We start from the raw sequence: 144,179 nt of genomic DNA on the forward strand, positions 1-144,179 counted from the left end.
AAGAAACGAATCCCATTTACAATTGCAACTAAAAGAATAAAATACCTAGGAATAAATTTAACTAAAGAGACAAAAAACCTATATAAAGAAAACTACAAAAAACTGTTAAAAGAAATCACAGAAGACCTAAATAGATGGAAGGGCATACCGTGTTCATGGATTGGAAGACTAAATATAGTTAAGATGTCAATCCTACCTAAATTGATTTACATATTCAATGCAATACCAATCAAAATCCCAACAACTTATTTTTCAGAAATAGAAAAACCAATAAGCAAATTTATCTGGAAGGGCAGGGTGCCCCAAATTGATAAAAACATCTTGAGGAAAAAAAAACAAAGCTGGAGGTCACAAGCTGCCTGACTTTAAGGCATATTATGAAGCCACAGTGGTCAAAACAGCATGGTATTGGCATAAAGATAGATATATCGACCAATGGAATTGAATAGAGTGCTCAGATATAGACCCTCTCATCTATGGACATTTGATCTTTGATAAGGCAGTCAAGCCAACTCACCTGGGACAGAACAGTCTCTTCAATAAATGGTGCCTAGAGAACTGGATATCCATATGCAAAAGAATAAAAGAAGACCCATATCTCACACCCTACACAAAAGTTAACTCAAAATGGATCAAAGATCTAAACATTAGGTCTAAGACCATAAAACAGTTAGAGGAAAATGTAGGGAGATATCTTATGAATCTTACAATTGGAAGCAGTTTTATCGACCTTAAACCTAAAGCAAGAGCACTGAAGAAGGAAATAAATAAATGGAACTCCTCAAAATTAAACACTTTTGTGCATCAAAGAACTTCATCAAGAAAGTAGAAAAACAGCCTACACAATGGGAAACAATATTTGGAAATGACATATCAGATAAAGGTCTAGTATCCAGAATTTATAAAGAGATTGTTCAACTCAACAACAAAAAGACAGCCAACCCAATTACAAAATGGGAAAAAGACTTCAATAGACACCTCTCAGAAGAGGAAATACAAATGGCCAAAAGGCACATGAAGAGATGCTCAATGTCCCTGGGCATTAGAGAAATGCAAATCAAAACCACAATGAGATATCATCTCACACCCACCAGAATGGCCATTATCAACAAAACAGAAAATGACAAGTGCTGGAGAGGATGCGGTGAAAGAGGCACACTTATCCACTGTTGGTGGGAATGTCAAATGGTACAACCACTGTGGAAGGCAGTTTGGCGGTTCCTCAAAAAGCTGAATATAGAACTGCCATACGACCCAGCAATACCATTGCTGGGAATCTACTCAAAGGAATTAAGGGCAAAAACTCAAACGGACATTTGCACACCAATGTTTATAGCAGCGTTATTTACAATTGCAAAGAGATGGAAGCAGCCAAAATGTCCATCAACAGACGGGTGGCTAAACAAACTGTGGTATATACATACGATGGAATATTATGCAGCTTTAAGACAGGATAAATTTATGAAGCATGTAATAACATGGATGGACCTAGAGAACATTATGCTGAGTGAGTCTAGCCAAAAACTAAAAGACAAATACTGTATGGTCCCAATGATGTGAATCGACATTCGAGAATAAACTTGGAATATGTCATTGGTAACAGAGTTCAGCAGGAGTTAGAAACAGGGTAAGATAATGGGTAATTGGAGCTGAAGGGATACAGACTGTGCAACAGGACTAGATACAAAAACTCAAAAATGGACAGCACAATAATACCTAATTGTAAAGTAATCAAGTTAAAACACTGAATGAAGCTGCATCCGAGCTATAGGTTTTTGTTTTGTTTTGTTTTGTTTTGTTTTGTTCTTACTATTATTACTTTTATTTTTTTTCTCTATATTAACATTCTGTATCTTTTTCAGTTGTGTTGCTAGTTCTTCTAAAGTGATGCAAATGTACTAAGAAACGATGATCATGCATCTATGATGATGTTAAGAATTACTGATTGCATATGTAGAATGGTATGATTTCTAAATGTCGGGTTAATTTCTTTTTTTTCCGTTAATTAATAATAATAAAAAAAAGAAAGTAGAAAGACAGCCTACATAATGGGAGACAATCCTTGGAAACGACATATCAGATAAAGGTCTAGTATCCAGAATTTATAAAGAGATTGTTCAACTCAACAACAAAAAGACAGCCAACCCAATTACAAAATGGGAAAAAGACTTGAACAGACCCCTCTCAGAAGAGGAAATACAAATGGTCAAAAGGCAATGAAGAGATGCTCAATGTCCCTGGCCATTAGAGAAATGCAAATCAAAACCACAATAAGATATCATCTCACACCCACCAGAATGGCCATTATCAACAAAACAGAAAATGACAAGTGCTGGAGAGGATGCAGAGAAAGAGGCACACTTATCCACTGTTGGTGGGAATGTCAAATGGTGCAACCACTGTGGAAGGCAGTTTGGCGGTTCCTCAAAAAACTGAATATAGAACTGCCATACGACCCAGCAATACCATTGCTAGGTATCTACTCAAAGGACTTAAGGGCAAAAACTCAAACGGACATTTGCACACCAATGTTTATAGCAGCATTATTTACAATTGCAAAGAGATGGAAGCAGCCAAAATGTCCATCAACAGACGAGTGGCTAAACAAACTGTGGTATATACATACTATGGAATATTATGCAGCTTTAAGACAGGATAAACTTCTGAAGCATGTAGTAACATGGATGGACCTAGAGAACATCATGCTGAGTGAGACTAGCCAAAAACTAAAGGACAAATACTGTATGGTCCCCCTGATGTGAACTGGCATTAAAGAATAAACTTGGAATATGTCATTGGTAACAGAGACCATCAGGAGTTAGAAACAGGGTAAGATAATGCATAATTGGAGCTGAAGGGATACAGACTACAACAGGACTAGATACAAAAACTCAAAAATGGACAGCAAAATACTACCTAATTGTAATGTAATTATGTTAAAACACTGAATTAAGCTGCATCTGAGCTATAGTTTTTTTTGTTTGTCTGTTTGTTTTTTATATATATTTTGTGTGTTTTTTATTTTTATTTTTTCTCTATGTTATCATTTTATTTCTTTTTCTGTTGTCTTGCTATTTCTTTTTCTAAATCGATGCAAATGTACTAAGAAATGATGATCATACATCTATGTGATGATATTAAGAATTACTGATTGCATATGTAGAATGGAATGATTTCTAAATGTTGTGTTAATTTCTTTTTTTTAATTAAAAAAAAAAAAGAATGGCAGGTTGAGCGGACCGCTCCCTTTCACACATGAGGAGGCTGATACCCAGGGGGGCCAGGACCTTTGGTTCGGATGGACAGCCCAGGGCCGGCCAGGTCTCCTTGTTCCCGTTCCAGGGCTGCTTCCCTGGCCCTCTCCTGGGGACCCCACCAGCTGCACTCGCACAGGGCTTCTGCTTCCACAGTGGTGACAGTGTCCCCTGCTGAAAGGCCTTGGGGACATGGTGGCATCGGAAATGGACCTCGTGGGATGGGATATTTATATGAATCTCATCTCTTGGTTTAGTGGCCCTTGCAAATGAGGGGATGAGATTTATCGAGAAAGACTGGTTCTATGGTAAAAGCAGCATTTTCTGCAGCGTGAGATAGTGCTAGCCAGTGGAGATCCAGAACAAATTACAGAAAGCGAAGATCTTACTGATACCATTTCTATACTCTTCTCATGGGAATCAGAAGAATGGCTTTGGGCTCTCCTCTTTGTACAGGCTTATCAGAGATACAATTAAACCTCACCACCAGGCAGGTGACTTCTGGTAACATTTTAGGGTGTATCCACCTGTTTGTCCAAGTATGTGGGGGAGGTGCAGGGGGTCCTGGGAGTGGAGGGTTGTCATACCACATAAGTTATTTGGTAACCAGCTTGATCATTTAACAGCGTATCTTGAATTTTTTTTCAAGTCACTCACTATTATTCTATAGCATGCTTCATGATGGTTGCAGAGCAATGCATAATGTGGTTATAAGAACAACTAAGTCCCCCTTGTTGGAAACTTAGATTGTTTGCAAGTTTTCACTATTCCTAACAGCAAAGCAGTGATTATTCTGTATAAGTATGTCTCATCTCCTTGGTTGTTTCCTAGGGATAAAGTCCAAGCGGACAAATCATTAGATTAAATGAATGAACATTTGCAGGCTTTTGGTTCAAATTATATGCTAGAAAATACTGATTTAGGCTCCCATCACAACTGTAAAATTGGAGTGCCCTTTTGCCCACACCTTCACCACCCATGAGTACTATACTTTAAATATTTATACCAATTTTCTAGTTAAAATGGCATTTCACTATCTAAATCTGCATTTCTTTATTATGGACAGTAATCTCTGATGAACAGCCTTTTCATGTCCTGTGCTCTCTTATACATGGGGTGCATCATCAGTCTATTATGTGTATTTTGACATTGTGCTGGTTTGAAAGGATTTATGTACCGTAGAAAAGCCATGTTTCAATCCTGATCCTACCTTGTGGGAGCAACCATTTCTTTTAATCCCTTTTCAGTACTATAGGTTGGAAACTTCATTAGGTGATCTCCATGGAGGCGTGACTCACTCAATTGTGGGTGGTGACATTTCATTAGATGACTTGTATGGAGTTGTCGCTCCACCCATTCCACATGGCTCTCCAATAGTTCATTGGAATCCTTTAAAAGAGGAAGCGTTTTGGAGAGCATCCCCTTCAGAGCCACGAGGGAGCCATGGCACAGCTTCAAGAATCACAGAGTCCACCAGTCAGAGACCTTTGGAGATACAGAAGGAAAATGCCCCCAGGACAGCTTCATGAAAACAGAAGCCTGGAGAGAAAGCTAAGCAGATGTCGCCATGTTCACCATGTTCGCCATGTGCCTTTCCAGTTGAGAGAGAAACCCTGAACTTCATCAGCCTTTGTGAACCAGGATTGGTTCACATCCATTCCCTGGATGCCTTAGATTGGACATGTTCATAGCCTTGCCTTAATTTACACAGTTCTAAGGCCAGATTAGATCTCGCACCCAAAGCGTGAGCACTGAAGAAAGAAATAGATAAGTGGGAACTCCTCAAAATTAAACACTTTTGTGCATCAAAGAACTTCGTCAAGAAAGTAGAAAGATAGCCTACATGATGGGAGACAATATTTGGAAACCATATATCAGATAAAGGTCTAGTATCCACAATATATAAAGACACTGTTCAGCTCAACAATAAAAAGACAGACAACCCAATTACAAAATGGACGAAAGACATGAACAGAAACTTCTCAGAAGAGGAAATACAAGTGGCCAAAAGGCACATGAAAAGATGCTCAACTTCCCTCAATATTAGGGAAATTCAAATCAAAACCACAGTAAGATATGATCTCACATCTACCAGAATGGCCATTATAAATAAAACAGAAAACGACACGTGCTGGAGAGGATGTGGAGAAAGAGGCACACATATCCACTGTTAGTGGGAATGTCAAATGGAACAACCACTGTGGAAGGCAGTTTGGCAGTTTTCTCAGGAGGCTAAGTATAGAATTGCCATATGATTTGGCAATACCATTGCTAGGTATCTAATCAGAGGACATGAGGGCAAGGACACAAATGGACATTTGCACACCAATGTTTATAGCAGCATTATTTACAGTTGTCAAGAGATGGAAATGGCCAAAATGTCTATCAACAGATGAGTGGCTAAACAAGCTATGGTATATACATATGATGGAATATTATGCAGCTTTAAGACTGAATAAAGTTATGAAGTGTATAACAACATGGATGGACCTTGAGGACATTATGATGAGTGAGATTAGCCAGAAACAAAAGGACAAATACTGTATGGTCTCACTGATATGAACTGACATTAGCAAATGAACTTGGAAAACTTCATTTGGTAACAGATACCATCAGGAGAGAGAAATAGGGTAGATATTAGGTAATTGGAGTTGAAGGGATACAGATTTGCAACAGGACTGATTGTAAAAATTCAGAAATGGAAGCACAATATTACCTAACTGTAATACAATAATGTTAGAACACTGAATGAAGCTGAATGTGAGAATGATAGAGGGAGGAGGCCTGGGGGCACAAATGAAATCAGAAGGAAAGATAGATAATAAAGACTGAGATGGTATAATCTAGGAATGCCTGGAGTGTATGATAGTGACTAAATGTACAAATTCAAAAATGCTTTTGCATGAGGAAGAACAAAGGAATGTCAATACTGCAGGGTGCTGAAAATAGATGGTCATTCATATTTTAAAACTTTAACTTATGTGTGAGACTAAAGCAAAAAACGTTTATTTGGTACAAAATTTATATTTTGACTAGTGCATTTCCTAATATAACTTATGTGGACAGCTTAATTGAACACCATAGTACATGGAACCTTGAGTAGAGGATGAGATTTTGTAGGTTTGTCTAGAGTGATGCTGTAATAAATCCCAGAGTGATTTGAACAGTGAATAGAAAAAGTGTTTGCAAAGTCCCCTTGGGGGAATGGTGAGAAAGGGGGAAAATTCAACTTCCCCAAGTGGAGAATTCTTGATATTCTCACAAGCCAAAACAGTAGGCTGAGTCCCCAATCTTGGGGGTTGTTTATATGAAACTTAACCCCGCAAAGGATAAGCTAAGCCTACTTAAAATTAGGCCTAAGAGTCACCCCCAAGAGAACCTCTTTTGTTGCTCAGATGTGGCCTCTCTTTCTCAGCCAACACAAGCAATCTCACTGTCCTCCCCCCTCTCTACGTGGGACATGACTCCCAGGGACCTTCCTGGCAACATGGAACAGAAATCCTAGAATGAGCTGGGAGTCAGCATCAAGGGATTGAGAAAACCTTCTCGACCAAAAGGGGGAAGAGAGAAAGGAGACAAAATAAAGTGTCAATGGATGAGAGATTCCAAACAGAGTCGAGAGGTTATTCTTATACATTATATAAATAATCGCTTTTTAGTTAAGGTGTAATGGAGAGGCTGGAGGGAAGTGCCTGAAACTGTGGAGCTGTGTTCCAGTAGTCATGTTTCTTGATGATGATTGTATAATGATACAGCTTTCACAATGTGACTGTGTGATTGTGAAAACCTTGTGTCTGATGCTCCTTTTATCTACCTTATCGACAGACAAGTAAAATATATGTATTAAAAATAAGTAAATAATAGAGGAACAAATGTTAAAATAGACTTAATAGATTGAATGCTGGTGGATCAATGAAAGGGAGGGTTAAGGGGTATGGTATGTATGAATTTTTTTCTGTTTTATTTTTCTGAATTGATGCAAATGTTCTAAGAAATGATCATGGTGATGAATATACAACTATGTGATGATATTGTGAATTACTGATTATATGTGTAGAATGGAATGATCATATGGTAGGAATGTTTGTGTTTGTATGTCGGTATGTTTAATAAAAAGAAAAAAAAGCCACCCACTTTAAGTATACGTTTGAATGATATTTAGTAAGTTTGCTGAGTTATGCAACCATTGCAATAATTCCGTTTTAGAATTTATTCATCACCTCCTCATTTCTGTCTTACATTTTTTTCATCTTTTGACTATACTGCACTTGTTAAGATCTTTTATGTAATTTAGAACAGAAATGAGGGCAGTGATCACTATTGCTAATTCCTAATCTAAAATGGAATACTTCTGACGTATCACCATTCAGTACAATGCTTTTTGGTTTGTTTGCAATAACCTCTATTAGGTTAGATATATTTTTCCTTCTATTCCTAGTTTGATAGAGGTTTTGTCTGTTTTTTTAAAATCATGAATGTGGAATTGAATTTCCTCAAATGTTTCTCTGTATCTACTGGGATGAGCATCGTTTCCCCCTATCAGCTCCCCGTTAGACTTCCCATCTTGGACAGGGCTCCAGGTTTTGTTCACTGTCCCCTGAGCTCCTGGCCCTTCAAAGAGAAAACTGGTCTCAGTGTCCTCTCCCCCCTTGGCTTTTGTCTTTCCTTAGCGTTTGGGCTGCCTTTTCCTTTCTTTTTTTTGCCAATTCAGGCATCTAAGATTTTTCCATTTTATTCCAGTGTTAGTTGTTCTCACTGGCAGGGTTGGTCACATCCCAAGACCCTCACAGAGCAGAAAACAGAAGTCACCAGACCGTTCCTTTTAGATTCACTGTGTTTTATATCTCTTACTACTGCAAACGGGATCTTTGTCCATAACATTTTCTCACCAGTTATTACTAATAAAGTGGGAAGTAATTGAATTTTTTACATTTATTTTTCACTAATCATTTTACTAATCTCCTTTTAATCCTAAATCCTTGTTTAACTGATTATCTTAGTTTTATGCATGACACACATATCTCATTCCTCTTTGTCTTAATGCATAATTATAAATTTTTGAATTACGTTAAATAATTATGATAATAATGTTCATCCTTGAAGGAACAGGGAATGTCTGTAGTGTTTCAACTGAAGTATGATGTTTATCACTGGTGTATAATTTGTCTTATTAAATATCATCCTTCCATACTTACTATACTAAGATATTTTAAAATCAAAAGTGAGTGTCTGCAAAATTCGTTACAACTTTTTGAAAACATCAGACTATGCTTGATGTATTAACATTCACCATATTGATATTTTCTAATAATGTTGGTATAACCAGAGTTAACCCTGTTTGATCATGCAGTTTTACTGTCTGTTTGGTAGAGGACTGGATTTGATGTCCTGGTATTTTATTTAGCACTTCCACATCTCCATATGAAATCAACTTTAGGCTTTGAGTGTGTGTGTGTGTGCACACATGCCTTTGGAACAATTCATGCACTGTGGAATTAACAGTTTAATGGTTTGAAGTAATTTATCCCTAAAACCATCTGGACCTGACACTTTTTTTTTTGAAGTTAATTTGACAGTTTTTTTTTCAGTTTCTTCAAAGGCTATTAGTCTATTCTCTTCAGAACTCCATCTTGATCAAGTAGCCCTGCTGTCTCCACTATATTTCACAGTGCTTTACAAAGTACCAAGCAGATGCTTTTTTCGTAGCCATTACTGAATTTGATGCTTACATATCAAGTGAGGTAAGCAAGGAAAAGACACCAGAAGCCCAGAGAAATTAGGGAACCAGGTCAAAATCATGCAGCATGGATATAACCTTAGAAATTAGACCACAGTACCTGCTCTCCTCTCTCTAAAGCCGCATTTGGAAAACACCAGAAAACATACTCCTGTACTTTTTTGCAGGGGGAAGGGGCGGTGCATGGGCCGGAAATCGAACTCAGGTCTCTGGCATGAGCCACCCGTGCACACCCTCAGTCATGTACTTTTAATTTCTTGTTTTTGAGAGGGGCAGAGGCTGGCAGTTGACCTATAAAAAGGAAGCCTGAGAGGGAAGGCTCTGCACTTTCAACTTGAATCTAACAATGGTCTCCCAATCAAGAAAGAGTACTCTACTTGTGAAACGCAATTAATGGCACTGAATTATATATTTGACTGTCATTAAAAGGGGGGAAGTTTTAGGTTGTATATTTGTTACTAGAATAAAATTTTTTAAAAAACCTACCATAGGACTGACAACACAAACAGGGAACCCTGATGTAAACCAGGGACTTCAGGCAATATTACTCTTATAATAATACCCTTTCACCAATTATAACACATTCTATTCTCTAGTTGTTGTTTGTGATCAAACCCAGGTCTCCGGCAAGGCAGGTGAGAACTCTGCCACTGAGCCACTGTCGCACTGCCCTACTCTCTAGTTTTAAAAGGAAACACAACCAGTTTATAACAGAAGAATGACTTAAATTAGGATTTGAGATTTTCCTGTGATTATAATGGCCGATCCAAATTTGCATCATTTACCCCACTTAACTTCAGGGACCACACAACAGAGAAACCACAAGCAAAGTTAGCCTGGTCGCAATGTTATTCCTGGGCCCTTGCTTTAATACTTTTAAAAGGACTTATGCAAGTGTAAGGCATGAGTCCATACATTAGAAACACTACGCGTGCCTTTTTCTATGCTCTGAAAGGATCTGAGATGGTTGCTTGAGCTTTTCTCAGACAAGAAAACCGCAGCTTGTGAAAACCACGTGCCTGTGCCGAGTTTGAAGGGAGACAGCTCTGCAAAGACCTTAACTCGGGAAGGGTGACTTGGAGAAGTCCCCCCGAGGTTGTCCCCAGCTTCCCGCTGTCACCACGTAATGCCATCTTCACAGGAATCCTGCCCCATGTTCAAACTCTGGCAGAGGGCAGACAAAATCGTTGGTTTTGAGAAAGAACTCAGAAACCAGAAAGCATGAGCTGCTTCTAATGGATGTAAATCACCAATATGTCACAAAACAACGACACAAAAGGGCCCTGCCACCTTAGTTTCTGCTATTGTCAATCCTATCATCTTTTCCGGCTGACACTGCTGAAATCTGGCTGACCAAAGGAAAGTTACTCAATTATTTTGGCAGGTGAAGGGAGGGGAAATGATTCTAGAAGATGTAAGCAGCATACAGGTGAGATCAGAAATCAAGACTTTAGAAAACGAGATGAGCTCTCTAGAGCCGCCAAAGCAGTTCTTGGGCTGTGCCTCTTTCTCTTCGAGGGCTCCTGGGATTCTGGGCTGGAAAGCCAGCTGCCACCTCCCAAGGCTCCCCGTGGGTACCACTTAAGATCGGGAAGTAGCCCGCACGTGCGTCCTCACACTCTCCCTCCCCGCCTCATTATTCCCACCTGATGCCTGCTCCTGCTCGGGAAGGCTGGCTCTAAGAGTTGACAGCTAGCATCCCTCATCGGTCTTCTTCCAGCCAGGTGGTCTAAGGGCTGAAAAGACTCTGCGGAACACACTTAGCTCCAGGATGGCAAGGGCATGTTCTGTCCTCCCCAGAGAAGCAGGCACCTGCTCCCTCCTGGCCAGTCGCGGTGAGACGGCCTTCTCAGGTTTTCTTTTCTAGCCAGAACCCAATGCGCGCTCTACTTAGATACTCTCTGCCCTTTCCTGCTATGTTTTATATCTTGGCTTCTTCCAAAAGTAATCTAAGGTCTCTTACAGGTTAAAAAGAAAAGGAGGAAGCTTGTAAGTTCTGAGGGTTTCTTCTTAAATCGAGACAAAATGTTATTTTCTTATTCACCATTTTCTTCAATGGAGAGATGAAGGAGGAAAAAAACCCACACATTCTGATCCATGCATCCTTTATTCCATCAGCAACCACTGTGCCCACCCAAGCAACAGTACAGACAGGCAGTCAACCACAATCCAGTTGTACAATGATCTGAGGCTTCCAGTACATTTAAGGCTTTTAACTTTGAAGAAAAATGAAAATAAAACCAAAGAACTCCCCCAACCCAAACCCCCCCACCAATACAAGTGGTGTAGCAATTTACACGTCTTACATTTTTTTTATGCTTATTCGGCGCAACTCCAGTGTCAAAAACCAAATAACTCCTAAACAAAAAAGATTAGTTTAGTGAAATTTTAATTACAGAAATTCTCCAAAGCATTAACTTGTCATTTTTGTCTTGGAAATGTTATAAAATTTTTAATAGCAAAACATAGGAATAAAAACATATTAACAAAATGTATTCAATCATTTACATTACAAACAAGGAATTTGCAGTTCATTGTTGTGGCCTGACAAAAGAAAACTACCCATTAAGAATCTATGCACAATGGAATTGGAATATGTACAGTACTTTAAAAAAAGCCTACAAGGAGGGCTTTACAGAGGAAAGTCTGCTAGGCCCTTTGTTAGACCAGCCAGACGATCAAAATATTAAGACTCTGTTGGCTAGTAATAAATTTACACTTAAAAAAAACCCCAGTTTCATTTTAAGAATATTCCAGTTATATCTATATGGTTACAGTTGTTGAAGCGGTTCACGAGAATTCCAGTCAATTACCCTTCAACTGATTTGTTCGGGGAAAGGGCAGCCTGTTGAAAAAAATTAACAAAGGAGTTTTCATCACAACAGTTTTCCAGTTCCACTACCAGAGTTTCACAAATGGCCAGAACCCATGAGTCCAGCGGCAGAGAGACAGCTGCATGTCAAATACTGAGAACGAGGGCGGAGAGGGAGCTGAGTCCTGCATACATGAATTATAAATGGTGGGTAAGGTAGAGAAAACAGACGTGGGCAGACTTTATACAGCACTAGAAAACCGTTCTCACGTTCAGCGGTCATTTCCATTCCTGCAAGGTAACGCAGCTGGAAATCACAGCAGTTCGGGTTAACGGGTGTGAATTCGGGAGAACAATCTCTAGATACAAGCTGATTAGAACACCCCAAATGCTGGACACGTCTTCGTGGTTATCAAGCCATTTCAGCTATCCAGTTAAAGCGTGTGCAAAACAGAGGACTCTTCTGTTCACAGTAAATGAGGTAAAATCGAGTCGCCGTCTTCAGGAATTGGGGAGCTCATGAGATATGAACTGTTTTAGTCTTTCAAGATATTGCGCATAGAGCTCTATGTCATTATGGCCAGCCCCTTCAACCCAGAGGGGCTCCACGGCCCGGGGGCAGCGCTCATACATCGCCAGGCCATGGGAGAAGTCAATGACCTCGTCCTCTGTTCCGTGGATGACCAGCACGGGAGAGGTGACTTTGGAAATCTTGTCAATGCTGAAAAACAGGCAGGGGGGAGGGGGGAAGGGGGAGGGGGAAGGGGGAGGGGGAACGGGGAAGGGGGAAAGGGGAAGGGGGAAAGGGGAAGAAAAGGGACTCCTTTAGTTACGCACATGGATAATATACATCCTCGTTAATGATCAGTAAATCAAACTCCACATGCAAGGATGGCCACGTCGTGGTTTTCTTCCATTTTCGTAGGTATTTTTTTTAAATAAACCTTTACTTTTGGAATAACTAGATTTATGGAAAAGTTGCAAAGATAGTGGAGAGTTCCCACAAAACCCTAAACTCTTTCCCCATAAGGTTGACGTCTTCTATTACAGTGGTACATTTCTCAAAACTAAGAAACTGGCATATTGGTATACTACCAATAACTTAACTCCAGGCTTTATTCGGGTTTCACCAGTATTTCCACTAATATCCTTTTTCCATTCTAGGATCCAATAGTGCATTTAGCCATCGTGCTTTTGTCAAAGCTATTTTATTAAAAACAGAATTCCTAAAAACCATCCATCTAACCAACAAGAGGAACTAATATCTTTTATTTATTCGTATTTACGACATAGGGCTTTATTAAAAAAAAACAAACAGCCCGGAACTTATATATCTGGACAAATGACTCCTTTTGAAGTGGGACACTTAATCCACTGCAGCTTAGTTTTTCAGAACACTCAAGAGTCAATTAACATACTCACAAACACCCATTTCATAAAAGCAAAAGCCTCATTTTTAATCAAAACATGTACTACTTAGGCTCAAAAATTTAACTTAATCCCTAGATATGACTTCTGACTGTTTACAAAACTCACAACTACCCTCAGAGGATAAACAGGATATTCAAAAGAATGTGCTGCAGGCTCTGAAAGCAAAAAAAAAAAAAATATTGCAGAGAGGAAAGCAAGCCCCCCAAAGCATATTGGCTGGTGCCCAGGTGGCTTCTCTGACGGGGCAAGTCAGGAAACACAGGAGTAGGTCAAGAGAAGTGACCCTCTCTCCAGCATGTCCTCCTGCCAAAGTCCCTCTCAGAGTTCACCTTTCTTTCCACATTTGATGCTTGTCAAAGTTTACAAAAGGATAACGGTTGGTACTATCTGTGGGACTCTTTTTGTTAAAAGTACTAGCTAAGGGCGGTGCGGCCCCTTGGAGGGCAGTGTGGTGGTCCCCCAGGAGGTTGAGGTGGGGTTGCCATGTGATCCTGAGACCCGGCTGCTAGGTGTCCACCTGGAGGAACTGGGTGTGGGGACAGGAAGGGACATTTGCACAGGTGTCTATGCTGGCAGTGCTCCTGATTCACAGTGGATGGAGGCGGCCTAAGGGCACAACAACTGAGGAATGGAAGAAGGAAACTGGTGTATAAGTATAATGGACTACTAAGCAGCTGCAAGAAGAAGTGAAGTTGTGAGGCATGCAACTAGGGGAATGAACCTTAAGACATCATGTTGAATTAAATGGCAGAAGCAAAAAAAGACAAATATTATCACGCCGCCCTCGTACGGACTGAATATAATATATAAATTCAGAGAACTGCAGTTGAGAGCATGGGTTATCAGGTTGGGGCCTATTGTAAAGGGTCCTAGATTGTAAACTCTTACAGCAGTCACATATATTCAGAATTCGTAACTGTTATTTCTAAATTCTGAGATACTGAGTTATTTGTGTATAACTTGGTCATCCCGGAGAACCTCTTTTTCGTTGCTCAGATATGGCCTCTCTCTTTAATACCCTGAAATTTTGGGTATTTATGTGATACCTGAGGCTCAGAGTTAGAGCACTGAAGAAATGAAAGTCAGCATTACCCCATACAGGAACTGTTAAATAGTTGAAAAAGTGATTGGACTTCAGCTAGAGATCTGTAGGGCCTGATCTGGATAGGACTAAGGAAAATCAGAATACTGGGTAAAGGATGATACAGTTTGTATTTTAAAACTTCAACTTCTATGTAAGAGTAAAGGGAAAGATGTTTACTTGGTGCAAAATTTATATTTTGAGTAGTACATTATTGAATTTAACTTGTATGGTCAGTTTATTTGAACACCATAATTACATGGAATCTTGAATAAGGCGTGAAATCTTGTTGGTTTGTACAGGTTAGTGCAATGTCCTGATACATCTCAGAGTAATTTGGGCAGAAAATAAAAAAGTATTTGCAGTGTCCCCTTGGAGGTCTGGGGAGAAAGAAGGAAATATTAAACTTCCCCACCTAGGGAATTTCTGATATTCTCACAAGCAGTGGGGACAACCAGTTCAGTAGTCTTGCCCCTATGAAACTTATTCTTGTAAGGGATAGGCTAAGCCTACTGATAATTATGTCTAAGAATCACCCCAGAGAACCTCTTTTGTTGCTCACATGTGGCCTCTCTCTCTAAGTCAACTCGACAGATGAACTCACTGCTCTGCCCCTCTCTATGTGGGACATGACTCCCAGGGGTGTAAATCTCCCCAGAAGCGTGGGACAGGACTCCCAGGATGAGCCAGGACCCAGCATCAAGAGATTGAGAAAGTCTTCTTAACCAAAAGGTGGAAGAGAGAAATGAAAAAAAGAGTTTCAGTGGCTGAGAGATTTCTAACGGAGTCAAGAGGTTATTCTGAAGGTTATTCTTATGCATTATATAGATATCCCATTTTAGCTTATGGTATATTGGAGTAGCTGGAGGGAAGTACATAAGACTGTTAAACTATGTTCTGTAGCCTTGATTCTTAAAGACAATTGTATGACTACAGAGCTTTCACAATGTGACTGTGTGATTGTGAAAACCTTGTGTCTGATGCTCCTTTTATCCAGGGTATGTACAGATGAGTAAAACAACAAGGATAAAAAATAAAGAAATAATGTGGGTAGAGGGTGGGATATAGGATAAAAAGTTGTGTAGACCAAAATGCCAGTGGACAATGAGAGGGAGGGGTAAGGGGTATGGGATGTATGAGTTTTTTCTCTTTTCCTTTTATTTTTTTATCTGGAGTGATGCAAATGTTCTAAAAATGGCTATGGTGATGAATACACAACTATATGATGAGACACATAATTGTTTGTGTGTGTGAAGATTTCCCAATGAAAATATATTTAAAAAAAATACTACCTAAAGTGTGTTAAACATTCATCATAGTCAGGTGCTTTGCAAGAGGCGCCTCACACACACAATCCCATTTAATCCTAAATGAAGCACCTCAAGGGAGGGACTGTCTGCTCCGTTTTACCAATGAGGAAATTCAAGTTCAGAGAGATTTTTAAATAACTGAAACGAGGTCATGGGGATACTAAAGGTCTCTGACATCAATTACACATTCCAAAGATTGACAAACAAATGTCATATCGGCTTCATAAGAACTTGTGAAGCAAGAGAACGCTTCCAGACATCCCAGGAAGACTGTAAAAGCCACGTCATTTGCAGATTAGGAATCCTGTTTGGAAACCTACTTTTCTCCCCATATTTAGCTTTAAAGTATCTTCCTCTCCAAAGAATTAAGAGAGCTCAATTCAATTAAAAAGATCTTTACTGCATGGTGTAATGAACCAGGGACTGTACTGTGTGCTGCAAAATTTAAGAGAATCTCTACTGCCTGCCTGTAGTGTGAATCTGAAGTTACATCCCATCATCTGATTCTAACTGAAAAAGAGGTAAAAGACAATAAACTATAAACCAAGTAATGATCAGGACTCCCTTTCTGTACTTTTTAATATTAAAGGGAAATGTGAAAGTTTCTTCCTTTTAAGGGTTGAACACATACAAGGACAATTCTGTCACTTGGAAGCAAGGGAGACTGTCAAAAATATGGTTCCCCAGCCCAATTAATAATGAAAGTTAATTCTATCATGAACAGTTTAAAATGTTATATTAATAATTTATGGTGTTAAATATGAGGAATGGCATTTCTTTTCTTTTTTTGCTGTCTACACTCACCAACCTTAACTGAACAAATCACTCAATGTCTCTTAAGTCTCACCTGAAAAATGAGTATAATAATTGGGACAATTTCATAAGGCTGTGGTAAGGATTAATTGGGAAAAACACGCATGAAACGTTTAGCCCAATACCCGGTGTACCAGACAATCTCAGCAAAGATTACCTGCTAATTATTGTTAATTAACAAGCTGCAATCACTTGTCAGAGCTGTATTTTAAGTCATATGATAGTTTAAGAGTCAGGAAAAAACACCTATTCATTTTGTTGCCAGGGTAATTCCTGGCAGTTCTTTCCGCAGACATGCTAAGAATCTGTATTTCAACAAACTGGCCTCTCATTACCAATTCAGCACGAATAACACTGCATTTAGGGGCACATTAGCCCTATTTAGCATTCCAAGCCACAGCCCTAGAAATCTGCAGCTCAACTTTTCCCAGGAAGCTGCACGTCCCGAAGCTGTACAGGCCACCTAGGATGGAGCTCGAGGTGTCCACACCAGATTTCCTCCTGTGAGGTGAGACAGTCTGAGTGACAGATGTTTATGCAACCAAACGATGTCCTTTCCCCCCTTATTCCCCGCAGCAGGTCAGAGCAGAACAGCGGGAATTAATGGGCAGTCAAAATCCCAGAAAATGTAGGCTACTTCTGCCAAGGCTCTCCTTATAAAACAGCAAGATGAGGCAGCCTGTCCTGTCATAATAACCTCAGGCCACTTTCTCAGTGTACTTTGGGGAAACTTTAGGTGGAGATACTTTTTCATAAAAACACTCTTCTCAACTTAGATACAAAAAAAAAAGGAGAAATTTCCAGAGTTATCTGAAGAAACCGATGTGCTTGGTACTTGTGCATTGCCAGTAAAGTTACCCATCTCTTTTCCTTCCTATTTGTGGGAACTGGAGAATGGCAGGGTTTCGGCTGGCAGTGGTCCTGCATCGCGGGGACAGGCAGGACAGGGCTGTGGCTGGCAGCGGGCTCTCGTTCCCCCCCACCCCACCCGTGGGTGCAGCCCCCTCTGCAGGGGAGCAATGCTGGGGAAAGAGGGAGCGTGGGATGAACCGAGCGCCCCGCAGGGGGTCTGGGATGGGCGGGACGGTATGTTCACTTACGTTCCCGTGGCCAGTCCCCAAAGACAGACACCTGGCTTGCAAGTCACTTGATCTTTTGTTCTAATTACAGAGATGAATGGATATGGCACGTCTCCTCTTACCTGCATTCTCTGATGGAAAACATCAGAAAGATGTCAAAATTGTAAATGTTTGTAGTTTTCATTTGAGTGGACAGACCACTGCTAATTGCCTTATTACATATTTTGTACTGACTGCTCCATGGTTCAGCAATATCTGTCCATCGGAACGAATGGATGAATTGTGACCCAAGTTCCTTCAGGACCCAGGGATGCTTCTTTTGAGCCTGCACGGGACACTACATGCAGCTGATCCAGTGATTCCTAATCTCAGAACAATTATATTTACACTTTTATATTTCACCTGGTAGATTTAAAAATATATATATGGAATGCTTTACAGATTTGCGTGTCATACTTGTACATGGGCCGGGCTAATTTTCTCCGTATTGTTCCAATTTTAGTATACGTGCTGCCGAAGTGAGCACCACCTGGTAGGTTTTCACAAGAGTCAGGGGACAAAGTCTTTTGCTAGTGTTGTGTTGTGCCAGTGTGTGTCCACATACCCCACGTATGTGCCCACACGTGCCCAGCACGGGGTCCGACAGATGGCCGCGCTGGGTACATGTTCAACATTCCTGGTACGTGGCTAGTGGCAGGTCCGACCCAAACCCAAGTCCCCTGGCTTTGTGAGGAGAGTCCACTGCTGAACCGGCCGCCTTGGCCTGGCCGTACCAATGTGCACCCACCTGGGGAAAGCATCAAAGCAGTAAGTCTTCCTGGTATCGGGAAAGGCCACCCGCAGGCCAGACATCAGAGGGGAGTGGAGAATTACCGCTGCACACTCGTACCGCGAGGCCAGGTCCACTGTGGGGACAGTCCCAATACTCTGGCCGTAGAGGATGATATTCTCAGGACTCACACCGTACCTGGAGAAATCAGACAGCACCTGCAATTAGCTACGGAGGAAGAGGTGGGAAGAGAAACCAAGAAAAACCAGGTATACACGAAAACTCCCTTGTCTACCAATTTAAAACCACATCATCTGATTTGTATACTTTAGCTTAAGATAAACGTGAACTTGACAAAAATAAATGTTCGGGGTGTATTTAAGAAAATTCTCTAGTAACAACATTCTGTATTCCTCAGAATGTTGTAAAAATAATGAACATGGCCTCCTTTGCTGTCAATTAACTACACAAATGCACCACAAATTTCATTTTGGTATCAACGCAGATCCATCTCATTTCCCATTATTCCTTCTTCACTCTTTTCTTTGATAATCATAAATGCCCTTGTAGAAATAAAAATGAAAGCATGTTTACCAAACCATACTATTGTTATTAAAGGCCCTTCAAATGGGGTTCTAATAAAATATGAACGTTGACAATTATCAGAAAAAGCTCTGCTGGAGACACCTGTAATTTGAGGATAACGCTATCCCATGTAGCTGCTGCTTCTCAGGATGGAACTCTTCCAAGTCTTTCAATCCATTCTCGTCGAATTTTTAGTTGGGCAAATAACTATGTGAAATACAGGCCACGTTACCCAGCCTCGGTGTACCCGGAGGACCAAGCTCTGGCCAGTGGGGTGTGAGTCTGAGTGACCGAGTGTCACCTCCAGGTCACAGCTTTAAAGGGTAAGATGTGCCCCCTTCCCCTTCCTACTGCTGGAATGCAGACGCCGTGGTGAGTCACCTCGCCCCACGCAGAAGAAGCCTACACCCTAGATGTGCTGGCAGAACAAAACGGACAGAGCCTGGGAAAATACCTGCCCTACTTACCTCCTCCAGAGGCGGTCCAGAATATATAAAGAGCTCCAGGAAATGAAAAAGAAAAGGACAAAGAGGCAAAAGAAACGATGATGTTATCACAAAGAGGAAACATGAACGCCTAGTAAGCACATAAAAGGATGCTGACCCTCAACCTCTTTAGTCCATAAAGATGCCGACCAAGTGCAGGAGATAGCATTTCAGAGCCAAGAGAATGGCAAAAATTAAGAGGTTACAGACTGTCAAGGACTGGGAAACTGACACTCTGTTACACGGCTGTAGGAGTAAATTAGGACAACCACGTGGGAAATAATTTGGCAATATCTGCTAAAGTGGAAGGTTTATGATCCGATAATCCCATTTTTGGGTATAAAGACCTACTGTTGCTCACAGAGAGGCTGGAATGCTTTCTGGTGACAGCCGTCAGTGAAAAGAGCTGTCGTTCTCTAGCAGAGGGGATGGTAGGATTTCAGCTCAACCTCCTTCCCTCACGTTCCCTGAAACTCACAGGAAAGCGGGAACCCTTGCGAAGGGTTTTGGGGAGAGAGTAGGTATTTCTGACCACAAACCTTGGGAAGGGCTTTACAGAGAGCTGGCGCTGGACGGTGCATGAAATGGGGGCAGGACTTGAACAGGGAGAGACAAAAAGACATTCTACATGAGAAGCACAGTGTCAGCCAGCTTGAGACAGAGCTCAGGGTGCAGTCTGGACGGACTCCAATGGGGAGTTCCTCCTGCTTAAAATAAAAACCAACGAAGAGCGGGGGAATAACAAAATGACACTCTCTCCTCTCCAAACCAGGTGGGAAACACATCACCTCTACTTTAGTTCTAAAGTAAAGTGTCGGGTGGGCCATGGTGGCTCAGTGGCAGAGTTCTCGCCTGCCATGCCAGAGACCCGGGTTCATTTCCCGGTGCCTGTCCATGCAAAAAAAAAAATTAATAAAGTAAAGTGTCTGCGTGGTCCAGCTCCCTGGCCCTGAAGCCATCCTAAAAGCCTCTCCCCATGGAAGGGACAGTGTCCCGGGCTACAGGTCTTGTCTGGGGCTTCGAGGTGGCAAAGGGGGTTTTGATGGTGAGCATGAGGAAGCAAGCAGAGGCAGCAGCATGCCATGCCCAGAGCCCACCTGGCAGAGGCCAGGGACTTGGGATGGCACGACGTGTCACGGAGGACCACGGTTCCGGCTGGGAGTGCCACCGCACAGGAACACACCTGGTGAGAGGGAAAGCTATCCCACGGGTCTTGTGCTGTTTGAAAGGATGTATGTCCCCTAGAAAAGCCATGTTCTAATCAAAATCCCATTTCATAAAGGCAGAATAATCCCTATTCAATACTGTATGTTTGAATCTGTAACCAGATCATCTCCCTGGAGATGTGATTTAATAAGAGTGTTTGTTAAACTGGATTAGGTGATGACATGTCTCCACCCATTTGGGGGGCTCTTGATAAGTTTCTGGAGTCCTATAAAAGAAGAAACATTTTAGAGAATGAAAGAGATTCAGAGAGAGCAGAGCAGAACGACACAGCCATGAGAAGCAGAGTCCACCAGCCAGCGACCTTTGGAGATGAAGGAAAACGCCTCCCAGGGAGCTTCATGAAACTGGAAGCCAGGAGAAGCTAGCAGATGACGCCGTGTTCACCATGTGCCTTTCCAGCTGAGAGAGGAACTGTGACTGTGTTCACCATGTGCCTTCTCACTTGAGAGAGAAACCCTGAACTCCTTTGGCCTTCTTGAACCAAGGTATCTTTCCCTGGATGGCTTAGATTGGACATTTCTATAGACTTGTTTAATTGCGTCATTTTCATGGCCTTAGAACTCTCAACTAGCAACTTATTAAATCCCCCTTTTTAAAAACCATTCCATTTCTGGTATATTGCATTCCAGCAGCTAGCAAACTAGAACAGATCTCCTCGCACTGCAGTGGCCACAAAAGAGCCCCGTGCCGACCGACAGGGAGGTCGCGGCAGCAGGAGTTTTTCACCTAGTGTCCAGGGACCCCTGGGGCGAGCATCACTACAGACCCCCAGGGTCTCCTCCCCAGGGCCACCAGGACACCCCGCACCAATCTCCATGAATTCCACCTTCGATTCCAACACTCGTGTCCTTCAAGGTCAGCACTGTGCAGCTCAAGGTCAATGAAAACTTCACCAGGGAAAGCACAAAAAGCTCCAGCCATGAAGGGGAAAACTGGCAAAGCGTACGACATTAAAGTCAAGAAAAGTCATCAGGAGACGCCATTAAGGAGATGAAAAAGCAAGCCACCAAGCGGGAAAACATAGAGATTCATATAACCAACGAAGGACTCATAGCTAGAATATATATATATTTTAACATGGGCAGGCACCGGGAATCGAACCTGGGTCTCTGGCATGGCCGGCGAGACCTCTGCCACTGAGCCACCATCGCCCCACCCTAGAATACATATATATATATATATTTTTTTTTCTTTTTTACATGGGCAGGCACTGGGAATCAAACCCAGGTCCTCTGGCATGGCAGGCAAGCGTTCTTGCCTGCTGAGACACCATGGCCCGCCCAGAATATATTTTTTAAAAACAACAACTACTACTATGGGCCATAAGAAAAAGATAAAATGACCAAACAGAAAATTGGGCATTTCACAAAATGGGCACTTCATAAAACAAGAAACCCAAATGAGGGCTTATGGCTGCTGCTTCTATTCTGTCATGTCACAAGTGTTCTTTTTACAATTCATTAAGCTGGACACTTACATTTTATGAACTTTTCTATCTGGCTATTATATTTCACAATAAAAACTATTTTTTTTAAAGTTCTCCAAATGCTTCAGATATGGAGTCAGCCCCCATAAAACTGTTATATCTCATGGTAGATTTTGTGCTAAAAATAAATCTCATAAGGAAACATGAAGCCATTAAAAATTATGTCTCATAAAATGTTAATACGGGAAATAGCTTAAAATGTTCAATAAAAAAGCAGCCAACAAAAGCAGGGTCACAATTATGTTCCTCAAAAAATTATATATAGAAAAAGGGCTTGAAAGCTGCATATTAAAATGCTAATAATATCTTCAGATGTAAAGAAAATGAAATTTTCTTTCAAACTTTCATTCCTAATTTCCTTTAATGGTTAGGTAGCAACTCATTTTTAAAAAGCTGCAATATTACTGCTGGTCCTTTTTGTATAGAGCCAGTCTACATTCTACTGACAATCAGAGATCACAGTTCTTAAGACCTTTCGAAACTGTGACGTGCTAGTCACTTGGTCAAATGTTCAGATGGTTAGCATTGCCTAAAAACCTCCTTCCTTGCTTTGTCCTTTCTCTACTACAGCTATCTCAGAAGAAATGAGGAGCCAGGGATGAGGGGATGAAGACGTGGGTATTCTTGGAAGGGATCAAAGGTTTTAATTGGAGCGGGAGGACCTTCATTTCCAAGTTCTCCTTTTGCAGAGAAGCACCTCGGAGCACAGCAAGGCAGGGACGGCCCAGAGCGAAGGTTACAGCTCCAACCTGCAGTTCTTAGCCCATGATTCTTTCCACTATCCCACTGGAATTTTTCTTTCCCACTAGGATGAGCTAAAAAAAAAAAAGGATAACAAATAAATAAATAATAGGGGGTCTAAGGGGTAAAATAAACTGGGTAGATGGAAATTATAGTGATCAATGAGCGGGGAGGGGTAAGGGGTATGGGATGTATGAGTGTTTTTCTTTTCTTTTTTGAATTTTATTTAAATAAAATTAAATTAATTAACATTTTATTAATTTATTAATACAAATAATAATTTATACCAATAATTTTATTAATTTTATAAATAATATTATATTAATACCCTACACAAACATTAACTCAAAGTGGTTCAAAGACCCCAAAATAAGAGCCTGTAACATAAATTATATTTAAAAAATGATCATGGTGATGAACACACAACCAAGTGATGGTATTGTGAGCCACTGATTGTCCACCATGTATGGACTGTATGTGTGTGAAGATTTGTGAATAATAAAAAAAAGAATTATCTGAACAACCTGGGCAATTATCATTATTTTAACGTTAAATACCTTGGTGTCCTACCTAGAAATTCTGATCCAGTGGACATGTGGATTCCTCGAACTAAAAGTTGATTCACAACAAATGAAAAAAAGGTTTGAGAACCTTTAGTTCTCAAATTAATTAAATTAAAAGATGGTGGGGGGAAGACAGTAAACGGAAACAAATTAAGTTTGTATGATGCATAGGGCATTTTAAGGGCACAGCTTTTTTAAAAAAAGACAGTAGGATCAAGTGAAAAGGATTTTTTTAAAAAAGATCAACATTGTTGACAAAGGCCCCCAAATCCACTGTAAAGGGATTTTTAATCAGTAGGCCCAAATCCGTAGGCCCGGGAGGAATGTTTATCAATGGCCAAATGAATGAAAGACGACCCCTACCTTACACCCTATACAAACATTAACTCAAAGTGGATCGAAGACCCAAAAATAAGAGTCAGTACCATAAAACTCCTACAAGAAAATTTAGTGAAACATCTTCAAGACCTAGTAATGGAGGTAGCTTCTTAAACTCTACACCCAAGGCACAAGCAATGAAAGAAAAAATAGATGGATGGGAACTCCTCAAAACCAAATGCTTCTGTGCCTCAAAGGACTTAGTCAGAAAGGCGAAAAGGCAGCCAACTCAGTGGGAGAAAATATTTGGAAACCACATATTGGATAAGGGTTTGATATCTAATATATATGAAGAAATTATACAACTCAACAATAAAAGGACAAACAACCCAGTTATAAAATAGGCAAAAGATATGAATAGACATTTTTCTGAAGAGCAAATACAGATGGCTCAAAAGCACATGAAGAGATACTCATTATCATTAGCTATAAGGGAAATGCAGATCAAGACTACAATGAGATACCACCTCACACCTATAAGAATGGCTGCTATTAAACAAACAGGAAACTACAAATGTTGGAGAGGATGTGGAGAAAATGGGATACTTGTGCACTGGTGGTGGGAATGCATAATGGTGCAGCCCCTGTGGAAGAGTTTGGTAACCACCAAACCCTCAGAAACTAAATATCGAGTTGCTGTACAACCCAGCACTACCTGTTATATACCCAGAAGAACTGAAAGCAGTGACACAAACAGACATTTGCACACAGATGTTCATAGCAGCATTATTCACAGTTGCCAAAAGATGGAAAAAAAAACAAATGCCCATCAACAGACAAGTGGATCAACAAAACGTGGTATATACATACGATGGAATATTATGCAGCAAGACAAAATGATGTCCTGAAGCACATGACAAGATGGATGAGCCTTGAGGACATAATGCTGAGTGAAATTAGACAGACATAAAAGGACAGATACTACATGATTTGGCTAATATTACCCTGGTAAAGGTAAACTCAGACTTATGTGGAATATAGGAGACCTAGAGATACGTGGAAGCTAGAGACAGGTAAAGGGTTACCTAATGAGGCTGAACTTAGATGTACGGAAATGGATAGAAGTGATGGTAGTTCATTAGTGTGTTTATAAGTTATATTGCCATATTGAAGGTGAAAATGATTGAAAGGGGTTATATAGAGCCATGTATCCTACTGATTAAAAAATACAAATAAGTTTTTGTATCAATTTCTCCAAAGGTATAAATTTTGTTAAGAGAGTCAATAACAGGAGTTTACGGGGTGTTCCAGTTTGAAAGTGTTATGGACCCCAGAAAAGGCATGTTTCAATTGGGACCCAATCTTATGGGGTCAGCTGTTTCTTTTAATCCTACTTTAATAGTGTAGGTCAGAATCTTTTGATTAGATTATCTCCACGGTGATGTGGCACACCCAAGTGACTCTACCTATCCCAGATGGGTCTTGATTAGTTTACTGGAATCCTTTCAAAGAGGAAACATTTTGGAGAGAGCCAGCAATGGCAGACCCAACAGAGAGCGCTGACACAGATGCCGACATTTGGAGAATAGTGACACAGTATGTTGAGATGCTTGGAGCCCAGCAGACATCACCATGAGATGTTAAGGAAGCCAGAACCTGGAGAGAGCCACGGGTAGACAAGAGAAGAGAGACAGCCCTGGAGAAGCAGAGTGAGGAGCCCCCACAGGAACAGAGGCTGAAGCAACGGGGTTCAGGAGAAAGAGACCAGCAGACGCCAGCCACGTGACTTCCCAGCTGACAGACGTGTTCCTGACCCATCAACCTTCCTTGAGTTAAGGTATATTTACCTGGATGCCTTAGTTTGGACATTTTTTCTTAGGCTTAGAACTTTAAACTGGTAACTAAATTCCCCTTTTTAAAAGCCATTCCAGTTGTGGCATACAGCATCCCGGCAGCTTTAGCAAACCAAAAACCAAAACAGAGGGAAAACTACTGCTGCATGCTATGGCCTACATGCGACTGGAAGAGAGCACAGCACTGCAGCATACTAGGGGAAAATAACTGGGGGAAAGGATAAGAGTTAAGGGCAGTTTGGGATTTTCTCTTTGTTAAGGATGTGTTGCTTTGTTATTTTTCTCTTTGAAGCAATGAAATGTGTCTAAAATTGAGAGTGATGATGACTGTATAACTGAGTGATGTGAGAGATGGATTGTTTACTCTGGACATCATCCATGATGCCTGACAGGTGGAGATGGCTGAAGAGTGCAATGATGAGACATAAAAGGTGAACGACTGTACATGCACATGATGGGATATTGTGTGGCTACAGAAAGGAACCAAGTTGTCAGGCACGAACAAGTACATGAACCTTGAGGACATTAAGCTGTGCAAAATAAGCCAGAAAAGGATAAATGGTGTCTGGTCTCTTTTAGAGAACACGTAAGACACTGGGGCCTAGATGGTAAGCTCTTATAGCAGTCACATGTATTCCTGAGCTGTAAGTGTTATTTATACATTCCGAGATGCTGTGCTATATGAGTGCAACCTGGTATTTCCCTGGAACTTTGGGCACCAGTGTGACACCCGAGACTCAGAGGTGGACTTCTGCAGCTCTGAGAGTCAGCACTGCTGCAACAACAACTGTTAAAACAAAAAAGCATAAAAGATATCAGCCTTGAAGTGGAGATAATGACACTGATCAGGTTGGGATTAAGCTAAATCAGAACATAGGGCAAAGGATGACAGTGTCTGTATTTTAGAACTTTATCTACTACATGAGACCAAAGGAAGAGAGCTTTATTTTGTATAAAACTTGAATGTTCTGTAGCACACAATCTAACTCAACCTGCCTGGATGGCTCATTTAAACAACCCAGACACAGGGAGCCCAGAATGGGAACGAGGGCTGGCAATTCTGTAGAGCTTAATGTAATACCTGGAGCCATATCAGAGTATGTTCAGCAGATAATTTAAAGGTATTGGCAAAGTCCCTTGAGGGACTGGAGAGAAAATATGGAACTATTAAACTTTCCTACCTGGGAAACCCCTGATACTCTCTCAAACACAAGGGACTCCCAAGTTAATAGGCCAAGCCCCTGATTTTGAAGCTTGCTCTTATGAAAGTTATTTCTGTAGCAGAGAAGGTAAGTCTACCTATAATTATGCCTAAGAGTTACTTCCAGAGAACCTCTTGCTGCTCAGATGTGGTCTCTCTCTAAGTCCAACTCGGCAAGTAAAATTATGACCCTCCCGTCTACATGTGATATGACATCCGGGCATGGTGTGAGTTTCCCTGGCAACATAGGAACGACAATGCTTTCCTGAGCAAAAGGGGAAAAAGAAATGGAACAAAATAAGGTATCAGTGGCTAAAAGAGTCAAGAGACTATTGGGAGGCTACTCTTATGCAAGCTTCAGCTGGATATTGCTAACTGCCACAGTCTGCCAAACCCCAATCGACACCATTCCTGTAACCCTAAAGAACATCCAGGGCCCTATCTGAGATCCTACAGAAGTTGCACACACTAAATTTACTCTTTAGAAACATAAAACCTTCAGATGATTCCTAGGCTAGATAAGTCCTGAAACCCAGAGGTGCCAGCCTCTCCACGAATGTCAACCAGTTCCATCCCCTCTCTCGTTGCCTACACCCCTTTTCAACATGAAAAAAGTTAGAACGTACATAACCCAAATATCCCTAAAGACTGGGAGAAGGATCAAAGAAGAAGGAGTTATAATAGAGAAGTTAGGATTTAACAAACGAACAAGACGAGTGAATCATTATATTGATATTTCTTTACATCTCTGGTGACTTGGAGCAGCTAGAAAGGAAAACCCTAAACTTGTGGCACTGTAACTCATACCAAACGCTGAAATCTGTTCTATAACTATTTGTTAAAATGTACTTTGAAATTTATTGCTTTTTTGCATATAGGTTTTATTTTACAATAATAAAAAAAAAAAGATCAACAGGCCCCAAATCCAAAACCTTCATTCTAAAATAGAACAGAAGTTAAACTGACCAACCTAGAACAAGACAGGAGTTTGTTAACAGCCAAAATACAAACAAACAGGTGAAATACCAGAAATACGCTTGCAGGACTTTCTGCAGTTATAATTAAGCTTTGCCATTTTGGGGTATCACAGCAGCAAAGGGTTAAAAAGGGTTTTCTTCCAGAAAAGATCACCTTTGTGGGCAAGAGGCTGGCAGAAAGGAGGAACAGCAGCCACGACCTACGATGTTTTCTTCCACGTTTCCAGATCCTCAGCACAGTCTTTTAAAAGCAAACTCCCACGCTCCCCAAACATAATCCCACAAGACCCAAACCTGGGGCCCCCAGGCAGCCCCTCTGCAGTCCGCCTGACAGTCCTCACCCGGCCCCCGAGCATTTTTGAGGAAGAAGCACTGCTTTCTCCTACCAATACTAACCTTCCACTTGACCCTGGAGTCCCACTTCTCCCGAGGCTGAGACTCCACCCCCAACCACCTAGAACCTCAATCTGTATTCTCAGTGCTACGCGCACACACCCGAGTCTCCGAACCTCAAAAGGGGCCCGACCCCATCCAGGCCTCTATCCCCCAAGCTTCGACCATCACTCCCCTCCACTCGCCCACCACAGACACAACCCGAGGTTCCCCGAAATTCACGTTCTGCCCCTACAAGTGCATCCTGCAAACTGCTCTCAGACGCATCAAATCCAACAGCATTTTCTCAGGGCTCATCCAGTTCGTCATCTCCTGGGCAGTTTACCCTGACAATGAGCCCTTCCTTCCCAGAAGTCCGGCGGTGCCTCTGCCTCACTCTTGGCTCCTCCAGCCCCCCCACCCCATCTTTGCTGGCCTGGTATCTATCTTCTGGGAGCTTCAGTCTCCCCATCTCCCCATTACCCTCCTACCTACATTTTCTCTCCAGGTGATTCCATTTAGTCCCGTGACACCAACCATGAGCTCTGAGGCTAATTCCCAAATTTTTACCTCCAGTCCTTGCCTTTCTCCAGGGGTACACAGCACCCAAGTGCAGCCCGGCCTGCATGAAGGGAAGGAGGAAGAGATGAAACGGAGCTCACCCTTGCACTGATATCACATTACCTCATTTCATCCTCACACTGATCCTGCAAGGGGTTCATTCTCCTCCCCATTCTGATTGCAGAAGTGAAGTAATTTGTCAAGCAAGCGGCAGGGCATGCATTTAACATGCGGTGACTCAAAAGACCAAGCTGTTGGACATGGATAAATTTCAAACTCAACATGTCTAAAATTAATTCATTAATTTTCCTCAAAATCTCCTCAGGGCTTTGGACCATCCAAAAACTGTATTCCCTTCAGTTACCAATCTAGCAAACAAAAGTCAGGGTGAAGACAAACACAAACTCTGAAAAGGGGTGGGTTGTTAAATGACAAATTCAGTTAAAGATCTAAAGTTGGTTCTGGCAGTTACTTGTTAATTCGATGATCATATAAACCCTGGGTTTGTTTCTGCACCTGAAAAACACCTAATTTTTTTTAATGAAGTAAAAAATTAGTAACTCATAGTTACGCCTAAGAGTTACTTACAGAAAACCTCTTTAGTTGCTCAGATGTCGCCTCACTCTTAAGCCCAACTCTGCAAGTAAAATCACTACCCTCCCCATTATGTGAGACACGACATCCAGGGGTCAAAGTCTCCCTGGCAACAGGGGACATGCCTCCCAGGGATGAGCGTGGCCCTGGCACTGTGAGATCAACAATGCCTTCTTGACCAAAAGGAGAAAAAGAAAAGTAACAAAATAAGTATCAGTGGTTGAGAGTGTTCAAATAGAGTCGAGAGGCTACTCTCACACGTAAGCTTTAGCTCTTTATTGCTAATTACCATGGTTTGCCAAACCCCAAGCAAAACCATTCCTGTTAACCCTAAAGAACACCTAGGGTTCTGAGATTCTACAAAAGTCTCATGTTCTAAGATTACTCTCCAGAAACCTACAACCTCCAGATGGGTTGCTAAGGTGAGATAAGTCCTGAAACCCAGAGGGCCCAGCCTCTCCAAGAACATCAGCTAGTTCCATCCCCCTAATCTATGTTATCAACAGCCCTTTCCAACCTAAAAAAGTTAGGAATGTAGAGCCCAAATATCCCAAAAAATTGGGAGAAGGATCAAAGGAGAAGTTGTTATAACAGAAAAGTTAGGACTTAACAAATGAGTATGAATGTTGAATAATTATGTTGATATTTCTTTTAGTCTCCAGTGTCTTGGAGCAGCTAAACGGAAAAACCTGAAATTATAGAACAGTGATCCATCCCAAATTCTGAAATCTATACTACAACTACTTGTTACAGTACAAGAACTTTGAAAATTATTGCTTTTTGGTATATATTTCACAATAAAAATGTTTTAAAAAAATTGCTCAGCATCACTTTTGGTCTAAGACCTGAATCTCTGTGGGAGAGAAAGATGCATGTACTATGTCTGTGGGTCTCAAGGAGCGTACAGTCTAGAGAGACAAGGCGTGTACCCATAGCATGGATGAAAAGCAGTGCCAAGGCATACACGTGAGATGAGACGGCCAGAACATAGGATTTCATGGCCGATGAGGCAAGAGAGCTCAAACCAGGCCATGGTAAGAGCAAAGCAGGTGCAAGGTCCTGTTTGCTCTCTGTCACCTCCAGGTTTATCTGCATATCTAACTGAAATCTCTTTATGAAATCTATGCTCCTTCCCTAAAGTGTGTAAACAGATACCGTCTGCACACTGGTCTCCAGGGAAAGGTATTCTCATTCAGTAAGACTAACTGCACTAGGCCTTTTATAACAGAGTCTCAAGCTAGCACGTCATCATATTTGGCCACGTAAGTCCTGGGTCTCGGAGCATTTTCTGACACTCTGAAGCCTGACCCGTGGCGTGTGGTGATCCTGAGCAGTTCAGACTTCACAGAAGAATGGGAACTGAGACAGGAGGTTCCGATATTTATGATCAGAATTCTGGGGCTGCCAAAGAACCACTAAGGGCTCCTAGGTGCACGGTATCTTAGATTTTACCACACGCAAAACTGCTCAAGTGCGTCCCTTGACTGCTCCAACTAGCAACCGGTTCTGTCCTATCTTTCTGGTTTCTGTGCACAACTTCACGGCCGATGAGGGGCAGGGGTCCTAGTTCCTGACTACTGACCTGGTTTCAAGGCACTGCCGTGCTCTGCCTCATACTCTCTGCCTGCACTCTGACAGCTCACCTGCTGCCATCTTGGATTCTCCCACGGGAGACTCTGGGAATCCTCCATGACTAATCCATACCCACGTCTAATCTCTCCCAGATTCCGTCAGAGCTGCCTTCCTTCCAGTTCCAACTATATAAGCTGCCATGCGTTTGTCACGCCTACTCTGATCCATTCTGTACATGCCATCAGATACACATCTTCCTCCAAAAGGAGAAAAAAAAAAGAAACTCTTATTATATGCTACTTTCTTATTCAAACCCTTCAGGAAATTACTATCCTTAGGAGAAAAGTCCATGTCAGATTAACCTCTATACTCTGACTCCACCTTATGTCTTAACCTTTTCTTTTCCCTCCAAGTGAACTTTCTGCTTCTGTAGGTTAGACTTCTCACTGCTTCACGAACACCCCCTGCCTGGAAGGTCTTCACTCCTCCCCATGCCTTTCAGCTGTGCCTCCTTCACACTCTTTTCCTAACTAATCCAAGTCTCTATATGATATTTTCTTACCTGAACAGTTTACCCAGGTACTTAGCAAATGAGGGCATGTGATTTTGTGGCATGCCCTCCACTGCCAATGAGATTTTAAGCTCCACATGGGTAAGAAGTGCGGTACATCCCTTTGAGACAGTTTCCAACACCCAAGCTCAGGGATTGGCATGCTGGAGGTGCCTCTGGCTTTGAACTGAATCTGACTCTAGTCAAAGGCAATTTTTAAACAGATTAAAACTAAAAAAATGAATTAGACCATCAAAGATTGCAAGAGCATTTAGTAAGCATGTGAGCACTGATGTTTTCAGGCATTACATAAGATTTACGTAAAACACAGCTAAACCACAGGGAAGCCACGCTCTGAATAATTACTTTCCATAACAGGCAGTGCGGTCCACACAGCAACTCCTTCTGGAAACTGATACATTTTGCACTCAGCCTCTCCAAAAGTCTCCCATCTATGTTAGCCATAAGCTACCCTGGGTCTAGACTGACCATCACAAATTTGGGTCTCAGTTCCCACTCAGCACATGGGACAAGCTCCTGGGAGCCCTGTGTAGCCATGGGGGAGGCTGAGAGTCTGCAGGAGACGGTGCCCCACAGGGTAACTGCTTATCAGGTAAAATCTGCTTGTTTTCCTTTTAATGTAAGGCTTTCTTGCCTTTATAAAAACATGGGCAAGGTTAGCTTCCCTAAGACGCGCTGCATCCTGTTTCAGTCAAAGGACCTGGACTCTGTCCTTTGTCGAGCGCATCCTCGTTTCTCTGCAGAAAAGGCACAACTGGCACAATTCCCATTACTTTGAAGTCAATATTTTAAATATTTCAGAGCTAGAATTCCCAGTGGAAATGTTTTAAGACAGAGGACAAAGATAAACACACAAGGTAACACGACTGTTAATTGAAAGGATGGGGTCTGAGGACACTGAGAAACCCTAATAAACTTTAGAGCAAAGCTTCAGAGTAAAAGGCCTGACTATGCAAGGGAAACAGGTGTGTAAACACAACCTGCCCCAAGAAATCCAAACTGCCACATGGAAGGCTTTTGCCTCCATGCATGCAAATTGTAAATCAATCTTTTATCCTCTGCAGCTAAAGCTTAACAAATGTGTGCTTTATATTTTAATTATGAAGAAAATCAAAAAGCACCAAGTACCCAAATCATGCTTGTTTTTCCTTTTTTAATATACACCTTCAAAGGTGTAGAAAAACTTTCAGTGTTAACACTAATTAAGATTAGTGTGACAGATTAAACATAAACGGATTTCTACCAGCTGTTATTTCCAATGGCAAAAGCAAGACCAACACATTTTAAAGTGTCTCTGCTGCGTTGGCACTGTTCAAGAAAATGAAAAATTTTAAAGGTTAGTGATGTCAGCTATGCATTTGTTCCTTTTTCTTGACCAAGGGAATCTGATTCAAAAGGAAGAAAATTATCATTTCTGTAAGTTTTTAAAACCTGGGTGCAGTTAAAGGTATTCTTTCAACATGGGTTACAAACTAAAACATGTCATTCCTGAAGTAATTATAACCTCTGAAAATGTTAAAAATCTTGCTGCAGTCAAGGTATTCTCTCAACATTGGTTATGAAATAAAATGTACATTCCTAAGTATATACCCCAAAAGACTGAAGGCAGGGGCTCAAGCCTATAATTGTATACCAATGTTCATAGCAGCATTACTCACATGCGCCAAAAAGGTGGAAACAACCTAAGTATCTATCAACAGAGGAATGGAAAAACAAACTGGATTATTACTCACGCTAAGAAGGAATGAAGTTCTGATACATGGTGCAACATGGATTGAACTTGGAAAACATCATGCTAAGTGAAATAGTCCAGGCACACAAGTACAAATACTGCATGGTTCCACTTACATAAAACACCTAGAATTGGCAAATTCATAGAAACAGAAAGCCAGTTGGGGCTAGGGAGAGGAAGAAATAGGAATTATTGCTTAATGGGTACACAGTTTCTATTTCAGGTGATGAAAATGCTTTGGTAATGGGTGGTGGTGATGGCAGCAGCACTGAATATAATTAAGACCACTGAAGTGTACACTTAAAAATGGGTAATATATATGCTGGAGACCCGGGTTCAATTCCCGGTGCCTGCCCATGCAAAAAAAAAAGGGTGATATGGCAACTTTTATGATATGCATATTTTCACAATAAATTTAAAAAGAGTAAACTGGACCAAATACAACATTAAAAGATGTCTTTTCACCTAAAGAGACACTGAATGTGATGGGGGTATACCATGAAGGAAATTCAAACCAGGAAAAACACAAAAACCAAATGTAAATTTAGGGTAAAACGGATATTATGGTTAAGACGTTTTTATCAAAGTACAGCAGAGAAAACGATCAAAATGGGAATGGGTAGCCAGGAAAAGGTTCACACAGAGGTGGGACGGAGAGCCAGTCTTCAAGAAGTGAATTCATCAGGGGGAGAAAAGCCACATCCGAAGAGAAGGGGGAGCATCCCACAGACACAGGTCTGGCTGAAGCAAGGGTTTTATGGTGGCAGAGCGTGGAAAGAAGGTGAGTCAGAATATGGACCCGTTTGGGGAATATGCAAAAACATCCCAAAGAGTTGGAGAACTGTGGCAAGATGTGATGGTAATGTTCACACGTCAGCTTGGCCAGGTTACACGCCCAGTTGTTCCGCCAAGCAAGCACTGGCTTGATTGTTACAATGAGGACGTTTTGTGGACTTAGTAAATCATCAGTAAATTGACTATAGTTGGCTTTAAAGGGAGAAGGGATGATTTCCACAGTCAGAAGAAAGAATTTCCATCTCTGCTTCAACCAGCCAGCTTCTCCCAGGGAATTCATCAAAAACTTTTACTGAGGAGGGTACAAGGGTACTTCAGTGGTAGAATTCACACCTGCCATGCAGAGACCCTGTTCAATTCCCAGACCATGCACCTCCCAAAACAAATAAACCAGCAAAACAAAGAAAGAGAAAACAAACAAAAAAATTCAACAAATGCAATAACAGGATATTCACATGGAAAAAAATGAAATGTGACCCCCTCCATAGAGCATACAAAAAAAAAAAAAAGCTTCACTGAAGTTCCATATGGGATTTGGACTTGACCATTCACATAACCATGTGCGACAATTCTTACAAAAATCTCATACTATTTACAGATATCTCCTGTAGGCCCTGTTTTCCTAAAAAACCCTAACAGCTTTGGTACCAGTAGTAGCTCCTGAGAAACAGAATATTAAGGACGAGCTTTGTGAACTGGTTCTGGGGTTTTTGGAATTCATACTCTAGTCTGATTAGATTCCGAAACACTAATGACTCTATTTCCAACAATCAAGATGGCACCGACGGTCCACGGGGTGAGGTGGCAATGGAGATACACAAAACATCACCACTGGCTATAGCTACTCAAATGCCTATAAGAGTTTTGAAAAGCTCTGGGGGAGTGTTTGACACCTTAACAGAGTTTTGTGGAATTAAAAGGTTTGATGATAATGGGTGGTTGTTCCTAAGTATGTTGGATTCAGTCGTTAAAAAAAAGAAATTAGCTAAGCCTTCAAATTCTCAATTTAAACGTTGCATGAAGGACGTGAAAATTTCTGTGTGTGCCTTGAAAGAAAATCTTATTTTCTGCAGCCTCAGACTTGAGATTTCTGAAAACTAGACCCAGAATGTGTCTTTGTCTGGCAAACCGTACAATGCAACATGCCAGAGATGGACTGGCTGTCAATAAAAGGGGATTTATTTAGTTTACGTATATTTCTTCAGAGGAAAGGCAGCTAACTTTCAACTGAGGTTCTTTCTTACATGGGAAGATATCTCTGCTGGCCTTCACTCCAGGCCTCTGGGTTCCAACGACTTTCCCTGGGGTGTTTCCTTTCTGCATCTCCAAAGGCCTGGGCTGAGCCTATACCTAGTCTGAAGCCCCAACAGACACCAGAAGGTAAGGTAGAGAGTGTGACCCAGGAGGAGTTTTCTAAATATATAATGTGGAATTATATATCATAGGATATCACGGGAATTGTGTGGGAATGGATAATAAGGGTGTGGGACAACGGTGGAAGGAAAGTAAAGTTGGATCAGGTTGAATTTATTGATGCGGACCCACTAAGCAAAGACTCTGGATTCAGTGTTGCAGCTCAAGGGGTCAGAAAGGGCTCTAACAGCTTGTTTGGGGGGGTGACTGAAGCGTGGACCAAAAGGTGGCCAACACTGCCTGAGGTCAAAATCCCAGAGCTGCTCTGGTATGACGGAGATGAGGGGATCCAAGGCTGGATTTACCATGTAAAACCTGTCCACCCACCTCAGGAAGGTCCAGAAAGCACACCTTTCACCAAGACATGAGGAATGAATTTGTGAGACTAGCTCCATCACCCCTGAAGAGCTCTGTGGTTATTCTTCTCGGTAGGTCAGATATTACCCATGGGAGTTGCTGCCACTGGACTTGGATCCTCAAACACAAGGGGATGATCAGACCCCAGGTTGGCAGAAGCCAAGTGGCAGCATTTAATCACCAAAGACAAGGTGGGTATGGCCACCACAATGGACAGCACTCTCAACGCAGGAATCAAAATAGTCTGACTCCTAGAGACCTAAAGTGTAGACGAGTTGATCATGGGGTACCTGGAAGTAAAACAGATGGGCAGTCTAGTAAATTTCTTCTTGGTCTGCTTAAGCAGAAGAGCTCTAGGTCAAGCAAATAAAAGTCTAACTGAAATTACAAAAAACAGAGAGTCGCGGCCCCTTAATTTCAGACTGGACACTGTGCAGACCCAGAGCCCTCTGAACGAGTGAAAGACCAGGTCCCCTTGGGCAAGGGCCTTGCTACACTGCCAAGAATTTATACTGCTGATCTTCCCCCCAGCATTTCCCCAAAGAGACCTACAGCTTTTTGCCAGGGCAACTGTGCATTAGGGAAAAATAAGTGATCAGACGTTTCGGGGATTATTAAACACTGGCTCGGAAGTAACATTAACTCTAGGAGACCCAGGATGTCACAGTCAGAGTGGGGGCTAATGGAGATCAGGTTATCAATGGAGTTTTAGCTCAGGTCCATCTCACAGTGGGTCCAGTGGATTCCTGGACCCATTCTGTGATCATTTCCCCAGTACCAGAATGTATAATAGGAATAAACATACACAGCAACTGGCAGAATCCCAATGCCGGTTCTATAGCTCACGGAGTGAGGGCTGTTATTGTAGGAAAGGCCAAGTGGAAGCCACTAAAACTGCCTCTACCTAGCAAAATAGCAAATGAAAAGCAATACCAGATTCCTGGAGGGATTGCAGAGATTACTGCCACTCTTAAGGAGTTGAAGGATGCAGGGGTTGTGATTCCCACCACATCCCCATTCAACCCTCCTATTTGGCCTGTGCAGAAAACAGATGATGGATCATGGAGGATGACAGCAGATTTTCATAAACTTAACCAGGTGGTGACTTCAACTGCAGCTGCTGTTCCAGATGAAATATTTTGCTTGAGCAAATCAACATATCCCCTGGTACCTGATATGCAGCTATTGATCTGGCAAATGCTTTTTTTCTCAATAGCTGTTAGTAAAGACCACCAGAAACAGTTTGCATTCAGCTGGCAAGGCTAGCAATACACCCTCACTATCCTACCGAAGGAGTATATCAACTCCCCAGCCCTATGTCATAATCTAGTCCCCAGGGACCTTGATCATCTTTCCCTTCCACAAGACATTAGACTGGCCCATGATACTGATGATATCACATTGATTAGACCTAGGGAGCAAAAAGTAGCAACTGTTCCAGACTTATTGCTAAGGCATTTGTGGGTCAGAGGCTGGGAGAGAAATCCAACAAAAATACAGGGGCCTTCCACCCCAGTATAATCTCTAGGTGTCCAGTGGTGTGAGGAATGTGGAGATATCCTTCCTAAGGTGAAGGATAAGCTGTTGCATCTGGCCCCTCCTAGAACCAAAATAGAGGCACAATGCTTATTTTGCCTCTCTGGATTTTAGAGACAACATATTCTTCATTTGGTTATACTACTTAGGCCCATTTACCCAGTGACCTGAAAAGTTGCTAGCTTTGAGTGGGGACCTGAACAAGAGGAGGCTCTGCAGCAGGTCCCAGCTGCTGTACAAGCTGCTCTGCCACCTAGGCCCACTGAACCAGCAGATTCAGTGGTGCTGGAAGTGTCAGTGGCAATCAGAGAAGCTGTCTGGAACCTTTGGTAGGCCCTGTAAGAGAATCCTAATACAGACCCTCAAGATTTTAGAGCAAAGCCTTGCCATCCTCTACAGATTACTACTCTCCTTTTGAGTGATTGCTTTAGGCTTGCTAATAGGCCTTAGTAAAGACTGAGCACTTAACCACGAGCCACCATGGTACCAGGAGACCTGAGATGCCCATCGTGAACTGGGTGTGGTCTGACCCACTAAGCCATAGAGTTGGGTGTGCACGGCAGCACTCCATGATGAAACAGAAACATGAGATAAGGCTCAATCAGGTCTGAAGGCCAAGTAAGTTACACGAGGGAGTGGCCCAAATGCCCGTGGCCAACACTCCTGCCACATTACCGTCTCTTTCCCAGTACACAGCTCTGGCCTCTTAAGAGAGTTCCTTACAATCGGGCCTGATTTACAGATGGTCCTGCATGATATACCACCTTAAAGTGGACAGCTGAAGCAGTAGAGCTCCTTTCTGGGATGTCCCTGCAGGGAGTGGTGAATGGAAACCCTCCCGACAGGAGAAACTTCGAGCAGTGCACCTTGCTCATTTTGTCAGGAAGGAGAACTGGCCAGGGGTGTGTTTGTGTACTGACTCATGGGCTGTCGCCAAGGGTTCGTCTGGATATTCAGGGACATGGAAAGACGGTGGAAAACACAGCTGCTCAGACTAGAGGCATACGCAGCAGGTAAGGGTGTAGGCAGGAAAGTTAAAGATAACTGCATAGTTGAATGTTGGAAAGATTGGCAGAAAGAGGGAACTTGGGAGGCAGACAATAGGTGATCAGAATTTTGCTTCATAAAAGAAACAAGTTCAGTTTGGGAACAGAGTTTCAAGTAAGGAGTTTTAAGTAACTGTGAAACACCTTAGCATGGCATATAAAAGTCAACCTTTCAGGGTTAATTAAAAAGAAAAATCTTTCTGACATTTTAAAAATTGTGGTGAAATTCACATAACATAAAATTAACCATTTTACAGTATAAAATTCACTGGTTTTCAGTATATTCACAGAGTTGTGAAACCACCAGCATTAGCTGATTCTAGAGCATTTTTATCTTCCCAGTAGAAAACCCTGTCCTCATTAAACACTTAATCCCCATATCCTCCTCCTCTCACCCCCTGGCAACCACCTATCTGCATTCTAATTTTATAGCTATTCTGGATATTTCACACACAAATGGAATCAAATTTGACCTTCTCTGTTTGGCTTTTTTCACTCTGCATAATATTTTCAAGGGCTACCTACATCAGTATATCGTTTCTTTTTTTTTTTCTTTCATTTTTTTCATCATTTCTTTTAAAAATGGCTGAATAATTTCCCATCATGCAGATAAACCACATTTTGTTTATCCATGCATCTGCTGATGGACACTTGGGCTGTCTCCACCTCTTGGCTCCTGGGAATAGTCACGAACACTGTTTTGATATCTACACTCGATAGACCAGCCCTGAGCTCTCCTCATCCTCTCTCCTGCCAGAGATCAGAGTAAACGGGAAGAGGATGGAGTCCGGGGAGCATGTGCCCAGGCAAGGAGCAATAGGAGGAGAGTTAACTCCTGGTGGGACCCTGGGCCCAGGTTCCATATGAGATGGACGGATCAAAATTTAAATTTGTAATAGAAAGATGAGGTCTCTTTTTCTTAAATGGACTTCTATGACAATAACATAATGCACAGAATAACTAGGACATACTAGGAAAACATAACTTACAATGAAGTAGGTTACAGCAAAAAGCATGCTACTGGGCAGGTCACGGTGGCTCAATGGCAGAGTTCCCACCTGCCAGTCAGAGACCTGCGTTCGTTTCCCAGTGCCTGCCCATGTAGAAAAAAAAAAAAAAAAAAAGCATGCTACTAGTGTATCTCTTCTTAAACTTATTCATTTATTTCAAAATACATCAAGACATTGTTTGCAGTGCAGCATCTGCCTTTGTGTGTGATGTTAGAGGGAAAGAATCAGTTTGCATTTTATCTCAGAGGTTTGAGATTTCCTTCCAGTGGTTCAGGGGAGGGTTCTCAGTTTCAGGTCTCAAGCCACCTTCAAAATAGCTTAGTTCTTTATAATACTCAAGATTGATTTGACTCGTACAACACTCTTTCTCTGTGCCAAAGCAAAAATAAACAAGACATGGAGTGATGACAATTTTAATTTTTAAAAAATCTTATTTTAGAGGAAAAGCTATATTCTTAAGAAATATATAATTACTTCCCATTAGATCTGTTAAAATTAAAATAGAATAACTTGCTTGAGTTGATGTGCATAATTGTGCATGAAATTGTTCTAATGATAACTGAGAACTTTTTGACACTCTGTAATTAACACATTGGAAACGCCAGGGAACACCACCTCCCCACCAGAGCTGCACAAACACCTGGTAAAGGGTTGTAAGACCCCCCCCCCCCCCGTGGCATTCTGAAAGGGTCCATGAGCTGGTTTATGCAAAATGCCATGAGATCTGACAAAACAGACATTCAGTGTCCCTTCTGCCCATACCAAACACAGAGACGGTCAGATACTCCTTCCTTATAACCTGTAAGTACAGCCTTAAAGAATCTCCCTTTCCCACCTCTAAGAAGAGCAACCAAAGACAAGCTCCAGATTTTATGAAATCTCTGTGATGGGAAAAACTGCAAACATAGAATTCAATTGCCCACTTGATTTAATCCATAAGTCAAGGCTGAAAGTTATTTCTTAGAACTAGAAACTCAAGTATCCCTTTTTCAGTGACTTCATCTCACCGACAAGAGGAGTAGAAGACAAGAACCAAAGGTCCATGAGTCCACCACACTCGACAGTGACCTTGTTCTGATGTGGGAACGCTACGAAATCCCCTTAGTTCTTGCCAGGCGAAACCAGGCAAGAATGGCAGAGAGGCGGACTACGAAATTCCTGGATGGGGTCGAAGGAGAATGGGGGGCATCTTCGGCCTGTGCATCTTTGTGGAGGGCCCTGGTCCCATCTCCTCACCCTAGGCCTAGCAGTGAACCCCTGCCTGCAGCTGGAGCCCCTGGCCAGAGGGACGGCTCCAGGGACAAGCCCCTAGGACCCAAGCCTGGGTCAGCCAAGTCTTCCCCACCATGTGTGTGTCCTCTTCTTCTGAGCCCAGGAAGGACACCTTGTCACCACCCAAAAAGTGACGACAAAGACAGAGAGCAACCTTGAAAGACTGTCAGTGCCTTGAGGCCACCCTCTGAGGGTGGCCACCAAAGTCAGCTGCTATAAATACATGCCCCAGAGTATGAACTAAATGACGGGGAGGAAGAGGAAATTATATGAATTACATTGAAGGGAGTAAAAGCACCACTCAATTGGGGGGCACAGCACAGCGTGAGAATCAAGCAGAACTGTGTGGACCCCTCCTCTACCACTGTCCAGTCTGGGATGTGTTTTCTAACGCTAGGCTTTTAGTTTTAGTTTCCTCAATCACAGGACTGGGATGCGGGTGCCAAGGATGCTAGCTATCACTGCCCCCACCCCAACTCAAAGGCAGAAGCAATTTGGAATTAGTATAGCCACAGCTCCAGCCTAAGCATTTCGGGTGTAAATGGTGCTTTGAAAGTGAACATTTCTCTTAAATCTGATTTATCATACTAATCATTTCCTTATTAGATGGTGCAATGGAAAAGTTCAGCCCCCTGGATTCTAAATGAGATTTTACTATAAAAGTAAAAACAATACCCTGTAAATAAAACAGTAATCTTGAAAAAGAAAAACGAAGTTGGAGGATTCATACCTTCTGATCTTAAAACCTATTACAAAGCCACAGTGATCATAATCAGAACAGCATGGCATCGGCACAAGGACACGCACTCATAAAGACCATATGGGCCAAACCGCCAGCTCAGGAACCAACCCTCAGATTTAAGACCAGCTGATTTTTGACAAGGCGGCAAGGCCCACTCATTGAGAAAGAATAGTCTTTTCAACACATGGTGCTGGGAAAACTGATCTCCCAACAAAAGCAAAAGGAGGACCCCTCTCACATCTTACACAAAATCAACTGAAAGGAGATAAAGAACCTACATATAAGAGCCAGAACCATCAAACTCCTAGAAGAAAACATAGGGAAGCATCTTTAGGACCCTGTGTTAGGTAATAATTTCTTAAGACTTTACACCCAAACCACAAGCAACAAAAGAAAAAACAGATAAATGGGTCCTCACCAAAATTAAAAACTTCTGTGCCTCAAAGAACTTTTTTCATAAATTAAAATGACAAACTACACAGTAGGAAAAAAATATTTGGAAACCACACAAACTACACAGTAGGAAAAAATATTTGGAAACCACATATTAAGGTTTAATATCCGGAATATATAAAGAAATCCTTCAACTTAACAGCAAAGGACAAACAATCCAATTAAAATCTGGGCAAAAGAAGATATATAACTGGCCAAAAAGCACACGAAGAGAATGTCAACATCAAGGAAATGCAAATCAAAACCATGATGAGATACCATTTCACACCATTAGAATGGCTGCTGTTAAAAAAACTGAAGATAACAAGCGTTGGAGAGGATGTGGAGAAAAGAACACTCTTCCTTTGCTGGTGGCAATATAAAAGGGTGCAGCTGCCGTGGAAGACAGTTTGGTGGTTCCTCAGGAAATTAAGTACAGAATTACCATATGGCCCAGCAATCCCATTCCTGGTATATACCCAAAAGAATTGAAAGCAGGGACTCGAACAGATATTTGCACACCGATGTTCACAGTGGCATAATCCACAATTGCCAAAAGATGGAAGCAACACAAGAGGCCATCAACCAACAAATGGATAAATACAATGTGGTGTGTACGTACAATGGAATATCACTCAGCCCTAAAAAGGAATGAAGACCTGACACAGGGACAAACCTTGAGGACACCATGTTGAGTGAAACAAGGACAAATATTGTCCGACCTCACTGATATGAAATGATCAGAATAAGCAAACTTGGTGGAGCCAGAATCTAGAATCTAGGTTACTCAGGGACCCTGGAGATGGGGATTAGAAAGTTCAGGTCTAAAATGTACAAGGTTCCCGTCTGGAATGATGGAAAGGTTTTGGTAATGGGTGATGGTGATGGTAGTAAAGCACTGTGAAAGCAATTACCAGCACTGAACCCTGTATCTGAATGTGGTTAGAAGCGGAAATGTAAGGCTGTATATACGGCAATAGAATAAAAGTGTTTAAAAATATCCACGGAACTGCATTAAACAGTGAATTCTAAATTAAAACATGGTACTATAGTTAACAGTACAATTACAAAAATGTGCTTTCCTTAACTGTAACAACTGTTCCACACCAATGCAAGGTGTTAATCATAGGGCGGCACATGGGAACCTTGCATTTTATGCATCATTGCTCTGTAAACTTCCAATCTCTCTAATAAATAATAAGCAGGTAAAATTCATTTTTACTTTTTAGTAAAATCTCTAAAATCCAAAGACATTCACATTTACTGCAGCAGCATAAAGGAAAAGGATTATATAGATAAGCATGTTCCTAAACTCTTTTACAAATGTGGTAGAATAGTGTACTCCTGATAGGTCCCAGTGGGAATATACACACTTCAGGGAAGTTTGGTGGCAATAGAGAAGCTGGGATCTGTACAAAAACTGCATTTTATCTAAACATGTGGCTTCCCGCATAAAGATCTTGTTAACCTTTCGGATACCTCTCCACCTCTCCAATTTGCCTGGACTAAAAAGAAAAAAAAGCAGCAGCAGGAAAACAAAGGAAAAGCGCTCCCTGGAGCAGCACAATCCTGCTGTTACCCTTTTTCTCCTTGGGAGATGAAAGGATTCCCTCAGGAACATCCCAAAAGGAAGCCACTGTGGGTTAAGTGGAAATACAGATCAAAATGTTTCTTTTTGCAGCATCTTTCATTTCCCTGAATATGAATAAAACCGTAGCAGGATTCCAGTCTCTACATCTGCACCCTGGAGGGCCGCTGTGAAGGAGGTCAGCTGCATATCTGAAACGCCCCCTGCTTGGGTCTGTCGTGGACAGTGACGGGGATTCCAGGTGCCAGGTCACCCCTGCGGCCTCCAAACAGCAGCCAGGGACTCCGGGACGCCGACCCAGCATCTTCCATTTCCTTTTCAGGTCCGCCTAAAATACGTCCTGCAACTTCCACATTATACTTTCATTGAAATCCGATGGAGTGTATAAAGATAACGAAGCAAATCCTATGTCCGTATTTGTCCTAAGCAGGAAGCCTTTATTAGCCACTAAGACTATCATAAACCGTGACATTAATAATTCAAAAAAACACCAGCTAGCCGCATTCTGCCCCATACGCATTACTATAGCCAGTCACAATATCTCTTATAACATAGTTTTGGGAGAAAAATGCAAAAACCAGAGGTGCACGAACAGCAGGCCGCGTGCCTTCTGAAACCAGCACACGCCTGTAACGATGCAGGCTCCGAAGGAAGGAATTCACAGGCTTTTCATCCTGCCCCCTCTCAGGTCCCGTTTCAATCCACACTCTTGACCTCTGCGTCTCACATTTATCCTGTTGTGGCCATGACTTTTCTTTGGCAGCACATAAAACACTGTGTGCCTCCTCTTTTAAATCATCGCAGAACTCGAGACACTTCATATGCACTGGATGCCAGCAAGGCCTCAAAGAGCCACAGAGGCAGAACCAGGTTTCCGCTCCGAAACGAAAATGTCCTGTCACTGCAAAACTTCAGATGGGAACAACATCCAGACGTGTTTACCGAGCACCGCGACGGCCCAGCGGGGCAACCTCGGGCCCCAGCGCGACAATTCAGGAAGGGCAGTGCGGCCAGGCCACCAGAGGAACTGGATGTCAACGGGCTAGGGGACGACAGGACCCTCTGACAGGTCCCCCGATGCGGGGATTAAGATGCCAAAGCACGGGAAGGCCGCGGAAAGGAGTGGGGTCAGACACGGGCAGGGGTACCCTAACTCAGGCAGTGTCCTTGGCATCTGCTGCTGGCTGTACCTTCCTTGGTTCTTTTATTATTATAATTATTATTTTAAGAAGTAAACATGGAAAGCTTCACAAATTTTCATGTCACCCTTGAGCAGGGGCCAAGCTAAAATTCTCCGTATCGTTCCAATTTTGGTCTTTGTGCTCCCGAAGTCGGCACCCTTCCTTGGTTCTGAGCACACAAAACTGACTCGATTTCCATGAGCTTTATTTATCACCGCCACGTCTGCTCCTCCGTGCTCGCTGTGATTCTCTCTTACCCAAGCTTTCACTGCCGTTCCAGCAGCCACTCCACCCCAAATCGGCATCCCTGGGTTCTCTCCTTTTTCAAATACCCTGTTTCTAGAAAGTTCCATGCAACATGCCAATGGGTACGTCAACATGCAAAACCGTCGCATTCCCTTTCTCAGCCCCGGAATGGTCCCACTTTAGGATTTCTAATACATCTGACTCCCTACTGACAACTGACCATGGTTCGTGTGTTCCCATCAAAGCAAAGTAATTTGGGAAAGGAGCGTTTTTATTGTAGAATTTTAAAGTTAGCTATCCCCCCCAAAACTTGAAAGAAATCAAAATGATATAAAATCTTCTATGACGTATTCAAAAATGGTTTCATTACTATAACTTTGCTTGAATGCATTTCTACCCTCTTCTACAACCTATTAGAATTCCTCAGATTTTTAAAAAAGTGAAACAAAATGTGGCCAAATAGTTTACAATAACATCAAGACTTCATTAAGAATTAATACTTGCTTATTTGGCAGAAAGCAAACTTTACAAAAAAGATACGCTTTTGTAAGGTGGATTATTTTGAATTGCGTACTATATAAATAAATACCACCATTTTAAGATACACTTTTGTTTTTGGCCTTGGCAGTTACAGCTCTGCACACATGCTGGCTGTGCTCTCTCTGAGGGGCAGAGAAAGAGGAAAGAATAATTTACACCTCACTATTACCCTAGGTGCCAAATGCTAAGGACATGGGGAGAAACAAGGCAGATTTGGGTTTTGCTCTCATGGGGCTTACATCTAATGATCTGATCATGTGTGCTGGCTTTACTTTAAAATCAGAACGCCAGAATTAGCAGAATGTCTTGCTAATTTGTTTACGGCTAATGCTCCTGTAACTCATATTAGCTCTTGAGACTGGTAAAGATCTTGTGAAATCTGTGCTTTTAGAGATTCAATTTATTTTTGGGAGGAGATACCATTTTATTTTCCAAAATCATTCTCAATTTTATCCAGCAATTGTCCTCATGTTTAGTTTTTTCCTGGTTTTACAGATTTCAACTTGGATGCACTAAAGAAAGCAAGGGCAAGGACGTGGAGACCACAAAACACCAGTGTGCTGGTTTGAAGGGATGTATGGACCCTAGAAAAGCCAAGTTTTAATCAAAATCCCATTTTGTAGAGGCAAAATCATCCCTATTCAATACTGCATGTTTGAATCTGTAATTAGATCATCTCCCTGGAGTTGTAACCCAATCAAGAGTGGTTGTTAAGCTGGATTAGGGGAGAAGTGTCTCCACCCATTTGGGTGGGTCTTGATTAGTTTACTGGAGTCCTAATAAAGGAGAAACTTTTTGGAGAATGAGAGATTCAGAGAGCAAAGCAGAACGACATAGCCACGAGAAGCAGAGTCCACCAGCCAGCAATCTTTGGAGATGAAGGAAAACGCCTCCCAGGGCGCTTCATGAAACAGGAAGCCAGGAGAGGAAGCTAGCAGATGACGCCGTGTGTGCTGTGTGCCCTTTCAGATGAGAGAGAAACTGTGACTATGTTCGCCATGTGCCTTTCCAGAATGAGAGAGAAACCCTGACCTTCATCGGCCTTCTTGAACCAAGGTATCTTTCCTCGGATGCCTTAGATTGGACATCTCTATAGACTTGTTTTAATTGGGACATTTTCTTAGCCTTAGAACGGTAAACTAGCAACTTATTAAATTCCCCTTTTTAAAAGCCATTCTGTTTCTGGTATATTGCATTCTGGCAGTTAGCAAACTAGAACACCCAGGGCTTACCCTAACCCTGCAAAGACACCTACAGGCACTGCCCATGGGGGAAACGTGAGCACGGAGGTGGCCTCCCTGCCTCTGGATTTCTTGTCTGTCGAGTGAGGGAATAAATTGCATTGGGATCTACCTCCTCCAGCCCCTCTCCACTGGAGTCACTATCCCTGAGAGCAGGCTCAGCTCTCCTGAGTCACAGTCAAGCTTGGTCTGGCATTCAAGAGGAGTCCTCCCAGGGAGGGCTGAGGAGTCGCCTACTGGCGAACAATCCCTCTCTTACAGGACTCCTGCAGTAGGGGCTCATCCCTCCCCTTCCCTCCCCGAGCATGGCTGCAGCCAGGGAGGGGAGGAAGCAGGCATGCTGCTTCTTGGGGGCAAGGTGAAGGCAGGTGCTCTAGTTAGTAAGCTGCCAGAATACGATATTCCAGAAATGGAACAGTAAAAACGGGAATTTATTAGGTTGTAAGTTTTATAGTTCTAAGGTCATGAAAATGTTCAAATTAAGGCAAGGCTATAAAAATGTCCAATCTAAGGCATCCAGGGAAAGACACCTTGGTTCAAGAAGGCCGATGAAGTTGGGGGTTTCTCTCTCAGCTGGGAAAGGCAATGTCTGCTAGCTTTCTTTCTCCAAGCTTCTCCAATGGTTTCCCCAGGGCCTGTCCATTCTGTTGGCTCTGTCAGTTCCGGTAGTTTTGAAATTTTTTCCAAAATGGTTCCCCCTTAAAGGGCTCCAGTAAGCAACCCCACCTTGAATGGGTGGAGATGCATCTCCATGGAAACCATCTAATCAAAAGTTACCACCCACAATTGGGTGGGTCACATCTCCATGGGCACAGTCAAAAAGCTCCCACCCAACAATACTGAATGAGGATTAAAGAAGTTGGCTTTTCTGGGGTACAAAGTAGCTTCAGATGGGCCCAATAAGCATGCAGCAGGTCTGAAGGTCCTTCACGGACGCATGGAAGAATGCGACCAGGGTGCCCCCCTACCTCCCCATGCACATGTTTAAATGATGACGAGCTGGTACCTTACAGGGAAGCCACGGACTCAAAGTACAGTGGGCCCCCCAGCAAACAGCATCAGCCCAAGCTCGACAGGGGTTCCATGCACTGCAGGCGCAGTCACAGACCCGATGCTTCGGGTCCACAAATAATGTATTTCGGGCCACCGTGCTCACAGGTACCCTTTGATTTTGTTCTCACACGCTCTGACCCAATATTTCCCCAGTAATCACAGGAAATGGAGACCGGCTATATGCTTTTATTTTCTGCATGGGCAGGCACCGGGAATCGAACCCAGGTCTCTGGAATGGCAGGAGAGAATTCTGCCTGCTGAGCCACCATGGTCTGCCCTGGTTATGTGTTTTCAAAATTAGATATTGATGCTATGACATTGTTGGTCAAAGGACCAAGAGGGCCTTGAGAGAGTCTGGACTATTCACATATTTCAGGATAGAAAGGTTAGTCAAGGGGCAGAGGACATTCTTTATCAAAGGTGCAATGAAGATGTGAAGTGCCACCAGTTAAGCAATCGGATAGTTTAAGTTCTCAGCTCAAATTTCTCAAGTAACTGGGTACTACACACTCTCCACTGGCCAACTACCTCAACTCTCTACTTGGATGTATAATCACTACTGAGCCATACAAAGCAATTCAGATTGCTCACCATGCAGGAGAAGGAAGGATTTAGCAGTTGAGCTGGTCAAGGACATGGAAAACACATCAAGGCCAAGGCTCTTTAAAACGAACTCATTAAACCCTCCAGAACATTTTCAAAGGCGTTAATGTTTTGATTTTGTACTTTAAGTTAAACGTTCCTTTCTCCTTGCATCTTGGAATACAAAGTTTAAGCACGGCCACATATAACCTCTGACAGAACATATTCTCAACCCTCAATTCTGAGCAACTACAGACTCACAGAGAGACTAGGCAATCAAAGGAAAATCACTAGACATATGAAAAGAGTCTATAAATTTGGGAAGGGACCCAATCTTTAGAGCCAAAGTTAATAAAAACTATGACATATTCTTTGACCACAATAGCAATAGTAACAACAACAGCAGAAATAAAAGCAATTAACCAAGAAAGTGGGAAAATTCCCTGAAATTAAAAAAAAGTAAACATACAGAAAAATGTTTTTAAACAACTCTTGAATCGATGACTATTTAAGAAATAATGATGAGACCACTGAGAACACCAGGTACTGAAGCAATAAAATAATTGTTCACTTGACCATCGAAATAATCAAAGCTATGCTACTATGAAACTGGAATATGAAATTCAGAGCTTAAAGAACACAGAGAAACTTTATTACAACAGTCCTTAGCACGGGCCTCTTAACTCTTAGAAATAACAGAGAAAGTTTTCTGTGTGTATGGGTCATGTGTTTTGGGCAAGTTTCAAGTTAATTCATTTTTATTCATTTTTGCATCTCCTCTTAGCCCAAAGCTTTATATTCACTTGACCTTCTGAATGAAAGTACCCCATAGAGTAAATAGCATCAGCTAGGCATACCCTTTTTGTGCCTTTTCCCTGAGACTCTTTGGCTGGTTCTAGTCATTGTGTAAGTAAGTGGAGTATAAAAACGTAACAACAGTGGTTGCATAACTAAGATAAGGACATACTACCTGGAGCACGATTTAAAAGAGCAGTAATGAGAGGCAATAAAAACTGGCAAAGTAAAGGCATGGTATTCTATTCTTCCCTGGAAACTCACCTAAGACAAAAGGATCCCTAGAAGGGAGTGGGAGATACAGAAAACTCCATTCTTGATAAAACTAAGAACAAAACAAAACAAAAAACAACTTTTTTTTTAAAAAAAAAAAAAGAAAGAAAGAGGAAAAAGCAAAGACCTTAGGGCTCTTTGGTGCAGGAGTCTCCACAGGGCTTGAGGCTGATGCTGAATTCTGGTACAGGAATCCCAAAGTTAGAAGGTAGGTTCAAACCTGATTTCTGGCTCCATCTTATGTCTCCATTTTTATTTCCCCTTATTGGAAATTATCTTTCTCTTTTATTTTATTCATTTTAGGCAAGATATCAATCAATCCAACACAAATCACTGCCATCCCAGAGACCCGGGTTCGATTCCCGGTGCCTGCCCAAGCAAAAAAAAAATGTATGTGGGTGGGCTGTGTGTGGATAGTTCTCAATAAAATATATTTTTAGAAAGAAATAAAAGTATCAAACACTGGAAACAGGAAGAAGGAATAAACACATAGAAAGAAAGGAAAATCCTCATGTTTCTCAGCAGAAACTCAATAAACAGTGTCTGAAGTTGCTCTTGGTTTTGAAACTTGGGAGGGAGAGGATGACGGCTGCTTTTTTTGTCATAATCTTTTCTGTGTGATTTGTTATTATATGCATATATTATTTGAGTGAAAATGTTAAATTCCTTCATTAAAACATTGTTCATTTTAAGTCCTGAAATGCAGAGGCCCAGCCTCTCCAGAACATCAACTAGTTCCATCCCTCTATCCCATAATATCAATAGTCCTTTCAATGTGAAAAAGTTAGAATGGACATAGCCCAAATACCCCTAAAGAGTGGGCGAAAGATCAAAGGTGATGGTGCAGTTATACAGAGAAGGTAGGATTTAACAAATGAGTATGATTGCTGAATCATTATATTGATATTATTTCTTTCAGCCTCCAGCATCTTAGAGTAGCTAGAAGTAAAAACCTAAAATTATGGAACTGTGACCCATACCAAACTCTGAAATCTGTTCTATAACTACTTGTTGAAGTGTACTTTGAAAAATCATTGCTTTTTCTTTCTTTTCTTTGTATATATGTTATATTTAACAATAAAAAAAGTTTTTAAAAAATTATTAATTTTTGGGCAGTGTGATGACAGCTCAGTGGCAGAATTCTTGCCTGCACACTGGGGACCCAGTTCGGTTCCGGTGCCCGCCCGCGCAAAAAAAAAAAAATTATTAATTTTCTGTGTGGTTTATTATCACTTTCTCACTGGCACACTGGGTGCCTTGTACCTAACAATATATCTTACTATATATTTATTACTGCATATTCTTCATGTGTACTCTAATGGCACTCTTTCTTCAAAACATGAATGGGGTCACTTATAACTGTAAGAGGAAACGAAACACAGGCATGATTTAGGCTGATTCATGAAGTTATTATATGCATCCCTCCTCTATCTGACTCTGCCCTTCAAAAATCAACTGTGCCTCTTCAGCCGTAGCAAAGTGACAGCACTGCACTGGAAGGACATCATGGGCCTCCAAGTCACCGGATGCTAATCTGCAGTAATTACATTAAAGAATCCGATCTAAAAATCAAGGCTGAATATTAATAAGGTCAATGGCAAGGAGACACTGATGGGCAAAATACAGGGCTTAAAATTGCAAGAAGTAATTTAAAAACGGATGATGGTGAGAATATCTTCAAAGTTGGTTTAGAAAACATGAGGGGGTGCAAGCGTAGTTCAGTGGTAGAATTTTCACCTGCCCACCTGGGAGACCCGGGTTCGATTCCCAAAAATAATAAAATAAATTAAAAAATAGGGAAATAAGCAAACAAAACACCAAACAAAAATTCAACAAATGGGGCTACAATAACAGGGCGCCAAATGGAAAAAGAATGACATGTGACCCCACCACACAGCACACACACAAAAAAATAAGTAAATAAAAATTAAATGACAAGTCAGACACCTAATTTGACAACAGTTCATGCGGAAAAAAAAAGCCTGGGGAGAAGGTCTTGTTGTAATTAATTAAAAGCTTTAAATGAGGCAAACATTTGATGATGGGGCTGTTAAGAATGAGCACACAGGGAATCTCCAACTCTAGCCCACCTTACTTTCTAACCCTCGGTGGAAAGATTTAAAACCACCTTCCTTCCAACCTACGTGGCTTCTGTGCCACAAGATAACGCTGGTTCCTGCTAGGAGCAGTTTTAGACCAGCAGCAGCATCCTATTTAGCAGTTCTTAGGAAATCACTTGATGTTTTATTGCAATGGTTTAGAATTATGCTCCAAAGAACTCTAGGTTTCCCAGGAAACACGGCAAGGGGAGAAGGTTAGGTGTGCTGCTCTAATTCAATCCTAACTCCAGGGAAGAAAAAGGGTTTGCTTGCCAAATGAGGACTTAACCACTGCTGAAATGCACTGTGCCCTAATTTCATAAAATGAGGAGAAAGTGGGGAGAAGATGAAAACACCAAAGTTAATGAAAAGAAGAACAAGTCTCATAAACTTAATAAAAAGTTGAGACAAAGGTGGAAATTATTAGATAGATTGAAGCTTTCTTTTTTTTTTTTTTTTTTGCCTCCATCATAATGTTCATTGGCCTCTGATGTGCAGAGTCTATGGTCAATTGCAAAGGAAAAAAGAGCACTTACCATGTATGAAACACCAGAAATAAATACAGTTTTAGACTATAAAAGTGAAGATATAATTAGGGAACTAATTTTTTACAAATTAGCTTCAATGAATGAAATCGTCCATCATGCGTGCAAATCTGTTTTGCCTGCTCCAATATTTGTAGGAATGCGTGTGTGTGAAAGTAAGCTTGCCTGTTCATACTGAGACCACATTAGCGCAGCGTGGGCTCCCCACCACCCAAGCCGTGTCTGAAGTTATCATGGGTAACTTGAGACGAGTCTCAGAAACACAGCTGATCCCGCAGGCTTGCAGCGAGGAAGTCCAGGATGGTGAAGGAGCCTGAAACCCCTCAGACAAGGCACGGTCCACCAAACTGGGGATATTTAGTCTGCAAAAGAGATGATTAAGTAAGAGAAGAATTTAATTCGGCCAACACCGGCTAATGATATACCTGGTGTTAGGTGCTGTGGGAATTCAAATAAGATGTCACCTTCGTGCACATGAAGCTTATATGGCAACAGTTTCCAAATTTATGTGTGAGGACATCAAGTGGGATGGCAACACAGAATTAAGACCAATGAAAGAAAATCAAAAGATGGAATTCAGCTTAATAGAAGAAAAACTGTTCTCCTTAGAAGCATCTGACAGTTGATATTCAGATACCAATTGACTCATTCAATCCAACCACACGTATCGAGGCTGAATAGCTATCAATATTAAAAGAATAAGACCAGGGGTAAATGATGATCGTTCTCCCTAGGTCCTACCTAGGGTAATGGGTTTGAGGTCCTTATTATATTATAAAACTGACACAAAAGCTAAACAAACAAAAATACAGCGGGAGATGAAAGTATATCAAAAATTTAAGATTACGATCAATCGCATTTTGCCCTTAACATGAGAAATGCTCTTTAAAGAAATTCTTGAATCAAGTATGTTATGCTAAATGAATTGATCTTAGACTTGTAGATCACACACTAGGCAAAATGCCCCTCTCCCTCCCTCAAAAAAAAGATTTAGGTTGCCAAATAAAGCACTGTTGTTTTTTCTTTTTAACATGGGCAGGCACCGGGAATTGCCTGCTGAGCCGCTGTGGCCTGCCTTAGATAAAGCATTTTTAGAGCCCACTTTAACAACAAAAGCAGGAGGGCAAAAATCCCAGGATATTGGACCTAGGAAAACCCTTAGTTTTCTTATTTCACTGAGGATGAATGGAAATATCTTCCTACACCGCAGATTAGCGTTTGGGATCCACTGGATTACTTCAACTCTGACCATCTGCCTGCACATGGTCATGTCTTCCTTAACCATGGAAATGCGAAAATCTTAAAGCCCAACGATAAATATAATGGATTTTATAGGACATCGACACGTCACAGTTAACTAGAGGCATAATCATGCCTCTTAATATATCTGGCTCTAATTCAAGAAGGCTTAACTTTAACGGGCTGGGAGGAGAGGGGAGGGATTTAAAACGATTTTCCTCCTTAATGGCATCTTATATCAGGGATCCATTCAGCCAATAAATCAACAGACACTTTGGATATCCAGCTCCTCGACTGCCGGAAACCTCTCATTGTAGGGTTATTCAAACCTAATTTTAGGACCGAGAACAAGCAGAGGTATAAAAATCAAAACTCAAATACACTAAAAAATGTAAAAGGTGAAAAATGGAAAGACTAAGCTGCCTGACCGGTGAGATATGGTCAGTCGTTTACAGACAGACGAAAACATGAGCGAGCAAACTGCAGAAGTGAAGACTAATGACGACAAATTGAGAGAGGGAGCTGATACGCTGGAAAAATTTAAAAGCAAAGCAAATACGTTCAAGTCTTGCATTCACTACTTAAGAACTCCACGGACTGAGGTAAATCATTTACTCTCTTTAAACTTCCTTTTGCTGATTTTTTGGCTGGAAACCGCAGTATCTGTCCAACTACGCTCCAAGGAACAGAGAGCTAGTGTATATGAAAGCACGTGGGAGACTACAAAATACTCTAGAAATACTGTGGGCAGCTATTTTTAAAATCTTACTCATTCTTCCCCGCCTTCTCTTTTGTTTTTCAAAAATTTACTTTATCAGACTTACCTATAATAAGTACTCTGCAAATTTACTCTCTGGAACAACTACTATGTACTGCTCTCACACCCCCATTTTACGAAATTGAGGCACGGAGGGACTAAGGAGCAGAGGCAGGATTTAAATGGCAGTCCCTCATGTTGACCATGTGCTCACCTGAAGCCACTAAGGAGTGTTTACTAACCCTTGGCCATTTTCAACCTATCAGAATCCTCAGCAAAACAACAGAAAAGCAGTCAGATATTCTCACAAGCAATGGGGACAACCAAATCAATAGTCCAAGCCCTCAATCTTGGGGTCTGTTCATGTGAAACTCATCCCTGCAAAGGACAGACTAAGGCTACTTCAAATTAGGCCTAAGAGTGACCCCCAAGAGAACCTCTTTTGTTGCTCAGATGTGGTCTCTCTCTCTCAGCCAACACAACAAGCCAACTCACCACCCTCCTCCCCCTACGTGGGACATGACTCCCAGGGGTGTGGACCTCCCTGGCAACGTGGGACAGAAATCCTAGAATGAGCTGAGACTCAGCATCAAGGGATTGAGAAAACCTTCTCAACCAAAATAAGGAAGAGAGAAATGAGACAAAATAAAGTGTCAGTGGCTGAGAGATTTCAGAGTGGAGAGGTTATCCTGGAGGTTATTCTTACACATTATACAGATATCCCCTTTTTAGTTTAAGGTGTATTAGGCTGAAAGGAAGTGTCTGAAAATGTAGGTCTGTGTTCCAGTAGCCTTGTTTCTTGAAGATGATTGTATAACGATATAACTTTTGCAATGTAACTGTGTGATTGTGAAAACCTTGTGTCTGATGCTCCTTTTACCTAAAGTATGGACAGATGAGTAAAAAACATGGATTAAAAATAAATAAATAATAGGGGGAACAAATGTTAAAATAAATTGAGTAGCCTGGAAAAAGAAAAGCAGTCAGAATCACCCACAGTGGTGACAGGAATCTGAGCAGCCATCTCAACAGAAAAGAATCATTTCTTTCTTCCTTTCAATTGATTTCCAAAGGCTCAGGAGACATTTTACGTCTCCAGAATACTGCTAAGACAACAGTATAGAATTCCATGAGGGAAAGTCTCCCCCAGGGGGGTTCAAAGCCAGCTTTTAAAATGCAAAGTAAAGACTGTTTTTCCTTTGGTAGAGAAGATCTAACAATGACAGATACTGTGCCGAGGGTCAAGCCCAACTCCTGACACACACCAGGTACTCAAATATTTGTCGAAGGACTGAAATTTCTAAAAATCTTAATTTCTCATCACGCTCAGATCCTGTAATTCTGAGAAAAGAGATCCAAAAATAGTATTACAATATACTAATTATGTATTAAGAATACCATATTTAATATATACCAATACAATATATAGTAATAAATAATATTAAATAACAAATATTAATCTAGAACGCTGGTGTCTGTACACCTGATAATGTGTTTTTAAATTGCATATGTGCCTCTACATAAAATCTTATGGACATTTAGGGGGTGCAAAGGTAGTTCAGTGGTAGAATTCTAGCCTGGCATGGGGGAGACCTGGAATCAATTCTCAGCCCATGTACTTCCCCCAAAACAAACAAGCAAACAAAGAAAGAAAAAACAAATGAAAACTCAACAAATGGTGCCGCACTATTGGGATACTCACATGGAAAAAGAATGAAATATGACCCCACCATACAGCACACACAAAAAAACAAAAAATATCTTACGGATATTTAAACAAAAAAATAGGCATTAGGAAATAATAAATAATAAGCAGTAATGTAAGTTCTGATATTTTCTTTCTGCATCCCAAAGTATGGTTGTGAGCATCTTCCAGAATGCCCCAGCACCACCTTTGGAGACTGCTAATGCAGAGAATACCGCATTACACTAGGTGTTGGAACCGAGGCGCCAGTGTCAGACTCATGTTTCACTCGATGTGACCGTAACCAATTCAGACACCTTTCACGATCCTTAGTTTCTGCATCTGTAAAATGGAGATCACACCGTCCTTGCCTCACTGAGTCGTGGTCACGATTAAACTTATATAACACATGACATGTACTTGAAGCAAAACAGACATTCAATGAATGATGCCTAAACCAGCACTAGCGTTTAATGCAAACCTCCTCCTTTACAAATGGAGAACATGAGGCATTCAGGCCACACAGCTGTGCATCTCAGTGGCAGACAAGAAGCCACCTCTCCTAGCTCCAGCCCAGTGGTCTTTCCACTGCCTCCTACAAATTCCAGATAAATGGGTCAGACCCCTGGAGTCCCCAATCTATCTATCTTTACAATACCGATGTTGAAAAATATGGCCAAGACCCCAGTGCCTTTCCTTTGGTGACCATTTGATATTAAATCTATTTAATGCATCCCTTAAATCTATTCTCATATTGCAATCCATACTTCAATAAAGATATAACCCTGTTAACCACAGCACACCAAGGAAAGCTTAGCTCTGCAGCTCGTTCAGCACCAGGCCTGAGTGCTGACACCTTGAGCAAGAAGGCACTGCTGGGAAACTGGACAGCTAAGATTTGTGTGCTTCAATGGATGCAAATTTCTTTTTTATAAAAAGTCCTGCCCCATTTGGAGAATTTCTGATATTCTTGCAAACAGTGGAGACAACTAAATCAATAGGTTAAGCCCTCAATCTTGGGGTCAGATCCTATGACGCTTATTCCTGCAAAGGATAGGCTAAGCCTACTTAAAATTAGGCCTAAGAGTCACCCCTGAGAACCTCTTCTGTTGCTCAGATGTGGCTTTTCTCTCTAAGCTGTCATGGCAGGTGAACTCACTGCCCTTCCTGCCCCCTACGCGGGACATGACTCCCAAGGGTGTAAACCTCTCTGGCAACATGGGACAGAAATCCTAGAATGAGCTGGGACTCAGCATCAAGGGACTGGGAAAACCTTCTGGACCAAAAGGGGGAAGAGAGAAATGAGAAAATAAAATGTCAGTGGCTGAAAGATTCTGGAGGTTATGTTTATGCATTATACAGATATCCCCTTTTCAGTTTATGGTGTATTGGAGAGGCTAGAGGGAAGTACCTGAAACTGTAAAGCTGTGTTTCAGTAGCCTTGTTTCTTGAAGATGATTATAATGTATAATGATATAGCTTTTACAATGTTACTGTGTGATTGTGAAAACCTCGTGTTTGATGCTTCTTTTATCCAGGGTATGGACAGGTAAGTAAAAATATGGATAAAAAATAAACAAATAATGGGGGATCAAAAGTTAAAATAAATTGGAAAAAAAATAAACACTAGTGGTCAATGAGAGGGAGGGGTAAGGGGAATGGTATGTATGAGCTTTTTTTTAAAATTTCTTTTCTGGAGTGATGCAAATGTTCTAAAAATGATCATGGTGATGAATTCACTACTATGTGATGATATTGTGAGCCACTGATCGTACACCATATATGGACTGTATGTGTGTGAAGATTTCTCAATTAAAAAAAAAAAAAGAAAAAACAAAAAGGCCTGAATGAAAGTCATAACGACAGAGTAGGGATAAGTGCAGGTGGTGGCACCCGTGACACAGGAACGGCAGAAATGTGATGGCTGCTGAAGGCGGGTGACAAGGATATGGGGTCCATTTTAATATATTTTTTAAAAATTTTATTTATTTTTATATTTTAATATTTTATTTACTTTGTATATAATTTGAAATTTTCCAAATACACATATTTGGCATATGGCAAGGAAACACAAAGCTGTAGTTGGTCCATGCTTTTAAGGTCCGCAGGTTGCATGGCGCTGAGAAGATGCAGCCAACAGACAAGCATTTGTGAAACGGCAGGCAGGAGGCTTTCTTGGAACTTTGCATGCTTTCAGTCGTCAGCGGACACGTGGACTATATGTATCTTCCTCAGTAACAACCACCACAGCCATCTCTTCTCAAGTACGAGATAAAGGTAATGGAATAAAATGGCTATCTACAGGCATGGAGAGCGGAGAGACTGGATACACGATGAGAAAAGAAAGACATCCCGCATCCTCCTGCAAGTGCGCCTCTCACTCCTTCAGGGGGGACTGCAGTCAGGTGAGGTTTCTCTTAAGAATCTTAACAGCCTCTGCTCTTCGTCTGGAAGGCCAGGTGAGATTCTCAGCCCTTCACCCTCCCCTGGCCTGTGCGATACCTTCACACCCAACAGCTACCTGATGCCTCCATCCCAGGATCGAAGGCGATCAAGACCCCACATCTGGAAGCTGAAAAGAACCTCAAGACAAACACTGCCTCCCAGGGAGTCCGCCCATTCCTCAAAGCAATGCTGGGAGGCCTTCCAGGTGAGGGTTCGGGGCGAGTCCAAGAGAAGCCAGACGCTGCCCCTGTCCTCAAGGAGAGTCAGACACAGTCATGACTAACCAAAGGCAAGGGGGGAGGAGACACAACAGTTGTGATTAGACAGTGACCGGAGCACAAGGCAGGGGCACAAGTCCTGCTGGCCGAGTGTGCTGGTTGGAACCTGTGGTGGACCCCAGAGAAGCCAGGCCCTTTAATCCTCACTCAATATTGCTGGGTGGGAGCAATTTGATGTTTCCATGGAGATGTGACCCACCCAACTGTGGGTGGTAACTTTTGATTAGATGATTTCCATGGAGGTGTGTCTCCACCCATTGAAACTGGAGTTGCTTACCGGAATCCTTTAAAAGAGGAAACAGTTTTGGAGAGTCCTTTTTGTAGAGCCACGAGAAAGCCAGCAGATGCCACCATGTTTGCCATGTGCCCTTCTGGCTGAGAGAGAAACATTGAACTTCATCGGCCTTCTTGAACCAAGGTATCTTTCCCTGGATGCCTTAGATTGGACATTTCTATAAACTTGTTTTAATTGGGGCGTTTTCTCAGCCTTAGAACTGTAAACTAGCAACTTATTAAATCCCCCTTTTTAAAAGCCATTCTGTTGCTGGTATATTGCATTCTGGCAGCTAGCAAACTAGAACAGATTTTGGTACTGGAGAGTGGGGTGCTGCTGTGGTTTGTAAATACCAAACATGTTGGAATGGCTTTTTAAATGGATAAGGGGAAGAATCTGGAGGAGTTGTGAGAAGCTTGATAGAAAAGGCCTAGAATGCTTTGAAAAGACTGTTGGTAGAAACACGGACTCTAAAGATACTCTGACCAGGCTCTAGGCAGAAACAAGGCGTGTATCATTGCAGACTGGAAGGAAGGTGATCCTTGTTCTAAAATGGCAGATAATATGGCAAAATTGACTAGTGGCTCTGGCTGGAAGGCAGATTTTAAAAGCCATGAACTTGTATATTTAGCAGAAGAGATCTCCAAATTAAATGTGGAAAGTGCAGCCTGTTTTCTTCTAACAGCTTATAGTGAAACACGACAGGAAAGAGATAAACTGTGAACTGAACTCTTGGATACAAAGAAAACAGAAATTGAAGTTCTGGAAAATTCTGTGCCTCCAGGAAGTGAGACCCCAGAGTATAGTGCCCCACATGAGGTCTTGGCCAGATGTGGAACCAGTCAGCCATTTCAGAGAAAGCCAGGATCAGACACGGAGTTATCCAGGAAGGATTTGTGGAAACTCCTTATGTCTGATGGGTATGACCCAAGGCTACTGCATAGAAAGGCAACGAGAGTGCTGTGGGACCTGTACGAACAGAGCCGCTGCCAGTCTGGACTGGGGGTTCAGAGAAGGGACACATTGGAGGAAAAATACCTTCAGAGGCAAAACCATGGAGGCTGAGGCCTGAAGTCAAGAAGCCTCGGACAAGGACAGCGGACCCACCCCAGCCCATGGAGAGGGTGACTTTGCCCCAAAGGCAGAGGATGGGCCTTTCACCTGGTTGCAGTGGAAGAGTCATGCCGCCTCAGGCCTTGGAGAGGATGAAGCACATTCCTTGGGGTTTGGGGAGAGCCTGGCTGCCACCACATGGAGGGGTTGAATGTGTGCCCTGGAGATGGCAGAGAGCCCGGGTGCGGCCCCAATGCTTGGAGAGGGTGGAGCTGAGAAAAAGGTGGTCTCCCCAATGGCCCCCAAGGTTGCATTTGGAGAGAGGCCTCTGTGTAGGCCTTCGGAAGGGGTGGGACTGCCGCTTTCAGAAGCCCTGAGGATAAATGACTCTCAGACTTTGAAATCTAATGGACTTTGCCCTGTGGATTTTCAAAATGGGGTCTGATGACCCCTGTGTTCCTTCCACCCTATGGAAATGGGTATATGTATCCTATGACTGTTTCTCCTTTGTATGTTGGCAGTAAATAACATGTTGTGAGTTTTACAGGTCAGAGCCAGAGGAGAATTGTGCCTTAGGACAGACCATGCCTGTAACTGACTTAATGAGATTTTATACTGTTTCTAACTTTGTACTTCATTTGTATTGCTACTGAAAGGTTTAAGGTTTTCTGATATCGTTATGGAATAAATGTGTTTTGCATTTGGAAACAGCAAGTCTTTTTGGGGTCCAAAGGGTGGAATGTGCTGGTATGAATCTGTGGTGGACCCCAGAAAAGCCACGTCCTTTAATCCTCATTCAATATTGCTGGGTGGGAACATTTTGATTGTTTCCATGAAGATGTGACCCACCCAATTGTGGGTGGTAACTTTTAATTAGATGATTTCCATGGAGGTGTGTCTCCACCCATTGAAGGTGGAGTTGCTTACTAGAATCCTTTTAAAAGAGGAAACATTTTGGAGAGAGTCCCCTTTTTGGCAGAGCCACGAGACAGCCAGCAGACACCGCCATGTTCGCCATGTGCCCTTCCGGCTGAGAGAGAAACCCTGAGCTTCACTGGCCTTCTTGAACCAAGGTATCTTTCCCTGGATTCCTTAGATTAGACATTTCTTTAGACTTGTTTTAATTGGGACATTTCTCGGCCTTAGAACTGTAAACTAGCAACTTATTAAATTCCCCTTTTTAAAAGCCATTCTGTTTTTGGTATATTGCATTCCGGCAGCCAGCAAACTAGAACACCAAGGCTCTGTAAGAAGGATGACCGAATGGGCGCTTGAGGGGCTCCAAACAGCATCTGCCAGCTGGGGAAGGGCACAGAAGAAGCCAAGGCATATATTTTTTTCTTTTATAAAACACACAGGCAGCAGCTTTTCATTCTAAGTAGCACTTTTCAGAAAAAAAGTCACGGATGGAGAAAGAAAACTCCTAGGAGATTTAGATTCCAATTGATTTGGGTGTTAATTAATTAACTTGGCAGTTCTTCAGTGAATGTGAAGGTGAGAAGATAACTCAAAAATGATAGAAGAATGCCATGCCAAACCCTGGGGTCTGTCCCGTAACTACTTGTTGAAGAGTGCTTTGAAAACTATTGCTTTTTTCTTTCTTTGCTTTGTATACATGTTATACTATACAATAAAAAAAGTTAAAAAAATTATAGAAGAACGGATTTTAGAAGATCCAGATGCATGCCAGAGTCCCCCCAAAACTCTTGTTTCGTGTGCAGTTCATAGAGGAGATGAGAGGGACACAGACAGGTGGGGGGATTATGCAAATTAAAGACTAATCTTCACAATACTTATTACTGCAAAAACAATTTATCAGGGTTTCCAGAAAGTAAGCCGGCAGAAGGGAGGAAGCCTGCGGTGACAACGGGCCCTGCAGCACCCAAGAGCAGGCAGGGAGCTCTGCTACTGCCCTCCCTTGTGCCTCTGAGGAGACACAGGCACCTGCACACCTGGGGACACCAGCCATCAGTCCCGAGGCTCAGGGAGAGACTCGAGAGTCACAAAGCAAGAGGACAGAATGCACATACCTGGTGCTCTCTGGGGCTCTCCTAGCTAGAAACCAGCCATTCCCGTGAGCATCTCTTCCTCTGCTACCAGGATCTTCTGGATTCCTTGTTGAGACACTGATCAAAGACGTGGTGGGACCAAGTGAGCAGGTCAGACAGGACAGCTACAGGGCGACTTTGGCCAGCACAGAGATAGAGGTGGGGTTATCCCAGGCCAAACTGTCAACCCTCCCAAGTCTGTCACTGCTTTCCTTCTTTGAAGGGACAATTTCCAAACTTATCTCTAGCCCAGACCTCGTCCCAAACTCCAGACTCATATCCTGCTCTACGTCTCCACTCGGATGACTGATGGGCATCTCAAATTCAACAGAGCCAAAGCTGAACCCCAGAGCTACCCCCCAAGACTGAGCCACAGCGTCTAATTACTACCAACGCCAGGCTTCCTGGTGCTCAAGCCAAAATCCACAGAGTTATCGTAGGCCCTTCTCTTCTCCACTCTGTGCATCTGCAAATACTGTTGGCTCTACTTTCAACATAGAGCCCAGATCCGAGCACTTCTCACCATCTCTGCTGCCACCCACTCTGGCCTAAGCCACCACCATTTCTCACCTAAACCACTTCCTCCTTTCTCTGTCATGACAGCCTCCCAACAGCCAGTGACCTCTCTGACCTTTAGGTGATGCCACACCATTGCCCCACCCACAGCTCTCCTCTGACCCCCGTTTTATTTTATTTAGTAAAAGCCAAAGTCCTTGGAAGGCCCCGATACCACGCCCTCCACGCAGCCCCCTGACTCCCTTCACTCACAGGTCTCGCCTCCTACCATCTTCCCTGTACTCTGCCCAACTCATTTGTCCTGCCCTGGCCACCCCAGCTTCCTTAACGCGCCTTGAATCCTCCAGGGATAGTCCCTCTTAGGGTCTCTGCTCTGGCAGGTCCTGAGCCAGGCCCCGCATGCAGCTGTGCAGCGAACTCCCTTACTGCTTTAGGCCACATGTCATTTCCTGGATGACGCATACCCTGACACCCTAGTCACCTCTCTAAAACGCAGCCTGCAGGTCCACTGTCCAATGCACCTCCCATCACCCTGCCCTGTTCTAGGTTTATCTCTTTTCTTCCCCCATCCTTTTACCATAATGAACTACTATTTACTTAATTACTGCAAGTACTGCTTTTCATCACGACCTGCCCACTCGAAGGAATGCTTTACAGGAGCAGGATTTGTGAATTCCCAGAAGAATGCCTGGCCGTAGTGGGCCTAACACAGTTGTTAATAAGCAGATCCAACAGGATGGTGAGGTTGAGTCAGAAAGGGGTACGCAAGGATTCAAAATTCTAGAAGTGGAGCATGCCACACCTTGTGTGGCTGAGGTATGGGCTGCAAGGTGGCGTGGAGAGGAGGAGGAGGAGGACACGGGTGAGGGACAGGGCGAGGAACTGTGAGGCAAGGCTGCTGCATGGGCTCTCGACATCTTACAATGTTTAAGCTACCTGGGGTGACAGCAGGAGGCAGGGTGGCAGATGAGCAAATCTTTGAGGGGTATGTGACCAGAGCATGGAGGTTATTTAGCTTAGAGCAAAATAGCCTTCATAATAAACATAGGTTTATAATATATATTTATAAAATTATATCTATATTTACTTCTAAATAAATTTTGAAAACTCCTGGTCTGATGTAATACACTCAAACACAGAATTTGCACAGATGACAAGGCTATATGTTGCATAATGAAAATCACGGTTCCAGGCAAAGAAGAATCACAGCAAATCCTAAAATGGGAGAATGTTGTTCAGCCGCGAGTAACAAAGTGGGGTCCTCCAACTGCCCCCCTCAAGCAGTTTACGGGTCCCAGTGCACCTTAAAAACACTGCCACCCACCCTTTACACCAGGCCTGGGGGGTGAGAATGCAGCTATCTGGGCTCACTCCAGACCTGCTACATCGGAGTCTCTGAGGATGGGGTCCAGGCATTTCAAGTCCCCCCAGGTAATTCTTGCTCACACTAATGTTTGTGAACTCTATTATCAACTCTTTCATTTATTCACTCAATAAATATTCACTCAAATATTCAGTGGGCACTTACTATGAGCCAGGCTCTGTTCCAGTGGCTGGGCATGAAGCAATGACCAAAGTGGACAAAGCAGATTTCAGACAGCAGCGCTGGAGAGATCATTTAGAGAAGAATGTGAGGCAGGGAGAGCAGGCTACCGCAGTGATTCAGGCACAAGCTACCAAGGGCCTGGAATAAGGAACCAAGGAAATGGACAAGGGACACATTATAGAACTTTCTGGCTGACCCGCCCCGCAGACGAAGGGGAGGGAAGCCTCAAGGAGGACTCTGATGCTTGAAGTCTTGCCGGGGGAGGAGGGGCTGCGTGGCCAGATGAGCTGTGCTTAGGAGTCACTGCATCTGAGATGCGGTAAGACAGGCAGCCCAGTGGGCGCTGTCCGGAGCAGCTGGGCCCCTAGGGCTGGACGTTCTGATGGAGCCTCAGGGATGGGGGTGGACCTGGGAAGCTATCTGCAGTTTACATGCCAGGAGGAACCATCTTAATCCCTCTTCTCTGTAATTATATATCTACACATATATGTATAGATATATTTTTGGGGGTGCATGGTCTGGGAATCGAACCCGAGTCTCCTGCATGAAAGGCGGGCATTCTACCACTGAACCACCTGTGCACCCTGTAATTATATTTTTAAACTTAATATATTCTTAATTGATGTTCTGGCACATTCTTAAAGCTCTGGGTGGGAAAAAATAATTCATTCCAATCAAATGTATGATATCAGGTTCATTTTTAAATTACTTGTTTTAACCAGTCTAGTCATATAATATAAATTAATCTAAAAAGTAATTAGTGGGGGGGGGTGCAATGGTAGTTTACTGGTAGAATTCTCACCTGCTATGCGGGAGATCTGGGTTCAATTTCCGGCCCATCCACTTCCCCAAAAAACAAACAAACGAAAATCCAACCAAACAAAAATTCAACAAATGGTGCTACAATTATGGGATACTCACATGGAAAAAGAATGAAATGTGACACTGCCATACAGCATACAAAAAAAAAAAGTGATTAGCATGTGAATCTTCTCATCCCAGCATGTATATTAAAATTAAAGTGGTATAAATTTCACAAGTTATAAGGACCATCAGTCATCGTTAAACATTATTACAATGCAAAGCAGAGAACCTGAAATACCCCTGAGTTATCTGTGCCAACAGGGACAAATCCAATTGCTTACGCTAAACCAGCACACAAAACTCTTGTTCTGATATCACAGACATTTGGGGTCGATACAGTTATCACTGCACACGGCTTAGTTACGTGCACAGCCATTACTAAAAACCCTTTCGGATAAGCTGGGATTCTCATCTGATCACCAATCATAGTAGCAGAGGCTTTAGTTAACCGGGCACTAATGAATGTCTGGAAACTGACTCTATGCAGCTATATTCTGAGCACAGGCTTGCTTCCCACTTCTTTCCCCCAAAGTAACTGCTCAGACTTCACTGCAACCATTCAAAAATAGAAACTAAAGAAACGCTAATAATCAGTATTAGGGACTATCAGTGCTCTTTCCTTTCATTTGAAAACTTAAGCAGCTCTTTTGTAAACGAGTCATCTTGAGGTGAGATCCTTTTCTGCAAGTAGCTGACACAGGACCGCTAACTTTCAGTCTGAGTACTGAAGGCAAGTGACCCAGACTTCCTGGAAACAGGTTTCTAGTTTCATCACGGTGCCAGGCCCTTAAAGCACTCTGAAGTCAATCAATAATGCGAAATGTATCAATGGGCTCCATTACCCAGAACCTTGAAGGCAGGGAACAAGAACCAGAGGCAAAGGGCTTCACGGGTGAATAAAAGCAGGCGTGCGATTCCGGCCTCTCGACCACCTTTCGGAAGAGGGAACGCGAACTCCAGCTGTGGACTGCAGTCCTGTCTGGAGAAAACAACCCGGAATGTCCTGAGAGGAGAAGACAAGGCTGGGTTTTGCCTTCTGGTCCTCTCCATCTCAGACTCGGTGCCTAAACAAGTCTTTTGGCTCCTGCCAGAAAACACAGGCCCAGCTGCTACGCTAAGCCTGGAAACAGCAAGGGGGAGGGAGGAAAAGAGAAATGTCCGCAAATGACGGCAAGGTGTTGGATTACAGGTAGGGTTTCTTGTTTTAAGATCTCCTTTGGGGATAGAAACACCTCGGCAGATGATGTGCTGTCAGATTGAATGCCTGCCACTCCCCCCAGCTAAAACATGATACACAGAGGCCTCAACACATCTTAGATGCATATAAAAATAAAGCATCGGGTGCACAGGTGGTTCAGTGGTTAGAATGCCCATCTTTCATGCGGGAGACCCGGGTTTGAGTCCCAGACCATGCACCTCCCTCCCCCCAAAAAAAGACAAAAATAAAAGCATCAAGAGGGTGCAAAGACAGTTCAGTGGTAGAATTTTCACCTGCGATCCGGGAGACATGGGTTCGATTCCTGGCCCATGCACTTCCCACAAAAACAAAAGAAACAAATAAACAAAACAAAAATTCAACCCTTGGTGCTGCAATAAGGGGATACTTATGTGGGAAAAGAATGAAATGCGACCCGCGCCATACAGCATACAAAAATAAATAAAATACAAAGCATCGTCTTTACTGTCCCACGGCCTCCCCACCCTGCAGAGCCTGGTCTGGCTGCCACCCTTGGAGACTGGAGAAAGAAGCAATTTCTCTAACCTTCCTTCGGATCCAAGAGTCACTCTTCAGCATGATCTCGGCACCTGGTTATCTGAGCGCCAATAATTTTATTAATAATCCTACATAATGTCACCAGGATAATAACAAAAGCAGTTGTCATTTGCTGCGCCCTTCCCGTCCACCTGGGTCTGTGGGGCGCACCTGACACGAGGCGGTCACTGTCATTCCTGCTGTTTTTATTAAACCGAGGCCCAAAACGGTGAGGAAAATGCCTGGAGTCAAGCAGCTAGTAAGCGGCAGAAGCAGCACCTAAACCCAGGTCTATGACTTCAAAATACGTGTGCTTGGTCACCCACCCACCTCCCCCCCAAAAAAAAATCACAAGAAAAAACACAGTAGAAAGCTGAGATTCGCAGGGACCCGGCCTCTTCAGGCACCCTGAGACAGCCTGGCTGTATGACTTTGACCTGAGAACCAGAAACCGGTTCCAGCTGCGATCCACCGCAATGAAGACCTGAAGCATTCAAGCCTCTCAAGCCTGGGCTCTCTGCACCTGCTTACACAGAGGTTGGCGAGCTCAGGGCAGCAGGCCGGCCCTCTTCCCCGGCTCCCTTCACTCAGCGCCCAGCCTGCTCTCCTATACCCCGTGGGCTGTTCAGAATTACGCCCGATTATAGGGCACTTTCCACCAGCGGCCCCAGATTCCCAGGGCAGACGGCGCAGCCGCTGCAGGACAGGAGAAAGGAGGGATGGCTGTACAGGGGAGAACTGCTTCTGGCAGCCATTCGGTCCCCAACCTCCAACGGGGCCGCTCTACTGACCTGGTTAGAGGAACTGATGATGGCCTATTCTTTAAGGTCCCCGCTCTCTCGGCAGAGTGGACTCTGCCACAAAGAGGCCGAGTGGAGAGCAGAGATGAGCTGATGCCGCCTCCACAGGGGCTGATGCCAGCGTACGCAGCCTGGGGGCAGCAGCCGTGCCTGGGCACGTTCCTTGGGCCACAGTCCCCGACTCACCACGCTGGGACAACTGTCGCCCATCCCAGGCCACCCCTGAGTGCACCATGAGCGCCTAGGGTCTGTGAGCTCAAGGGACGGCGGCCCCAGGACAGGACGGTCAGGGAGCAGCAGAAGTCTGGGGGAAGGTGAGGGGCCTACACAAAGGACGCGGGAGAGGTGGCCCCAGGGCCTCACTAGCTCTGAGACCCCAGTTACTGGTCCCAAGAGACTCAGGGGAATCTTACGAACATGGATGCTGCTATTTCCTTTCAAACCGCCTCCCTCATTTGGCCTATTCTAGTGGGTTCCTTGCGGCCAAAGAGCTTTGACTAAAATCATCTACATGAAAACGTAAAAATCCTTCTTCAGCATTGTCTCTTCTTCAGTTCTTAAGCAGCTATCATTGTGGCAGGTCTTTAAACTGTACATCAGCTTCTGGAAGTTTCTAGGCTGGTGCATGTCAAACCTGCCTGCACACACACACGTACGTATGCACACATAAACTCACTTACACATAAATGCATACACACACGCATAGATACACACACACATGAACGTATGCAATACATACACACACTCATACACACACACAGTCACACACTTTTTTTCTAAGTCTACCTAGGAAATTTCGCAGTGCAGCCCAGGGTCAGAGGCACTGTGTACCAAACTGAATCCGCTGAGCTTCCCAGTGAGGTGAAGAAAAGCAAATTCAGGGACATTCACCGCTTTCCCTGAAAACCATGAGCTGCAGACTTAAGAAAGGTGCCTCAGGGCTCGTGTCATTTGACCCTCTCCTTTGAAAGGGATAGGATGTGAAGCCCAAATGGGGAAAGTGCCTTGCTCAGGACGAACTAGTGAACTAGTAGGAGAGCGAATGAGAACTACTTTCTCTAGTCCAAAAGTTTTACGTTTGCCTAACTTCTGTAAACCAAATCCTTTATATGGAGATTAAAGGAACCTATTACTTAAAGCAATCCAATAAAAAAAAAAAATCATTGTGTTAGCCAACTAACCCTCTCCTAAGTGAATCTGTGTTGAGTTTGGATTGCTGTATATGCAGTTTCTTAAAGTGGAACAGATAAAGTTTCAATACGGGCCTAAGCCAAACCCAATACAGAAGGTAACTCTGCTACCGAAAAATGAAAGCTGCATTCCAAAAGCCAGATTTTGAAATCTTATGTGGGCTATCGATATTGAATAGAGGCGAGAAGTTACTAAATTTGGGAAGAGGGTTAGGAGTAGGTAGGGAGAAAACTTCATGTGACTTCAAGAAAGTATGATTTAAATGACATCTGCAGGAATAAAAGTGCCCTTACACCAATACGGCATTGCACCATTAGTGCTGTAAGGCTGACTTTAAGTTAAGACTGAGTTTCCAAGAGTTTGCTAAATAAAAAAACAGATACGCTTAGGAGGGAAAACACATAAAGAGTTACTGCCAATTAGCACAAAAGCATGTAATAGTTTGCCATCTAGATTACAGAAGGAATAAGTCCCCCAAACAGAGCCGCGGATAAATGTGTTTCGATGGGACCGGGTGTGCGAGCTAAGAGTGAAAACGTGCATGATGGCAGGCACGGAAGAGTCATACAAAAGAGCACGTCGAATGGAAAGGGTAAGGTACCCCAAAGAGAAGGGCTCTGGGCAGACCCCCCAAACACACATCAACTACTGCAGTTTCCCTAGACCCGTCCTTAAGAAGAGTCACATTGTTCCCGGCAGGATCTGCTCATACCGGCGGCCTTGAATTGCAGGCTGTACTCTATTCCCCTTTTCCAACGTCCTTGTGCCTTCACCTTAAGTGAAACGGTTTTCATGACATGATCCGTCTTTCTTGCTCCTCATCGGTCAAACTCAGGCCTGCTTCCCCTAATGGCACTGTAGTTTTCCCCCTGAGAAAACCGAGAGCAAAGCAGCCAGGTCATTAACTTCAACATGCCCAGCAAAGTAATTCGTTCAGTCCTCCGGGGGGGGGGGGGGGCCCGATGGAGAGCGGGAAGTAGACGCACCGCTCACAGCCAACAGAAGCGCTTTCCCAGGAGCCTGCCACGATGGCTGTGCCCTAACTTCCCAGCCTTTCCAATGACGGATCCCAAGAATCACGGAAACAAAAGTTATGAAACAGAGAAACATGATTACACGCTCGAAATGCCTCTAAAATCCATTCCGTCCTTTTACAGAAAAAAAGAAACCGTTTGGGATTCACGAGCCTCAAGGGGCACGGAGCCCAGGGCTGCAGGAGGCAGCATCGATCAACCTGTGGGTAACGCACAATGCTTTGTCGGTGGGTGAACGAATGAATGAAACGGGAAGTCTCTGGTCATCAGCCTTTTGCATCAAGGCACCAAAAGTCTCTCGTTTCTCTTCCTCTCTCTGCATCTGCTTTCTCAGTGTCAACGAATCTCTGCCTGCGGTTACCAAATGCCTCTCTTCTCCCAGGTTTTTGTCACTGCCTCAAACAGAAAAATCAAAGGCTACTCTGTGGGTGTACTGTACACACTAGTAACAAATCGAATCACCCATGCCCGGCTCTCCTTGTCTCTCCAGATTAAACTGTTTCAGCTAGAACACTCGCTGCCTACCTTACCTCATTCTTTGGGTAGTGTGCTTATTTGGGTTTATACTTTCAAATCAGCTTAATTCATGAACGCTTGTACCCCAGGCCCCACTTCTGCAGAGTCTAACGCTGCCTGGACCCAAAGGCACAGCCCTTGACGTACCCAGATGGTTCAGGTACCCTTTTCATCGCTTTCCCTCCCTAGCTTGAGTGACATTAGGCTCCCATGAGGCTACCCTGATTTTCCCAGTGCCCTTTCCACAAATATTTCAAAGTGATTCCAATTCATTTCCTGAATTACTTATATTCACAACTTACTTACCAAGCACATCAGTAATGCAAATGCAAACAGGGCCTAACCTCCAAGCTCTTACCAGGCTTAGGTTCTCAATATGTCTCTCCTCTTCTTCCCAGACCAACTTACTTCTCCATGCCGAGGCCATACATTCTTCTTCACTGCTTCAAACCCTACCCTCTGCTTCATCTCTTTCAGGAATTCTCTTCAAATGCTTAAAGATAATCGTCTATTGCCCAAAGAGCAGTGACCACCTTTCTAGCATCCAAATTTGCTTCTTCCCCAAACCTTTATCCTAGATTGCTTGCCCATCTTAATATTATCACTGGGGGTGGGGGGGGGGGCCTTACTACCAATATCCACGCTTGTGGCATCTGCGCAGCGGGTGGTATTTACGTGTGATGTCTCCACCCAGGGCTGGGCAGCTCACTACAGCATGCACAGAGCTCGGCACAGATGGGTAATGGGGAGAGGATGGAGGGAAGTCCAAAGGGCAGGATTATTATATCACTCTTCAACGTCCCAGCCTACACCGGATACAGAGTGCACGAGGCCTCAAGCCAAGACATCTTAACCCTTTTCAAATATATTACCTCCAGGTACACGGAACTCTGGAGGTAATATAAGATCCAGCTCATCGTGAGCATGCAACTAGGGAAAAACTAAATTAATCCCACGTATTTATGGGGTACCCATTGTGTGCAATCCATTAAAAAAAAAAAAAACGTTCAGCGTGTGCCTGTAACTTTCAGGCTCTGAGCCAGCTGCTGGAAACATAAAAGGTTGAGTCCTGCCCTCCAGGGACTTGCAGTTTGGTGGGGAGGCAGCTAAAATCATAGGACACAACAGCAGCACGGGATGACAAGCGCATACGGGGCTGAGCGGTGCCTGCATCAGGGGCTTCTAACCCATCAGACTCCTGTTAGGGCTGTTCCGGAACAGGGAAACTGTCCCTGCGGCTAGGTCTAGGAGGGAGGGCAGAATACTCTCGCAGCCCTCCTGGGGAACAATCTAAGTACGCAGACAGAGCTAGCACTCGCCAAGGCAAGATCTCCCAAGGAACGCGGTTAACCAGGAGGCCAGGAAAGAGAAAGATCCCCAAAGAAGACACGGGGGGAGGGGAGGCGCTGGGGGAAGGGGTTCTGACCCATCTCAGAAGAACGGGGATATGTCCTGCTAAAGGGATCCGTGAGTGGGGAAACAACAGGACACGTTCTAGATAAGGTTAGAGCAGAAGGGCCAAACACAACAGTGGGAGAAAGGTGGAAGGCGGGCTGGTCAGGGACTTCTTAACTTCACATCAGGTAAGTTCCGTTTTATCAGAAAAATCGAGACACACAAATGTACCTCTCAAGAAATGTGACAAATAAGACTACACGGTGTTATAGAAAGTACTAAACTCATAGGCAAAAGACCTAATGCTGAGTTAATCACACGGCTATCTCTTTTCAGGCCTCTGTTAAATGAAAGGTGAATGGTCAAGAGCAGTGTCTATAAGTGGATTGGGAAATAAATTTGGTGGCTCACAACCAGCACTACAGTAAAAATACTGTTCTGTGAAACGTACTACAGCGACACAGACATAAACGTGTATGTGTGTGTGCTTGGTCAAGACGTAAACTGTCTTTCTGTACTCTGGGGTCACAGTGGAAAAAAGTTTGAAAAGCACAGGGCAAAAGCTTTCTTCAAATTTGAAGTTCTCATTTAGTCTTTAAATGCCAATCTATTTTACAGATGAAGACATCAATACGAGTAGGTGTTCCAGCACAAAATTAAATAAAGCATGGACAAAATTTAGACAAATCATCACACAATTCAAAATTTTACATTATTCAAAATAATGCCCCTTAATTAAGCTAATTATGACAAAGTCTCCAGGAACTAACCAAGCCTCACATATGTTGTAACACAGACACACCCACATATTCAGGGCAAAAGGTTAGCCTTATCTTTGAAAAGCTTTCGTTTCAATGCAGACACCCACACATAGGAACAGTGTGCTATGGAAATGTTATATAAAACCCACTCGGTAGGATTTTAATGTTTCACTTTTAAAAGATCTAATGCCCACCTTTACTTTTAACACCTTTACCAACAGCCAGTTCTGGCAATCTATAGATTGAATGTGACACAGACGTCTGAAACCTCTTCCCGGAACAGGTGGCTTCCAACCACTTGTGGATTCTGACTCAAGACATCTGCATATGACGCATCCTCACCTGCCTAAACCATTTCCAAATGGCTATAGCCCAGATGAGGACATGCCCTTCCGGACAGCAGGAGAACACGGATACGGAAGGCATACTGAGTGCTAAGAAGTTCCCTGTTGGACAAGCCATTTTCCCAGACATGCAAGGGGTAATTTAGGAGCATACGCATGGGCACGAATGGAGACAAAATCGCTAAAGCTGACGACCCGCATAAGCCAAGGAAGCACAATTCAGTCAAAAACCACAGAAGGGCCCCTGTAACAACACTGCCTGCTGAGCTTATTCTGCACTTTCATCTGAAGAAATCAAGTTTCACTAGAGGCAGGATCTCAGGTATTTCCACCATCACGCCACGAGGCAGGTGGGAAATGTCACAGATGTCAAAAGCTGGAGCACAAACAGGTGACATGGCTTGCCCACTTACCAGACTTCTGTCTAAGTTGAGGATAAAACTCACATTGTTTGCTTTGCAAGGTCTAACGCCTAAACCATCCCCCCAAATCTGTGCCTGGCATGTGCAGGGCCCTCAACAAATACTGCCCGGTCCTTTGTGAATGCTAGTTCAAGGTCACAGGACTCCTCAAATCCTAGAACATACAATGCCCAAACTCACCCTGGGCTCTGCCCAAGGCTCCAGGCCCACAGACACCAGCTAACCTCCTGCCCACACTGTGCCAGCTCCCCTGCCCCATCAGGGGGGAACTTCCGGGCACCATGAGAGCGTCCAGCCATCTCCAAGGCTGCCAAGACACTTGCTCCTCAGAGCACTTTACAATCGGAGAGCCTTTTGGAGGTCATTCCGTCTCCCCTCCTCATTTTACAGGGAAGGAAACCGAGCTCTAGAGACTCATGTGCTTTGCCCAAGGTCACTTCAGCCTGGGGGACCTTCAGCGTTTCGTTGCCAGCTCAGACCAACTAAACGCGAACCAAGTTGGGTACCTAAGCACCCCCACGCTGCCGCTCGCGGCGACCAGAGCCACAAAAGACCCGGCCAGTGCACCGTGGAGCGCCCGGGCGTGCCGAGGCAGGCACAATCCTTCCTCTGGGCTCCCTGGGAATCTCGAGGTTGTCGGGGTCTGGGGAGGTGTGGGAGAAGGCCAGGGAGGGAAAAGAAAAGCAAATCCCCGCAGGCCGCCCCGGGGACACGCCACCCCGTCCGCCCGCCCCCAAAGACCCTCTCCCCACCGCCCCGCGGTGCAGGCCGGGCTCACCGTGTGCGCAGCGCCTGCCACGCGGCGTCGATGTCGGCGTAGAGGTTCTTCTCCGAGGGCTTCCCGGAGCTGACGCCGTAGCCCGAGTAGTCGTAGGAGAAGATGTTGCAGTTGATGCGCGAGCCGAGGCCGATGTAGAAGCTGCACATCTGGCCCAGGTCCACGGCGTTGCCGTGCGAGAAGAGCAGCGTGTAGCGGCTGGAGGGCGCGCAGCGCACGAACATGCAGCCGAGCCGGTTGTCCCGGGCCGTGCGCGAGAAGAAGACCTCGACGGCGTCCAGCTCGCGCTGCGAGTACTGCCAGTCGGCGCGCTCGCTGAGGTGCAGGCTGCACGCGCCCGGCCCCGCGCCCGGGCCCTCCTCGGGAGGCTGCGGCGCCGGCTGGGCCGCGGCGGCGGCGGCGGCGGGGGCCGGGGCCGGGGCCGGGGCCGGGGCCGGGGCCGCTGCGGGCGCGCCGGGGCCGCGCTGCTCGGGCGCCAGCACCGTGTAGGTGGGCTCGGGCGGCAGGAAGGCCAGCTTGGCGGCGATGCGGCTCGGGCAGGGCGGGCAGCAGAAGAGCCAGCACAGCTCGCCCAGCGAGAAGCCGTTCATCCTGGGGCCTGGCTCGGGCATCGGGGCGGCCTCCCGCCCGCCGCCGCCGCCGCCGGCCCGGCTGGCTGGCTGGCTGGCTCCGGCGCGGAGGGAGGGAGGGAGGGCGGCGCGGAGGGCGGCTGCAGCCCGCCCGCCCCGCGGCAGGAGGAGGCGGAGGCGCGGGCGGGGAGGAGGCGGGGCCGGCCCGGCGGGCGCGGCGCTCGGAGCCCGGGCGGGTCAGCGGGGGCCCGGGGGCCCGGGCGAGGCGCCGGCGGCCGGGGCCCGCGCGCGGCACACAAAGCCGGCGGCGGCGGTCATGGCCGGCCCGTGCGCGCCGCCTCCCGCTCCCGCGCGCCCGCCGCCGCCACTTCCGGGTTACCGCGCGGCCGCCGCCGCCCCGGCTCGCACGGTCGGGCTCCCCCAGCGGGGCGCGCTGGCGGCGCCGACGTTGCGCCCGGGCTCCCCAGCCGTCTCCCCTCGGCTCGTCCTGCACCCGCAGGCCCCGAAGTCCGCAGCAGCTGTGCAGCCACGCGGGGGGTGGCGAGGAGCGGGGTGGCCCCGGCGTGGGGGGTCTGCCCGGCGGGTCCTGGGCGGGTCCCCAGGGGGAGCCGTGGATGGCGGCGCGGGCACCTCCACGGTCAGGGACGCGCGTCCGAGGTCGCCTGGAGCTCTCCAGCCGTGCGGGCGCCCTGCGGGGTTGATCCCCAGAGGGGAGCGTGGAGGGGACGCGAGCATCCTCCGGAACCGACCGCTCCCTCCCTTCCCCAAATCCGTGCTTCTCTGATCGATGGAGAGTTCTTGGGAAGGTACTGACCGGAAAATGAATGAGTGGAGGAGAGACCCGAAGCACAGGCTCTCGGGACCTTTGCTGCTTTCTCAAGTGCCTCTTCCTAAGTTCTCGGTCTCGTGGGGGTGCTGGCACGGGAGAGGAGACGGCGGGGTATTTCCCAGCTGCAGGACGGGTTTCTGGATACGGACCACCGTGCTCCGTTTTAGGTATAAGATTTGATCTTAGTACATCCCTATGTCTACCACAGCCTACTGTTATCTAACAATATGCCATGCTGGGATTCTAGTCTAGGCGTTTCCAGTCCCACCTTACGGTAGATTTTCCGGTAGTAACCAGATGCCCTTTACAGTCCTAATTTCTTTGGGATTGTTTAGTTCCAGGATTTTTAAGTGCTCTTAATCATGAAAGAATTCTTATATTTAAATCCTCTGTAATCTTGGCAGTCAGCTTTAAATGTGTGTGTGTGTGTATGTGTGTGTGTGTTTTATTTTTTAAATATAGCTCTCAGTGCCTTGAAACCGTGTTTGTTCTGGTGCCAATTACACAGAGCCTTCTGTAGTTCCGTTTTCCCTCCTGATTTGGCAGCTGGATTCTTTTTCAGGAATTGACAGGAGATACCTTCCAGGACTGCCAAGCTGGGCAACTGGAGACACGGAACTTGGCAACATTGCCACTCCGGACTTGGTTTTTTGTTTTTTTAAGGAATAGGTAAATTTTATTAAAGAGAAGAAGAGAGAGTACACATTAAAGGGGTTAATGTGGACATGCCCAAGGAAGGGACATGCCTCTGGATTTGTTTTAACTCGCAGATGCCCAGAGAGGAATTTTAACTTCTGTTGTGTTTGTTCAGAAGGAATATTTTTGAATATCTATGTCTAAATGAATTTGCCCGTACCTTCTTCATTGACCTTCACAGCCTTTTTGAAAATGTCATTTCTTCACCGAAATAATTTTTAGATGTTTTTTAACTATTCAGATTGGGTTACAGAAAACCTAGCTAACAAAGCCTGTTTAGACTAACAGAACAGTCCATTTTGAAGTTATTGACACCTAAACCCAATTTTTTGTTTGTTTGTTTTTGCTTGGCAGGATTGGGTTTCTTTTTATGAAAGCTTTATAACTTGCTACATGCCCTGACACTTCGCTTGGATATTTTGTTTCTAGTATTCAACATGTGTTTGTGTAACATTTCTCTGGCTCACAGCACCCACTATTCTAGGTACTTGAAGGACAAAGGTTGAGCAACACAGCTTCTGCTCTCTGCTCTCAAGTGCCGGACCGTCTAATTAGGGCATCTGCAAAAGATTTGGAGCAGTTTTTCCCATGCCTTAAAAAAAAAAAAAAAAAGCATCAGCTCTCCATAAAAGCTAAGAACACACAGTCTTGAATCCTATTCAGTGGTGATACTTCTGTAGGGAGCTCAGGTGATAGCTAAGCACTTTACTCCCTCATGTTCTCATCCAGAACAAGAACTGAAGTTAGGGAACTGAGATAAAAGAATGTCTAATACAGTCCTTCGTCAATCTTTCTTAAATACCACCCCTTTCAGCTGCCTTCTGAAAAGCACTGTAAAGCATCCAGTTCACGGAAAGAAAAGGCTTTATTTTCCAGCTGGTCAGGTGGCAATGTTAGCGTTGTTAGGGAAAGAAAGAAAGGAGGTATTTGTTTATTTATATCCTGCCTCATTCCACAAAGGATTTGTAGAGTGTAATTCTGTATTAAAACAAAACAAAAAAACCCAACCAACTCAATCGGAGCCTGACTCTTCTTTTCATCCTGTTAGAAGGCTACAAAGAGGTGGACTGAAAGAGCTGCTGGTCCCCGAGAAAACATGCTGGTTCAGGCTTGGATGAACATTAACTGGAGACCCTAATGTTAAGTGCAGTAGAGCCGAGCTTCTCACTCTTTCCCACCTCACGGCACGCAGATATCAGGGTGATGCTTGCATCCATGCTGAACTGAAAGGACGGGCTGCTCCAGGGCCCCCGCCTCTCCAGGGCCAACGGGTTCAATATCTCAGCACACCTTTAACATCCACGGCCACTAGCCAGCATGGCCAGGGCCTTTCAGTTGGAGGACTTAAGCATAGAGCCCAGAGAGAGTAAGTTTGCCCTAAAAAATGTCAGGGATTACCAGCTTTCCACTTGACCTTACGAGAATTTATTTGCGACCCTGTCAATGGCGTGGAGGCAAGTCCAGCGCTGTGCAGGGATCAGTAGATGTATTCACTGCGTGCCTACCAAGAGTCAGCCATCGTCACAAGGCCACCGGGATGGTGTGCAGCTCTGCAAAACTCTGTCCTGCTAAGCTGCCAAGGATTAACTGACTCGACAATATTTCAAGTAGCTAAATGCGTCCGTCTCTAGGACGCTCTTAGTTAATGCTGGCCTTTTGCACGTTGCACTTTGCATTCCATATTAGTGTTCTTGGCACTGAGTTGCCGAAGCCCACCTCATGTACAAAAGTAAAACCGTGTCAGTGGAGTTGCGGAGAGTGCTCTATTTTGTATTGACCATATGAGAAGGGTATTTGTGGTGACAATCTGGTTATTTAGATGGAAGCTAAGAGAGAAATGTAAGATATGTTGCCCTGTTTGACTCTGTGTTTTTTGGGGGGTGGGGGTGGGAAGGAGGCTACCTGATGCTCTGCAAAGGCAGGAATCACGTCTCTTCTGTTCACCTCTGTATCCCCCATGCCTGGCAGAGAGATGCTTTCAGTAAATGTTTATTAAATGGGTAATTTCAAGTATGAGCAAGTGATTTAGTAAGAACACGAGGAAAGCAGACCTGTTCCTTCTACTTTGGACTGTACTGTTATAGTTTGGACTTGGAGAAGAATGCAAAGCAATCCAAAGCCAATGCTGGCCTCGCACTGCCTAGTCTAATTCTGGCTGAAATTACAGCGTTCCCTCCCTCTTTCTCGCTAACGGAGCCTGACTTTCCTTCTGGGTGACAATCCCCCAGTTAGGATGCAGTCTCCCAGCATCCCTTGTTGTGACATGGTTCTCAAGACAGTTGGGGGATTGCATCTGGGAAGACTTTTTTTTTTTTTTTTTTTTTTTTTTGCATGGGCAGGCACCAGGGATCGAACCCAGAACTCCAGCATGGCAGGTGAGAACTCTACCTGCTGAGCCACCGTGGCCTACCCCCTGGGAAGACCTTTGAAGAGGAAAACATTACTGATGAGTCTGTTTCCTTTGTTCCTGCCTGGGATGCAGGCATTGTTAACAGAGCTGCTGCACCCATTTTGCAGCCGTGAGAGTGGAATTCACCGCTGAAGAGGGTGGAGCAGAAAGCTGGAGCCTAGATTCCTTATGGCAGTGTGGGATAGCTGTGGCAGCTCTGGCTGGTCTCTGTCTATACTTCCTTTTATTCTAGAAAAATAAACCTTTTATGTCATTTTTGTAATTGTTTTTTGTTTTGTTTTGTTTTGTTACCTGCATTCCGATGCACTGTTAACTGATGCAGGAATCAAAAACAAAAAGTCTAATATTGTTCTTGACTGCTTTCTCAGTAAGAAAAAAGAGTATTTTATTGCTCGATAGTGAGACTGTTATGCCTAAATCCTGCTTGTTCCCCTAGAGAAAAGTATGCAAAGATGGGACATATTTTTGAGATGTCTACCAAACTAACACATCTGAAATGTGGAGAAAATGAAAGCTTTGAAAATGGGCTAAGTGGCACTCTGAGGCAATCCAAGAGGTCTGTTTCTGTGTTAATTAGGGTAAGGAATCTGCCTTTCATCTAAAAGGTCCTGAAGGCAAATGGTGGTTTCCCAGAACTTTTTCAGCCTAAGGGCTCTTAGCAGAAGTGTAGAAAATGACATCACTGGAACCCAGCTGGGGAGAGCTCTGAGAGCCACGCAACTGAGAAAGCACTACAGACATAAGGGCTGAAGGAAAACGCCATCCCCCACAGAAATGTGTTTTCACAGCTGAGGCCACTCCACAGATGATTAGGTCCCCCAACCTGCCGTTCTTACTTGGCTCATCCTATCACCTGTTCATGGATTCTTAACAGGAGGCCCACACAGTCCCTGAAATTGACTACAGAACTTTGACTTTTTATTTATTTGTGTATTTTTCAGAATTTTGTTTTAATTCTGAAATCTCCTTGCGGACAGGAGCTGTGTCCATCTTGGTTTTCCCTCTATAATCAGCACCAAACATGCCTTAGTGCATGGGAACCCACAACCTTTTGCCAATCTATTGGAATTAAATATTTGGTCATTTCTAATAGCTTTTCTTAATATACAAAGATGGAATAGACTACTTTAATAAGTTTTAAAAAATGAAAAGTGAGAAGGAAAAGCCTCTTATATGCTACTTGCAAATCTAATTGTGAGGTCATAATAGAAATATTATGGCATCAATTTAATAACTTTTTCAGTTTTGGTTGGTTACATGTTAAAACAGTGTACATGAATGATTAACTTGTAATGTTATTCCAGGGAATTTACAATAACAAATATTAAACACGTAGCACACACACACACATAATACCAGAATAAGACCAGACAGAGAAGTGAAAAAGACCTAACAGTGCATAAGTGTCTCTCATATGATAAAGTTGATATTTCAAATCAAAGGGGATATATTAGCTTATTCAATAACTGGTTAAATATTTGAAAAAAAGTTAAATTCTGATGGACCAAAGAGCCAAAGATTTGTTTTTTTCCAATAAAATAAAATACTACTGGCAAGTATGGATAACAATTTATGTTATTTTGAGCATAATACCAAAGGCAGAAACCACAAAGAAAAAAGTCATTTGACTAGATACATTTTTGGTCTTTGACATATGGAACTAGGTAAAATGGTGCGATGCTGAAGATTTGCTGAAAAAAGTGGATGGAGGGGTGAGGAAGAGAGATAGAGATGAAACCAGACTGGCCATGAGTTCATAATTGTTGAATCTGGGTGATGTGTCAAGGGATATGTGGGTTCATGTTGCCTCTCTATTTTGTATATGCTTGCAGATTTCCATATTAAACATTTTTTAAAAATTTTAAATTGTCAAGATTTTGAAAAACAAACTGGGGAGTAATATTTGTTATAAATAAATTAAAAGAAAAAAAAAGGCAAAACACTCCAATGGAGAAAATGAGCAAAATATGTGGACAGTCATTTTGTGAAAAGGAGACTTTATGGCCAATAAACATTTGAAAAGATGTTTAGATACCATAGTTTTAAAAAAGTAAATTTAAAAAAAATGCATTTTCAACCATTTTGAATTGGCCCAAAAATTTACAAAAGGAGTAAAGGGCAGTAGTACGCTGTTTCTTACATCATTGGACAAGGTATAGGAAAATAAGCACGCTCACAAACAGATTTCTGGTCAGAGAGTTCACTAATATATTTTTCTGGAAAGAACCTTGACAGTATACATCAAAAGGCTTAAAAACATACCAAACCTTTAATCCAGTAATTCCAGTTGGAGTTTAGTCTCAGGAAATCGTTCATTTGGACATAGATTTTAAATACTAGGATGTTTATGACAGCCTAGTTTATAATACCAAAAAAAAAGAGAAAGACTTGGAAACTTCATAGTCCAGAGAAGGAAATGACAGTACATTCAAATGGTAGACAATGTGCTATTAAAAATGAAATTGAAGAACTATTTTTATTATAGGAAAATATCCACAATATCCTGACTGAAAACTGAGCACAAAATATGTACAGCAATATGTAAATATACTTTAAAAGTTTAAGCCCAAGAGGTGCATGGCTAGTTCAGAGGCAGAATTCCCGCCTACCACGTGGGAGACCCGGGTTCAAGTCCCAGTGTACACAGCATATTAAAAAAACAGTGTTTAAGCCCAGAGAGCACTCTCTCCCTAGCCTATGAAATGATGGTTCTTGTTTGGTTTGGTTTGTATGTTTGTTTCTGCCATATGTGCATATTCTATAAAGTACACATTTTTAAAAGGAATAATAAAAGGCATTTTAAACTAAGAACATAAAAAGCACAGAAAACATAGTTTAAAATAATGAAAATGTTCTAGCTTTTAGGATAGATCAAAATAGTGTTATTCCAATTGAGTCAAGCAAAGCTTTACCAAGATTTACCATGTGCCAGAAATGGGGTGTTTCCATAGAAAGTAGATGAGCAAGATAACCTATTCCCCAACGACCTTTCTTGCATCTCCGCCTTACACCCTCCCCCCCTTTTGAAGTCTGCATTTCGCTGGTTGCATGACCTTTCTCAATGTGGCACCTTCCCCTCCCAGGGATGTGCCTTTCTCTTCTGTAATGGCTCCTCCACAGGGCTTCCCATCTTCTCATCTCCGTTCTGCCTTCCTTTCTGTGGGCATAAGGGCAGGCTCACGTTGACAGCACCCTAGCTAGGTGAGTAGCCGGGGTCTGCAATTCTCTCTTGTCACGTGTGCCTTACAGAGCTCCCCACCCCCCAGCAGTGTGATCACATGTTTGCCGGTCCCTCCCAGAGCTTGGCAGTCCAGGATTCCCATCCTGCCCCTTGGTGACGATGTCTGTGACATTCTTGCTGGTGTCTTCACAGGTGACCCTTCCACCCTGCTCTGGACCCTCTGCTTTGCCCACTTTACTAATCCCCTTCTCTGGTTAGATCGAATGTTTAACAAGGTATTATCGAGCATCTGCTCTGTGGCATGAAAATCAGTAAAGAGGGGGGTGCAAGGATGGTTCAATGGTAGAATTCTCACCTGCCAGGTGGGAGACCCGGGCTCAATTCCCAGCCCATGCACTACCCAAAGCAAACAAACAAAAATCAGCAAAGAGCTGGGATTTCCAGATTTCATCATTTAAAAAGCTGCATTTTTCCATTAAGTTTAACAAAATGGGAGGCAACTTGGTTTGGTGGAAGAGGCCTGAATTTAGAGTGGGATCGTTCTGGATTAGTTCCCAGTTTTGAATCCCACTGATGGGAGAGCAGTACCTTTTTGGAAAACAATGCCTTATAAATTGATAGGATTTTATGCATGATGAGGGATTATAAAAGCAAACACTTCAGCAGCGTGTAACTAAATTCTGGCGCTTAATCAAAGTTTCTGAAAGAAGCTCCTTTACTTTTCAGCAGGCTATGTAGTGGCCGAGAACCTAGGTTCAAATCCCAGCTCTGCCAGTTCCTCGCTGGGTGGTTTGACCTGTTTATGGTTTAACTGGTCCGTTCCTTGGGACTTGATGAAGCTTGAAGGAAATAATACACAGAGTTCAGCTCAGGGCCCCAAACATGAAAAGTACTCCTGAAATGTCAGCCACTCTTCTTTCATAATTGTGAGATCTGCAGCAGAGAACAACAGATCTCATCATTTTTTGCCTGTTTTCAGAAAATTTCTTTCAAATAATTTTGCTCTCTATGCTGCCATATTAAGTACTTAGCATATAATGATGATGATAGTCATGATAATAATTATCAAAGCTAAGCTAACATTTATTGAGTGCTTACTATGTTCATGGATTGTTTTAACATGCTGTTTATATCTATTAACTCAATGTACTCTTACAACAAGCCTTATGATGCAAATACAATTTTATGAATGAGGAAACTGAGGTACAGTGAGGTTAAGTAACTTCTGAGGTCACACCTCTAATAAACAGAAGAGCCTGACTTTACCCCTGTTCTCAGCCACCACTGCATACTGTCACTGTAAATAGTAAATACTGGTTGAATGAAAGCATACATTTATGCAAAACTTAATGTCACAGACTATACTAAAGAAATGGTATAACAAACCATCTATAGAGACTTCTGGGAAAATGGCCAAACAGAGTAGCTCGAGATGAGCCCTGCTCCATGGAAAAGTTGGAGAAGAGACAGGAGGGCGACTGCGGCAGCGATTCGGGAGTGCAGCTGACCTGGCAGAGCTTCTGCACCACCTGGGGCAGCCCTGGCTGCAGAGGCCGAGGAACTGAGAGGCAGAGAGCTGGAGGCTGGGGCAGAGGTGCGGAGCCCACGGGAGTGCACGGACAGGAACACAGGACTAGAAAGTAAGCCAGGCCACGTTCCTTGGGTGTGCTACCCTCACCAGCGCAGCCCTGTCACTGGCGACTCACCCCACACTCCACGCATCTGAACTCCATCATCCGCTCCCATGCGCCCCCCACTCCAGGCGCCCCCACCCCACTAGCCCTCAGTGCACGTACCTGCTCCACCCCCCACCCCAAGTGCAGCCCAGCCCACCTCTCCTGCACCCCTCCTGAGCTCTACCTCCCCCTCCCTGTTCCCTGCAGGCTGTTACCAGCGCATAAAGGCTGCGGGCACCAACTTCCATACCTAGGCTACCCCCAACCCCCCATAGTGTCGCACAGCCTCACCCCACCCTCCCTGAGCTCAGCGCATCCACTTATGGCACTCCCAGGCCCACGCATGCGACAGGACCCCAATCATGTCATTCAGCTCTGGGAACCCCACTTTACAGCAGTCCTAGAACTGTGCATGCGCACAGCCCTCAGCCCCACTTCCCAGCTCTGAGAAAGTGCCGACCTGTGCGTATGGTCACAGATGCCCCCAGTCCACGAAGGCATAATGCCAACCTGCTGCCACAGCTCTACACATGTGCACAAAGGGCCCTGTGCCTTAGACCAGCGCACACCAGCACGATGCCCACCAGACTGCTGCATCCGCACAGCTACATCCTCTCTGGCCGCTGGGCACCCACATTCACGAGCATCAGCAAAACATGCCCTACCTGCGCCCGTACCTGCCCTGAAACAAATCACCATACTAACTGCTCTACCCCATGCCCTGCTCCCTGCTGTACAACCATCCCACAAACACAAGGCCTTAGACTACTGACAGAAATCAACTCCCAAAGTAAATCAATCAAGATATTTACATGCCATGAATACAGCAGAAGTTCACTAAGCATATCACAATGCAGACAGAGATAGCCCTGCCTGATGACCAAATTAAAACACAAGAGGAGACACAGATGTTGGAAAAACTAAAAGATGTTCCTACAACTCTACTTAATAAAATAAGTGGAATAGCAAATGATAAGAAGGAGATAAGAAGACACGAGAAGAGCACAAAGAGGAATCTGAAAGAATAAATAGAAAAATAACAGAGATCAAAGACTCTGTTAACCAAATAAAAAACATACTAGAGGCACACAACACCAGATTTGAAGAAACAGAAGAAAGAATAAGTGATATAGAGGGCAGGACAGTTGACTTCAAAGACTCGAAACAGCAAATGGCAAAAAAAAAAAAATTAGATGGGAACTCAGAGAAATGCTAGACAAAACAAAGTGCACAAATGTAAGAATTATTGGTGTCCTAGAAGGAGAAGAGAGGAATAAAGGGTTAGGAAAAATAGTTTAGGATATAATGGGGGGAAACTTCCCAACCCTCATAAAGAACATAAATATACAAGTCGAAGAAGTCCAATGAACTCCAAACAGAATAAATTCAAATAGGCCTTCCCCAAGGCATATCCTAGTCAGTCTGTCAAATGTTGAAGAGGAGCAGAAAATATTGAAAGCAACAAGAGAAAAACAATCTACTACATACAAGGGAAACCAAATAAAACTGAGTTCAGACTACTCAACTAGCACCCTGAAGGTGAGAAGACAGTGGTATGATATATTCAAGATCCTGAAAGAGAAAGACCTCCAGCCAAGAATTCTGTACCCAGCCAAATTGTCCTTCAAAATTGAGGGAGAGATTAAAGTTTTCAAAGACAAAGAAGTCCTCAAAGAATTTGTCAACAAGAGATTGGCCCTACAAGAAATACTAAAAGGAGTTATGCCAGCTGAAAAAAAAAAAAAGACAGGAGAGGGAGGTCTGGAGGAGGGCACAGAATTGAACAGTACCACTAAGGGTAATTAAAAGAATGCAAAGAGAAAGAGGCAAAAGAATATATAGATCTGACAAATAAAATTAAAAAGGAATCAAGAAATGCCTCTTCAGTAATAACTTTGAATTTTTAATGGACTAAATTTACCAATTAAAAGATACATTGGCAGAATGGATTAAGAAACATAATCTAGCTATATGCTGCTTACGAAAGACTTATCTTAGACACAAGGATGAAGGTAAATAAAGATATTCCATGCATGTTGTAGCCAAAAGAAAGCAGAGTAGCTATACTAATATTGGACAAAATAGACTTTAAATGCAAAGACATCATAAGAGATAAAGAAGGACACTATACTTAATAAAATATACTAATTAAAGGGTCAATTCACCAAGAAGATATAACAATCAGAAATGTTTATGCTCCCAATTAAGGAGCTCCAAAGTACATGAGACAGACATTGGCAAAACTGAAGGGAGCGATAGATGTTTCAACAATAACAGTAGTAGACTTCAATACACCACTCTCCTCTATACATAGAACAACCAGACAGAAGATCAACAAGGACATAGAGAAGTTAAATACCTTGATAAATGAATTATACACCACGACCAAACGGAGTTTGTACCAGGAATGCAAGGATAGTTCAACGTAACAAAATCAATTAATGTAACACAGCACATTCATAAATCAAAAGGGAAATATCACATGATCATCTCGATTGATGCTGAAAAAGGATTCAACAAAATTCAGCAACCTTTTCTGATAAAAACACTCCAAAAGATAGGAATCAAAGGTAACTACTTCAATATGATAAAGGGAATATATGAAAAACCGATAGCCAGCATCATTCTCAATGAAGTGGGACTGAAAGATTTCCCTCAAAGATCAGGAACAAGACAAGATGCCCACTGTCACCATCATTATTCAACATTGTGCTAGAAGTTCTAGCTAGAGCAATCTGTCAGGACAAAGAAATAAAAGACATCCAAATTGGAAAGGAAGAAATAAAACTCTCATTATTTGCAGGTGATATGATACCATGCTTGGAAGATCCTGAGAAACAGACAGCAAAGTTACTTGAGCTAATCAACAAATTCAGCAAGGTGGCAGGATATAAAATTAATGTGCAAAATTCAGTAACATTTCTAAACACAAGCAATGACATAGCTGAGGAGTCAGTTAGGGGAAAAATTCCATTCAAAATAGCAACTAAAAGAATCAGATACTTAGGAATGAACTTAACTAGGGACGTAAAGGACTTATACATGGAAAACTGCATAACATTGCTAAAAGAAATCAAAGGAGATCTAAATAGGTGGAAAATATTCCCTGCTCATGGATAGGAAGGCTAAATACAGTTAAGATGTCAATTCTCCCCAAACTGATCTACAAATTCAACACAGTACCAATCAAAATTCCAACAACCTACTTTGAAAAGTTGGAAAAGCTGATTACCAAATTCATCTGGAAGGGAAAGAGACCCCAAATAGCTAAAAGCATCCTAAAAAAGAAAAACCAAGTGGGAGGATTAACACTCCCTGACTTTAAAACCTATTATAAAGCCACAGTGGTCAAAACAGCATGGCACTGGCACAAAGACATAAGGATTGACCAATGGAATCAAATCGAGAGTGCAGAAATAGACCACCAAATCTATGGTCAACTGATGTTTGACAAGGCCCCCAAATCCTCTGAACTGGGACAAAATAGTCTTTTCAATAACTGGGCATGAAAGATATCAATAGCCAAAAGAATGGAAGAAAACCCCTATCTTACATCCTACACAAAAATTAACTTAAAGTGGATCAAACACCCAAATATAAGAACTAGCACCATAAAGCTTCTAGAAGAAAATGTAGGGAAACATCTTCAAGACTTAGTAATAGGAAGTAGCTTCCTAAACTTTACACCCAAAGCACAAGCAACAAATGAAAAAATAGATAAATGGGAACTCCTCAAAATCAAATGCTTCTGAACTTCAAAAGACTTTGTCAAAAAGGTGAAGTGACAACCAAGAAAATATTTGGAAATCACATATTGGACAAAGGTTTGATTTCCTGTACATACAAAGAAATCATACAACTCAACAACAAAAGAACCAAAAACCCAATTATAAAATGGGCTAATACATGAATAGGCGTTTTTCTGAACAGCAAATACAGATGGCGTAAAAGCACATGAAGAGATGCTCATTTTCATTAGCTGTAAAGGAAATGCAGATCAAGACTACAATGAGATACCACCTCACACCTATAAGAATGGCTGCTGTTAAACAAACAGGAAACCAAAAATGTTGGAGAGGATGTGGAGAAACTGAGACACTTATGCACTGCTGGTGGGAATGTATAATGTTGCAGCCACTATGGAAGACTGTTTGGCTGTTCCTTAGGAAACTAAATATCGAGTTGCTTATGACCCAGCAATAGCACTACTTGGTATGCACCCAGAAGAGCTGAAAGCAGTGACACAAACAGACATTTTCACACTGATGTTCATAGCAGCATTATTCACAATAGCCAAAGGATGGAAACAAACCAAATGCCCGTCAACAGATGAGTGGATTAACAAAATGTGGTATATACATGTGATGGAATATTATGCAGCAGTAAGACAAAATGACGTCCTGAAGCACATGACAAGATGGATGAGCCTTGAGGACATAATGCTGAGTGAAATTAGCCAGACGCAAAAGGACAGACACTGTATGATTCCACTTTTATGACCAGCATAAAGGTATAATCAGAGGCTTATAATACAGAATATAGGGGATTTAGAGATATATAGAAGCTAAAGAATGTGTAAACCGTTAGCTAATGAGGTTGAACTCCAGTATAAGGGAACAGGTAGGAGTGAAGGTGGTTCTCTAGTGGGTCTAGAAGTAATATTACCATATTGAAGATGAACAAGATTGAAAGGGGTTGTACAGACCTTTCTGTACAAGGTGTCCCACTGACTCACACTAGAAATATGAATGAGTTCTTATAAGAATTACTTCTAAGATATGATTCTTGTATAAAGAGAGTTTAAGTCCAGGGTACAAGGGGAAAAATTGCTATTGCATGCTATGAGCTATGTTCAAAAGGAAGCCATCAGCACTACCACAGCAACAGCAGAGGTAAATAATGGGGTGAGAGACAAGAGTTAAGAGGAGGTTTAGATTTCCTGTTTGGCGAGGGTGTGTTTATTGGTTTTCCTTCTCCTCGGAACAATGAAATTATCTAAAATTGAGAATGTTGATGGACTGTGGACTTTGGGCCTCTACCTGATGCCCGATGAATGCAGGTGGCTGAAGGATGCACTGATGGAGAAGTAGATTGGCGAACAATGGTGTATACTTATGAATGAAGGCTGTGCTGCTACAAAAAGAAACAATGTCACGAGGCATGCAATGAGTGAATGAACATGTGGGACATTTGGTGAGACACAATAAGCCAGAAACAAAAGAACAAGAACGGTATGGTCACCTTTAGAAAACGCTTACAAGAAAACAGGGACCTAGATTGTAAGCTTTTAGAGCAGACACATGAAGTCCAGATTGGTGATTATTATTTCTGGATTTTGAGAGGCTATTATATATATATAACCTGACATTTAGAGATAAGGATGAAGCTAAACAGGTTGGGGTTTAAGTAATTCAGAACATAGGGGTAAGGAAGACAGTGTCTATATTTTAGAACCACACATACTCTTTGAGACCAATGGAAGAAACTTGGTCTGGAACTGAAATTTTCTGTAGTGCATAATCTAATTCAATCTATCTGTATAGCTCCTTTGAGCAACTGAAACACAGGAAGCACAGAAGAAGAAAGAGGTCCTTGAATCCTGTAGAGATTATTGTAATGTCTGGAAACATCCTAGAGTATACTAACCAGATAATCAAAAAGTATTGGCAAAGTCCCCTGAGGGAGGGGAGAAAGACTTTGGAACTATTAAACCTTACCATCAGGGAATCCCCTGATACTGTGTCAAACATTAGGAACACCCAAATCAATAGGCCATGCCCTCGATCATGAGGCTTACTCTTGTGAAGCTTATGGAGGTAGTAGAGAAGCTTAGGCTATCTGTAGGCCTGCCTAAGAGTTACTTTCAGAGTGTGCTGGTTTGAAAGGATGTATGCCCCCTAGAAAAGCCATGTTTTAATCAAAATCCCATTTCATAAAGGTAGAATAATCCCTATTCAAAACTGTATGTTTGAAACGTTAATCAGATCATCTTCCTGGATGATGTGATTTAGTCGAGTGGTTGTTAAACTGGATTAGGCGACGACATATCTCCACCCATTTGAGTGGGTCTTGATCGGAGTCCTATAAAAGAGGAAACATTTTGGAGAATGGGACATTCTGTGAGAGCAGAGCAGAATGACATGGCCACAAGAAACACCAGCCAGAGACATTTGGAGATGAAGAAGGAAAATGCCTCCCGGGGAGCTTCATGAAACAAGAAGCCAGGAGAGAAACCTAGCACTTGATGCCGTGTTCACCACGTGCCCTTCCAGTTGAGAGAGAAATTGTGACTGTGTTCACCATGTGCCTTCTCACTTGAGAGAGAAACCCTGAACTTCATCAGCCTTCTTGAACCAAGGTATCTTTCCCTGGATGCCTTTGATTGGACATATCTAATAGATTGTTTTAATTGGAACATTTTCTCGGCACTAGAACTGTCAACTAGCATCTGATTAAATTCCCCTTTTAAAAAGCCATTCCATTTCTGATATATTGCATTCTGGCTGCTAGCAAACTAGAACACAGAGGACCTCTGTTGTTGCTCAGATGTGGCCTCAGTCTCTCTAAGCCCAGCTCTGCAAGTGAAAGCATTGCCCTCCCCCTACATGGGACATGATATCCAGGGGTGAAAGCCTCTCTGGCGAACTATGAGAGGACTCCTAGGGATGAATCCAGACCTGGCACCGTGGGATCAACAATTCTATCCTGACCAAAAAGGGGAAAAGAAGTTTAACTCATAAAGTATCAGTGGCAGAGAGAGTTCAAATAGAGTCGAGAGGCTACTCTGGAGGCTTCTCTTACACAAGCTTCAGGTAAACCTTGCTACCTATCATAACCTGCCAACCCCCAACCAGGACCATTCCAGTCAATCCTAAAGAACACCTAGGGTAATATGTAAGATTCCACAAGGGTTCCAGGCACTAGAGTAACTTTCCAGTAATCTACAACCTCCAGATGGGTCCCTGGTCCAGATAAGTCCTGAAACCTAGCCCAGCCTCTCCAAACATCAGATAGTTCCATCTCCCTGCCCCATATTAGTGACAGACCCTTCCAATATCAAAAATTTAGAGTTGCCATAGCCCAAACACCCCAAAGAGAGTTATGGAAAGACCAAAGGTGATGGGAGAATTATTCATAGAAGATAGGACTTAACAAATGAATATATTAAACTGATATCTCTTTTAGTCTCCAGTATTTTAGAGCAGCTAGAAGTAGAAACCTAAAATTGTGAAATTGTAAACCAGGTCAAACTCTGAAATATGTGCTCCAACTAACTGTGATATTGTGCTTTGAAATTTATAGCTTTTTTGTGTATTTGTTATTTTTCACAAAAAAAGAAGGAAAGAAGTCTACTGTGATGATAAAAAAACATTTAAGCCCTCTAGCCTCCTATATTCTGGAGCAGCTAGAAGGAAAAATCTGAGAGGATTGTATGGTAGCCCATGACAAACTCTGGGATCTGTCCTGTAACTACTTGCTGAAGAGTGCTTTGAAAACTATTGCTTTTTCCTTTCTTTGCTTTGTATATATGTTATATTATACAATAAAAAATTTTTTTAAAAAAGAAATTGTCTATAAAGTGTATTGCATATATGTTAAGGATTTTTTTTTTTTTTTTTAGGATTGTGAAAACATGCTGCTAAGATGGCATCTACTAATTCCCTCCCTCCCTGAGCCAGCCATTCCCCCAGGAAGGTTTGCATTCTATTCCTCTACCCTCTTGAATCTGCGTTTGCCTGCAGCTCCTCTGACTACAAGAATATTACGGAAGTGGCTCTGTGAGACTTCCGGGACTAGGTCCCGAGGAGCCTCACAACTTCTGTCTGACTCTTTTGATAAGTCTCCTCTGGGAAGGCCAGTGCCCTGCCATGAGTCCGCTCAAGCTATCCAAGTGGAGATTTGGCATATAGAGAGAGATCTGATCAAGCTCTGTCCGTTCCACCTGTCCCAGTCCAGGTATCAGACCTTTGAGTGAAGAAAGCTTCAGCCACCCTCTGAGCACAGAGCTATGAGGAACTCCAAACGAGAATATCTAGCTAAGCCCATCCACCCACAGAACCGTGAGAGGTCATAATAAATTGTCTTAGCCTTCAGGTTTTGAAACAGTTTGTTATGTCACAATAGATAAGTGGAACAAGAACTTTTCCATCACTTCACATCATGTCCTCTTTGTTAGAACACCTTGGGAAGAATTTTCATCTAATCTTGTTCCCAAGAAGAGTTGAGCAGTTTGTCCCTCTCCTCACCTCTCCCAACCCCCACCCAGCTCCAGCTACGGACATTGTGAATTGTATGGTCCAAAAGTTGACCCTTTCACGCCGGCTGCTGGAAAGCGTGCAACCAAATGACTGCTCCTCTTGAAACTGGTGTGAGGATGATTGTTTGCAATGATTGTGTCTTTTAAATTTTATTGTGTTGCCCCTCTGGTTTTTCCTTCTTTATAAATTCCTACCTATAATTAAAGCTAGCTTGCATGTTCCAGTTTTCTAGTTGCTGGAATGCGATATACCAGAAACAGAATGTCTTTTAAAAAGGGGAATTTAATAAGTTGCTAGTTTACAGTTCTAAGGCCATGAAAATGTCCCAATTAAAGCAAGTCTATAAAAATGTCCAAATTAAGGCACCAACAAGAGATTACCTTCACTCAAGAAAGGCTGATGAAGTTTGGAATTTCTCTCTCAACTGGAAAGGCACATGGTGGACATGGCAACGTCTGCTAGCTTCCTCTTCAGGCTTATCTCATGAAGCTCTCCCAGGGGTGTTTACCTTCTTCATCTCCAAAGGTGTCTGGCTGCTTGGGCTCTCTTATGGTTTTCATGGCTCTCAAGACTTTTCCACAATGTTTCCTCTTTTAAAGGATTACAGTAAACTAATCAAGACCCACCTGGAATAGGTGCGTCACATCTCCCTCTAATCAAAGGTTAATATCCAAACTGGGTGAGCCACATCTCCATGGAGATAATTTAATCAAGCTTCCAACCTATAGTACTGAAGAGGGATGAAAAGAAATGGCTGTCTCCACGAGATGGATCAAGATGAAACATGCCTCTTCTAGGCTACATAATCCTTTAAAACAGGCACAATATCCTGGTAGCATTTCTTCTTCAATCCTGTCTATTAAAAGGTAGAACATACATTAATATCAGCTCTTCCAGGAATGTGCAGGGCTTACAGAAGGGGTACAAAGTTGAATAAGCTGTGGTCTTGCTCTCAGTGTCTCCATGATGGCCTAGTTTCTCCCCTCCCCAAGCCAGCCATTCCCCCATGAAGAGTTTCATTCTGTCCCTCTATCCCCTTGAATCTGAGTTTGCCTGTAACTCCTCTGACTATGAGAATATTCTATAATATATAATATTATATATAATATATATAATACACAATATTGTAGAATACATAATCTCATCCTCATGGGGGGAAAAAGACTCATATGAAAACAACTGAGTGCTATGAGAAATACTGAAAGTTCTTTGAGAATACAGAATGATTAACTCCATCATAGGGTAGGTGGTGGATATCTTTTCAGAGCTGAGCTTTTTTCTGAGCTGGGCCTTGAAGGAAGAAGGAGTCATTCTAAGCAAAGAGAACAGCAGAGAGAAGCACAGAGGAGTCAAAATGCTTGGCACGCTTAGGAAACCAATAGATGACGGTGCTTCACGAAGTTAGGGTAAGACATGGTGGGAGGTGAAATTAGAATCAGAGGTTGGAGCTACATACGAAAAGCCCTTACGTTGCTTGTTTCCTTCCTCTAATGTGATCTCCTTCGTTGGTCCACCTCCTAAAATGTAAAGCTCAAGATCGAACTCCAATGAATATGATTGCTGAATCACTAAACTGATATTTCTTTTTGTCACCAATATCTTAGAGCAGCTAGAAGTAAAAACCTAAAATTGTGGAATTGTAACCCATGCCAAACTCTGAAATCTGTTCTATGGCTAATTGTGGTGCTGTGCTTTGAAATTTACTGCTTTTTTGTATATATGTTATTTTTCACACAAAAAAGAAGAAAATGTTGATTGTGATGATAAAAAAAAATTATTCCTTCTAGCCTCTATATTCTGGAGCAGCTAGAAGGAAACGTCTGACAGGATGGTATGGTAGCCCATGACAAACTCCGGGATCTGTCCTGTAACTGCTTTATGAAGAGTGCTTTGAAAACAGAAAACTATTGCTTTTTTCTTTCTTTGCTTTGTGTATATGTTATATCATATAATAAAAAAAGTTTAAAAAGGAAAAACTCCACATTCCACAGGGGGCCTCACAAAAGCGGATTCAAGGGAATCATTACCTTCTTTGTCCTGAACACAGCTTCTGTTGATGCTGCACGTTAGCAGACAAATCATAATGAAGTTTGCAGATTACAGCATTTTATTTGGGATACGAAAAGTTTTGCTGCAGCAAGGAAGCCAGAGCACTTGCAAAAATAGAAGATGCTTTGATCTTCTAGGAAAGGCACAGGTTTATGGAGCTATAAAAAGGAAGGTAACTTTATTCCTGTTGGCTGGATGAGGGTTTGTCCATTTTATAGGGGTAGATTTAGGGCGGGTGGGCTTCATTTTATATTGGATCAAATGTAATGAACTAGGGGACTGAGTAGCCCTCTGGGTCAGCTGCCTTGATAGTTTTCAAATTTCAAAAAGACATCAAGAGGAAACTTAAAGAGTATAAAGAGGAAGGAGGACACAGTTTCTTTTTTCTTTTTTTTGGTTCTGAGGGGTCCCTAGAGCTTTCTCTATATAATTTTATCATGCCTAAAATTGCACTAGCTTCTCAGGATGCAGTACATAGGATGATTAGAGCTATCTCATACAGCCAAAAAGAAAAAAAAAAAGACGAATGGGGGAAAATAATCAGAAGAGAGTATCCCGAAGTATCAGAAGTAGTTGTCTTGAGCTATGACACTCTGGGAACTTTTTTTATTTTGATGCTTGGTGGTTTCTAGATTTTCAATAATGGCCATTATTACTTCTAATGACCACTGTTACTTTCAGAATGTAGGAAAATTAAAAAAAAAAAAACAAACATTTTTTAATACCCTCTAAGCCTTTCTATAGAGTTTTTATTCATTTTGTAGGCAATCGAGGGGCATTGAGGATTTTTCGAAATGTAATAATCATATGTGCATTTGGGAAGGATGACTCCAATGTCTTGTGGAGGCGTCTTTCTGAAACACTTGCTTTCTCTATTACTCTAGGAGTCTTGAGACTTGCTGGATGATGTTACGAACAGAAGGGCTCAGCTCCAGTGTGGAGTCCGACTTGGCAAGCTCATGGCTTCCCCGTGTCTTCTGCTGCTCGGCAGCTCTCTCACTGATACCCTTTCGCATTCACCAGCAGTTTTTCCAAATCTGCTCCCCTGTCCTTGCCGAACTCTGTCTTGCTTACTCTCTGCAGGTGACTGCGCTTTGGGCTTTATTAAAATCAAGATTCTATGATGTATGCCAGGTTCTCCAGAGAAATAGAACAAACCGGACAAACGTATATATTTATAATGAGATGTCTCAATATATATTGAGATTTATTTTAAGGAATTGGCTCACATGATGGTGGGGACTGGCAGGTCTGAAATCTGCAGGGCAGACTGGCAGTCTGGAAATTCTGGTAAGAGTTGATGTGGAAGTCTCAAGTCCAAAATTGGTAGGGGAGGCCAGAAGGATGGAAAGCAGTGAAGAGTGGATGGTGTGGTCTTGAAGTGGAATTTCTTCTGATTCTGGAACGCTCACTTCTTTGCTCTGAGGGCCTTCTACCGGACTGGATGAAGCCACCCACATTCTGGAAGCTAATCTTTACCTGAATCAATTAGTTGTAGATGCTGATCGCATCTACAAAATATCTCGACTGCAGCATCCAGGCTAGTATTTGACCAAACAACTGGCCACCAAAACCTAGCCAAGATGATGCATAAGGAACTGGCACATGTGACAGGACACCTCTCGATGTCCCCCTGCTCCGTGGGGCCGACTTATCCATCAGGAAAGGGGAGCACAGCAGTGAGGGGTCCACAGTACTTTTAGGGGGCCACCAACATGTTTTGATTTCTTCTAAAATCGGGAAGAATAAAATGAATTCTTAGGCTGAAGAAAATGCTTTCATATAGAATGTATTGGTATAATATCTTTACATCAATGGAGTCATATGATTTTCTTTAATGAAAGAAGGCACCCACAAAGGTAGAAAAGTACCTAGAACCCATGAAAGACGTAATGTGGCCCTGCTCCTCTGTCTCAGAATGTGCCTCTATCTGTGTCCTCTTGTCACAGAGAACGAGTTAACTTCTTTTCCCTTCTAAAGGAGAACCATCCACGAGTGCCACAAACCCATCAACTGCAGACATTGTTCTAGAAACTTCCCACTCTGTTAGCATCAGTGTTGACTGTTTTCTGGGCTCTTCTCTTCAGCTGATGAGGATTCCCAAGTCTCTCTCATCCTATAACCACACCAGCCTTCATCTTCCTGGCACCCTCCTCCTCCTCCTCCTCAAGCCTCTTTGCTACCGTTTCCCTTCACTGCCAAGCTTTTGGGAAGGTCAGTCTAACTCACTCCCTCTACTTTGTTAATATCCAATAATTCCACCACAGTGCTTCCCCAAACGTCTCTGCACATTAAAATTATCTAAGTCTCTTTTAAGACTTCCACAGTCCAGCAGACCACACCCGAGACCAGCGAGGTCACAGACCCAGGTGGCGGGACAGCAGGCATCAGTACCTGGAACTCCCCAGGCTCTTCTACTCGGCAGACACGTTTGGAAATCACCACCATAAGACTTGCTGCCTGCGGCCTTGAAGATCAACAAGCGCTTTCTGATAGCCAAATCTACATCTTTATCTTGAGCCATTTTTCCAAAGTATTTGAAATAGTTGGTTCCTAATCAATTACAACCTCCAAGCATCCAAAGCTTTTGACAGCGTGGCCTCTAACAAGTTGGAACTTTGCACTGTTTATATAGGTGTGTTTATGGAATGTAATAGAAAAAAAAAGTGGGGGTAGGACCTGGAAACTAGAAATGATCACATTCTCTGATGTGGGATGGATCCCAGAAGGATAAACCCAGCTTCTGACAACAGGAGAGCGTCATGCCAGGCAGGCAGAGCTTGCTTATTTTCTCGGCAGCCCCACCCCCGTCTGCTGTGTCACCACGGTGAGGTAGGTGCTAACAGGTGAGTGGAAAATGCCATGGAGGGTAGAAGCAGCTACACTCCACCCCTGGGAAAGGTCTGGAAAGACTTCAAACAGATGACTTCTGAGCAGAGACATGTTTCTAGAATGGGGAGGCAGTATAAGTGGCAACACAGGAAGTTGTTCAGAATCAGGAGGAAAGGTGCCACAGTTACGGAACCTTAGCTCTGTGCCAGCAAGTAGGGTACTGTCATCGGCTGTGCTCCCCAGAAAGCAGACTGAAGTGGAGATTCGTGTGCAGGAAGCTTTGAAGGGATTGTGCCCCCGACCAATACCTATGAAAGGGAAGGAGTACAAATAGGATGGGGCAGAAGAGAAGTCAGGCTGTGATGTAGTCGCAGCGAAGGCCTCAGCTGTCCACACAGTGAACGCTGAAGACCAGAGAGGTTAATAATTTCTCAGTAGCCACACAGCTTGTACATCTAGGAGAAGAAATTTGAATCAAGCTCTGATTCCAAAGTCCGTACACATTCTAGGGTGTTCATTCTCAGCGGGGATGATATTGCACTCAAGGAGGTAAAGACTGGTTCTTCAGGGGCAAACCAATCTTAGATGTTACCGTGATTTGTGGTCCTTCAAAGGGCTATACTCATAAACAGGTACAAAGTGTATTTGTGGTGTTAGAATTGTATTGAGGAGGGGGGAGTGTTTAGAAAAAAAAAGTGCCTAAAAAGGCTTGGGAAGGGCAATTGTGACCAAAAAATTTGAGAAATACTGTTCTAGGGAATACTTAGGGGGCCTTACGAAGAATAACATAAAATTATGCAATAAACATTGGGGCTAAATTATAGGGGAATTAGAATGCCAGGATCAGCACTTTGAACATCTCCTCCAGGCAATGGGAAACCATCTGGGATTTTTAATTAAGGCGGTAACCTGTGTTTTAGAAATAAACCATGAGAAATACTGTGAAGGATGGGTTGGAGATGGAGACAGTGAAGTGGTTAGAGGGCCATTGTACCAAATAAGTAGGAGGTGAAAAGAGTCTGGACCAACCATCAAGAGCAGAATAGAGAGGAAAGGACAGTTTTGCAAGAGATTAAGAATACAGAATCAACAAGAGCCACAAACTAATTGGGTAGGGGATCCAATGTGACCATGGGTCTCAGTTGCTGGGATGATGATGGTCTCCCAGGCAGAGCAAACCTCGAGAGAAAAGCACATCCGAAAGGAAGATGGTGGGCATGAGATCCCTGAGAAAGCTGGCTCTCCAAAAGTGAGCAGGACTTCTGAAACATTTGGGGGGAGTTATGGAGGAGTGATGGTTGAAGCCGCGAGGCAGATGGTCTCTCTGGGAAGAGGGCACAGGCATTGAAGAAAGGCAGAGAGGAAAGATACAGCGAGAAGAAATGGAAGATTTCGGAAGGGATGACCGATGGAGCGAGGAGAAGGGAAAGAGGGCAATAGGGAGTGAAGTGCCCAAATGGAAGGACCAGGCTTTACCAAAGACAGCACTTCCCTTTTATTCCCTGTAAGTGAGAGAGGAAAGGTGAAGACATGGAAATTGTGAGGTTGTAAGTAGGGAAGTTGAAGGAGTTTTTAATCTGATCTGTAAATTGTGCGTGCGGGGGAGTGTGGGGAGGTGATTTGCTGAGCATAAGTGGGGGGGAAATAGGATTGGATTGGCTAATAAGTAAAGCTAAGGTTTGAAATATTGCCGTGGAATATATAACAAAATGTGACTTCAGGGTGAGTGGCAGTGAAGGGTCTAGAAAGCCTTTTATTGAAAAAGAACTTTGCTGGGTATTGACAATTACTAACCCAGCCAACAGTGCTCACTCCAACATTGAACTTTTGGAAGGATCTCAGGACAGGTTATTCTTCTTTCAAATTATTCATCTAATTAAAGAAAGCAAAACCGAAGCATAATGTTCATCATTAAATCAGAAGAGGAAGAAACAATGCATAATTTAATGTTCATCTGGTTTCATATTCACTGCACAAAATATCTCGAACAAATCCAGCCTGTATTCAAATAATTTCCAGATCTACAAAATTGGGAATTGGTTTTAACAGTCGAAGTAAGAAAGCTTGGAGAGTTGGGAGGGGCAGTTAATTCACTTGTGTTCTCTGTGAATCAGATAGGGAATAACAGAGGGACACCATTTCCATATGGATCCTGTGAGAGATTTGGGGATGACTGGGAAAGGAAACATTTATCTACATACATAACTATGCCTGTCAGTCTGGATATGACTGAAAGAGTTGGCTGTTATCATTTGCATCAATGTTTCAATATTGCAAATTAGAATGGTAATATTATCTATTCATAAAGAATATAAAATCTTGTCGAAATCTCTACAATCAGGGTCCGTGCTCAAATCTTGGGGGGATTCATCAGAGGTAAGGTGATGGGGATCCTATATTCAGTATTTCAGGTTCAGACCCACCAATTCAGACCTGAGCTCTACCGTCCAGTTTAGAGAAGGCAGAACTGCCAGAAGAGACCATGGAGCTTTAGACCTAAAGGGGAAGGAGCAAGGAAGCCAGAAATAACTAAAAAGGACTCAGAAACCCATTATGGATCTTGCCTAGATTGCCTGGTGGTCCCCAGGGTTGTAGGCTCCAGAGGGTTCACTGCATTAGCTGAAACTGTCCAGTCCTCAGAGCTGTGAACGAGAGACTGTGTCTTTTTGCACTTAGTCCAGTGTTCTAGCTTCCCCTTGACCTGCTCAACTTCACTGAGCAGACCCTTGCTTTGGCATCGATCCTTGACTGTCCCATCCAAGTGACCTGGGACTGTTGGCCTCAGGTGCTACCACTGGACAACTGGTCCCTGTCTTGTTTTCCTCCTTTGGAAAGAATCAGAGAACAGGAACATCTGGTAGCCCCAGTATGTTGAAAGATTTAGATTAAGGCAACCCACACACAATATGATTAAAGAGCACTGCGAAAATGTCAAATGCTATAAATATGGATAATATAATGATAACTGAGAAGCAAGTTAGTTATTGAAGCTAGTACTCAGAGCTAGCCTGTAGTTAAAGTATAATTGGGCCTGGTAGGCCCTGAAGCTTTGTGAGGACCTTTTATACAAAGAGGTGGGGCAAAGAAATTGTATCCCACTATTTATGGCACACAGCTTAAACCCAAAAGATGGTGAGATGTATTCTTTTTTAAAAAATATTTTTATTGAGAAAGCCTCACACACATACAGACCATCCGTAGTACACAGTCAATAGCTCACAATATCATCACATAATTGTGTATTCATTACCATGATCATTTTTAGAACATTTGCATCACTCCAGAAAAAGAAATAAAAAGAAAAATCTTGTACATTCCGTACCCCTTACTTCTCCTTCTCATTGACCATTAGTAGTTCAATCTACCCATTTTTTTTACCCTTTATCCCCCTGTTATTTATTTATTCATTTATCCTTATTTTTTTAATTCATCTGTCCATACCCTGGATAAAAGGAGCATCAGATACAAGGTTTTCACAATCACATGGTCACTTTACAAAAGCTATATTAGTGTATATAGCTACTGGAACACAGTTCAACAGTTTCAGGTCTTCCCTCCAGCCACTCTAATACACCATAAACTAAAAAGGGATATCTATATAATGCATAAGAATAACCTCCAGGATAACCTCTCAGCTGTGTTCAAAATCTCCCAGCCACTGAAATTTTATTTTATCTCATCTCTCTCTTCCCCCTTTTGGTCAAGAAGGCTTTCTCAATCCGATGATGCTGGGTCCCAGCTCATCCCTGGGGTCCTTTCCCACATTGTCAGCATGATTTACACCCCTGGGAGTCATGTCCCACATAGGTGGGGAAGGCAGTGAGTTCACCTGCTGAGTTGCCTTAGAGAGACAGGCCACATCTGAGCAACAAAAGAGATTCTCTGGGGTGATTCTTAGGGATAATTATAAATAGGCTCAGCCTAAGGAAAAAAAAAGAAATAAATAGGCTCAGCCTATTGAATTGGCTATCTCTACTGCTTGTGAGAATATCAGGAATTCTCCCCCAGGCAGGAAGTTGAATATTTCCTCTTTTCTCCCCAGCCCCCCAAGGGGACTTTACAAATACTTTTTTATTCTCTGCCTAAATTACTCTGGGATATATCAGGGCATCACAGTAACCTGTACCAACCAGAAAGATCTCATGTCCTATTCAAGGTTCCACATAAAATTGTATGTGATTATGACTCATAAAAAAAAAAGTGCCCCTAAGATCAGGAACAAGACAAGGATGTCCACTATCACCACTGTTATTCAACATTGTGTTGGAAGTTCTAGCCAGAGCAATTAGACAAGAAAAAGAAATACAAGCCATCAAAATTGGAAAGGAAGAAACAAAACTCTCACTGTTTGCAGATGATATGATACTATATGTCGAAAACCCTGAAAAATCCACAGCAAAACTACTAGAGCTAATAAATGAGTACAGCAAAGTGGCAGGTTACAAGATCAACACTCAAAAATCTGTAGTGTTTCTATACACTAGTAATGAACAATATGAGGGGGAAATCAAGAAATGAATTCCATTTACAACTGCAACTAAAAGAATAAAATACTTAGGCATAAATTTAACTAAAGAGACAAAAGACCTATACAAAGAAAACTACAAGAAACTGTTAAAAGAAATCACAGAAGACCTAAATAGATGGAAAGGCATACCATGTTCATGGATTGGAAGACTAAATATAGTTAAGATGTCAATTCTACCTAAATTGATTTACAGATTCAACGCAATACCAATCAAAATCCCAACAACTTACTTTCCAGAAATAGAAAAACCAATAAGCAAATTTATCTGGAAGGTCAGCGTGCCCCGAATTGCTAAAAGTATCTTGAGGAAAAAAAACGAAGCTGGAGGTCTCACGCTGCCTGACTTTAAGGCATATTATGAAGCCACAGTGGTCAAAACAGCATGGTATTGGCATAAAGATAGATATATTGACCAATAGAATCGAATGGAGTGTTCAGATGTAGACCCTCACATCTATAGACATTTGATCTTTGATAAGGCAGTCAAGCCAACTCACCTGGGACAGAACAGTCTCTTCAATAAATGGTGCCTAGAGAACTGACTATCCATATGCAAAAGAATGAAAGAGGACCCGTATCTCACACCCTATACAAAAGTTAACTCAAAATGGATCAAAGATCTAAACATTAGATCTAAGACCATAAAACAGTTAGAGGAAAATGTAGGGACATATCTTATAAATCTTATAATTGGAGGCGATTTTATAGACCTTACACCCAAAGCAAGAGCACTGAAGAAATAAATAAATAAAATGGAACTCCTCAAAATTAAACACTTTTGTGCATCAAAGAACTTCATTAAAAAAGTAAAAAGACAGCCTACACAATGGGAGACAATATTTGGAAACAACATATCAGATAAAGGTCTAGTATCCAGAATTTATAAAGAGATTGTTCAACTCAACAACAAAAAGACAGCCAATCCAATTACAAAATGGGGAAAAAAAAGTGATTATGGTGATGAACAACAAAAAAACTGATTATGATGAAGATACACAACTATGTCATGATATTGTGAACCACTGATTGTTTACCACATATGGACTGTATGTTTATAAAGATTTGTCAATAAAAATATTAACAAATTAATTAACACCCCCCCAAAAAAAGAATAAATAGTGAATACAATATAAAACACAGCCTGGCATGTAGTAAAGATTCAATAATTATTGAGTAAAATAGTAGCTGAATAAATTATAACTGTAATGGAATAATAATTACTAAAATAATAAGATTGAAAAAAAAGATTCCACATAATTATTGTGTTCAAGTAAATCGATATACAAGTTAAATTAGATAGTGCACCACCCAAAATATAAATTTTGCACCAAATAAACATCCCTCCCTTTGGTCTCTTTTTTTTTTCCTTTTTTTTTTTAGCAGGCATAAGGCAGTCTTCATTTCTTCCACATTTTAGAAACATTTTCAACCACAGTTCAGCTTCTCTTAGGTCAATGTCAAATAGCAAAACAAAAGCACATACAAAAAAAGCTGGGTTGGAGGAAATCCCTGTTAGTGAGGCAGTCCAGTGAGAGATTTCACTTCGCTACTCCAACCACAAGCTAGAGACCCATGCACGTCCCTGAAATAAGAGCCTGGCTTATGCCCAAAGGAATCCTATCCCCACTCCCACCCCAGGGTATGCCTAGGAAGGGCCCCTGAAAGAAGAGCAACCACTCACTAAATCCCGGTGGAGAGCTAACCCAGAGGAGTAGCTCTTTTAACAGTATGGGTCACCCTTTGAGCTAGAGCTTCTCCCTGGAATTAAAAGGGCTCAAGCTGCTCTCACAGTTGCAGGTTCCACGTGACTCAGACTGGTCCCTGGGAAGTTCCCACATCTGATAAACTGTCACTCTCTGATCAGTCAGAGTATATTCTGTTGAGATTCTGAACCTACAGCTGAGCCCGGAAAAGCTCAGTGAAACCTCGAGCAAATGAACAGAGCTGTAGAGGTACAGACAGCCTAACGGGCTTGGAGGTAAGTTATCCCATAAGGCAGCCAGACCTGAGTGGCGGATGAGACAGTGAATGCTGTCTTGAAACTTCCATAGTGAATATTCCTGGTGTTCAAGTATGGCAGTCTTTAGGAAATAAAACCTATTTAGGGGGGCTGTTCTTTCTTCTGATGGGCTTACGTGAAAACCCAAGAAAATACCCTGGTAAGTACCCACCCAAGAACTTCATCCTTTCCTTTGATTTCACAGTTGCTCCTGGAAAACCCCACCCCATCCCCAAATACCAGAGCAGAATCAGACAATGTTTTGCCTTTCTTCAGCTTCAAAGGATGGCTCCAAGTTCTCGGCTCTGCCCCGAGGGTGCTGGTGGCAGCAGGTGCAGTGGGGGTGGTCTCCTACATTGGGGGTGAAGAGTGAGCCCAATGGATGCAAGTTCTGAAGAAAAGGAGCTCCAAGCCAGCGGAAATCAGGTAAGCCGTAATGAGCCGCAAGGCAATGAAGGAATGACAGTAATTTAGTAGCACTTTCACTCGAAAGAACTTAAAAACCAAGACCATGAACACATTCTCTACCAACCACACACTATAGAGCAGGCCCATATGTCCTCAGTTCTGGCCTTTGTCGACAAGTCCCCTGTCTGCCAACCTCAGCGACACGGCTGACCAGCAAGAGAAGTTAATGGAGCACGGAGTGCCGTGACCTTCCCTTGGGCTTACACAGACGTTGAAATTCTCAAATGCTATCCTTTACCTAGTCTTCTGTTAGACTTGAGTCCTGTCCAGATCAGCTTCATTCATATCTCTAGTCGAAGTCTGATACTTTAGGAATGCTCAGAGTGGACGATGATGGTGATTAAATGCACAAATGTAAAAACGTTTTTGCACGAGGGAAAACAAATGAATGTCAACATTGCAAGGTGCTGAAAATGGGCTGATGTACAGGAAAAGGTACAATCAATGCAAGCTAGGGTCTGTAGTCAACAGTAACACTGTGATGTGCTTCCACTGAATGTAACAAAGCCTAATGCCAAAACTAAATGTCAACAGGTGGGGACATGGGGGAGGGGTATGGATTCTTTGTGGAAGAAAAGGAAATGTCCTCATAGAGAGAAACAAGTGCTAGACAAAATGTGGAGAGAGAGATGTACCTATTCACTCTCGGTAGGGAAATGAGAGGTGCAGCCCTTTGGAGGGCTGTGTGGTGGTTCCACTGGAGGCCAGGGGTGGGGTTCCAAGAGATGGAAGCAGCCCAAACTTTTCAACTTTTTAAACAGTTGCTGTCTGGGGTAATGCTGACTTTCATAGCTTCAGAGCTCTAACTCAGTCTCAGGTATCACATAAATACCCAAGGTTTGGGGAATGACCAGGTTATACACAGATAGCTCAGTATCTCAGAATTTAGACATGACAGTTATAATACCTGAATATGCTGTAAAAGTTCATAATCTAAGACCCTATACAACAGGCCCCAACCTGATAACCCATGCTCTCAACTTCCATTCTCTGAGTTTGTATATTATAGTTAGTCCATATGAGTCAAGCATGATAATATTTGTCTTTTGTTTCTGACATATCATTCAACATACAGTCCTTAAGTTTCATTAATCTAGTTGCATGCCTCACAGCCTCATGCCTTCTTGTAGTCACTCATTAGTCTGTTGTATGTAGACCCCACAGCTCCCCCTTCCATTCCTCGGTCATTGAACCCTTAGGTGCCTCCATCCATCATGAATCTTGGACACTGCCACCATAAACACCAGTGTGCAAATGTCCATTCCATCCCCACACGCAGTTCCCCAGGTATGCAGTGAACAACGGGGCTTCAGGATCCTATGGCAACCCCACCCCTGGCCTCCAGTGGAACCACCACACAGCCCTCCAAAGGGCTGCACCTCTCATTTCCCTACCGAGAGTGAACAGGTACATCTCTCTCTCCACATTTTGTCTAGCACTTGTTTCTCTCTATGAGGACATTTCCTTTTCTTCCACGAAGAATCCATACCCCTCCCCCATGTCCCCACCTGTTGACATTTAGTTTTGGCATTAGGCTTTGTTACATTCAGTGGAAGCACATCACAGTGTTACTGTTGACTACAGACCCTAGCTTGCATTGATTGTGCCTTTTCCTGTACACCAGCCCATTTTCAACACCTTGCAATGCTGACATTCATTTGTTTTCCCTCGTGCAAAAACATTTTTATATTTGTGCATTTAATCACCATCATCGTCCACTCTGAGCATTCCTAAATTATACCGTCTCTGTCTTTCCTTCTGGTGTCACACATGCCCCCAGCCCTTCTCCCTCTATCATACTCACACTCAGCTTCATTCAGTGTACTTGTATTATTATTGTGCTACTATCAGATAATATTGTGCTATCCATTTCTTAATTTTTAGACTCGTTCTTGTTGCACATTCTGTATTCCTTCAGCACGAAATGCCCAATCTCTACGCCCTTTCTATCTGCTGATAACCTGTGTTCTTAATTTTAACTCTCAAAAGTTCACTCATTAATGTTAGTCCATATTAGTGAGACCATACAGTTTTTATTCTTTTGTTTCTGGCTAGTTTCACTCAGCATAATGTCCTGAAGTTTCATTCATGTTGTTACATATTTCATGACTTTATTATATCTTACAGCTGTGTAATGTTCCATCGTATGTATACACCACAGCTTGTTTAGTCACTCATCCATTGATGGACATTTGGGCTGTTTCCATCTCTTGGCAATTGTAAATAATGCTGCTATAAGCATCGGTATGCAAATGTCTGTGTCCTTGCCTTCAGTTCATCTGAATATATACCTAGTAATGGGATTGCTGGATCATATGGCAATTCTATCCTTAGCTTCCTGAGGAAACGCAAACTGCCTTCCACAGCGGTTGTACCATTTTACATTCCCACCAACATCAGGTAAATTTGCTTTGTTCACATCCTCTCCAGCACTTGTCATTTTCTATTTTTTTGGTAATGGCCAATCTAGTGGGTGTGAAATGATATCTCGTTGTACTTTTGATTTGCACTTCCATGATAGCCGGTGAAGTTGAGCATCTTTCCCTGTGCTTTTTAGCCATTTGTATTTCCTCTTCTGAAAAGTGTCTAGTCATGTCTTTTGCCCATTTTTAAATTGGGTTATGTGTCTTTTTTGTGTTGAGTTGTAGAATCTCTTTATATATTCTGAATATTAAACCCTTATCTAAGCTGCCTTTTTACTTTCCTAACAAAGTTCTTTGGTGCACAAAAATGTTTAATTTTGAGGAGTTCCCATTTGTCTATTTCTTTTTTCATTGCTCATGCTTTGTGTGAAAGGTCTAGGAAACCACCTCCCATCAAAAAATTTACAAGATATTTCCCTACATTTTCTTCTAAAAGTTGTATGTCTTACCTCTAATGTTTAGATAATTTGATCCATTTTGAGTTCATTTTTGTATAGGGTGTGAGATACGGATCCTCTTTCATTCTGTTTTATATGGATATCCAGTTGAGATGTATTCTTAACAGTGTTGATTAAGCAAAAGGATGTCTAGACTTGGGCACAGTGTGTCTGTCTGTCTTGATGGTGCATGAACTCAGTTACCAGTAGGCAGTTCAAAGGAAAACTGGATCCTCTATTGTACCACAATCCATCTGATTGTGAAATATCAGGAGTATAACGTATTCAACCTACATGCAGGTGTTCACATAATGGATGATAAATACGTAGACAATCTCTACATTGGTAGGTAGGTAGATGGATGGTGTACCAATTTGAAGCTATTATATATCCAAGGAAAGCCATGTCTTTTCATTCTCATTCAATATGGCTGGGTGGGATCTTTTTTATTGTTTCCATGGAGATGTGACCCACCCAATTGTGGATGGTAACTTTTGATTAGATGGTTTCCATGGAGATGTGTCCCCACCCATTCATGGTGGGGTTGCATACTGGAGTCCTTTAAAAGGGAACCATTTTGGAAAAAACTTTCACATCAACCGAGCCCACACAGCCATAGACTCTTGGCGATGAAGAAAGAAAACACCGCTGGGGAAGCTGTTGAAGAAGCCTTGAGAGAATGCTGGCAGATGTCATCACGTGCCTTTTCAGCTGAGAGAGGAACCTTGAACATCACTGGCCTTTCTGAACCAAGGTATCTTTCCCTGGATACCTTAATGTGGACATTTTTATAGCCTTGCCTAAATTCGGACATTTTCACAGCCTTAGCACTGTAAATCTGCAACATAATAATTCCCTTTTTAAAAGCCATTCTGTTTCTGGTATATCATATTCCAGCAGCTTCTGAACTAAAATAGATTTGTAAATAGATAGATAGATGGATTAAGAAATGAGTAGAATGATATAGCAAATATGGCAAAATGTTAAAATTGGTGGTTCTGGATATCTGGGGGGACAGGGGTGTGTTGGAGTTCTCTGAATGGGGTTTATACTATTGTTGTAAGTACCCTGTATGTTTGAAAGTATTTCAAAATAAACAGTTAAAAATATGTTGTTATGGAATGAATGAGTATGAATAGGATTTGTGTTAAAATATATAAGTAGTCTGCCATCTGTTTCATACTATATTTCATAGGTTTGTGTGAAGATATATAATTTCATTGTTGGGCCTCCCTCCAGGTAATCTCAACTCACAAATCTTAAGCATCAGCCCGTGTCTCTCCCCACATCTTCACGCTGCTATTCCACGTGCCTCCCACACGTCTCCACTAAGAAATCCACAGACTCCTCTTTCTCAGTGTATCCAGATTGAACTTGGCATCTTCCCCCATCCCTACCTCACCAAGCCAGACCCTCCTCTCACATTTCCACCTCAGCCAGTGGCAGTGCCCAGAAGCTAAAGCCAGATATTTTGTCATTATCTTTTATTCATTCCTCTTTTCCACCCCATTGCTAATTAATTTCTGGGTCTTGTGAATTCTAACTCTTATCTTTGAATTCATCTCTATCTCATCCAACCTACAGTCTTTTCTAGACTACACTGCTGTTTTAGCTTCCAGTCTCTGACTCAATTCTCGCCTCCCACAAAATTTGATCATGTTAGGTCCCGGCTTCAAATCCTTCCATGATATCCCCCTGATATGAGGGTAAGGTCTGAGCTCCTTCATTTGGCCCCTGAATCCTTGCTTATCTCTCCAACCTCATCTCTAATCACTCCTTACCTCACAATAACCTTCTCTCAATTCCTTAAGTAGGAGGAATTGAGAGAGAACCTTCTCTCTTTTCCCTTTTCCCATTAGCCCATATGCAAAATGAGGTCAAAAACCATGTTTGTCTTGATTATCGTCACATACTCAAGCCCCAGTAGAGTGCCATGTCCTCAGTATATGACTGTCCTCAATATATGTGCCAGTACAGTGGCATGTATTGAGGAAGGATTCCCTCAATATGTGACTGTTTGTCTATGGTCTGTGGCACCATTCTAGTTTCCATTCTAATACGTCTTTTAAAAACTATAATAAAGCATGCCATTCAATCCCATGTTCCTAGCTTGAGTTTCCATTGCACCAGGTCACTCTACCCTTGTAAGATGATGTGTATTACACTATACCACATTATTATCAGTGTGGTTTGTGCATTATTATATAGGCAGTGGGGGTTGTATGTATTATTTAAAGCCCACTTCAAGAGAGTTTTCTCACATGACTCATGAGGCTTCTCCTGCATAAGTCATAGCTGTCTTCCATAGTAACTGGTTCCACAGGTTTTTCTAGGTGCTTATCTTCCTCTTCTAAATTCACTCCAAAGCCCTGCAGTCTGGTGACTCTGTTTCCAGGACATAAGCATTCATCTCAACCCTCTTGAAGGACACTCCTTCCGGGTCAAGTGTTGGTTTTCTATTTTACAGAAAGTTGCCATTTGGCTTTGTTGCAGTGTTCTAACTCTAATTTAGATCTCTAATTTAGAGGTTCTGATAGTGTCTATTCTTAGGACTAACAAGTTGCTCCTGCTTTAATGTAGCCATTCTTTGTCTTTGAAATTGTAGCCATCTCCCCCAGCCCCACCCCCACTCACACACTCTTCCGGCCAACAGTGGACATTTCTGAAGCCTGTCCTTCTTCATGGCACCGGCCTTCAAACTTGATTCTCACATCTTCACAGAAGAATCCCAATCTTGGCTGACTTAGACACTCCATTTTATTTTTGAAAGTCTCCTGAGAAAGGTTCATTTTGGTCACTCATGTAAAAATAAACAAATCACCAATCTATCAAATTTTAAGTAACATTATTAGGAAAATAGTGTGAAAAATGTCTTGCTATATGGCAGAGCAAATTAAAAAGGTTAGATTAAAAAAAAGATACATTCCAGAAGGTAGAGATGAAAGTTTGAGCAAGTTCACTTTAGGTAACCAAAGTCTTCAAGGAATGAGGGGACTGTTCTGAAAATGATGGTGGGAACATCGTTTGGGGGGAAGATGGAATGGATGGAATGGATTTCAAAAGAGAGTCTCCTCTCTGAGAGCCTTCACACTCTTACCATACCAATCCCCAACCCTGTACAAAGACAAACCCTTGTCTCTTTTGTTCATCATCATGGGTTGTTAAGCATTGCCATGAAAAACTATATACCCCGTAGGAAATGTCCACTGGGACTCAATACTGCTGACTAGTCTTCTTACTCATTCCTGGTTGACGTCCTGCTCCAAATCAGGCCACACCTGGGTATTGCCTGCAATTCTAGTGCCGCATTTCCAGAGGGATGAAGACAGGCTGAAGCACGCTCAGAGGCTCAGCAACTCAAAACCATGTCAGAAGAGGGATTCCTGAAAGAGTGGTTTATGTTCAACCTGAAGAGCACAAGAGCAGATTTCAGAAAAATGATAGCCGTTCAGGAGATTCTGAGGACTAAATGTGGACCAGTGGACCAAAGCTGCAGAGAGAGTCAAGGGTCAGTATAGGGAAGGAATTTATAAAAGCTCCCCCAAAATGGAATGGACTTCCTCAAGAGAGAGCTCCCTTTCACTGGAGCTGATTATATCAAAGTTGAATCTCCAATAGGTAGCAGAAGTGCATGAGTTTTGGGGATCCCTTGTCATTGAGAAAACCTATTATTCTAGGTTAGGGCTTTCACATTTATTAAAAAAGATTTACTCATTGTTCTGTGTGGAGGGGATACATTCACTTATGAGTGAAACTATTTCCCCCAGGAGTGGAAATGTAAGCAGATAATTACCACAATGTATTAGAAGTGCCATAGTAAAAGACAGCACAGAAGAAGGAGTGACTATTTCAAGAAAAGTCAGAGAAATCTTTTATAAAGGAGATGAATTTTAAGCTCAAACTTGTAGAATTAGGCCTATGTACTCAGATAGAGGAAAGAACATTTGCAGAAGCAGAGAGGGACAAAAGTACATGGTGTACATATCTCAAGAAGCTTTAATAGTTTAAAATAAATTTTGAATGGCTTCCACGACTTTTGTTTATCGTGGAATAACGAGGTGCTGTGGACAACTTGAAGTATAAGAATGAAATGATTAAATTCGTGTCATAGAAAGTTGTCAAGTGTTGTGTGTACTTTGGAGCGTTTGAGGCTGGGAGATTTTTGAATTGAGGCACTAGAGCTGTTGAATAAGGAGGAAGTAACAGATTAGATAGTTATTTCAGAGGAAGAATGAACAAAACTGAGATATGGGGCTTATGAGGAAGCAGGACAAGCTAAATATGATTCAGAGACTTCTGTTTGGAGTGACTGAGTAGAGGAGGAATACATTGCAAGAACAGGAGATGAGACACAGTGTGATTTTTAACATGACACTGGAGACATCTAGTTGGGACAGTCTGATGATTACTAAAAATATAAGTCTAAAGTCCAAGAGAGAAACCGAGGCTGATAGTAAAAATTGGGAAGTCACCAGGAAATGGATCTTCTTTACCCAGGACCCCTCCCTTCTTCTCCTCTAGAAATGGAAACCTCTTTATAGTGGGAATTGTTCCTTCTTTCCTACCCCCTAAACCCAATCATGAGGTGCTCACTAGAGCTGCCGAGGTCTTACATGACACTTGGGTCACTGTTGCTTGATTCTGAGGCAGGCACCTGACTCAACACAGGCTAATAGGATGCCATCTCCGCAATAAAAAAAAAAAAAATAGCAGAAAATATATACAAAAGTAGGCCATATAGTATAAGGAACACCCTTGCACTTAATTTCTAGTTTCAGCAATTGCCAATTAAGGGTCAATTATCAGTTCATGGTCAATTTCATTTCAGCTAGACCTCCATCTACTTTTTCCTTTCCATGTAAAACCAGCTATTTTAGGGTTTGGTTTGGTTATTGTTGTTGTTCTTTAAACCAGCAAGAAAAGGAGAGAGTCATGCCCTGGTGTTAAAAGGTGGAGGATGTAACAAAAGACAGGCGCTGTCCTCAGCCGTGTTCCATCACGGTGAGGGGCCCACCTACATTAAGAGAGGATGAAACTTAAGGAATGAAAAACCAGAGAGAGAGAGTCTTGTTAGCTTCTCAGTCTGTGGCTCTGAAAGTTCCAGAGGCCACCCCGCATTTTGGTTGTTCGCCCTATAAATTCCATGCGCCAAAAACCTCCCTTACTGCCTTAATTAGGTTGAGCTGGGTTTCTGTCCCTTACAACCGAGAATCATGACTAATGCACATGAGTACACGCCTAATAGCTGGAGCCCCACCAGGGAGCGTGTTCTCTCCTGTAAGAATAGCTTCCTCCACCCCTGAATGTCCAACTCCTTTGGCCCCAGGATCAGTCTCCCTCCTTTATGACAATTTCCCTAATCCTAGTAGCAGGAAGTGACCTCGCCCATCTCCGAATCCCAGAGTACTTCGTCTACACACGCTCACTCATGCCTCACACGCATGTATTTTCTAGGAAAAATGTCCACAGCTTATAATTCCCCATCTCACTCCCCAGTATCATGTACAGTGTAAGTTCTCAGTAAAAGTCTGCTGACTAAGTGAAAAACAAAGCTTGTTTTTTTGTTTGTTTGTTAATGGAGGTTCAGTATCATTTAAAAGGTTGAGAGAAGTATACGGAAAGAGATTTCGGGCAGTTTCTCTGGAGTCTTTTTGAGTCAAATCTGGGCGGTAGGGGAGTACCTAAGAACCATTCAGAACTATGGGCATAATAAAACTGAGAAAGCAGAATTAATGCTTACATAATATTAACTCAACAAAAACATCAAGCCTATATGAAGCCATAGCTATTGCCCTTTCAATAAACAGCCATAATGAAATGCACTGGATTATGTTCTCTTTCACTGAAGAGCAGGGTGGCATATTTTACATCGGTGCTTCTCAAACTGCAATGTGTGCTGGCATCACTTTAGTAGGCCTGGCGTGGGTCTGAGAGTTTGCATTTTTGGCATGCTCCCAGGCAACGCGGATGCTGCCCACTCACGGAGCACGCTGAACACCAGTGGGTCCCAAACACGGCTGTACATTAAACCACCCAGGGAGCATCTAAAAATACTGAGGTCTGTGTTCCACCCCAAATGTTGTGATTTAATTCATCTGGAATGTGGTTTGGGCTTTGGAAATTTTAGACAATCCCCCAAGTGATTCAAATGGGCAGGCAAGCGCTAGAACCAGTGCTTTATTCAGTAAGAATTAGACTCAGAACAGGCTGATCTGAGTCTTACCTGGCTGGGCCACCTCAGGCAAATCAGAGCATTTCTCCAAGCTTCAGTCTTTTCATCTCAAACATGGAGGTGATAGAACCCATTTCATCTCTCTCTCAAGGAACAAACTAGATAATGCATGGAAAAAATGCTGCAACCTCTCAAGTTTTGTTTGGACATGGGGAATCACTCAGAATGAGCCTGGGTCTGTGCTATTCAATACTATTGCCACTTGCCACATGTGACTACTGGGCACTTGAAATGCAGCCAGTGTCACACGTTGAAAATATTTTATATATATTAGATTAGATGAACTATATCACTAAAATTAATTTCATCTACTTCTTTTGTCACGTGACTATTTGGAGATTTAGAAGGATGTATGTGGATTTCCTCCTATTTCCATTAGCCCAGGCTCTTAAAAGAAATGGTAGGTGACAAAACAACAATACCACTTTGTATTCCTAATGCTAACAGAGGAATTCCAAGTTCCTAAATGCAAAACAAATAAATATTGCAAAGAATATCTTGGCATGAATGAGCTATTTCTATAGCTTGCCAGTCAATAAACCGAAGCTTGTTTTAATCAATGGGGGTACACACAGGAACTTAGATTCTTAGGGGTGGAGCTAGGAGGACGAAGGCAAATGCTCTCCCTAAAGGGTAAATGCTGTGGACTAATGCTGCACCAGAATCTATGTGAAAAAGCATGTTAGTGTTGAGTGGGACACGGCAAAGGAAGGGAAATCAGGGACTCACTTCTCTGCTGCCCCTCTCTCTGCATACATGGCTTCAGGCATTTCACAGTCCTGCAGGAGGGCCTGACTTGGAACTGCTGAGGGTTTTCTGGCCAGACACCAGAGACCAGGGTTCTGTTACCAGCACCCTACTACCTGCACGAGGTGACCTAGCGGTTTCCATGGTGCCAGACGATTTCATGCTAGATGAGGGGACCGTGGAGGAAGGAGAGTCAAGTACAGCCCCCTAGGATTCTGGAGCAAAGCCATCCTGTCCCCCCTCAGCAGAAAACTCTTCACCACTTGACAAGTAGATCCTGGCATGCTACCAGCTCCCAATGGAGACGGTGTGTCTATATGAGGCACCAGGAGACTGGAATTGCCATCAGATTGCTCAAAGCCACCCTGCCATTTGTGGGGTAGTGACAGGCATAGCGTACAGCGAAATGGTACAGTTGAGATAAGGCCAGACTAGGTCTGGAGGGTGTAAGTGAGTTCTGCGAGCAGAGGGAGACCACCCCACGTAATTGACTTCTGGTGCACCAAGGCAGCAGCTCACACTCGTAGCCTCATGGCAAGGGTTCTCTACAGCCAGCTGTTGGAGAAGAGTAAAGCTGAGGCCTGGGTCACAGACTCATCAGCTCCATACGTTGGTTCAGGCCAAAAATGAATTGCTTGTCTGCAAGTGAAATCATTGCCCTCCCCTCTATGTGGGACATGACGTCCAAGGGTGAAAGTCTCCCTGGCAGTGTGGGAGAGGACTCCCAGGGATGAGTCTGGCCCTGGCACTGTGGGATCAACAATGCTGTCCTGACCAAAGGGGGAAAAGAAGTGTAACTAAGATATCAGTGGTTGAGAGAGTTCAAATAGAGTTGAGAGGCTACTCTGGAGGTCACTCTTATGCAAACTTCAGTTAGAAATTGCTACCTATCATAATTTGCCAAACCCCAACCAAAAACATTTCAGCTAATCCTAAAGAACACCTAAGGCATTATATAAGACTCCACAAGGGATCTATGCGCTAGAGTAACTTTCTAAAACCTACAACCTCCAGATGGGCCCTGGACTAGATAAGTTCTGAACTGCAGAGGGGTCAGTCCTTCCAGAACATCTACTAGTTCCATCTCCCTACCCCATATTACTGGCAGCCTCTTCCAACATGAAAAAGTTAGAAGGGCCATAGCCCAAATGCCCTAAAGAGTGAGAGAAAGATCAAAGGTGATGGTGGAGTTATACAGAAAAGGTAGGGTTTAACAAATGAATACGACTGCTAAATCATTATACTGATATTTCTTTTAGCCTTCACTACCTTAGAGCAACTAGAAATAGAAACCTAAAAGTGTGGAATTGTAACCCATACCAAACTCTGAAATCTGTTCTACAACTAATTGTTGCAATGTACTTTGAAATCTATTGCTTTTATGTATATATATATATGTTATTTAAAGAGGAGACATATTACAGAGAAGACAGGATTTAACAAATGGGTATAACTGCCGAATCATTATATTGATATTTCTGTTGTCCCCAGGGTTTCGGAGCAGCTAGGAGAAAAAAATGAGAAATCGTGAAACTGGAACCCAAACCAAGCTTTAAAATCTGTTCCATAACTACTTGTTACAATGTATTTGGAAATTAAAAACAGACAAACAAACAAAAACAACTGCTGCTGCTACTACATCTCCCATCAACGGAAGTCCTGAAAATGGTAAAGAAACAGCCTGTCAGTGAACAGAGCCTGCAGGAGCGCTTCTGGTCCTGCACTTGACTTGGGGAGAGAAGCAGTCTGAGATAATGAGATAGTCGTCTTGCTGAATAGGAAACCCAACCTGCCAGATGGTGCCGGTCGCCCATTGCAGTCTGAGGGTGCCTGAGCTGGGCTAGTCATCCCGTTTCTGCCCCTTATCTCTGGCAACGTTAAGGTAATCAAGAGAAAGTACAAAGGAAACCACGTGCTGGGGTCAGCCAGGAATACGGTTTTGACAGGCAAACATGAGAAAGGGAGAGAGGGAAAAAGGGAGGCGAGGATATTTTAAGGAACTGATTGTAGTGATGAGAAACGAAAACATAAGGGTGGTGATAGGATATTGAAAACTCACTGGGGAAGAGAGGGAGGGGAAATAATTTGGGAGGAGAGCAGATGCCTGAAATGAAGATTTCAGGAAAGTTGGATTGCCCAGTGGGGACCGGGTCTGGAGTGTGACTGGAAAGAAAGTATCTGCACTGGGATGGAGGTAAGGAAGTTAAGAAATTGAAAGGTCAACATATGGAATAGTCAGATGTGGACATCACCAAAAATTAAGACAGGAGCAAGGTAGAGAAAAAGACAGTGAGGCGGGAATCAAATTTCTTCATGAATATGGGAGGGGTGACCTGGAAGACAGTCAGTGGCCTCATGGAGGCAGGTGGCAGGTCAAGAGCAGAGTGGAATGTGCCAGGTATGCGAGGGAGGGAGGGGAGGAAGTCAGGGAAGTGGCTTGGCAGGGGCGATGGGGAGCAAAGAAGTTATCCCATCTCCCATCCTGGCCCTCCTCAGCTGGGACAGTTCACACTGGAAAAACGATTCTTGACTTAAACAGCTGCCATGTATTAAGAGTTTATTGCTGGACACTGGTAAAGCAGTAACTCTCTGAAATCGATTTTATTAACCCCATTTTACAGATTTTGAAACAGTGAAGTCCCTTTACCCTTGTGCACAAAATAGAAACACAACCAAATAAGCAAACAGGCATAACCGGCTTAAAATGAAATGAATAGTTTAAAGTAAGATAAGGTTTTCACACATAAAAAAAAAATTCCATCTTTGTAGTATTCCTGGGAGAGAAATTTTTACTACAAAGGCATTTCAGATCCATTCCAGTACAATGTAAATACAGAGAAACAAAAGAACACAAAGAAAATGTATAATCTCTCTGTGATATCAGCTGTCATAAATACATCAACAAATATCATTTCAGATCATACATCATACATCCACACTAAAAAATTATATTTGTTTCTGCAAAGGTAGGATCATATCCATACAGCTCTTTAATTCATCATGATTTATTTAAGCCACTCACCAATGTGGGTGCAAGTATATTTTTTGGATTGCTGGTTATTTAAAATTACTCCATCCTTAATTTAAGTGCTTTGTTCATTGGTGAAAAACTGGTAGCTAGTTGTCTTATTCTGCCTTTCTTTGAGCTTTTCTTCCTCATGATTTTGGCAATTTGCATTTCTTTTTCAAAATTAAACATCCTTCTGTTCATTTCTTTTCCCAACATTTCTATCGGGAAAGATCAAATGCATTCACAAAATTTTAAATGTCAAAGATTACTACAGTGCTTTTATTTTATTTTTTTGCAGGTGTAGTTTAATGTATTTTAACAGCAAACTTACAGGAGCATCACAGAAGACAGATGTTTGAGTTTGGTAGCTGCCAGAATGCAATATACAAAAATGGAATGGCTTTTAAAAAGGGGAATTTAATAAGTTACTTACAATTCTGAGGCCAAAAAAAAGTCTCAATCAAAGCAAGTCTATTCAAATGTCCTAATTAAGGCACTAACAAGAGGTTACCTTCACTCAATAAAGATGATGAAGTTCAGGGTTTCTCTCTCAACTGGAAAGGCACATGGTGAGCATGGCCACGTCTGCCAGCTTTCTCTCCAGGCTTCTTATTTCATGAAGCTCCCCTGAGGGGGTGTTTTCTTTCTGCATCTCCAAAGGTCTCTGTCTTTGTGGGCTCTTGTGGTTCTCCATGGCTCAGTGATCATTCTCAAGAGGGACTCTCTCCAATGTGTTCCTCTTTTAAAGGATTCCAGTAAACTAATCAAGACCCACCTGGAACGGGTGGAGACACATCTCCTTTATTCAAAAGTTAACACCTACAAGTGGGTGACTCACGGCTCTGTGGAGATAATCTAATCAAGTTTCAAAAAAAAAAAAAACATACAGTACTGAATAGGGATTAAAAGAAATGGTTGTTCCCACAAGATTGATTAGGATTAAAACATGGCTTTTTTTAGGGTATACAAATCCTTTCAAACTGGCACAAAAGATGACATTCAAAGCTTGTACTTGCATGTAGGCTAGCTTGGTTAGAAAAGCACAGTGAATGGATAAAATCTACTGTACAATAAAAATGCTACAAACACAATTTACTTGCCATCAATATGAAATTTTTCTTGTTTTAAAAATATCCAGGCCCTCCTCTCCCCTCTTTGTTCGCGCCCGCAGTAGCCGGCCCGCCCGCCCTCCTCTCCCCTCTTCCCCCTCCTGCTCCGGCAGCTCTCCAACCACCACTGTGCCCTCTTCTGCCTTCACCGGTTCCTCCGCCACCGGCCTCGACAGCCTTGCCACCCTCACCTTTCCTCCTCCAGAACAGCTACTGGGGGAGTGGAGACAATACAGAGCAGCTTCCGGAGCCACGATGGAGATCAAAGGACGGCGTACCCCATCCTGGAACGGCTGACTGTCTGGGAGAACCAGCTCCGGTGAGAACACCGAGGGACGCGGGCTTTCCTGGGCGGGACGGCAAGCGACTGGAGTCCCTCCCTTCCACCTTCTTGGGCCAGCTGGTAGAATTGGACAGGCGGTCCCCTTAGGCCGCGGCGGCTGGTGCCCCCACCACACGAGGCCCCCCGGAACAACTGAGAGAGTTGGGTGGGAAATCCCCAGACTGTGGAGAATGGTGACCGGGGGGTCCCTTCCAAACACGTGACTCCCCGGTCCGGCTGGGAACAGTGCACTCTCCCGGGCTGCGACAGCTGGCGCCCTCTCGCCACGCTTGGCGCCCCGGGCCGACTAGGAAATTCGGTCGGGCGCTCTCCCGGGCTGCGGCGGCCGGCGACCCTCCCCACATTCGGACCCCCGGGCCGGCTGGCACTCTTCCAAGACTATTCGGCTGCCGAACCTCCCCTACGGCGAGAGTTTTCCAGAGTTAAAGGACCCACAGCAACTTTCACTGGTGGAACCCGTAGACAAACGTGTTCCACGAGCGCCACCTACTGGGCAGGATAAGAAAAACAGAACCCAGAAATTTCACAGAAAAATCTTTCAACCTGTGGGATCCAACACCCAGGGAAATCTGACTAAATGCCCAGACGCCAGCAGAAGATAACGGATCATGCTCAGAAAATTGAAAATATGGCCTAGTCAAAGGAACAAACCAATAGTTCAAATGAGATACAGGAGCTGAGACAACTAATGCTGAATATACAAACAGAAATGGAAAACCTCTTCAAAAATGAAATTGATAAATTGAGGGAGGACATGAAGAAGACATGGGCTGATCAAAAAGAAGAAATAGAAAAACTGAAAAAACAAATCACAGAGCTTATGGAAGTGAAGGATAAAGTAGAAAAGATGGAAAAAACAATGGATACCTACAATGACAGATTTAAAGAGACGGAAGATAGAATTAGTGATTTGGAGGATGGAACATCTGAATTCCAAAAAGAAACAGAAACTATCCGGAAAAGAATGGAAAAATTTGAACAGGGTATCAGGGAACTGAAGGACAATATGAACCGCACAAATATACGTGTTGTGGGTGTCCCAGAAGGAGAAGAGAAGGGAAAAGGAGGAGAAAAACTAATGGAAGAAATTATCACTGAAAATTTCCCAACTCTTATGAAAGACCTAAAATTACAGATCCAAGAAGTGCAGTGCACCCCAAAGAGATTAGACACAAATAGGCGTTCTCCAAGACACTTACTAGTTAGAATGTCAGAGGTCAAAGAGAAAGAGAAGATCTTGAAAGCAGCGAGAGAGAAGCAAGCCATCACATACAAGGGAAACCCAATAAGACTATGTGTAGATTTCTCAGCAGAAACCATGGAAGCTAGAAGACAGTGGGATGATATATTTAAGTTACTAAAAGAGAAAAACTGCCAACCAAGACTCCTATATCCAGCAAAATTGTCCTTCAAAAATGAGGGAGAAATTAAAACATTTATAGACAAAAAGTCACTGAGAGAATTTGTGACCAAGAGACCAGCTCTGCAAGAAATACTAAAGGGAGCACTAGAGTCAGATACAAAAAGACAGAAGAGAGAGACATGGAGAAGAGTGTAGAAAGAAGGAAAGTCAGATATGATATATATAATACACAAGGCAAAATGGTAGAGGAAAATATTATCCAAACAGTAATAACACTAAATGTTAATGGACTGAATTCCTCAATCAAAAGACACAGATTGGCAGAATGGATTAAAAAACAGGATCCTTCTATATGCTGTCTACAGGAAACACATCTTAGACCCAAAGATAAATATAAGTTGAAAGTGAAAGGTTGGGAAAAGATATTTCATGCAAATAACAACCAGAAAAGAGCAGGAGTGGCTATACTAATATCCAACAAATTAGACTTCAAATGTAAAACAGTTAAAAGAGACAAAGAAGGACACTATATACTAATAAAAGGAACAATTAAACAAGAAGACATAACAATCATAAATATTTACGCACCGAACCAGAATGCCCCAAAATACGTGAGGAATACACTGCAAACACTGAAAAGGGAAATAGACACATATACCATAATAGTTGGAGAGTTCAATTCACCACTCTCATCAATGGACAGAACATCTAGACAGAGGATCAATAAAGAAATAGAGAATCTGAATATTACTATAAATGAGCTAGACTTAACAGACATTTATAGGACATTACATCCCACAACAGCAGGATACACCTTTTTTTCAAGTGCTCATGGATCATTCTCAAAGATAGACCATATGCTGGGTCACAAAGCAAGTCTTAACAAATTTAAAAAGATTGAAATCATACACAACACTTTCTCGGATCATAAAGGAATGAAGTTGGAAATCAATAATAGGCGGAGTGCCAGAAAATTCACAAATACATGGAGGCTCAACAACACACTCTTAAACAACCAGTGGGTCAAAGAAGAAATTGCAAGAGAAATTAGTAAATACCTAGAGGTGAATGAAAATGAAAACACAACATATCAAAACTTATGGGACGCAGCAAAGGCAGTGCTAAGAGGGAAATTTATTGCCCTAAATGCCTATATCAGAAAAGAAGAAAAGGCAAAAATTCAGGAATTAACTGTCCACTTGGAAGAACTGGAGAAAGAACAGCAAACTAATCCCAAAGCAAGCAAAAGGAAAGAAATAACAAAGATTAGAGCAGAAATAAATGAAATTGAAAACATGAAAACAACAGAGAAAATCAATAAGACCAGAAGTTGGTTCTATGAGAAAATCAATAAGATTGATGGGCCCTTAGCAAGATTGACAAAACGAAGAAGAGAGAGGATGCAAATAAATAAGATCAGAAATGGAAGAGGAGACATAACTACTGACCTCACAGAAATAAAGGAGGTAATAACAGGATACTATGAACAACTTTACGCTAATAAATACAACAATTTAGATGAAATGGACGGGTTCCTGGAAAGACATGAACAACCAACTTTGACTCAAGAAGAAATAGATGACCTCAACAAACCAATCACAAGTAAAGAAACTGAATTAGTCATTCAAATGCTTCCTAAAAAGAAAAGTCCAGGACCAGACGGCTTCACATCTGAATTCTATCAAACATTCCAGAAAGAATTAGTACCAACTCTCCTCAAACTCTTCAAAAAAATCAAAGTGGAGGGAAAACTACCTAATTCATTCTACGAAGCCAACATCACCCTCATACCAAAACCAGGCAAAGATATTACAAAAAAAGAAAACTACAGACCAATCTCTCTAATGAATATAGATGCAAAAATCCTCAATAAAATTCTAGCAAATCATATCCAACAACACATTAAAAGAATTATACATCATGACCAAGTAGGATTCATCCCAGGTATGCAAGGATGGTTCAACATAAGAAAATGAATTAATGTAATACACCACATCAACAAATCAAAGCAGAAAAATCACATGATCATCTCAATTGATGCAGAGAAGGCATTTGACAAGATTCAACATCCTTTCCTGTTGAAAACACTTCAAAAGATAGGAATACAAGGGAACTTCCTTAAAATGATAGAGGGAATATATGAAAAACCCACAGCTAATATCATCCTCAATGGGGAAAAATTGAAAACTTTCCCCCTAAGATCAGGAACAAGACAAGGATGTCCACTATCACCACTATTATTCAACATTGTGTTGGAAGTTCTAGCCAAAGCAATTAGACAAGAAAAAGAAATACAAGGCATCAAAATTGGAAAGGAAGAAGTAAAACTATCACTGTTTGCAGACGATATGATACTATACGTAGAAAACCCAGAAAAATCCACAACAAAATTACTAGAGCTAATAAATGAGTACAGCAAAGTAGCAGGCTACAAGATCAACATTCAAAAATCTGTAGCTTTTCTATACACTAGTAATGAACAAGCTGAGGGGGAAATCAAGAAACGGATCCCATTTACAATCGCAACTAAAAGAATAAAATACCTAGGAATAAATTTAACCAAAGAGACAAAAAACCTATATAAAGAAAACTACAAAAAACTGCTAAAAGAAATCACAGAAGACCTAAATAGATGGAAGGGCATACCGTGTTCATGGATTAGAAGACTAAATATAGTTAAGACGTCAATCTTACCTAAATTGATTTACATATTCAATGCAATACCAATCAAAATCCCAGCAACTTATTTTTCAGAATTAGAAAAACCAATAAGCAAATTTTTCTGGAAGGGCAGGTTGCCCCGAATTGCTAAAAACATCTTGAGGAAAAAAAACGAAGCTGGAGGTCTCGCGATGCCAGACTTTAAGGCATATTATGAAGCCACAGTGGTCAAAACAGCATGGTACTGGCATAAAGATAGATATATCGACCAATGGAATCGATTAGAGTGCTCAGATATAGACCCTCTCATCTATGGACATTTGATCTTTGATAAGGCAGTCAAGCCAACTCACCTGGGACAGAACAGTCTCTTCAATAAATGGTGCCTAGAGAACTGGATATCCATATGTAAAAGAATGAAAGAAGACCCGTATGTCACACCTTATACAAAAGTTAACTCAAATTGGATCAAAGATCTAAACATTAGGTCTAAGACCATAAAACAGTTAGAGGAAAATGTAGGGAGATATCTTATGGATCTTACAACTGGAGGCGGTTTTATGGACCTTAAACCTAAAGCAAGAGCACTGAAGAAGGAAATAAATAAATGGGAACTCCTCAAAATTAAACACTTTTGTGCATCAAAGAACTTCATCAAGAAAGTAGAAAGACAACCTACACAATGGGAGATAATATTTGGAAATGACATATCAGATAAAGGTCTAGTATCCAGAATTTATAAAGAGATTGTTCAACTCAACAACAAAAAGACAGCCAACCCAATTACAAAATGGGAAAAAGACTTGAATAGACACCTCTCAGAAGAGGAAATACGGATGGCCAAGAGGCACATGAAGAGATGCTCAATGTCCCTGGCCATTAGAGAAATGCAAATCAAAACCACAATAAGATATCATCTCACACCCACCAGAATGGCCATTATCAACAAAACAGAAAATGACAAGTGTTGGAGAGGATACGGAGAAAGAGGCACACTTATCCACTGTTGGTGGGAATGTCAAATGGTGCAACCACTGTGGAAGGTAGTTTGGAGGTTCCTCACAAAGCTGAATATAGAATTGCCATACGACCCAGAAATACCATTGCTAGGTATCTACTCAAAGGACTTAAGGGCAAAAACACAAACGGACATTTGCACACCAATGTTTATAGCAGCGTTATTTACAATTGCAAAGAGATGGAAGCAGCCAAAATGTCCATCAACAGAGGAATGGCTAAACAAACTGTGGTATATATATACGATGGAATATTATGCAGCTTTAAGACAAGATAAACTTATGAAGCATGTAATGACATGGATGGACCTAGAGAATATTATGCTGAGTGAGTCCAGCCAAAAACTAAAGGACAAATACTGTATGGTCCCACTGATGTGAACCGACATTCGAGAATAAACTTGGAATATGTCATTGGTAACAGAGTCCAGCAGGAGTTAGAACAGGATAAGATAATGAGTAATTGAAGCTGAAGGGATACAGACTATGCAACAGGACTAGATACAAAAACTCAAAAATGGACAGAACAATAATACCTAATTGTAAAGTAATCATGTTAAAACACTGAATGAAGCTGTATCTGAGCTATAGGGTTTTTTTTTTTTTTTTACTATTATTACTACTTTTATTTCTTTTCTCTATGTTAACATTTTATATCTTTTTCTGTTGTGTTGCTAGTTCCTCTAAACCGATGCAAATGTACTAAGAAACGATGATCATGCATCTATGTGATGATAAGAATTACTGAGTGCATATGTAGAATGGTATGATTTCTAAATGTTGTGTTAATTTCTTTTTTTTTCTTTCCGTTAATAAAAAAAAATAATAATAAATGTGCTGAGGTGGCTCCTAAAAAAAAAAAAAAAATCCAAGTGCTGGCTGTTCTAGGTTGCAAGCTGCTAGCATGTGATATGCCAGAAACAGAATGGCTTTTAAAAGGGGGAATTTGTTAAGTTGTACGTTTACAATTCTAAGGTGGTGAAAATGTCCAATAATAAACAAGGCTATAGAAATGTCCAATCTAAGGCATCCAGGAAAAGATACCTTGGTTCCAGAAGGCCTATGACATTCAGGGTTTCTCTCTCAACTGGAAAGGTACATGGTGAACATGGCGACAACTGCTAGTTTTCTCTCCAGACTTCTTATTTCCTAATCCTCCCCAGGGGGCATTTTCCTTCTTCATCTCCAAAGGTCTCTGGCTGTGTGACTGTTTCCAAAATGGTTCCCTCTTAAAGGGCTCCGTAAGCAGCCCCACCTTGAATGGGTGGAGTCACAACTCCATGGAAATCCTCTAATCAAAAGTTACCACCCACAACTGGGTGGGTCACATCTCCACGGAAATAATCAAAAAGCGCCTACCCAGCAACATTCAGTGAGGATTAAAGGACATGGCTTTTCTGGGGTCCACAAATTCAAATTGGCACACTGGCATTATCCGGAAAAGATTTAACAGGTTTATTCATAAATTGTTACAAAGTTGAACTGTTGAAACTTGTTTAACTGAAACATTCTGAGTTACATTAATGCTTATGTCCGCATTTATATTAAAAGTTAACACATAAATGAAAATGAAAAAAACTGCCCATACCTGATTTCTGTCCCCTATTTTTTCCATTCACAATCATAAACTTACGTACCTTTTGATGCTGTGAGGAGAAAAAATATCTAACATTCAGAAATGCCAATAACAGGAAGAATAGGAAAACTAAACTTTTTTTTTAGAATGAAATGTTTGCCATCCAAGCGGATTCTTAAGCACATTCTCCAGGCGTGCCGCCCGCCAGCTACCTGTCTTTGGGCGTCAGTGTTACCCATTGGGCACGGACCGCACGCAGGTTGGGATCTTCAGAAAGACCAAGCAGATGGGCCCCGCCGTGCTGCCGCAGAGACGCGGGGGCTGCGCCCTGGCGGCACGGATGGTTTTGAAGTCCTGAGCGATCTCCCGCACCCGACGCTCGCGGATGAGCAGTGCGTGCGGTGACCGCCCTGCGGGCTGATCTGGCCGCGGGCGCTCTGCACCCCGATGGCAGAGGGCGCGCCCGTCGCTCCCGCAGCTTCCCCGCCGGTGGCGTTGCAGGCAGCGGGCTTCGTGCGGCCGGCGCAGAGACCGCGTCGCTCACCCGCTTTTCCTGGGGCTGCAGCTCCGGTTCACCGGGATGCTTTTAAGGAAAAGTTAGGGTCTCCTGGGTCAACCCAGAAATAACAGCTGAGCTGCTGAGGGAGCAAAGGTGGTGATGTTGGGTCTTAGAGTTGCAATTTGGGAAGCAAAACTCAGGTAGCAACCCCAGCTGGGTCCTGTGTGGGTGCTTCCAAGCAAGGGCGCTTAAAGAGAAAAAGATTCCATACGTTTGTGATGGGTGGATATTTGGGGTGCTCCAAGGTTTGTGCCGGGTTCTGGAGGTCCTCAGGCTTTTGAGGAACTTCATTGCTTGAGGCTTTGCCTGCTTGGACGGTGTGTGTGTGTGTGACAGCTGGTTGCGAGGTGCTTACGAGTCACCTCCAGAGTGACATCAGGATTCCATTTACAATCTCTTAGCCGTAGTGATTCTATTTTGTTTTCTTTCTTTCCACGCCTCTTTTAGCTGTTTCTAAATATATCACATTTACAAATATGATGTTTGTGTTATTTATCCGTTTGTCTATCTGACATGTTACCTGTTGCCTTCACGCTGTCATCACGGAGGGCTTAGCTTTCTCACAGGGCCACCACTCTCCACCACTTACCCCGTCACACCCGCAAACACACACGTCCCTCCCTCTAAATGTCAGATTTTTTTGTTGAATCAATTATCATTGCTGAGCTATGCTTATTTGTATGGACTTTCATTGTTTGTTTTTCTATGCCTTGGATTATTTTTGTCCCATTAATTTTCTATGAGTTGTTCACTGTTTTCTATCCAGTGTCCAACAGCTTTGCACCTCACCCCTCAGTTGTATTTTCTGAAGCATAGGTATATCTGCTTCCCTTCCTCCCCTGGGGTCCCCCCACCCAGTACCCCCATTCTCTTGTCTGTTCTGGACTGGTTGCCTCTGTCTGTACAAGACTCACAGGGGAGGCTGCTTCAGGGCTCTCGTCCTAGAATTTCCATCACGGATTGTTTCCTCAATGTCTGTTCTTCCTCTTTCTTGTTTTATGCCCTCATTTATGGTGTTTCCTTCAAGTAGCATCCAAAGAAAGGAGCCGCAGGAGATAAAATGTTTGAGGTCTTCAAAGACCAAAAATATTTTCATTCACCCGTAACTGGATTGACTGTACTTGGCTGGGAAGGGATTTCTAGGTCGGAAATGAATGTTTCTCACAGTTTCAAAGGTCTCCCAGCACCGGGGCATGAGGACTTCCAAACTATTCTTATTATGATCCTTTGTGTCCAGTTTTCTCTCTCTGTAAACTTCAGGGTCTCTTCGTAATCTCTGGTATTTTGAGATTTCGTAATGCTATTGCTTGGATTTAGTCTTTCTCATTTGTCCTAGGGATGGATGCTGGTCCTTCCGTTCTGAGAAATCTTTTATTACCTCTTTGGTAATTCCCTCCTCCTCTCCACCGCCATCCTGCAACTGGATACCAAAAGTGAAAAGGAAAAGAACAAAAGATTCCAACTGAGTTTTTAATGTACTAGAATGGCCAATCTGGTCATTTGGAATCCCCCCTTGGGAGATAAAGAGAGCAGCCAATAAAGAGAAATGTTGTTCTTTTGTTATTCCAATAAGTTTTGAAATGAAGTTGGAAAGAGAGTGCTACTTAGATGAGTAAGGGAAAGAAGAAGGCGCTTTGCTAATTAAGGAGAGATATCCTTTAATCCTGCCACCATTTTACTCCCAATCCCAATCAGCATCTGATAGCAGAACCCCTTCCACCATGATGTGCCCAACCCCTAGCAAATATTCCAAGAAGCTTCCCCCTCCCAAGATTTCCAGGAAACCCAGTCACACTCCCTTGCCCTCTGACAGCTGTCGTCTTGTGATAAGCTCCCTTGACCCAACATCCGCCCCCAGGCAGTGGCAACCCTGCAAGACTAAGAACCAACCAATGGAAACCTGCCAACTTCCTGCTCCCACACTGGACAGAGAAAACCCACTCCCTCCTTTCCCTACTTCCCCCCCATATAAGCTGTGCCTTCCCCTGCTTGGGGCTCTCACCATCTCTGGCTTCAGCTCACCTGGGCACCGCCTCCTGGTGAAGCTCCTTTGTTGGAGTTTTGGTCGCTTCTCCTTCCCAGTGGGAAAACCTATCACTCTCCTCGGGAGATGTGAAGTTATTTAAGTAGTTCATCATTTCCTAGGGAGAAGGAGTGTTGCATATCCTAAAGGAAAAGTATTTTGGAGGACCTAAAACCACTCCGGACGAGCGGTTCTCAAAATAGAGTCCCCACACCCGTGATACTGAACAAATGCAGGGTTCTCTGCCGACCCAGATAGCTGCGGATCTGTGACACCAGGGTTTCAGAGAGAGAAGGCATTTATTGCTACGTGCAAAGTGGGCAATCAGGTGGCCTGTGGGCCCCCAAATCTTTCTCCTCGAGTTTGGGAAGTTCAGAGTTTTATGGATTCAAGCCAGGGGATATGGAGTTGTTACCATGACAATATCAAGAATAAACAAGACAGAGACTAGGCTAGAATAACCATCACAATAGTAATAAATAAGGATGACACTAGTTGAGCTTCAGTAATTTCACGTATTGACTTCTGCCTGTTCCACAATGTAGGAAAACAAATCTATGTAACGATTCAATATAAATCATTTATTAATTCTTACTTTCTTAATTATACCAACTGCTTCAGCATCACCTGGGATCTTGATAGAGATGCAAGTTCTCAGACCCTAGAATTCTACCCTAGACCTACTGAATCAGAGACTCAGGGAGAAGGGCCCAGCAATCCTTGTTTTAACAAGGCTTCTGTATGACTCTGACCTGCTGGAGAGTTCCAGAACCACTGCCCTAGACCAAGGAACTCGAGTCACCGACCCCTGCCACAGCTCCACGTCTGTGGAGTGGTCAGGGGCATGGATGGCCATGCCAGGTTGCTCCTTGCCCAGAGGGAATGGTCTGTTTCACTGGGGACCCCTGGAGCGAGGCAGGAAGGATCCAGGGTCTGTGTAGGGAAGGACATCTGCCCCGGAGGGCTGGAGGTGGAGTGTCACATATCCCCGAAGGAAGACCGTGTGGAGAGCTAGTTGGGGGAGAAGAGATTGAGGCGAGGAGTTTGGGGGTGAAGAGTTTCACTCCTGAAGTCTCTTTTCCCTTGGGAACTGCGAAGACTGAGCTGATACAGAACAGATGTGGGGTTGCTCTTCCTGTTGCTTCTAACAGCCAATTTCATGACAAAGAGAGAACGAGTTTAGTGCTGTGTGTGAAGCAGGAGATTAGATGGCCTGTCGGGCCCCCAGATCTGTCTCCCGGAGCTTAAGGAGCTCAAGGTTTTTATGGATTCCAACAAGGGGAGATGGAGTTGTTACCATTAGGATAGGAAGTATAAACAGGGCTGAGGCTGAGGTGAAAGTAACCGTTTACAATAGAAACTATCAGCAGGGCTGACCCTGGTTGAGTTTCAGTCATTTCAGGCATTAACTTCTGGTTATTCTAGAAACAGAGAAAAAAAAAATCTGTATAATGATTCTGTAGTCATAATAATTTGTTAATTCTTAATTTCTAGGTTGCAATGCTATGGAAAATGCAGCCGTTCCCATCCTAAATTGGAGCTCCTTGAAGGTGACTTGTGTTTCCTTTCTCTTGCAGGTCACAGGGCTTGGCGTGCCCTGCAGTGGGCCCTGTCCAGGACTTTCCAACCGTGGAGGGCCTGGGACCCCACAGCTCTGTGGACAGTGGAGCTGGAAAAGACCAGGTGAACTGGCCTGGATGATTGGTGAAGCAGTGTTTATTGACCACTGTTTTTGAAAACTGAGCAATTCTGCATGCACTTACTTTCCCAGCCTTCTCCACCCACCTCCTGATCCTAACCTCCAGTTTTGCTGAAATAATTTGGGATTTTAGAATCAGGGTATCAATATTAAACTTTCCCACCGTATCTTCTCTTTCAAGAATTATTTCCATCCATTGCATTAACCTTATTTAAGAATGTTCACTCTTTATATTTTAATAAATATTTATTGAGTGCCTATTAGTTGTTAGGCAATGTTCTGGGCACTGAGGATGTATCAGTGACCCAAACAGACACAACTCCCTGCCCTTATGGACTCAGGACTCTAGTAGGGGAAGGCAATCAAAAAATTATAGTAATCACGAAGGAGACCCGGATTCGATTCCTGGCCCATGCACCCTGAAAAAAAAAAAAAACGAAATTCCCTCTCCTAGACATATCATGTATGTGCCTCTGTGTGTGTGTATGGATAGATACGGAAATACTAAATGCAAGGAGACAGAAAAAAATAGTAAAACAAATTGTATAGTGCGTTAGAAGGATATATATATACTGAGCAAAAAAAAGAGATTATCTATGATGACTGATTTCTGTTGCCTTCTGTGTGAATAATAGTTTCCCCCCGGTTATTCCAGAGATGGGCTGAGAGTCTGGTGTCTGCTGGCATTGAGCGAACTGCTGTCAGCTGGAAATGGGCATTTTGGATGTCATCCTTTCTTGCCAGAACGCAGTAAACCTCCTGTCATTTATCCACTAGTAGTTCTTAGGGGAATGCGAACCCAAGGTGGGTGTGAATCTTTGAACCGTACGCATAATTCTGTGATTCAGCTTTTTCTTTTTTTGAATTTTTGGGGGGGTCCTTCTAAGATTTGCTTGGTGCATGGTGTCATGTTTTGACCTGAAAACACACGGATTTCTTAATAAACAGCTGACACTGTTTCCTTAAGCTGAAGAAGTACTTCAGGTTAAAAAAAAAAAAAAGGTACACCAAGGGTTCTACAGAAATTTATTATTTTGGTTAAAAAGTATATGCCTAGAACTTCAAGCAGTAAGAAAAATCTTAGAAACTTATAGAGGAAAGAAAGAGTTTATCTACAAAAGGAGAAAAGACTACTATTCCACTGCTCTTCTCTAAATTATTTTGGAAAGTGGAGAGGTGATTACATAAATCTGAGGGAGGGAAAAGGTAGTCATTATTGAATCATATACCAGCCAAATTATTAGTCGAGTACAAGGGCAAAATTAAGGACATTTTCTAATATTTATCGAATCAGAAGGTATAATATCCATATGCCATTTCTGGAAAAATACTTGAAGAAATATGTTAGCAAAATAATTGCTGACAATGGGGTTGTCAAATAAGACTTCCCAAAATACATTCCAGTGATTTCAACAGAACATGGTACAGTTGGAAGGAACAGAAATGTGCTCAATGTCTTGCTTTATGTGGGGGAATATGTAGGCACTGGATTTCCTAATCAGAGTTTCAATCATGAAGTGGTAAGAGCTTGTAAAAACTACCTGTAAAAAAAACGCTGCAAAAGTGCATAAAGTGAAAAGTGAAACTTCCTTCTCCTTTGCCTCTTAAACACAAAAGTTTTTCTTTTCAGAAATAACTGCTATTAATAATTTCTTAAATATCAAAATATATTCCATGCATATGTATGAGTAAAAGAGAAAACTCGTGTTCCTCTTTTTTAACAAATGAGGTCAGTGCAATTTACTTTTTCCTGCTGTGTCTTGGACATATGGATCTAGTTCATTAGTTAATTCCTTTACATAACTACATAGTATTTCACTGCACTCCATTTTGTATTTTGTATAACCAGTCTGTATTGGAAACACTTAGCTTGTTTCCAGATTCTGGCTATTACAAATAATTCTTCAGTGAATCCACACCTTTACAATTTATGTAAGAAAAACTCCTATCAAACACTCAATTCTTTGCCAGTTTGATGGGTAAAAAATGTCTTATTATAGTTTTATTTTCATTGATTTAATGGTTAGTGAGATTGAACTCTTTTTTTCACATGCTATTAACCAGTTGCATTTTTATTTTTAAAGAACTTCCTGCTAAAGCCTTTTGTTCATTTTTCTTTTTGTTGGCCTTTTCCTTGTTGATAGGCTAGAGCTCTGTGAATTGAGAAGTGGAATTGATTTTCTGTCATGTATATTCCAAATATGTTTCTTCAAATCTATTTTCTTTTATTTTGTTCATGGTATTTTTACCATATGGAAGTTTATCTGTTTGTTAGTTTTGTGGGGGAAATTAATCAATCTTTTCCCTTTTGACATCTGAGTTTCGCATTGTGCTCAGAGTTTATTGAAAGCTAGTAGATAATGTATGTGGTTTATCCAATCAGTGGGAAAAATGGTGGAGGAAAATAGGATATTTCAAATATCATCCATTTGGAATAAAGTAAAATTTTATTTTTAGCCCACATCAATCACAAAAACAAATTCCACATGGCTTAAAAGTATGAACATTAAAATAAAATTTTAGAAGCAATTACAAAACATACAGTATGTTTTCTTAACTTGGGGTGAGGAAAGCATGCATGGTAGAACTCTGAAGTCAGACAGACTTGACTTCATATCCTGCTTCATGTGTGTGGCAGCTGAGTGACTTGGTTGTGTCAGCTTACGGAATTAATCCGTGCCTCAGTTTCTTTATCTACAAAATGGGATGATAATAGTGCTTACCTCATCGAGTTGTTGTTTATGCTAAATGCATTAAATAAGTTAATGCACTTAGCATATGCCTGGCCTATAGTAAGCACTAGATAAATGTGAGCATTTATAATTACTCTCACGATTCTCAGATTTCTTTAAAGAAAAGGAAGTAGATGGAATGGGGTTGAATAGGCCTGTGGGAAATGCTTTTGGATCTGCCTGGCTCATACGATGATTCTTATATAGTCATCACAGCACTGGTGGTGTATTTTGGTTTTTGGTTTTGGTTTTTGTTATTATTGGGTTCCTGAATTGGTTGTCAAATCTTTGGCTAAGCCAAAGTGTCTTCCTACTCCTCTGATTTCTGTGCCACCTTTTATTTCAGGGGATGGAACAGCTGAGTAGATCCTTCCTACACCCCTCTATTCATCAGGTGCTGAAAAACTTTCCTCTTTCAAACTTGAAAGTCACATTTAAATGCCCAATGCCTAGTTTAATTTGCAAAATCTAGCAGTAATTCAACTGGAATGTTTCTTCAGGTTTGTCTTTGCTGTTTTTGATTTTTTATCAATTATGTCATCTCTATCTTGGAGAGTAGAAAGTTTTCAGTATCTTCATGTACCATAATACATGAAAACCACAGCCACTGTGTAAATTTCCAGTGCTCTCTGCCAGGGTTACTGCCATTGTGCAGGAGAATGCGATTCACTGCCACAGTCTCGCTTTACTATGGCCTCTGCATAGGGAGGGACAGGAGGCAACATCTGGTAACTGGACCGTAGATCCGAAATTATCTCCAAACTATGGCATAGGGAGATAGGTCGCAAACAAAGTGCAGGAAAGTTGCTGGGGGAGGAAACAGAGACTGGAGTTGGCTCCAGGAAGCTAGAGTTTAGATCAATGTACTGGTGAGAAGACTCTCAGAATAGGAGAAAAAATTTCTGAACAAAAATCCCATCATATCTTTGGCTGAATCTCAAACTGCGCATATATAGACGTAGAGGGTGAGACTCCAGTTCACAAGAAACTGGAGAGCTCAGCAAAGATTTCAGAGGTCATGCAGTGTTGGACAGACATTGAGATTCAGGGGCAGCCAGGGTGGAAATACTTGGTCAACACTGAGCTTTCGATTGAGGCTCCAGAAACATCATGACCAAAGAGTACAAACTCTGCACTAGAAGTAATTGCTACACTCTGGGCACTAGAGCAAAACAGAAAACTACCTGCCCTGACAAAACTTAAAGCCGGTTCTTAAGCTTCACCATAATCAAGATGGCCTTCTGGCAATTAACTGTCTGTAAGAACAAAACTTAATACTCTTTTTTTTTTTTTAAGACTTTTAATGTTTTTTTTTGCATGGGCAGGCATCGGGAATCAAACCCGAGTCTCCAGCATGGCAGGCAAGAACTTTGCCGCTGAGCCACCACGGTCCCAACCAAAACTCAGCACTCTCTTAAGGAATATTACACAATTCAGAGTCCCACCCACAATCTTTGGCATACACGTTAGACATATAAAGGAGCAGAAGTAAAGGGCCCAGTTCTGAAGAAATGAAGCAGTCAGTAGAAGCAGATTCAGGAATGACTCAGATATTGGAGTTAACAGGCAAGAACTTCAAATAACTATGATTAATATATTTAAGAAAATAGAGGAAAAGATGCACAAAATAGTTGAAGAGATGGGCCATTTCAACAGATCTAAAATATATTTTAAAAGAATCAAGTGGAGATTCTAGAAATGTAAACGTAATATCCAAAATTAGGAACTTAGAATGACAATAGCAGTCTGGACACAGCAGACAGAATTAGTGAAACTGAAGACAAATCAATAGAAAACATTAGAACAGAAGGACAGAGGGGAAAAAATATCGGAAAAGTTCCTTTTGTCACTCTATTCTCTAAAAAACAGTCCAGGTTCAGCAATTAAAATCTCTAGTACCATTATTTGTTAGACCTTCATACTTCATTTAGAGTCAAGGCTGTTCCTCCTTCCCCAACTTTGACCTGTACAGAACTGTCCTCGAAGTAGAGTATAGGAGAAAATGGACAGGATATTTCTTGACCAATATAGTGAGTAGCTTATGCTTTCCCTGGACTTGGCAGTGCTGAAAGTTAGCTCTTTGTCCCCCATGGCACTTGAAAGGGTTCTTCAGAAATCCCACCATGTCCTGTTTCTGGATTGATGCATTTCTCTCTGGCTGGTTGTTCACAGTCCTTCCTCGTCCCTTGAGAGTCCTGTGGTCCAGCCTCTTGTTGGCATCACTTTGAACAGGATTTAAGAAGATCCTGAACTGACTATGCATTAATTCTGTATCGCCCCTCTCCTCCTGCTCCTGGTAACCTGTATTGTATCTTCTGACTCTATGTGTTTGCGTATGTAGCTATGTGATGTAAGTGGAATCACATAGTGCCTGTCCCTTTGTGTCCAACGTTTCACCCAACGCAATGTCCTCAAGGTTCGTCCGTGCTGCCACGTTTCTGGGAACCTCATTCCTTTTTAAGTTGAATACTGTTCCGCTGTATGCACACACTACATTTTGTTTATCCATTTGCTGCTGATGGGCACCTGGGCTGCTTCTACCTTTTGGATATCGTGAATGATGCTGCTGTGAGCACTGGTGTATGAATATCTGTCAGAACTTGTGTAGTTAGTTGATTTCTTTTAGTGAACCCTTTGGAAACTAGGTGTTTGTTTTTGTTTAATAAGTATTTATCGAGACATTACTCTATGGTATGCACTGTAGGATACAAAGTCTCTGGGGATACACTGATGAATAAAATACAAAGCCAGAGTCTTTGTAAGAAGTTCCCAAGCAAGCACTGATTATGATCCTCATGATGGGGGTAAATGGAAGGTGTTATAACCAGAGGAGGGCAATTAACCCACTCGGGGAGGAGCTAGCGAAGGTTTCCTAGGTTAAGAGCAGTGCTCAGCTGGTGCTTGAAGAGTGTATAGAACGATTCAGGTGGACAAAGACAGGAAAGGGATTCTTTAGAAAGGGAACAGCATGTGCAAAGGCATGGGCATAGGAGAGAGCACAGCATACCTGGAGGGTGATACGCCACTCAGTATTTCTGAAGCCAAGAGTGCATGAGTGACACAAGCAGTGTGGACAATCAAAGCTATAGGCTGAGCCCCCAATCTTGGGGTTTGTTCATATGAAACTTAACCCCGCAAAGGATAGACTAAGCCTACTTGAAATTAGGCTCAACCCCAAGAGAGCCTCTTTTGTTGCTTAGACGTGGCCTCTCTCTCCAGCCAACACAACAAGCAAACTCAGCACCCTCCCTCTCTCCATGTGGGACGTGACTCCCAGGGGTGTGGACCTTCCTGGCAACGTGGGACAGAAATCCTAGAATGAGCTGAGACTCAGCATCAAGGGATTGAGAAACCCTTCTTGACCAAAAGGGGGAAGAGTGAAATGAGATAAAATAAAGTGTCAATGGCTGAGATATTCCAAACAGAGTCAAGAGGTTATCCTGGAGGTTATTCTCACACATTAAATAGATATCACCTTTTTAGTCAAGATGTAATGGAGAGGCTGGAGGGAACTGCCTGAAAATGTAGAGCTGTGTTCCAGTAGCCATGTTTCTTGAAGATGATTGTATATCACAATGTGACTGTGTGATTGTGAAAACCTTGTGTCTGATGCTCCTTTTATCTACCTTATCAACAGAAGAGTAAAACATATGGAATAAAGATGAATGATAGGGGGAACAAATGTTAAAATAAATTTAGATTGAAATGCTGGTAATTGGTGAGGGGGAGGGGTAAGGGGTATGGTATGTATGAATTTCTTTGTTTTCTTTTTATTTCTTTTTCTGAATAGATGCAAATGTTCCAAGAAACGATCATGATAATGAATATGCAGCTATGATATTGTGAATTACTGATTATACATGTAGAATGAAATGATCAAAAGCTACAAATGTTTGTGTGTGTTTGGTGTTTTTTGGTATTTAAAAAAATTTTTTTTTTAATTTAAAAAAAAAGGGCATGAGTGAAAGTGGCAAAATGGATCCATTTGGGGCCCTGTGTGTGAAGAGCCATGCAATCAATACACACCCATAAACAGTCTGGTGAAGTGAACTTAATGGCATGGAAGATGAATGTTATTAAAAGGAGAAACCAGGTAATGAAGACAGGGAGTGATACCACAGACACTGATGAGGCGCAGTGTTAGAAGCCTCACATTTCAAGCACCACAATCATTCCTAACATGTGATTTAACAACTCATCTTTTAAAAATAAAGAGAGAGAGAGGAAATGGGATTTATCATCTATTGAACAATTTGATTTTCCATTTTCTCCTAAAGCGGAATTTACTTCTCTCCCGGAAAACCACAATCCACAGAGGAGGAGAATAAACGAGACATAAATATAAATATCCGCAGCCCCCGCCCCCCTCGACAAAGGGCAGTCAGCAGACAAAAGCCTTCTTTAGGAGATACGCCAGTTGATGTCACAGTGAAGTCAGATAAAATTACTCACCATTCTTCTGTCCACAACACACAAAAAGGGGAAACCCGGGAAGGCTATGAAAACCGTGTCAATTACAAATTATTCCAGGCAGAGCCCCTGTAGCATGCACCTTTTGCTTACTCTGCAGTGAGTAAACAAGGAAAATGTCCTTCCAGAAGCTGTCTTATCGTGTGCCCATGCTGTGCGCTCCCTCTGGATTCGGGCATTCTTTGCACATTTCCTAATCCGGGCTCAGAACCTCAGGGCAGAACAGCTTCTCGGAGGGGCCCAGCTCAAGCTCCGTCCCAGGCTTGGCGAAGTGTCCCACGCACGTTTTTAATCTAACGTGTGTGCCTTGAGTCCTGCCCGCAGCCCCTCCGAGTCCTCCTGGGTCCTTTGCTTTCTAGGCCGTCTTCCTCATGCACCCCTGCAGAGCCCTGGCAGGACTGGGGGGCGGGAGGAGGAGGGGTGTGGTGGGGGCAGGGGTTTCTCCTGCCCCCACTAAGCTCAGCAAAGCAGCCTTCGTCTCGCTCTCTTTCAAGGCCCCTTGGCTTCCTCTGAACCCGCTCCAGTTTTTCAATGGCTGGGAAAAGCGAATATGATTTTAATTTGCGTTTGTAGCTAGAACCCAAGAAGAGGAAGAGGCAGCCCAGCTCTGTCCTGCCACAGCCATCTATTATAGAGTTGTCTTGAGGATTACATATAAAGCACCGAGCAAAGTGTTTGGTGCATAGAAAGGGCTCTGCAACTATTATAATTATTATTCCATCCTTGGAAACTGGGCTCCTTTGCTCTGGGCAGCATAGGCGCCCAAACCCTATTGACTCGAGTCAATGCAGATTTAACGAGTTCCTCCAGGGGCAGGCGCTGGCATCAGTGAGCTGGGTTCTCTGCCCTCCAGGGCTACAGAGGGAGATAAGACCAAGTACCTGGGTGCCTTTTCCCATCAGGGGGTGGGAGGCTGCCTGCCAGCCCCAGACCAGCCTTCCTTGTGTCCAGATGGCTTGGCTGGTGTTCTAGTTTGCTAGCTGCCAGAATCCTGTATGTCAGAAACAGAACAGCTTTTAAAAAGGGGAATTTAATAAATTGTTAGTTTACAGTTCTAAGGCCAAGAAAATGTCCCGATTACAACAAGTCTATGGAAATGTCCAATCTAAGGCATAGATACCTTGGTTCAAGAAGGCCGATGAGGTTCAGGGTTTCTCTGTCATCAGGAAGGGCACATGGTGACCACAGCGTCATCTAGAAGCTTCCCAGGAGGCGTTTTCCTTCTTCATCTCCAAAGGCCACTGGCTGGTGGACTCTCTGCTTTGTGATGCTGTGGCGTTCTCTGCTTTCTCTGAATCTCTCACTTTCTCCAAAATGTTTCCTCTTTTATAAGATTCCAGTAAACTAATCACGACCCACCCGAACAGGTAGAGACACATCTCCAACTAATCCAGCTTAACAATCACTCTTGATTGGGTCACGTCTCCAGAGAGATGATCTGATTGAAGTTTCAAACATACAGTACTGAGTAGGGATTAGAAGACATGGCTGCCTTTACAAAATGGGATTTGGATTATAACATGGCTTTTCTAGGGTCCATCCATCCTCTCAAAGCTGCCAGCTGTGTTCTCAGGGGCCTCTGTGTGCACGGGGAACAAGCTCCCTCCCCGAGCCCCAGGTCACTGCCTGCTGGAGAGGACTGCCCGGCACCAGCCCCAACGGGCTCCTGGGCTGGGGGTGGGGCAGAAGCTTTGCCACCCAGAGGCCGCGCAGGCTCCCCTGGCCGCGGGTCCACTCCTGCCGCAGCCTGCGGAGTAAACGGGTTCCCGGCGCTGGGCTGGGAGGCGACACCCTGTCTCTTCCCGGAAGAAGTCGGAGACATCGTAAGGGTGACAGGAGTGGACACAGGGTCAGAAGGCCAAAGCTAGGAGAACTGTGAAGAGGTGTCCTGGCCCTCCAGGCAGGATGCAGCCCCTTCCCAGCCGAGCTGTGACGTGAGACCAATGAGATGACCAGATCTGGAACATCCTGGGTAAGTTTCTCAAACCTCCGCCACCAGCCCCAGGAGTCCCTGTTTCTCTCCATGTTCAATGGAAGCTATTGGGAGGATGAACTGGTTAAAATATCGTGGTACCCAGGGGCCAGCCATTCTAGTTTGCCTGATTCCCAGGACATGGGACCTACATGCCAACCCAGGACCTCGGGTACGTCCTGGGTATGTCCTGGGCAAACCATGTTCCCAGCTTCCTGGAGCCATTGTGATAAATGACCACACACACACACACACACACACACACACACACACACACACACACACGGAGGTTTAGAACAATAGGAATTTATTCTCGCGCAGACCTAGAGGCCAGATGTCCAAAATGAAGGAGCTGGCAGGGCTACCCACACTTCCAAGGCCCAAGCTGGCCTCTTTCAGCTTCCGGTGGCGACAGGCACTCCTTGGCCTGCCTCTGTCTTAATGCGGACTTCTCCTCTGACGCGATGCCGCCTTCTCTTCTGGCTCTTATTATAAGGATGCCTTCCGGGGGATTTAGGCTACCAGGTAATCCAAAATGACCCCATACTTAAGTATAGCTGTAAGGCCCTTTTTCTTTTTCTTTATCAATTTTTTTTTATTGTGAAATATAACATATATATCAAAAAGCAATACATTTCCAAGCACATTTTAGCAAGTAGTTTGAGAACACATTTTAAAGTTTGATATGGGTTACAATTCCACAATGTTTCATTTTTTCTTCTCCAGGACACTGGAGACCAACGCAAATATCAATGTAATGATTCAGCAGTCTTACTCATTTGTTAAATCCTATCTTCTCTGTTATTCTCCACCTTCTCTTTTTTTCCTTTTTTTTTTTTGTGAAAGATAACATATATACACAAAAGTGAGATATTTCAAAGGTTTTGGAGTTTGGTATGGGTGACAATTCCATAATTTTAGGCTTTTATTTCTAGCTGCTCTAAGGTACTGGAGACTAAAAGAAATGTCAGTTTAATGATTCAGCAGTCATATTTGTTTGTTTAATCCTATCTTCTCTGTATAACTCCACCATCACCTTTGATCTTTCTATCCCTCTCTTTAGGGGTATTGAGGCTATGGCTATTCTAACTTTTTCATGTTGGAAGGGGCTGTCGATAATACGGGGTAGGGAGATGGAGTGAGCTGATGTTTTGGAGAAGCTGGGCCCTCTGCATTTCAGGACTTATCTGGTCCAGGGACCCATCTGGAGGACCCTTTTTCCAAATGAGGTCACATTCACAGCTTCTGTGGGTTAGAATGAGGTAATGCCTTTTGTGGGGCCTCATCCAACCCATGACAATCCCCCAGCTGCATCTGGCACACAACAGGCAATCGACAGTGACAGCTGTTAGAACGTATTACCACTTTTTCTACTGGTATGGGCAGCAACTGATACCTGGGTGCTTACGATTTGCCAGACCCCGTTCTGAAGGCTTTACATGTATTAGCTCATTTAATCTTCATAAGTACTTTTGAAGCAGGTAATCATTATCTCAGATTTGCAGAGAAGGGAACTGAGAAGCCAGGGTTTGAATGCAAACATCGATTCCGTGTTCAGTCTTAGTTAATAGGCTAGGCCCTTTCCCCACAAATATATTAAGAACTAACTTCGTCCCAGGCACAGTTCTCAGTGTTTAAACTATGGGAATTCATTTATTTCTTGCAATGACCCTATTGCTACTGTTATAGAAGAAAAAGAAAAGAGGGAAGGAAGGAGTACATGTAGTGTTAACTGCACAGATGTCAAGCCCCTCATATAAAGATTGGGCAACCAATTTATCTGGGTTTTAGCACTGCAAGTCCTGTGTCCCAGGAACCCACACTGTCCTGGGTAAATCAGGAGGGCTTGTGGCCCTAAATAAAGAGCTGATACAAGGCAGCAGGTTCAGGGAGGCTAAAGAGCCCAAACAGATAATTCCAGCAAGAGAAGATATATCATTAGCAAATAAGAGAATCTCTGTATGTTCAACCTTCCTGGTTATCACAGAAATGCAAAAAAGTATAACGAGCCTCCAGTGTTTCAAATAATAATAACCACAATCAGCATGCACGTCCCAGGAAACTGGTGTACTCATGTATTGCTGGTGGCACTGGTGAAAACCCCGATGAAATTCTGTACAGCTATTACCAGTGAAGCTTTTGTAGCAGCATGGAAATATGCGAGTGTGTGAAACTAAACAAAAACAGCTGACTGCGGAATTGGGCCTGTCTGTGTTTACCACAACACAACATTTTTGCTATAAATGTCACCAGGAAAGAGACATGGGAAAAGCAAAAACAGATGTGTTAAGGGGTAAAGCCGTGGTAATTTTTTTCCCTCTAATTTCCATAATTGCTGTTTAATTTGTTAGCGTAATAAGCGCGAAAGAAAGGACAACACCCCACGTTGACCCACTTTTCTGTCTTCAGTGGGCCTACAGTTTGCTTCTGCGTCTGCCCCTAGCTGCCTGTGTAGCTTGAGGGGAAAGTCTGACCCACCCCCCTTCTCGTGCACTTAAGGTATCAAGTGTAATACCCGAAAGGCGATTGTCACTAAAGAAATATTACCCAAGCCCAACACTTCAGTGGTTTCTTCTTTCTGTTTCTTTGTCTGTAAGAGATGAACAGGAAAATGGAGCCCCAGATGAGTGGGATTAGATGAGGAGGTGGGAAATTCTCTAGGCAATCTGGAATTCCTCCTAAGGAAGGGAGCAGCGTCGAAGGTGAAATATCGGTGTACTCTGAGGAAGAGCCACAGAGCAACAGCTGCGTGTTTTGGGGCTTCGAGAAGATTGAAAAGACTCCAGAGTTGGAAATTACCTCAAGGAACATCTAGTTCAGTCTTTTATTTTATGTGGACCGAGGAAGTGAGGTCAGAGAAGGGAGTCGGATGTGCTCGAGGTGAGTTAGTGGCTGAGCTCATTCAGGCCTGTGTCCCTTCCACCTCTCCCCAGGCCGCCTTCGCCAACAGCAGCTGTCTTTCTGGCATGCCAAGGGACCGGAAATCTCGGTCATGCGTGACTCATTCATCGCCTTCGTTCCCTCCTCCGAGGAAGCCACGGTGAACATCACGTCAGTCTCCTGAAAGTCGTAACTCATGAACCCATTTTGGTCATCATCGGCTCAGACTGCATCACTTTGTCCAAGCGTCCCCCTTACACTAAGGCCAGGAGGAGATGGGAGACCTAAGCGATGGCGCTTCATGGAAAATGGGGTCTGGGAAGAGAAGTGGTTGGATTTGAGTGGTCCAGGGGAAGGCTGAGGGTGGTGAGAGCCCGACCAGAGTGGCGGACGAAGGAGCATGGAGTGGAGCCAGGAAGAATGTGGAGGGACAGATGGAAGTTAAGGTGCTATCCCGTGATCTCAGGCTCTTTCTGAGACTCGGTTTCCTCACTCATAAAATAGGGTAACAACACCTGCCCTCCCCACCAGAGTTATTATGGGGATCAAAGCCAAGGTCCTAGAATTTCATAACCAGTGGAGACCTCAGGAGCCAACTTGTCCCCACTGGGCAGAGGGGAGAGTGGGCCAAACACAAGAGGTAGCTGGCCCGGGACCATTAGACACGTCAAGGGTAAAACGGGGTCTATACACAGTCTTCCTCTCCTGGGCCAAGTGTCTGATGATGGATACAAAATTCTCCGATAACTGTAAAAAGTGCTCGTGGTTCTCACCGGGCCAAGGTTATCATCCCAGCTGGTCTAGTGAGCAACATGTGGCGATGGGCTGAACGAACAGCTGTGCCTTGGACAAGACTGCTCAGAAACCACTGGTCTCAAGGGTGCCCTTCCTTCTGCTCCCTGGTCCCAAGCCTTCTGTCTTCCTACTTCCCCGCAGGCTGAGCAGGGTTTCCCAACACACCAGTGTGAGAGACCAGGCTGCAGTGCGGGAAACGGGGCACCGGGTGGGTGTCAGACCTGAGTAAAAGGTGATTGTTGCAACAACAACGGGCAAAGTACCTCATGGGTCATTAAACCAACCGGCATTTAGTAGGTGCAGGCACTCTTCTCAGTGTGTAACAGGAGCTAACCCGTTCGCTCCCCATGACAATCCTGTGGGTCCCCATTTTTGCAGATGTGCAAACTGAGGCACAGAGTGATTAAGTAACCTGCCAAAGTCTTCACAGCAAATACCTAGTTGAGCCTGGACATGCAGATGTGAAAAGCCCTTGTATTTTACCCACTATATTGGTCAGCAATCTGGTGACACTGGAGTAAGTCCCAACAAAATGCTGATAACCAAACAGTCTGCCAGAAATGGGCTAATGGAGGTGGCAGAAAGCTGGTCCTATTTCCAGCTCAGCTACCCGATACCCTGAATTTCAGCTCTCCAGCTGTAAAATGAAGGAGGAGTTTGCAGTGGGTGATCTCTAAGAGTTCCTGCCACTCTAATGTGAAAATTTTCCCTAATAAATCAAGCATTTCCCCAATAACATTATGTGGTTGTTTGCTTAGGTCAGCGGAGACGAAATCTAGAGGAAGTCTGAGACTTCCAAATCGGAGAATGGCCGTTTTACAAAATGTTTTGGAAGTAGAAAAGAACTTGTCAAAAACAATTGAAGCATTTTATTTTATTTCCAGAGGAAATGATTCAACCTAACCAAAGGTCACTAACGAAAGCGATGAACTTAATCACGTAATAGACATCAGAGATCTGGCAACTCTTCCCAGCCAGCTGGGGAGACATCCTTGGTTTCTGCTTGAGACCTCTTGGATTCTTTCGATAGACGTGCTCAGAACTACCTTCCTTTCTGAAAACAGTGGTTCTCAAGACTGCACGAGAATCACGTGGCGAATCCTAAAAAACCAAAACCAAAACCAAAAACACACCCATTGACTGGACCTCCCTCCAGGCAGCTGAATGGAAATCTCGGGACCTGAGTGCAGGCATCTGCCGTGTGCAAACTAATCTCTCCAGGTGGTTCTCGGGAGCCATCAGAGGTTAGAGCCATTGTTCTAAAGCAGCGGGTCTCAAATTGTAGCGTGCGCAGTCACCTGAAGGGCAGGTGAAGCACAGATTGCTGGAGTCTCTAATCCAGTGAGTCTAAGTAAGGGCTTGAGAATTTACACAAGTCCTCATGTGATGCTGATGTTGGCTTTGCCGGTCCAGGACCCCACTTTGAGAACCACTGCTCTACAACAGATTCTGGGGTTCAAAGAGCTTCTCTCACCCAGTGCAGCAGGGGCCCGAACCCTGACTCCACCTTAGAGTCACTCAGGGAGCTCCAGCAGCACCTCACACCATGGGTTCTTTATTATTTATTATTTTTTAATTATTATAATTATTATTTTTGGTATGGGCAGGCACTGGGAACCGAACCCAGGTCTCCAGCATGGCAGGCGAGAGCTCTGCCACTGAGACACTGTGGCCTGCCTTTTTAAATATTTTTATTGACCAAACAACTTACAAATATTCTAAACATATGAACATTCCATACATGGTGTACAGTCAGTGGCTCACAATATATCATATAGCTGTGTATTCATCACCGTGATCATTTCTTAGAACATTTGCATCACTCCAGAAAAAGAAATAAAAAGAAAAAAGAAAATCTCATACATCTCATACCCATTACCCCTCCCTCTCATTGACCACTAGTATTTCCATCTACCCAATATATTTTAACTTTGTTCCCCCATCTTTTTTGTGTATCCCTTACCACTCCTTTTCATCGATCACTAATATTTGTCTACTCAATTTATTTTAATATTTGTTCCCCCTAATTATTTGTTTATTTTTTATCCCTGTTTTTTACTCATCTGTCCATACCGTAGATAAAAGGAGCATCAGACGCAAGGTTTTCACAATCACACATTGCGAAAGCTATATCATTATACAATCATCTTCAAGAAATAAGGCTACTGGAACACAGCTCTACAGCTTCAGGCAGATCCCTCTAGCTTCTCTAACACACCATAAACTAAAAAGGGTTTATCTATATAATGCGTAAAAATAACCTCCAGGATAACCTGTCGACTCTATTTGAAATCTCTCAGCCACTGACACTTGATTTTGTCTCATTTCCCTCTTACCCCCTTCACACCGTGGATTCTTACCAAAAGCGTGTACTATTTATCTTGAAATTCGCACTTTTTACTGAAACCCTATAAGTACTTTTAAATACCAATCAATATTCATGTGCAGGATTATTTGAAGTGTCTAAATAGTATTCCATTGTGTGAATCTCCAATAATTTAACTTTGTTCTAGTGCTGGTCACGTTAACTTCTTCACTTATCGTAAATAACCATTCTAGTAAATGTTCCATTATATAATGTAAGTCATGCCCATCAATAATAACTTTAGATAAGTGCTTCAGATGTGGATGTGCAGTGTCAAAGCTCTGTGTTGTTTTAAGATTTCTGATACACACAGACCAATTGTCTTCCAGAAAGTGCAATACTGATACTCCTGCTAAAGCATGTAAGGGCACCTCTCACCTCATACCTAACCTGTTGGTATTCTCATTCTCATGAACTTTGCCAACATAAGAAGTAAAAAAGTAGCATCTGAGCACTGGTTTCTATTTCCTTTTTTAAAAAAATTACTGGTCAATTGAACATTTGTGCGTGTGCATGGTGTTTTGTTGTTATTGCTGCATTTTTTAGCATTTTTAGTCCACGGGTATTTGGCCCTGGCGGTGTCCTGGTTTTCTTTCAGAAACCAGTGAACTCATTCTGGCTGACCTTCTAGACCTCAGGCCATGGGCTCGTGAGACAATATCTTAATATGTTCTTCATACTTGGCATTCCCCAGGCGAGACTGG

The 144,179-nt window shown here is 42.8% G+C and overlaps 1 protein-coding gene and 2 non-coding genes across 3 annotated transcripts; all 3 read right to left on the minus strand.

Annotated features, from left to right (window-relative positions):
* Positions 1 to 11,079: 11,079 nt before the first annotated feature.
* Positions 11,080 to 74,205, minus strand: ABHD17C (abhydrolase domain containing 17C, depalmitoylase). The gene is made up of 3 exons (XM_077128515.1): positions 73,569 to 74,205; positions 18,305 to 18,484; positions 11,080 to 12,524 (listed from the first exon to the last, which is right to left on the minus strand). Exons 1-3 carry the CDS (start codon positions 74,177 to 74,179, stop codon positions 12,305 to 12,307), a joined length of 1,011 nt encoding a protein of 336 aa, XP_076984630.1. The 5' UTR covers positions 74,180 to 74,205; the 3' UTR covers positions 11,080 to 12,304.
* On the minus strand, positions 17,937 to 18,043 carry LOC143656626 (U6 spliceosomal RNA). The gene has a single exon (XR_013162541.1). It is a non-coding gene; the product is annotated as a U6 spliceosomal RNA (small nuclear RNA).
* On the minus strand, positions 44,547 to 44,653 carry LOC143656631 (U6 spliceosomal RNA). The gene has a single exon (XR_013162545.1). It is a non-coding gene; the product is annotated as a U6 spliceosomal RNA (small nuclear RNA).
* Positions 74,206 to 144,179: the final 69,974 nt, after the last annotated feature.

The sequence above is a fragment of the Tamandua tetradactyla genome, chromosome 14 (genome assembly GCF_023851605.1).
Source record: "Tamandua tetradactyla isolate mTamTet1 chromosome 14, mTamTet1.pri, whole genome shotgun sequence".
Classification (NCBI taxonomy): Eukaryota; Metazoa; Chordata; class Mammalia; order Pilosa; family Myrmecophagidae; genus Tamandua; species Tamandua tetradactyla.

What these genes read in the sequence shown, in the direction of transcription:
- ABHD17C (XM_077128515.1), bottom strand. Translation starts at nt 74,179, where the DNA reads ATGCCCGAGCCAGGCCCCAGGATGAACGGCTTCTCGCTGGGCGAGCTG. An exon ending in TGGCAGGCGCTGCGCACACG is followed by an intron (nt 18,485 to 73,568) that starts GTGAGCCCGGCC and finishes TGATTTCTCCAG; the next exon opens with GTACGGTGTGAGTCCTGAGA. An exon ending in TGCTTTGATGCTTTCCCCAG is followed by an intron (nt 12,525 to 18,304) that starts GTGGGTGCACAT and finishes CCTGTTTTTCAG; the next exon opens with CATTGACAAGATTTCCAAAG.